This window comes from Taudactylus pleione, unplaced genomic scaffold (genome assembly GCF_031769625.1).
Source record: "Taudactylus pleione unplaced genomic scaffold, aTauple2 ptg000149l, whole genome shotgun sequence".
NCBI lineage: Eukaryota > Metazoa > Chordata > Amphibia > Anura > Myobatrachidae > Taudactylus > Taudactylus pleione.
This window is the reverse complement of record NW_028284551.1, coordinates 1,291,797-1,435,975: the sequence shown is the minus strand read 5'-3', so window position 1 is coordinate 1,435,975 and position 144,179 is coordinate 1,291,797. Positions and strand designations below refer to the sequence as shown.

Here is a 144,179-nt window from a genome sequence, read left to right as displayed (position 1 = left end):
TAGGGTACCCGGGGGGGACTTAGGGTTAGGCACCCCCCTGGGTATGGATGCCGGCAGGGACCCTGTGTTAGCAGATCCTGCCATAGAGGAAGAGGATATGGACTGTCCTATGCACAGATTCTGTATGTCGGTGATCCAATGACGTCTGGGCCAAGCCGGAGCTACCAGTATTACTGTTCCACCTTCCTGCTTGAATTTCCTGAGAACTCTTGGGAGGAGGGAAATCGGAGGAAAGAGATACGCCAGCTTGAAGTTCCATCTTACTGCCAGTGCGTCCACAAAGGCTGCTGATGGGTCTCTTGACCTGGACCCGTACCTGGGGACCTTCTGGTTGTGACGTGATGCCATGAGATCTATTTCTGGCAGATTCCATTTGTTTACCAGAAGCTGAAACACTCCCAGATGGAGAGACCACTCTCCGGCGTGTATGTCCTGGTGACTTAGGAAGTCTGCTTCCCAATTGAGTACTCCTGGTATGAATATTGCCGAGATGGCCAGAAGATGACGTTCTGCCCAAATCAGAAACCTTGTCACCTCCTTCATGGCTTCGTAACTTCTCGTGCCTCCCTGATGATTGAGGTAGGCCACTGTTGTCGCATTGTTGGACTGGATCTGGACTGGCTTGCCCTGAAGCAGGTCCTGCGCCCTGATAAGTGCTTTGTATACTGCTCGCAGTTCTAGAATGCTTATTGGCAGATTACTTTCCTGATTTGTCCATCTTCCCTGAAAGGTGTGATGACCTGTCACTGCTCCCCATCCGTGAAGACTAACATATGTGGTGAGCAGTACCCAATTTGGAATCCAGAATGGGCACCCTTTGTTCAGATGATCCCTTCTCAGCCACCACAGGAGGGAGTGACCCACCTCTGGAGTAAGAAGGATCCTCTGGAACTTTATTCGATTATACTGTCCAGTCCACTTGGAGAGAATCAATCTTTGCAGAGGCCTGGAATGGAACTGAGCATACCCCACCATGTCAAAGGTGGATACCAATGATCCCAAGACCTGCATTACTAGCAGAATGGATACCCTTCGCTTCCGAAGCAGCTTGCGTATTTGCAACGATCGGGCGACAACCTTGTCCTCTGGCAAAAACACAGTCTGTATCTGAAAATCCAGAAGAGCTCCCAGATGTACCATCTGCTGTGTTGGAGAAAGTGATGATTTCTTCCAACTGATGACCCAACTGTGCTTTTGTAAGCAGGCTATGGTCAGATGAAGATGGTTTTGTAAAACAACTGGAGTCTGTGCCATTATCATAAGGTCATCCAGATATGGCAAAATTCTGACTCCCTGATGCCTGAGATAGGCTGTCAGGGTAGAGCCTGAATTTGGTAATGCTGCTGAAGGACAGCAAACCGTAAAAATTGCTGGTGGGATGGAATAATAGGAACATGCAGATATGCATCCTGAATGTCCAGAGAAACCATGTAATCCCCCGGCTCCATTGCCAAAATAATTGATCGGAGAGTTTCCATACTAAAGTTGGGTACATGGATAAACCTGTTGAGGGTTTTCAGATTTAGTATAGGGTGATAAGCCCCATTCGGTTTCTGAACCAGAAATTGATTGGAATAATAACCCCTTCTCTGTTGTGACACAGAAACCGGGACTATTACCACCGCCTGCAGCAGGGAGTAAATGGCTTCCTGAAAAGCCAAGGCCTTGACTGCATCTGATGGGAGATCTATGCTAAAAAATCTTCTGGGGAGGATGTCTCTTGAAATTGAGAGCATAGCCCTGAGAGACTACTTCTTGGACCCAGGCATCTGTTGTAGTTTAATGCCAACAATCTGTAAACTGAAGAAGTCAGCCTCCCACCCTGGGATCCCCTAGAAGGAGGCCCGCCCCATGAGGCAGGGGGTTTGTTTTCTGGCTTAGAAGCTGAACATCTTGCCGGCCCAGACCTCTTTGTTTGTCACCTTGATATTTTTGTGAAAACCAGACGCCTTAGCGGAAGGCTGCTCCATTACTCGTCCCTGAGAACCGAAGGACCGAAAAGAAACCTGTCTATACTTTATAGTTGCCATAGATGGCAGACCTGCTGATTTTGAAGCCGCCAGAGTAGCTATTATTTTATTCAACTCTGCTCCAATGAGTACTTTTCATTAGAAAGGTAAAACCTCTAATGCTCTCTTTGATCCTGTATCAGCTTTCCAGGATCTTAACCAAAGGGCCCTACGTGCCACTATTGAAGCCACTGATGCTATAGAAGCTAAAATTACAGAATCTACAGCAGCTCCTCCCAGATAGGAAACCACTTCCCATATATGGGAGATATACATCATCTGTTCTCTGGCAGCATTTGGTAAAGAATTTTCCAATGCTCCCATCCATTCTTCAACCGCTTTGGCTACCCAGGCTCCAGCCATAGCTAGACAAGTAACAGCTCCAGATGATGAAAAAATCATTTTAAGACACGCCTCAATCTTTTTATCCGTGGAATCCTTCAGGGAAGATGCTGACGGGATAGGCAATGTATTATTTTTTATTAAATGCGTTACATGAGCATCCACAGTAGGAGGTACCTCCTGCTTAGAACATACAGAAGCCAGGAAAGGATACAACAATGATATTCTCTTATTCACATAAAAATCTTGTACATCATCTGAATCCTCTGATGATGCTCTGATGATGCGTCTGAATCCATATGTTGAACACACTGATTAAAAGATAATTTGCGCTTAGGCGCCTAAATAACTACCAGTCTGTTATCAACATTATACGGTGCCAGACTCTGACTAGAATGGCCATAAACATCCTTCCAGGAAGGATACATAGGAGGTGCAAACATGGTATGCTGTGGAGGCAGTGTGAGAGCAGCCATACGATCCACAAACTGCTTCATTACCTGGGACAAAGAGGACACCTAAGATGGCTCTTGTCCAGGGACAGGTAAACTGGACTGGTGAGGTGGCTCTTTATAACAGACAACACACAAACCATCTTGAATGTCCTGAGGGGACAAGTAGGCCATACATGATTTACATGAAACCAGCACCGAGGGCTCCCACTCCTGTATCCCTTTATCTTTTGACATGTTCAATAAAGACAATAGTTGCAATGTTATGTGACGACCTCCACCCCAAAAGGATGGAGAGAAAAAAACAGTGATAGTTATAATTGACAGACAGAAATAAAAGACAGTGTCAATACAGCAGCTAGCAAACAGCCACATACAATGCATATGTAATAAAATTGCAATCAACTCTAAATCAACTACACAGACACAAAGGAATGGTAGGCTATAGAGCACTATACTGTATGCCTTAACCAAGGGAGAGGTATACAGGGAGACTGACCCACACCCTCCTGAGACCAACAGTTACAGGGTGCACTGAGCATGGTCCGTGAGCGTCACATACACAAATACACGTGGAGGGTAGGCGAAGCAACCCAGACACGCAAAACCCTTCAAAGGGACTGCGTCTGGGTCGTGGGAGGAGCGTCTGCCTCCCCTAGGCCGCGTTAACCAGCCGGGTATGCTGGCCTCATGGCAGCATACGTGTCTGCTGCCAATCCCCAGCGTCAGACAATAGGGCCCGGGATTGTCCGTGTCCTAACTACACCACTGGGGCCTTAACAGCAGCAGATTCTGATGCATATCTGACACTAGAAGTAAGGACTGCCACATGCGATTCCCCATAAGTGGGGAATCGCCTTACCTGACCTCTCTTTACATCGGGTTGCAGTCCAGTTCGCAGCATAGCGGCCAGGGCCGGCCCTAGACAATTTGGTGCCCTAGGCAAGATTTTGGCTGGTGGCCCCTAGCAGCTAATCCCTGCACCAATCTCAAAGTGGGTACACACCTGACAGATATATATATCTGCAGATTATGGTTGCTAATACACATTGAACAACCATCATCTGCGGTCCCACTGGGCAGGGGTAACATAGTGACCCCCTCCCCGTCAGTCTCTGCAGCAAGTGTGGCTGATCGCCCGTACACACAGCACAATGAGTAGAAATATCTGCCAACTGTTATGCTGCACAGCCGACACGATATGATACCGAAGGTAAATAGCGGGATTGGGGGGGGGTTAGGTTGATGGTGTAGGAGGATAGGTTCGGGCACTAGGGGGGAGGTTAGGGTCAGGCACCAAAGAGGGAAAGAGGGAGGATTAGCTTACTGACCAACAAGTATCGGTATGCTAACACTGTCGGGATGCCGGCTTCAGGATTCTGACAGCGGGAATCCTGACTGTCGGCATCCCATACCCATCCCGTGTGTACACACTGACCGAAGGGCACACAATAAATCAGCTGATTAATTGAACAGCTGATATGTTGGCCAGTATGTACCCAGCATTAATGTTTATACGCGGACGCCAAAATAAATATTTATTGATTGATTTATATATATATATATATATATATACAGACACACACATTATATCTATTTGATACTGACACATTATGTTTATATATTTGTTTGTGTTTAATACCAGCAATTGTGTGTGTGTGTGTGTATATATATATATATATATATACACACACATGGTGCCGGTATTCTGACCCCGGTATTGTAAGCGTCTGGATCCCCTCTGCCGGAATGGCGAATGCAAACCATATAGACACACAGCAGGGGTGTATCTATAGTATCTATATACCTCTCCGGAGTCCCACGTCGGCGCGGAGGTCCGGCGCTGTAAAAACATCTGGAAATTGGCCGTGGTGGCCATTTTCCCATCGTTTGTGCATGCACAGTACATTTTCCTGGTGACCTGTGCATACGCTATAGACTCTGGGCACACTCTAGTGCCCAGAGTCTATAACTCTGGCGCTGGCCGCGCACAGCTCACTGCGCTGCCGGCTGCCGAACGGAGAGGAGGGAGCCCATGACGGAGACTGCACACAGGCCCCCTCCTCACTAGAAACGCCCCTGACCAACAGGGCTATTTTTTTGGACAAATAGCAGAGGCCCTGATTCAGAGCCGGACGCTCTGACAGAGCGCTCGCTCTGAATCAGGGCGTCTTTTTTTTTTTATGGAGCGGCCTCCTGGCCGCTCGCATTGCTGTGGGTTGCCACCCACAGCTAATGCGAGCGGCCAGAATGATGGTCGCAATGGTCAAGACCATCGCGACCATCGGGCTTGCAACAAAACCCTTGTGGTAGGGTCTCGTGGCCGCAAGCCCCAGAGAGCTTTCAGCTCAAACAGAGCCGAAAGCTCTCCAACTGACATCCCTTGTGGAACACCTCCGTCTGGGCAGCCACCCCCCTGACCCGCTCATCAAAGGGGGCGTGCTGTCACTCAACATCGACAGCCAGTGGCGTAACTAGGGTATTTGGAGCCCAGGGCAAATTTGAAAAGGGAGCCCCCCCCGATGAGCGCGCGCTGAGGCGAAAAAATGGGCGTGGTCACTTAAAAATGGGGCGTGTCAACATGACACACCCCTTTATTTTCACACTGAACATTCCTATCCATATGCACCTTAACCCCAGTAGTACCCCTTATACAGTACCCCCAGTATGGAGTTGTGGTCCCTCTTACGCAGGCCCATAGTAGTGCCCCTTATACAGTATCCCCAGTAAGTGGTCCCCCAAATGCAGTGCCCCATGTAGTGTTCCCCCTTATGCAGTGCCCCCAGTAGCAGTCCCCACAATGCAGTGTGCCCAGTAGCGGTATCCCCTTATGCAGTGCCTGTTATATGGTGCCCCCAGTAGTAGTCCCCCCCTATGCAGTGCCCTTTATATAGTGCCCCCAGCAGTAGTCCCCCCCCATGCAGTTTTCCCAGTAGTGGTCCCCTTATGCAGGCACCCAGTAGTGATCCCCCCTATCCAGTGCCCCCTGTAGTGGCCCTTCCTATTATTGCCCCCAGTAGTGGTCCCCCGAGTGCAGTGCCTCTACTAGTAGGCCCCTTTTATAATGCCCCCAGTGGTAGTTCCCCCCCAAGTAGTAGTCACCAGTAGAGGTTCCCCCTCCCGATTAAGTGCCCCCAGTAGTAGCCCCCCCCCAGTAGAGGTCCTCCCAATAATGGTGCCCCCACCCCCAGTAGAGGTCCTCTCAGTAGTAGCCACCCCCCTCCCCCGTTCTGCAGATAGGTTAAAAAAAATATATATATGTATATATATTAGGGGTGTGCACCGGCCACTTTTCGTGTTTTGGTTTTGGATCTGGATCTTTCTTCGTGTTTTGGATCTGGATTGGTTTTGCCAAAACCACACTTCCATGTTTTGAGTTCTGGGTTTTGTGTTTTGGATATGTATTTTTTTGAAAAAAAGCATAAAAACAGCTAAAATCACAGAATGTGTGGGTTTTTATGCTCCTATTCAATTATTAACCTCAATAACCTTCATTTCCACTCATTTCCAGTCTATTCTGAACACCTCACAATATTGTTTTTATGTCCAAAAGGTTGCACCGAGGTAGCTGGATGACTATGCTAAGCGACACGAGTGGGCGGCACAAACACGTGGCCCATCTAGGAGTGACACTGCAGTGGCAGACAGGATGGCAGTTTGAAAAACTGGGCCCCAAACAGTACATACTGCAATGAAAAAAAAGAGGTGCAAGATGGAATTGTCCTTGGGCCCTCCCACCCACTCTTATGTTGTATAAATAGGACATGCACACTTTAACAAAGCAATCATTTCAGCGCCAGGGTCTGCCACACTACTGTGGCTGAAATGATTGGTTCATTTGGGTGCCCACAAAACAAGCTGGCAATTAATGTGTCCCTGCACAAACTGGCTCTACGGAGACAAGATGTCGTCCTCATCCACCTCATCCACCGATTCCTTGGATAAAACAGGAAAAGGGGATTTAGGTGTCCTTGGACTGCTTACGGTCTTAGCCAAAGTTTCTGAACTTGACAGTAACTTTTTAGGAACGCGCTGCAGGTGCCGTATAAGGGAGGATGTTCCTAGGTGGTTAACGTCCCTACCGCTACTTATTTCACCTTTACATATGGTACATATGGCAAGACAGTTGTTGTCCGGATTTGGATAGAAATATTGCCAGACCAAAGAGGTGGAATGTTTGGTCATCTGCCCAGGCATGACCGTGATGGGCTTTTTCATCCCACGGACAACAACTGTCTCCCCCGGAGCCTGATTTAAACAAACCACATCACCCTCAGAATCCTCCTCGCCAACTTCCTCCTCAGCGCCAGCTACACCAGTATCCTCATCCTGTTGTACTTCAACAGTGACATCTTCAATTTGCATATCAGCAAGTACACTGTGGGTGCTCCTTTCAGCACTTGCAGGGGGCATGCAAATGGTGGAAAGAGCCACCTCTTCCCGTCCAGTGCTGGGAAGGTCGGGCATCGCAACCGCCACCACACTTGGACTCTCCTTGGGGATTTGTGATATCTTCTTAGAACGCACAGTTCTTCGCTGTGATTTGCCAGCTTAACTCGTTTGATTTTTTTAGCGGGAGGAGGGCTTCCATCGTCATGTGAAGCTGAACCACTAGTCATGAACATAGGGAAAGACCTTAGCCGTTCCTTGCCACTCCGTGTCATAAATGGCATATTGGCAAGTTTACGTTTCTCTTCAGATGATTTAAATGTTTTTTTCAAGGTCATTTTCCTGAACTTTGTCATTTGAGATTGTATGTGCCCTCTACTATGACATTGGGCATCGGCCTTGGCAGACGACGTTGATGGCATGTTATCGTCTATGTCATGACTAGTGGCAGCAGCTTCAGCACTAGGAGGAAGTGGTTCTTGATCTTTCCCTATTTTATTTTTATCGGAGAAAGTTTGGTCCTCCATTTATGTTATATTGATATATACGTGCGGCTAAGGCGCACACAAACACAGAAAATAATTTTTGATTTTTGTTGGAGACTAGTGCACTTTGTGGGTTACAGCACCCTTTAAGAAATGAGCCAGCCGGCCCTTTACTTATGGGACACAGGCGCACGCTTGGCGCTGCTCCTTTGTTGATGCACGTGCAGCTACAGCCCACACAATTCACAAACACAGAAAATATTTTTTTATTTTGTTTGGAGTGCCCTTTGGGGGTTACAGCACCCTTTAACGGACAAGCCAGCCGGCCTTTTACTTATGGGACACAGGCGCACGCTTGGCGCTGCTCCTTTGTTGATGCACGTGCAGCCACAGTGCACACAATTCACAAAAACAGGAAAAAAATGTTTATTTTGTTTGGAGTGCCCTTTGGGGGTTACAGCACCCTTTAGCGGTCAATCCAGCCGGCCCTTTATTTATGGGACACAGGCACATGCTTGGCACTCCTTTGTTGATGCACGTGCGGCTACTGCGCACACAATTCACAAACACAAAAAAATATATATTTTTATTTTGTTTGGAGTGCCCTTTGGGGGTTACAGCACCCTTTAATGGACAAGCCAGCTGGGCTTTTACTTATGGGACACAGGCGCACGCTTGGCGCTGCTCCTTTGTTGATGCACGTGCAGCCACAGTGCAGACAATTCACAAACACAGAAAAAAATTTTTATTTTGTTTGGAGTGCCCTTTGGGGGTTACAGCACCCTTTAGCGGTCAATCCAGCCGGCCCTTTATTTATGGGACACAGGCGCATGCTTGGCGCTGCTCCTTTGTTGATGCACGTGCGGCTACTGCGCACACAATTCACAAACACAAAAAAATATATATTTTTTAATTTTGTTTGGAGTGCCCTTTGGGGGTTACAGCACCCTTTAATGGACAAACCAGCCGGCCTTTTACTTATGGGACACAGGCACACACTTGGCGCTGCTCCTTTGTTGATGCACGTGCAGCCACAGTGCACACAATTCACAAACACAGAAAAAATATTTTTTTTTTTTGCACTTGGGGGGAGCACCCCTGATGGACAGAGCACCCCCTGGACAACACTACAGCACCCCTTTAGGACTGGGACACTGCACAAGACTTTGGAGTGGACACAGCCCCTATGGACAACTGACTGCACAACACAGTCCAGCCAGCCCCTATGGACTTTGAAGGAGTGGACACAGCCCCTATGGACAACAGCAGCACAGCACAACACTACACTGCACTACACTACACTACACAGCCCAGCCAGCCCTAACTCCCACCCTCCCTCTTCACTGTCCACAGCTGAGTGAAAAAATGGCGCAGACGCGGGTACCTTATATAGGATCCAAAATCCGCGAGACCCGGAAGGCGGGATGATGACGTTTTGCCTCGATTACAGATCCGAGTCAGGCAGGAAAAGTCGAGCCTGACTCGGATCGGCCTCGGATCGGGGGGGCTCGGGGGGGTTCGGATTTCAGAAATCCGAACCCGCTCTCCCCTAATATATATATATAAAAACATACTTACCTGAATCCACGCTGCTGCTGCTGCTCCGGTCCGCGACGCCACTCCCACCGCCGCCCGCCAGTCCGCTCGGGCTGGCGCGCTCAGCATTATGGGACAGACGTCATGACGTCAGTCCCATTACCCACTGCAGGAGCCGGACGGAAGTCCGGCTCTTGCAGTGGGTGCTGCTGCAGTCAATGAGAGTCTATCTGACTCTCATTGGCGGCTGTTTAACACACGCATCGCCGCCAGCGCTGGTGGCGATGCGTGTGTTATGCACAGCCTGAGCCCGCCTCCTGGCGCTATTGGGCAAGCGCTCAGGGGGAGGGAACGGGCTCAGGTGTGCAGCACAGGACCGGCGCTGGAAGCCTAGCGCCGGTCCTGTGTAAATGTGTAGCGCCGACCGCAATCAATGCGGTCGGCGCTACACTTGTGTCTAACTAGGGAGGGCCGGATCGTGGCCAGTGGCGCCCCCCCAGCACCGCCGGTCCCACGGCGCCCAGGGCACGCACCCTGCCTGCCCCCCCCCCTAGTTACGCCACTGTCGACAGCACGCCCCCTTTGGTGCGAGACCCGGAGCGACGGACTCCCATGCGCATGCTCTCTGGGCCACCATCGACCCGGTTGCGAGCGCTCAGCACTTGCGACGGGGTCTGAATCAGGCCCACTGTCCCCACCTATTTGCTCTATATCCCCCTTCCTTGTCTGTATGTTATTGTGCTACTCATCTTCCCCTATGTTTTTTTTGTGTTAGTCACCGCCCCACTTTTGCATGTTCATTAGTAATGACAATTAATATGCCACAAACACCCCCAAACACTTTATTTTCTTCCCTACACCCCCTTGCCCATCTGTATGTTTATTACACTAGTCAGCCCCCCTTTTGTATGTTCTTTATTGTACTTATCTAGACACTTCCCACACCATAATATGCTTTACGCCCCCCATCATTAATATACTCCAGACATCCCTCTCCTATCATAATATGCTCCAGACACCCCATCATAATTATATGCTCCAGGCACCCCCATCCTAGTATGCTTTAGACATCCCCTTTGTCATAATATGTTCCATACACCTCCCGTGTCACAAAAAGCTCCTGAGTTGGGGGTGTCAATACCCCCAACTGTTATAACATACTCCACAAACAACCTTACACTCCCCAGACATAACATGCTCCATACCTACCTGGCATAACATGTCCCACACCCCTGCCACAGTATGCTCTACACGCACACACCCCTGGCATAAGATGCTCCACACACCGATGGCATAGCATGCTCCATACCCCCCTGACACAGCATGCTGTACACACACCTTGACTGTAATAACATGCTGCACCCCCCAAACTGACATTACAAACATGCTGCACCCCCATCCCCCTAACTGACATTACACACATGCTGCACCCCACCTAAATTACATTACACACATGCTGAACCCCCCTGACATTACACACATGGTGCACCCCCATCCCTCTAACTGACATTACATACATGCTGCACCCCACCAAAGTGACATTACACACATACTGCACCCCCCTGACATTACAGACATGGTACACCCCCATCCCCCTAACTGACATTACACACATACTACACCCCCTGACATTACACACATTGTGCACCCCCATCCCCGACATTGCACACATGCTGCACCCCCTAACTGACATTACACACATGCTGCACCCCCATCCCCTAACTGACATTACACACATGCTGCACCCCCTGACATTGCACACATGCTGCACCCCCTTAACTGACATTACACACATGCTGCAGCCCCATCCCCCTGACATTACACACATGCTACACCCCCATCCCCCTAACTTACATTACACACATGCTGCACCCCCCTAACTGACATTACACACATGCTGCACCCCATCCCCCTAACTGACATTACACACATGCTGCACCCCCATCCCCCTAACTGACATTACACACATGCTGCACCCCCCTAACTGACATTACACACATGCTGCACCCCCATCCCCCTAACTGACATTATATACATGCTGCACCCCCTAACTGACATTACACACATGCTGCACCCCCATCCCCTAACTGACATTACACACATGCTGCACCCCCATCCCCCTAACTAACATTACACACATGCTGCACCCCCCTAACTGACATTACACACATGCTGCACCCCCATCCCCCTGACATTACACACATGCTGCACCCCCTAACTGACATTACACACATGCTACACACCCATCCCCCTGACATTACACACATGCTGCACCCCCCTAACTGACATTACATACATACTGCACCCCACCTAAGTGACATTACACACATGCTGCACCCCCATCCCCCTAACTGACATTACACACATGGTGCACCCCCATCCCCCTAACTGACATTACATACAAGCTGAACCCCCATCCCCCTAACTGACATTACACACATGCTGCACCCACCTGACATTACACACATGCTGCCCCCCCATCCCCCTGACATTACACACAAGCTGCACCCCCCTAACTGACATTAAACACATGCAGCACCCCCATCCCCCTAACATTACACACATGCTGCACCCCCCTGACATTACATACATGCTGCACCCCTCCTAAGAGACATTACACACATGCTGCACCCCCATCCCCCTAACTGACATTACACACATGCAGCACCCCCTAACTGACATTACACACATGTTGCACCCCCATCCCCGACATTACACACATGCTGCACCCCCCTGACATTACACACATGGTGCACCCCCATCCCCCTGACATTACACACATGCTGCAGCCCCATCACCCTGACATTACACACATGCTGCACCCCCATCCCCTAACTGACATTACACACATGCTGCACCCCTATCCCCCTAACTTACATTACACACATGCTGCACCCCCCTAACTGACATTACACACATGCTGCACCCCAATCCCCCTAACTGACATTACACACATGCTGCACCCCCATCCCCCTAACTTACATTACACACATGCTGCACCCCCCTAACTGACATTACACACATGCTGCACCCCCATCCCCCTAACTGACATTATATACATGCTGCACCCCCATCCCCCTAACTAACATTACACACATGCTGCCCCCCTAACTGACATTACACACATGCTGCACCCCCATCCCCCTGACATTACACACATGCTGCACCCCCCTAACTGACATTACACACATGCTGCACCCCCATCCCCGACATTACACACATGCTGCACCCCCATCCCCTAACTGACATTACACACATGCTGCACCCCCATCCCCCTGACATTACACACATTCTGCACCCCTATCCCCTAACTGTCATTACACACATGCTGCACCCCCATCCACCTAACTGACATTACACACATGCTGCACCCCCATCCCCCTAACTGACATTACATGTAAATCAATTTTATGACACTCCTCTCAGATGTAGCAGTACACGCCCACTTTACCACCGCTCTCATAGGTGCTGCTTTCACAATCTCCCTGAAATGCTTTTTCAAAAGTAGGCAAGTATGCATTACACACATGCTGCACCCCCCTAACTGACATTACACACATGCTGCACCCCCATCCCCCTGACATTACACACATGCTGCACCCCCTTAACTGACATTACACACATGCTGCACACCCATCCCCCTAACTGACATTACACACATGCTGCACCCCCATCCCCCTAACTGACATTACACACATGCTGCTCCCCATCCCCCTGACATTACACACATGCTGCACCCCCATCCCCCTGACATTACACACATGCTGCACCCCCATCCCCCTAACTGACATTACACACATGCTGCACCCCCCTAACTGACATTACACACATGCTGCACCCCCATCCCCCTGACATTACACACATGCTGCACCCCCATTCCCCTAACTGACATTACACACATGCTGCACCCCCCTAACTGACATTACACACATGCTGCACCCCCATCCCCCTGACATTACACACATGCTGCACCCCCCTGACATTACACACATGCTGCACCCCCATCCCCTAACTGACATTACACACATGCTGCACCCCCATCCCCCTGACATTACACACATGCTGCACCCATATCCCCCTAACTGACATTACACACATGCTGCACCCCCATCCCCCTAAATGACATTACACACATGCTGCACCCCCACCCCCCTAAATGACATTACACACATGTGCACCCCATCCCCCTAACTGACATTACACACATGCTGCACCCCCATTCCCCTAACTGACATTACACACATGCTGCACCCCCATCCCCCTAACTGACATTATACACATGCTGCACCCCCATCCCCCTAACTTACATTACACACATGCTGCAGCCCCCTAACTGACATTACACACATGCTGCACCCCCATCCCCCTAACTGACATTACACACATGCTGCACCCCCATCCCACTAACTGACATTACACACATGCTGCACCCCCATCCCCCTGACATTACACACATGCTGCATCCCCGACATTACACACATGCTGCACCCCCATCCCCCTGACATTACACACATGCTGCACCCCCCTAACTGTCATCACACACATGCTGCACCCCCATCCCCCTGACATTACACACATGCTGCACCCCCCTAACTGACATTGCACACATGCTGCCCCACCCTGCCATTACACACATGCTGCAGCCCCATCCCCCTAACTGACATTACACACATGCTGCAGCCCCATCCCCCTAACTGACATTACACACATGCTGCACCCCTATCCCCCTGACATTACACACATGCTGCACCCCCATCCCCCTAACTGACATTACACACATGCTGCAGCCCCATCCCCCTAACTGACATTACACACATGCTGCAGCCCCATCCCCCTAACTGACATTACACACATGCTGCACCCCTAACCCCCTGACATTACACACATGCTGCAGCCCCATCCCCCTAACTGACATTACACACATGCTGCACCCCTATCCCCCTGACATTACACACATGCTGCACCCCTATCCCCCTGACATTACACACATGCTGCACCCCCATCCCCCTAACTAACATTGCATACTGTACACGCACCTTGTCAGAAAACACTATGCAGAAACTGCAGCTGATTTCCCGGCCCCCTCTTCTCTGGTGCCTACCTTCTGATGCTCTGGTCCGATGGGCGGAGGGCAGCAAATACGGAGGCAGAGCCGTGAGTTGTCCGCATAGGAACATGGGAGGAGTGGCCGCGGTTGGGGATGCGCATTATGGTCTCCTGCAGCTGCAGCCATCTTCCTTGTCCCCTGTAGCCAGCCCAGAATGAGCTTCTGTGCAGAAGCTCATTCTGATCTCTGGCTGTCACCTGACCGGGTGACTACTGAGCTGCCCGATCGGAGCTGAGCTGCAATCGTGGCAGCAGCAGGGAGAGGTGCAGAGCCGTGGAATGCCCCTAGGCATTCCAGATGCCCTAGGCACTTGCTTAGAATGCCTAGGGCCGGCTCTGATAGCGGATAGCAAGCTTAGCTGCGACCCGCCGAAATCACCAGCACAATTACTTTGTTGCGGCCCAGTGTTGCGGCCCTGCGGAGGTAGATGGAGTCGCAGTATATGCGTCTTAATTCAGACGCTTAGTACTGCCAACCCAAAAAACAAAACATAAAACAAAACATAAAATAAAAGCTTAGGACTGCCTGTGCAGTCCGCTGTTACAAAGGTGCATCTTGATCCTGCCGCACCAAACGAACAACTGAAGTCCTATGGCTAGGAGCGGGGTATATATGGAGGAGGACAAAAGGCATCCTGGAATCTGAAGCTTTAACTGGTTGGTGCCTGGTCTCCAACCATAATATCCCCATGGTATCCCTGTGGATCCCTATGGACCCTGAAGAAGAAAAATTTGATAAATTATATAGTAAAAAAAAATAATGTGCATACCACAAACATGTGAAAAAGGTGCTCCTCAAAGGGTCTTTCATATTTTCTCCTCTATAAAGTTCAATCTAATGGATAGTGATAACTGGGAAAGAAACAGACCATAGTGTATCCAATTTTGGACAAGTGGGATAATGTTGGAATTATTTAGCTTAAAAAGCCATAAGAACAGCAATAGCGGCAGTGGTAGCATCTGGTAGATCATCTCATGAAAAAAATCTTCTAAGCATAGACATTAATAGAGCCTTTGACACGGTTTTGTGAATGCATCTATTCCATATTATGGAATGGAGGGCCTTTGAGGAGGGTTTTATTAATTTAGGGCCTGATTCAGACCCACTCACGAGCGGCTGTCCGCTCGCAAGTGGGTCGATGTTATGGACTGAGCATGCGCACGACGGAGGGAGCTCCGTCGTGCGCATGTGCCAGACGCGACGAGCGAAGGAAAGTCCTTCGCTCGTTGTGTCCGATCAAAGGGGGCGTGCTGTCAATGTTGATTGACAGCACGCCCCCTTTGGTGGGCGTGCCAGGGACGTGCCTCCCTGACGGGGGCGTTCCCACGGGAACGCCTCCCGTCAAAAGCCGGCCCACTGACATCACTAGTGATGTCAGTGGGAGTGATTTTGGCTCTGATAGAGCCAAAATCACTCCGGAGCTTGCGGTTGAAAACCTCAACCGCAGGCTCCGGCTCGCAAATTTGATGGTCGCGATGGTCTCGACCATCGCGACCATCACAATGCACGCTCGTATAGCCTGTGGGTGGTGACCCACAGCTATACGAGCGTCCAGGAGGACGCTCCATGAAAATGGAGCCTCTGCTCAGAGCGTACGGCTCTGAATGAGGGCCTTAGTTCGTTATTTTTACCAGACTCCATCCACCTCTCTGCTAATAAATGGTATGGTGAGTCCTCGTTTTCCCTTAGAGAGAGGTACCCGCCAGGGATGCCCTTTATCCCCACTACTGTTCAATATAGCATTTGCTCCATTAATTAGATATCTCCAAAATGAACAATCTTTCCAATGTATTAAAATAGGTCGTCAAGAAATAAAAATAATGGCATTTGCGGACGACATTCTTCTTTATATCAGGAATCCATCCCAAACTCTCCCTTTAATTTTAAACATATTTGAATAATTTGGATCAATATCTGGTCTTAAAATTAATATAGTAAAATCAATAGCGATGCCCCTCACAGGTGCAACCAGCTGTCCTGAATGGGCCTCTCAATTTTTCCTCCAATGGGCAAAACAACAAATCTCTTATTTAGGAATAAGTCTACCACGCAATATTTCTAACCTTTACAAGTTCAATATTAAAAAAGCTATTACAATTTTGACAGCAGATATTAAAGGATGGGAACGTCTTCCCCTGTCCTTTTTGGGGAGAGCAAATCTTATAAAAATGGTGGCAATACCCAGACTATTACACCCTATACAATCACTTCCGGTATTATTGACCAAGACAGATCAGCTTCAAATTAATACATTACTACGTCAATTTATTTGGGGGGGGAAGGCCGGCCCAGAATAGCTTTGCAAAAGTTACAACAATTGCAAACCAATGGAGGTATAAACTTCTACAACCAGGCCGCGATCCTGAGACATTTTCGGGACTGGCTCCAACGATCCTCCACCTACACCAATGTTTCTATGGAACAGGGCTTTCTGGAAAATTGTGACTTGATCTGTCTCTTACATCAACATGATCAGAAAATAGATGAATCCATCAAAGAAAATCCATTACTATGGACAACCAAAAGGCGTTTTGCGTCATAAAACTGGCCTTAACCAGCATTACTCCCTTCACCTGCCACTAATCAATAAACCCAAACTTTCTTGATGGTATGGCTGCTCACATTATGGAGGCTAGCAGGTATCTTAAATATCAAATCTTTGGCTTCAGTGGAGGAAAAGCGTCTTCTCACATTCACTGAACTTGTACAAAAATTTCCACACGGAACTTGTACAAAAATTTCCAACAATTCAAACCTCTCCGTTAGCATTTATACAAGTACGCTTTTACTTAACGCATATATTACAACACTTTTCAAATCATCATTGAGAAAATATATTAGACACTTTCCTATCATATATGGTGCCTCAGAAAAAGGCAATATCAATACATTATACATACTTAAGGGATACCATAGATCACTCAACAATAACTAGTGGTATGTCTAAATGGTTGATTCATTTTCAGTCTCTAACAATACCTCTGATGGTAAGGCGTTAGAATACTCCAGGAAAACCTTTCCAGCTTGTATGTATGTAGAATTGTTCATAAACATATACTACAACACCTACCTATCCCCACTCAGACTGTTTAGGATGGGAGCAATTACAAATCATATGTGTCCAAGATGTCATCAGGGGAATGCAGATAAGTATCATTGCCTTTGGGCCTGTCCTATAGTCAAATACTTTTGGCACTTAATTCGAAACTATGCACAAGAAAAATTAGTTAACTATGGCCCTCATTCAGAGCCGCTCGCTATTTGCGGTCGTTCGTTCTAAAACAAGGGGTGGCTATTCAAATGAACCGTTCGCTAATTGCGGTCTGTTCACGCCTCTAAGTCTGAACGAGCGAGCAAAACTTGCGGTTGTAATTTTTAAAAATACGCCCCCTTGCCGCTCGCACCATACGTCATGTCCGCTATTTATTAGATTGATCGAGTACATCGAACAGCGTATGAACTGCTCGCTATTCTTGTGGCTGTTTTTTTCAACCGCTATTTTGCGAGCAGTTCTGAGTAAAAAAAAAACAAGTGACGTGGTCAATGACGCTGCTATATTAATTATGCACTCCCTTAAAACGTCTGTTTTGACCTTTAAGCACGCCTGCGTTCGAATTCCACACCCCCGTTTTCAAGCACCTTCCCCTGTTACCACCCACATACGCCTCCTTCTGTCACTCAAAATAGCAGGCATTCGCTATATAGCAAACACGATTTTCGGCCACACTGACTGGTTCGCGCATTCGTATTAAAATCCGTACGCATGCGAAGATGTGAGAACATCGGTCAGAACGAACGAGCGGCCGCTTACGAGTGGCTCTGAATCAGGGCCTATGTCCCTTTTAATCCTGAATGGGCAATCTTGGGACTTTATGACTCAGAAATGAGAATGACTGCAGGGAGTAAAAAAATTCTGCTGGCTGGGAGCGCAGCAGGTAGAAAAACAATATTACAAAGTTGGCTGGACAGCTTACCTCCTCAATTTCAGTTATTTCAAACAACATTTTATTTTATTTTTAAGATGGATTGGGTGATCACACTTTTAAATAAGGAAAAAAAAGTGGAGCGCTTTTTTAGTTTATAGGAAATATATATTGATACGCTTCCGCTTTCAACCAGAAAACAGATACATAGCAGTTTTAAAAATAGTAACTGATAAATAACCAGGTTAGCATCACAAGATCCACCAATAAACCTGATGTGAAGAGAGATATAGTTAGGGTTCATCTCCTGAGCTCCCCAGACGACAGACAATTTAATTGGCACAATGTTTAAATGCTTATTTGCGAAAACAAATATGCTACGATAAATATAAGATATTGCTACAAACTACAATCATTTTATTTTGTTCTCGAAGATTGATATGTCAGTTTGAAAATTGTTTACTATAATTGATTATGGACCTGCCTGATACTAGTGTGATATTGTATAACAATTAATTTTAATAACTAAGAAGGACTAAGGTTTGGGATTATCAGAGATCCTCAGAAATAAACATTCAAATGAGCAGTCCTTGGCCATACATATACAGTACAAGGGGATGCAGTCAATATCCCGACCGCCAGAGTCCTGAAGGTAAGTACTGGGGTTAGGGGGAGGGTTAGGCACTAAGGGAGGAGGGTTAGGTTTAGGGTATGGGGAGGTTAGGGTTATGCACTAGGGGAGATGGTTAGGTTCAGGCATTGGGGAGGGAGGGTTAGGGTAGGAAGAGGTCTAAGATACCGACTAACAAAGTGTCAGTATTCGAACCCTGTTGGGATGCCAGTGTCGGGATTCTGAACGTCGGGATCCCGAACGCCGGAATCGCATAATATATTCCTATACAACTCCAACAATCCCATTGTTATAATTACTGGAGCTATATAACTTCTTGTATCCCTTGGAATTCACTATTGTATTGACAACCTGAATGAAGGTCCACCCAGCTAATCTGTAACTGTTTGCAGAGGGGAGGTAATAAACCACTTTATCTATTTGTTGTTAAAATAACTTCTCCAATTTAAGGCTTCAAATGTATCCAGAAATAATAAGGGGTCTATTCAAGGGGGGAACTTGTGAGTGGTGGGCCCAGGGGCAAAATTTTGCTTTGGGCCCCCTTCCTCCGCCCTACTCCAAGTTCAAAGTGCAGTGGGTGACAGGGAGAGGTAGAGGGTGACAGGGAGAGGCAAGAGGTAGACAAAGAGACGCAAGAAGTTGACAAGGAGAGGGTGACAGGGAGAATCAGTGGGTGACAGGGAGAGATAACAGGCAGTGGGTGACAGGGAGAGGGAAGAGGCAATGGGTGACAGGGAGAAGCAGTGGGTGACAGGCAGTGAGTGACAGGGAAGAGGGTGAGGGGTGACGGGGACAAGCAGTGGGAGAGGGTGACAGGGATAGTTGACAGGCAATGGGTGAAAGGGAGAGGGGATAGGCAGTGGGTGACAGGGAGAGAGTGATAGGGAAAAGCAGTGGGTGAGAGGGAGGGGCAGTGAGTGACAGGGAGAGTTGACAGGCAGTGGGGGAGAGGGAGGGGCAGTGGGTAACAGGAAGAGGTGACAGGCAGTGGGTGACTGGAGAGGGGAGAGGCAGTGGGCGACAGACAGTGGGTGACATGGAGATGCAGTGGGTGCCGACACATTATACCACACTGTAGTGCCCCGCACATTATGTCACACTGTAGTGCCCCACAGAGTATGCCATACTATAGTGCCCCACACATTATGCCACCTGTATTCCCCACAAATTATGCCACACTGTAGTGCCCACACATTATGCCACACTGTAGTGCCCACACATCATTCCACACTGTAGTCCCCACACATTATGCCACCTCTAGTGCCCACACATTGTGCTACACTGTAGTCCCCACACATTTTGCCACCTGTAGTGCCCACATTTTGCTACACTGTAGTGCCCACACATTATGCCACCTGTAGTGCCCACCAGTGGTGGATTTTGTCTAGGGGCTGCGAGGCTGCAGCCCCCAGTAAAATCCACCACCTCTGTGTAATCAGTGCAGTCCGTACTGCACTGGCTACACTGTGTAACTGGCAGTGGCTTCCTATTGGAAGCTCTACCTGCCAGTCAAATACACAACAGGCAGCCCCAGGGGGAGGTGTCTCCTCCCTCTGGGACTGCCAGTCCGGGCTGCTATTAGCAGAGAGCGGATTCCAGAAGGAAGCCGCCACTCTGCCTTTTCTCCAGCCCTAACTGGCTTCTAGGGGCTGCAGATGCACCGGGACCCATCCAGGAGGAGCGATGGCGGGTGAGAGATTGCACCCTTCCTCTCATTTTCAGCGGCGGCAGCTCCCCTCATCTAAAAGGGTAGGAGCCGCTCCTGGTGCCCACCCATTGTGCCACCTCTGGTGCCCACACATTATGCCATCTCTAATGCCCACACATTATGCTACACTGTAGTCCCCACACATGCCACTTCTAGTCCCCACACATTATGCCACCTGTAGTCCCCACACAATATGCCACCTGTAGTGCCCACACATTATGCCGCCTGTAGTGCCCACACAGTGTACTCACCAGCCGCATTCTCAGGCAACCAGCAGAGCAGCAGTCACAGCCTCACAATGAGTCACACTCATGAGGCTGTGCTGCTACTAAACTTCAGGTAAGAGGAGCATGTGATGGGCTCCTCCAATCAGAGCTCAGCACATGCTCCTCTAACCCCACTGCAGAGACCACTGGGATTTATTACCTAGAAGTGTACTGCAATGCTGAGCCTGACTGCACACAGAGGAGTAGCGTGGAACCATGGCGCCCGGAGAAAGTGCATGTCATAGCGCCCCCCCCAACCTTACCTGTACCAAACTGTGAAAGTGGGGTATGGCCAGCCTGCGGGGGAATACTGAAGTGAAGAGAAAAACAGCAAACAGTGGCAGTATCACCCTCAAACTCATACCTTAAAATTTAAGTTTAGGATTGTACCTCAGATGTGTCACTTTTAAGTCCATTGAAGTACAATGAATGAATGAGGAGAGAAGAAGGGAAGGGATCAGAGAGGAACGTGCCGATCAGAGGGGGTGGTGGCAGAAGCCAATAAGAAAGTAGAGGGGAAGGGCAAAACCAATCAGAGAGGGCCAGTGACAGAAGCCAATAAGAAAAAGAGCAGAGGAGTGTTGACAGAAGCCAATTCTAAAAGGAGAGAGGAGGGGCAAAGAGTCGATTAGAGAGGGGTGGTGACAGAAGCCAATAAGAAAAGTAGTGGGGCGGGGCTAAGAGTCGATTAGAGAGGGGTGGTGACAGAAGCCAATAAGAAAAGTAGAGGGGCGGGGCTAAGAGTCGATCAGAGAGGGGTGGTGACAGAAGCCAATAAGAAAGGAGTGGACAGGGGCAAAGAGCCGATCCCATGTTAGAGAGGGGATGGAATTAAAGAGGTGAGAAGTGAATGTAATCAATCCGACAGGAAAGGGGAGGTGACAGAAGATGATCACAGAGAAGGGAGGGTCAGAGTGGAGACAATCTGGGCAGTTTGAGGGGGCATGAAATGTTGAAACGGATCTCCGATCCGTAACTTATTTAGGATATAGAGCAAACAAACCAAAATAAAACTAACAGGCGGCCGTCATACTGTGCAGTGCCCCATGAATTCCGGAAGCCTGAATGGCGCCCTCTGTCCATTTAGGCGCCCGGAGCTCAAGCTCCACTGGAACCACCCTCGCTACTCCCCTGACTGCATGGTGCCCTGGTCTTCTCTGCGTGTAGCTGCCAGCTGGCTCAGTCACAGCACTGATGACTGCCCGGTGCTGTTTGTAAATGGTAGGCTGCAGTGCAGCTGCTTACCAGGCAGTCATCAGGGCTGTGTGGACTCCTATATTGCAGTGGGCCCCGGTGCACTGCCGGTAGTTCTGCCCCTGGGTCTATTCATAAAGAGGTGCAGTACTGAATTGTTACTTATCAGCATAGATTGCATCAGTTCAATGCAATCTGTAGCTTAGATAAGTAGCGATTCATGTACTCTCACCTCTAGTGATGCGGTATTTCCTTCTTCTGCTTCTGGTCTTTCCTTTTTCAGTGATATATCGTTTTTCTCTCCCTATTACTGTTTTTTTTTTAATCCATTTTTTGCGCATGCGCCAGTGGCTTCTTACTGCTTGAGGGGAGCAGTGACTGATGGTTTAAAAAAGGGCGGAGCAACCATGGAGGATAGGACCAGGCTTAAGGACAAGCAAGTTCCCTGTCCTTTGCATGCAGGAGGACGTCATCCTGAGATGGCGAATTTGAAGCTTACAAAAAAATTGAAAGCTTATATTTCCATCCTTTCATGAATTGCAATCAGCATACAAAAGTATAGTGATGCGATGCAGGCATGAAACGGGTGCACCCCTGGAGAAGTAATAAGCTTCTCCACGGTAAATTGCTCCATGAATTGCACGAAGCAGAGAAGAGCCCTGATTGCAGCTAAACAGGGCTCTTCTCTGCTTCATGAATAGATCTTAATCACAAATAAGAAGACAAGAACTAGTCTCATTAAAATCTGTGGGCACATTAAACAACTCAACTCAGAACTGGCAGTAATATGCTAACTGGGGGCCTGATTCAGAGCCAAACGCTATTTGCGCTCGCTCGTCCAGAAAAAGGGGCTGGCTATTTAAATTGACCATTCGCTTTTTGCGGTCTGTTGACGCCTCTATGTCTGAACGAGCAAACAAAACATGCAGACTTTTTTTGTAAAAAACGCCCCCTGGCCGCTCGCATAATATGTCATCTCCGCTATTTATTAGATTAATCGAGTACATCGAAAGGCGTCTGAACTGCTCGCAGTGCTTGGGGTTGGATTTTCCTACCGCAATCATGCGATCAGTTCAGGCTAAGAAACAACCAAGTGACGTGGTCGATGACGCTGCTTTGTTAATTATGCACACCCTTAAAACGCCCGTTTTGACCTTTTGGCACGCCTGCGTTCGGATCTCCACTCCCCGTTTTCAAGCAACTTCCCCTGTTACCACCCACAACGCCTCATCCTGTCACTCAAATTAGCAGGCATTCGCTATTTTGCGAGCACACGATTTCCGACCGCAATGACTGGTTCGCGTATGCGTACTAAAACCCATACGCATGCGCAGATGTGCGAACATCGCTCGGAGCGAACGAGCAGCCGCTTACGAGCGGCTCTGAATCAGGCCCTGAGGCCTCTATCTCCCACCTGAGTATACAATATCACCTACAACCTTTATAGAAATCCATGGGACCTAACAAGTCCAAGAAAGATACCTTAGATATCTGTTCCAACATTCAGAGATATAGATGTTAAAAAAAAAAAAATTCAGTAGTTGTAAAAAAAAAATCCTAAATATTATTACAATATATGGAAAGCGAGTTCTCTCCAGAAGTTCTGGTTTCCTCTCACTCTCCAAAAATCATACTGGTTGGTCAATTTGCTCCTGACAATTTTTTTTTTACCATATTGTGTCTGTTAGAGCTTTTGTGTTAGCTCCAGGAACTGATGTGAATGACAAATATTCTCTGGACACCACTACAGAATTTGTGATTCTATATTACAAAAATATATATTAAATAGGTGACACTAACATGAAAACACATACAAGGCTATGAAAATTTTCTTTAAAAAAAATTGTGGGTATTCACTTGTATAACTTATTTCCCACTTCCTAAGGGACACTATAAAACATAATACCTAAACAACGGCACAGATTATAGAGCAGAACAAAATTACCTCATTGTTAAAGATCTTTGCAATACACTATCACTGTTTTACGTATCTGGGCTGTCACTCACAATATATAACTACCACCTATTATCTACAATAGATATATTAACAGTGACTTAACATAATCAGATAGCCATCCTGTCATCACTCACTTCTTCCAACAACATACTGAAAGATTTCAGTCGGACAATCCTTACACATGGGCTACCATTGTAAAGATTCATAATAAACAATATGCAGAACGAATCTGTTTGAATTAGATTAGTTTCAGATGAGTGTAAATTCATGCTGGTTTAGGGGCTTTGATCACATATGTGTGGAATTCATGGATTGACACATTAGCAGTGGTGGCTCAATACCTCCTGTCTTCAGCCCGCATCCGCCTAGGCAGCAGCACTGTATGGGGAGTACAGCATGCGATTAGCAGAAAGTGCTTCCAATGGGCAGCCTTTGCAATCACTCGGCGCTTGCTTTATGTGGCAGATTCTTACTGGAGGCAGTTGCAGAGCTGCAGTGCCAAGGCACACTAGTAAGTAATGTGATTCATTTCAACTGCAATAAGGTTTAATAAGTGCAAGTTTGCCCTCAACATGTGGAGACAAATTGTTCACAGATACGGAATCGGTATGAAATACCGCCAGCCACATGGCCGGTGGTTCGATTCCCGGCTGCCCAACACTGGAACAGATCCCGGCAGCGGCAGCCCAACAGCGCTGGATATCCCGATCATCGTAGTAATGACTAACCTAACCCCCCTAACCCTAACCCTCCTTAGGGGTGCCTAACCCTAATCCCCACTGTAAGTGCCTAACTCTACCCCCCCCCCCCCTTCCCCACTGCCTAAACCTGAGTCCTCTGGGGGGGTGCCTAACCCTAAATCCCCCCCGGGGGTGCCTAACCCTCCCTCAATCTAGCCTAACCCTCCCGGGGGGGTGCCTGACCCTAAGTCCCCCCCGGGTGCGCTAAACCTAACCCTCCACCCCCGCGGCTGTCCGCTCGTGGTGCCCGGCATCGATCTCCCGGCGTCGGTGAAATGAGCAACGTCTACATCTAGACGCCGGGCATTTCACCCTCTCCAGGATATGATAGTCGGGAAGCCGGCTGTCGGTATAATGTCAGCCGGCTTCCCGATTGCATCCCACAGATACAATCAGAAAGTCCCTTTGCAATGACTGTGTGCCAAGTGTGTGACATACAATCCAGCACAGTCCAAAATTCATATAGGGGAGCCACACCAACTGCCACCCCAAACACTGCCAAACATCGCCGCCCAGGACTCACTGGCAGTTGGTGTGACTCCCCTATTTCAATGTTGGACTGTCACACACTTAGCACACAGTCACTGCAGAGGGACTTTCTGAACTCCCTGGACCCTGTATAATCAATTTTGATTATTTTGTAATTTATATAACTAGAGGAAAGAAAAAAGGGACTGGGCTGTACATCCTAATATTAAACATAATAAAATATGCTACCACGCTGAGACCTGTAGTTCTACAGCAGAAAAAAGGGGGGAGATGCAGGCGCACACTATAAGCATTCAGAATTCTAATGATCAAAATATTTATGATAAACTCCGACAATTAACATGTTTTTTTAAGTAAGGTTTCTTAGTACATGTTTGGCCGAAGATGTCACCGTGAACCTCATAAGGTGGGTCCCTAACATCCCTAATACTGACACATTAAATAATTTATCTATAACTATGTAGATAAAAATATATAATAATTTGATGTAACAGCAAATATCTGACATATGCACAAACAGGGTAATCCTTAAACCCTGGAACAGGGATTGTGTTTTAGTCTTTAAAGTGGGAGATCAGGACCACCAATGTAAGCTCAAGCATACTGGTATAATACGTATCTAAGAAACAATTTTCAAGCTGTGTGTGCAGTGTAGGATTTGGATAGTTAAAGCAGACTTGAAAAGTTGTTTGCTTTGTTTTGTTCATGCAAAACATAAAATCAAGTAATGCTAACATTCCCTTAATAACTATCAAAAATGTATTTACATTGAAAACCTCTGTGCATTGTAGATACAGTTTTGTTATGGTAAATTACCTTGTTTCTAGTAGAAATCCAAGGAGTTCTCAGGAATACCTGGTACCTATGTATCATGGGGAGAGGGTTAATGACAGTTTGCAGACAGATAAAACATATCATGTGCATTTTAGACCTGTATCTGATCAGCCCTGTAGGAGTGTCCTGGAAGCTGATGGGCTCCACTCACACCTGCCTGTGGGAAGCAGAAATTCAAAACCATTTCCTAATGTATTGGTATACACAAATGTGTGTAGTCTAAAAATATCTGTATGTATCTTGCTTTGTACAGTGCTACACAACACGCCAAAGCTACATAAGCCAAAATCTATAGGGGTTTTCAGTACCTCCTTTATTAGAAAGCATTATGTCACATTCACTAAAAACAGGTGATTAGGAAGGAGTGTATAGCAGGTAGGGGGTTACAGTTATTGACAGTCAGTATGAAAAACAATTAGACAATTAAAATCTGACATGTCTGACACTAGTAGTCTATGCACAGAAGTACTATATCATATATCAGTCATTTTGTAGTTTCATTTGTTGCTATTAACTCATGAAAATTTGTGACCTGCACTCATGTTATTCAGATGCTGCCACTGTAATCAGTAAGGTTTTATAAAGTAGCAACAAAAATGTAAACAATATTACAAGTGGCAGATAGTCTTAACGAGGGGACATTGCAGAACTCATAACCTAGGAATGTGAATTGAATGTGATATAAGAAGACTGTAATGTAACCATGGATAGTCAGATGTGCTTATGCAGACTGTGGCTATTGAGGCACACAGAGATGTACTGTCTTATGGCCGTGTTATGGGTGTGTCACAGGCGTATTGCTGAACTAGTTGTGGACTCAAATACAAAGGCCTGCATTCAATTTGAGACGAAAAGTCCGGATCCGCAATACTTTTTGGCCGATGATGTAATTTTCGCATGTTTTGCTTTTACCCTGTATTCAGTTTGAAAGACTTTCCGCCTAGGCGGAAAGTCATTGCAATGTAATAGGCAAAAAAGTTTCGCCTATGAATAGCAGGCGGAAAAAAGTGCAGAATTGGGGTTTTGGGGTGCAACGTTGCAGGAACCCCCGTGCAGCTTTCAGACAGTCCCCTAAAGGTAAACTGTGTAAAAAAAAAATATTAAAAAAATTACTTTTAATAACATAGGCTGCTTGGTCAATAAAGACACAAAACAACTATTATCGTTTTCAGAAGCAGTAGACAAATATCCAACTATAGCAGGTCATCCCATAGCATTTCTTCAAACAAAACACTATATTAACTCGGTGATTAGTAATTTTACAGATAATGATTGGGAAAATCCGGTAGATACACTTTTTTTATGCGATCCTATTACTAGGAAAGCTATTTCATATTACTACATAGCCTTAACAGATAATATGGAACATTCTACCTCAACTACAGGTATGGTAAAGTGGTTGTCTCATTTCCCTTCATTGACCATTAATGACTTGTTGAAGGCACTTGAGACTTCCCGTAAACTATTTCCGTCAACCATGTATGTGGAAATGTTTTTAAATGTTTTTCATCAAGCGTATTTGTCCCCAAAGAGAAGCTTTAAAATGGGCCGTTCAACTTCACATACCTGTTATAGATGTGGGGAAGAGAACGCAAATTAATTTCACTGCTTCTGGCTTTGCCCATTGGTCAGAACTCTCTGGCTTCAAATAAAGCAATACGCAGAAACCAAATTAATAAATTATTTACCTTTGACGGCGGAATGGGCTGTGTTGGGCATTCTACCACAAAACATTAAGATAAATAGGGGAGGAAAGAGGCTATTAATGGCTATAAGTGCAGCAAGCCGCAAAACTATTCTACAAGAATGGATATCACCACATACTCCATCCTTATCCTTATTCAAATCTAAACTCTTTAATTTATTTCGTATGGATGGGTAGAGGTTATCTTGGAAAAGGAATATAAAACAGAGACATTTTTTAATGTATGGGAAAGCTACATATCTACGTTATCCATTGAGATGCGACATCAAATACACCACAGTTTACATACCATCTCATGGTATTTAATGCGAATGGTTGAAAATGATCCCTCTATCACTCTAGATACGTACCATGACTAGATGGGTGGACGGGGGAGAGAGATCTTTTTCCTTCTTTTCTTTTCTTTTAACTTCATTTAATTTGTTATGTATTATTTATGCCAAAGTAAATGTACATGTTGTAAATGAATACAGAGGATGTTATATTATAGCAATGAAACCTATGATGTTATTTCAGTTTATGGAATTGTACATTTGTATTTTTCTGCAGTTCGATCCATTGTGACCGTATTATATTTTCTGTATGTGTAAAATCTTTTATGCATGACGCTTCAACTCACTTTCATTTTGGGGACGAAAAAAAAAATGTTGGTGGACAAAGTTAAAAACTAGCGAACTTGACTCTGGGGGGGTCCCCAAGTATGCCCCAAGTGTTTTTTTTATTGCAGGTGCTTGCGGCAGATGGATTTTTCACGATTTTTTCAACTTCACTTTAGCAACTTTTAAATATGCTGGCCCCCATTTTCAAGTACCCCAAATTTGCTGGGATAAGTTATTTTCTGGAAAAAAACCTTCTGAATAATATTCTGCACCACGTATAGAAAAACGCAATTTAGCAGCTATTCAGCCCGTTTAAAAACACCAAATACCTTCAGCAAGCCAAATCGGGGGGAACAATAGGGAACCCCCATGTCAGTGCATCTTTTGAGGGGTGTCAGGCTGATTTCCCCAAATCTGACAGTACTTTCCGCCTGTTCAATTTTCGCCGGGTCCCGTTTCCACGTACTTTCAAATTGAATACGGGGTAAAGCCGGCATGGCCGCGATACTTTTCCGCCTACAAAACAGGCAAAGTAGGCGAAAATTCCAAGCCGCGAAAAAGTTTTGCAGCTCGGCTCAAATTGAATACAGCTCAGAAGGGGAAATGTACTTGGAGAGTGATTAAGTGGATGGAGATAAAATATCAACCAATCAGCTCCTGTCATCTTAAGGGGCCTCATTTATCAACGAGCTTTATCACCCACAATGAGTATGATTATGTTACTCCAGCCAATCAGCTACCAACTGTCATCTGTTTGAAAAATGACAGTTGGAAGCTGACTGGCTGAAGCACCATTTATCATATAACTCGTTGTGAGTGATAAATATCATTGATAAATGAGGCCCTGTGTTTGAAAAATGACAGTTAGGAGCCTATTGTTTCAGTCTCTCTCACTCCACTTTATCACTCTCCAAGGCTTATTACATCTGCCCCCTAAGTACTTACATTTGAGGCCATACTCTGATGGAGATTCTGCACCAAGCATGGGGCTGGCGCACGTTTCAATGGTGCAACTGTTTGTTGCGCCTAAAGATGCACCAAGCAGGGTTTCAGCGCTTGTTCGCTAAGGTTGAAATAGCCCATGAGGATATGTCCCAACTTATACTCAATTTGTACAGGCTTCTAGAAAATTTGCTTTACTCTACACTGCACATCTGTTTGTTTACATCCCAAGGTGCCAAAGATTTCACCATGCCTGATGATGCCAGAGCATATCTCTGCAGCAGCAGCTGCTTGTTCCTCCATCTGGATTTTTTCCCCTCTGTTGTCCTTTCCTGTTGTTTTTGATCCATCTCTGAATCTTTGATCGTAGTAGTACCTAGCTCCTGTTTGCAAGGATTGACATGCTGCGGTTCCCTGTGACTGTGCAATACTGTCCACATCTGAATCAAGCCCATAATACACATATAGTTGCGCCCTCAGATCGCAACATCAACTCAACCATGAAGGTCAAGTTACAGGTATCAAAGATGTGCTGCAAGAGGTTTATCAAAACTTACACCGATCTGACATAACCTCGTGCCACCAAACCAGCTATGACCCATCAAGGCATGGACGCCACAATATCTCTGAAGGTGTCCTGTGGTACCTGGCACCAAGACATAAGCAGCAGATCTTTTAAGACCTGTAAGTTGTCAGGTGTGGCCTCCATGGCTCAAACTTGTTTTTCCAGCAGATCCTACAGATTCTCGATTGGATTGAGATCTTGGGAATTTGGAGGCCAAGTGAACACCATGATTTTTTTTGTCATGTTCCTAAAACCATTCCTAAATAAGTTTTGCACTGTGGCAGGGTGCATTATCCTGCTAAAGAGGTCACTGCCATCAGGGAATACCGTTGCCATGAATGGGTGTTTTTGGTCTGCAACAATGTTTAGGGAGGTTGTATGGGTCAAAGTAACACATGAATGTCAATACCCAAGGTTTCCTAACAGAACATTGCCCAGAACATCACTTAGCCTCTGCTGGCTTGCCTTCTCCACATAGTGCAATCTGGTGTCATCTTTTCCTCAAATAAACACACACCACAACCTGGTCGTCCACATAATATAATTAAAAACATAAATCATCAGACCAGGCCACCTTCTTCCGTTGTTCCATGGTCCAGTTCAGATACTCACGTGTCCATTGTAGGCACTTTTAGCAGTGGACAGGGATTAGCATGGGCACTCTAAATGGTCTATGGTGACACAGCATTATACGCAGCAAGCTGCAATGAACTGTGGACCTCATTCAGACCTGCTCGCAAGCAGATCGATGGTGGGGCACTGCGCACGTGCTGCGCGCGTAAGCCCCGTAGCAAGTGAAAAATTAACTCGCTCTGGGGCTCGCTACAAACGGGATGGCTGTCGATGTTGATCGACAGCTCGCCCCGTTTTGTAGGCAGGGAGGGTGGCTGGATAAACAGAGGTGTTCCTGAAGGAAGGCCTGCCATTTGTGGGCGGTCCTACTGACTTCACTCGTGATGTCAGTGGTGAGCTTCCTGCTTTGTTTGAGCAGGAAGCTCACTGGGGCTTGTGGCAGACCAGACTCTACAACAAGGGTTTCGTCGCAAGCCTGATGGTTGCGATAATCGCGACCATCACCTGGCCGCTCGCAAAAGCTGTGGGTGGTCACCCACAGCTTAGCGAGCACCGCTTTTTGCGAGCATCTCTGAATGAGGTCCCGTGTCTTCTGACACCTACAGTATCAAAGTCAGTATTAACTTGTTCAACAGTTTGTGCTACAGTAGCTCTGCTGTGGTATCGGACCAGATGAGCTAGCCTCGCCTCCCCATGCAGTCAATGAGTCTTGGGCGCCCATGATCCTGTCGCCATTTCACTGTTTCTCCTTCCTCATACCACTTTTGGTAGGTATAACCACTGCTTACCAGGAAACCCCACTTGCATTTTTGGAGATGCTCTGACCCGGTCATCTAGCCATCACAACTTGGCCCTTATCAAAGTCACTCAGATCCTTATGCTTGCCCAACCTCAAGAACTGACTGTTCACTTGCTGCCTAATATCACACACCTTGACAGATGCCATTATAACAAGATAGTCAATGTTATTCACTTCACCTGTCAGTGGTTATAATGTTATGGCTGACTGATGTATATTCTCAACATCAGGGGTGTATCTATAATGGGTGCAGGGCACATAGGCCCCTGGATCCAGCGGGTCCACACTGCACACCCTGCACCCAAACTTTCAAATACTTACCTCTCCGAAGTCCCACGTTGGCTGGAGAAGTGCTACACCGAACGCCTGGAAAATGGCCGCAGTGGGCACTTTCTCTGCGTTCTGGGCATGAGCAGTAGGGAAATCGCTGGGAAAATGGCTACCGCGCCATTTTCCTGGTGTCCTGTGCATGTGCAGTGGACTCCGGGCACAGCCTAGTGCCCAGCGTCTACTGAACCTGTCAGTACGCTGCGGCCTGCCTGAGAGAGGAGGGGACCCCGGATGGTGAGTGAACACGGGCCCCTTCCTCTCTAAATATGTCCCTGCTTAATATGTCATTGATATGTCTAACAAGCATTTGTTTTGAGTAAGGTCTATTTCCTTCGGCTTTCTTCTAGGCAAGCAGAAAACCTTCCATTGTCCTATTTCCTGTGAAAAGCTCCAAAAGGCAAGTGCTCCAGCAGTTGAAGTCTCCTTGTGCTGATGGTTAGATGGGCTGAATTTTTTAAAATGGTTCTCCCTCACATAGGGGGTTCTTTACAGCCATTTATAATGTTCTTTTTAGTGGAACTAGTATGTGCTTACATTTTAATTCACCTTTCATCGGGGTACTTTTAAAACTGGGTAGGGAATCTCTTCTTTTATCACCCCAATTCCCTCCTAAATATGATTATAAATTGTTTACTAAAATCTTAGTGTGTAGCTTATCTTGCCCTCTATTATCCATCATGACCAGTCAGGTTATATGTGGGGCTGCAATTGGTTAACTAACATCATAAAAGTATTATCAGTTTTGCAAACTTTAATTGAATTTCTCCAGGTAGATCACAAGTCGCTACTCTCTTTGGACACTAAAAAAAATAGATATTGATCACCTGTTTGAGAACCTTACATGGTTTTGATACCCAGAGTCCTTTATACAAATCCTTCATACATTATACACTAATGACTGGACACAAATCCTCATGTATTATCTTCTCCCATAGAAAGCAGTACTCAACAGGGCTGCCTTTTATCCCAAATGTTATTTGCTGCAGCCCTGGAGCCTTTAGTCCAGGGGTGGCCAACCTGCAGCTCTCGAGCCACATGCAGCTCTTTTGAGTTTCCGATGCGGCTCGCAGCTCGGCAGACCCCCACTAGTACTGAGATTGCTGGTCTCTGAAGCAATCAGAAACTAAAGAAGCCTCTGATTGCTTCAGAGGCCAGCGTTCCCAGGATGCAGTGCATGACGTCACCCGCGATGTGAGGAGCCCGCGCGCCTGCTGGATCCAGTTAGATCCAGCAGGCAGCGGAAGTGGCAGCAGCAGTGATGGCGGTACTCAGGAGCCCTGACGGCGTGGAGCGTTGCCAGAATGAAGACAGGTAAGTTTCTACATAGTGGAGGGGCAGCTAGTACTGGGGACTCTACCTTATGGGGGCATGACTACAGGGAGCATTGCAGAAGGGGCACAACTACTGGGAGCATTGCTTAATGGACACAGCTACAGGGGGCATTGCAGAAGTGGCATAACTACTGGGGGACATTGCTTAATGGGCACAACTACTACAGGGGGCATTGCATAATGGCAACAGCTACAGGGGGTATTGCATTAAAGCCACAACTACTGGAGGCATTGCTTAATAGGCACAACTAGGGGGCATTGCAGAAAGGGGAAAACTACTGGGGGCATTGCATAAGGGCCACAACTACTGGAGGCATTGCTTGATGGGCACAACTACAGGGGGCATTGCAAAAGGGGCACAACTACTGAGGGCATTGCATAATGGGCACAGTTACAGGGGGCATTGCAGAAGTGGCACAACTACTGGAGGAAATTGCATAATGGGCACAGCTACAGGCAGTATTGCATAAGGGCTACAACTACTTGGGGCATTGCTTAATGGGCACAACTACAGGTGGCATTGCAGAAGGGGCACAACTACTGAGGGCATTGCATAATGGGCACAGCTACAGGGGACATTGCATAAGGGCCACAACTACAGGGGGGCACTGCATATGGGGCACACTACAGGGGCCATAGCATAATGGGCACTGGCTTTCTCAATGTATTTTATGTGGTTCTGGATTTCAATATGTATTTTATTTGGATGTGTATTTTAAATGTATTTTAGGTGGATCTGGCTTGTGAACATGGCTATTTTAATGTTTTCTATATTGCTCTGGCTTATTCTTTCACTTAAACAGTGAAAAAATTATATTGGGAAGTTTATGTAAATTGTGTATTTTCAATGTGCTGGGCTCACCGCCAACGTGACTAAATACGGGGTTGTGACACAAGGTCCTGTTCCTGCGAATGTCATACCAAAGGCATGCGCACTAAAAATGGGGTGTGGCCTTGTGACAGCTAGACAACGCCCCATTTTTGCACGTGTGCCTTCAACTTGACCACAGATATTTTTGCCTCTGACTGGTTGGCCACCCCTGCTTTAGCCATTGCTTTGTGGCAGAAAGAATCTATACTGGTTGTGCAATATGAGTGTAAGATACCCCCCTTTGTGGATGATATGATCCTCCTGGTCTTGGAACTCCTCGTTTCCATACTATACCTGCTAAATTTAATATGATTTCTTTGTTTTAGTCATTCTTAGGAAATAAAACTAATATCAATAAGTCCGATTTAAGTCCGAACTCTTGCCACTTACATTGACTGGTTTTTTTTTTGGCTCATCACCCCAGTGTAGCCTCCATCTTCACAGTTGGGTGTAGTAGGTATTACAAATCCTGACAGCGGAAGCCTGGCAGAGGTAAAGGTCCAGAACGCTAAATAAGGGAAGGTAAGTACAGCTAACCCTACTCCCTACCTAACCCTCCCTTAGGGGTGCCTAACCCTAACCCCCCTCTAAGTGCCTAAATCTAAGTCTCCTGGGGGGGACCCTAACCCCTCCCTTTCCCTAGCCTAAACCTAACCCTCCCGGGGTGGTGCCTAACCCTAATTCCCCCCGGGAGCCCTAAAACCTAACCCTTCCCCCCCCCGCGCGGCTGTCCGCATCCGGCTTTCCTTCGTTCGGTATGCCGGCGTCTGTCTAATTACAGGCGTCGAAAAAGTTTTCGACGCCTGTCTTTAGTACCTTGCCGGGATTTGACATTCGGGAAGCCGGTGGTCGGCATTTAGACCATCGGCTTCCTGACTACAACCCTCAGAGTTAGCCCTGTGAAATTTAAGGACTTGAGATTGCACATCCGAGATGACTTGTCCTGTATCTATAAATTTAACTATGCCAATAATATAGATAAGATTATAGTTCAAGTGGCGAACTGGAAAGATCTGTCCCTATCCTTGTTGCACAGAGTTATGGGTTGTTAAAACTGTCATCGTACTTTCCTAAACTCTTATCTTTTATAGATGCTGCTGTTAGTTATCTCCAAGGATGGTGCTCTGCGATGCACACAAGCTTTTTTCAGTTTATTTTCTACAAGGGGAGACCATGGAAGATCATACCTATCTAAGAAAAAGGGTGGTCATGGTGTGCCTGATGTTCTGGCTCTTACCTGGGCTTATTCATTTGTGTGCATGTAGACAGTCGGCATGTTGACATAGGTTTTTCAGCCGATTATACAGTTAGTTGGCTGTGGATAGGGCCCACAGCCAACTAACACTAAAATGGACTGTCGACATTATGACCATGTCAGCATTGTAAATTTTGACAACATTTTGTCCATGCCTACATTCTAAATGCCTAGATAATGACTGGTGTAAAACCACACAGTTTACTAATAAGGATTTGGAGGAGTAGCTTTTTCCACCCTTATGCCCTATAGCTCTATTCCCACCACGGCCCTATCTGTGCAGAGTTTGTATATTCTCCTTGTGCTTGCGTGGGTTTTCTCCGGGTACTCCGGTTTCCTCCCACACTCCAAAAATATACTTGTAGGTTAATTGGCTCCCAACACAAATTAACCCTAGTGTATATGTATGCGTGTGATAAGGAACATAGAGTGTAAGCTCCGCTGGGGCAGGGACTGATGTGAATGGCCAAATATTCTCTGTAAAGCGCTGCGGAATATATGTGTGCGCTATATAAATAACTGGTAATAATAATAATAATAATAATAATATTACAATCTCTCGTTATTTTAATCCCTCCAACTATTCAGCAGAATATCCTGTTCTGTGACACTTATATGGCTTGCTGTAATATTAATATATGTTTTGCCAGAGATCCACATTATTACCATTTCATTCTGCTCTAGGGTAATCCCCAGTCACTGGCTAGTACTATATTCAAGGTTTGGTCCTGTAAGGACATCCAGACAATTAAGGATGTATTTGATCTTGGTGGCCATCTTAGGAGTTTTACTCTGCTGATAAATAAATGTGATCTTCCTCACTCCCACATCTTTATGTTTCTTTAGGTACTCCATTATGTTACCTCAATTGAACCAGTACCCCCGCCTCTAGACTGGATTTGGTTGATTCCGATTATGGGCCGTATTCAATTTGGAGCGAAAAGCCGTTTTTCACCGATTTCATTTATCCCAGTTTTCAATTTCAGCGTCTTTTTGGCGGCGCGATAACGCAATGCAATGTAATAGGTGAAAAAGTTTTGCCTATGAATACCCAACGGAAAAAAGTGCAGAATTGGGGTTTTGGGGAGCAAACTTGCGGGGACCACCCTAAACCCTTTTTACACCCCCCCTTGATGCTAACTGCGTTAAAAAACAAAAAATTACACAAAGAACACCACAAAAAAGCACTTTGAAAAAACGGGAAAAAAAAAAAAGTTGGGAGTTGGGGTACAAATTTAAAAACTAGCGAAATAGCCTCTTGAGGGTCTGGAAGTATGGGGGAGGTGCTTTTTTGATTGCAGGTGCTTGCTGAAGGTGCGTTTTTTTTGTGCACTTTAAAGCTGTATTTTAGTGACTTTGAACTATGCTTGCATCCATTTTCATGTACCCCAAATTTGATGGGAATACTTAATTTCCCCAAAAAATGTAACAAAAAACTATTCTTCATCACTTGCTCAATGACGCAAAATAGTGCCTATTGAGACCATTTAAAAACCCCAAATACCTTTAGCAGGGCTATTCGGGGGTACCCATAGTGAGCCCCCATCTCACAGCATCTTTAGGGGGGTGCCAGGCTGATTTCCCCAAAAATTACAGGACTTTTTGCCTGTTTGAGTTTCGCCGCGTCCCATTTTTGCTGATTTGGAATTGAATACGGGGATACGCGAGGACGCGTGATACTTTTTCGCGCAGAAAAGCGGCGAAGACGGCGAAAATTCCGGCCTCTGACTTTTCGCTTCAAATTGAATACGGGCCTATACCTCTCTTTGGTTGGTACAGTCCTAGGGATAGATTTACTAAAGTGAGAGTTTTTAGAAATGGGGATGTTGCCCATAGCGACCAATCAGATTCTACTTAACATTTAACTAGTACCTTCAAGAAGATAATAGATAGCAACCAATCAAATTCTATGGGCAACATCTCCACTTCTAAAAACTCTCACTTTAGTAAATATACCACGTAGAGTAAGGATTTATCTACCTGGTTGGACTTTCCTGTGCTCTTCTTACAAATGGATCTGGTTCTATATGCTCTTCCTTCTGCAGCTTTGCAGAAAATCCACCTTCAGACTGTGAATAGAATTTTTCTCAATGGGAATCACAATAACTGATTATATCATTACTCTCTTTTTTGGTAGTCTGTTACCATAGTAACACAAGCAATTATTAAATTCTGTCTGTCCACAGCCCCTCATGTTTACATCTGTCTAAAGAAATGCTACTAGATATTTTATGTCATGAATGAAGAGTGACTGCATTGAAGTAGTGGGTGTAAAATATTAAACTCCCTATAGTTGATATGTGCACTATACCTTACCGACTTAACACAATTAAAACTTATCTAAAAATAAACACACAGACAACAGGAGTTGGATTTAAAATTAAAGGTCAAATTTATTTCACATCAGATTATTAATAATTAATCATATTAAATTTTGTTTTTCTAATTAGTTAATTAGATGTTGCCAATTGAAATTGTGAGCTTAAAGTTAGTATCGTGGCAGACAACAAAGAACAGACACTCCCACAGACACCTGCAGACCAAACACATCACTCGGTGTTCAACTCTCCCCAAACAGCACGCCCAGACAAGCTGTGTCATTCCCGTGAGGGACGGATTTGGTCTATCATTGAACCAGTAGAGCACACCCATCTAATTGGAATCGGTATGTAATACTGCCGGCCGGTTCGAATCCCGGCAGCGTCAGGCCGACAGATGAAGAGATCCCGGCAGCAGCAGCCCAACAGCGCTGGAAATCCTGATTGTCCCCAGGTAAGTACTAACTAACCTAACCTACCCCCTAACCCTCCCTTAGGGGTGCCTAACCCTAACCCCCCTCTAAGTGCCTAAACCTAACCCCCACCTTCCCCGCTGCATAAACCTAAGTCCCCCCGGGGGGGTGCCTAACCCTAATCTCCCCCTGGGGGTGCCTAACCCTAACCACCCCTTCCCCTAGCCTAACCCTAACCCTCCCGGGGGGGTGCCTAACCTTAAGTCCCCCCGGGAGCCCTAAACCTAACCTTCCTGCGGCTGTCTGCTCGCGGCGCCCGGCATTCCTTCGATTGGGATGCCGGGCGCCGGTCTCCCGGCATAGGGGTAATGACAGGTGTCTAGATTTTAGATGCCTGTCATGTAACCCTAGCCCGGGATTGAGGAGTCGGGAAGCCGGTGGTCGGTATTGCGGCCACTGGCTTCCTAAACGTATACCATCTAATTTGTATAACCAAAAGCACACTACCGTTCTTTCCGCCAAAGCGAGGCAACTCAAAGCCGCAGCCCGCCACCAAACAAACTAAACCCAACTCCACCATCACCTTAAACAACGCCTCCACAAAACAGAAGCAAAACTGCCCCTGACAAAAAGGTCCCCATCAGACCCAACAAATGCATGTATTAGATCATGAGTGCATGATAAACCAAGGTCCCCATCAGACCTAACAAATGCACATATTAGATCATGAGTGCATGATAAACCAAGGTCCCCATCAGACCTAAGAAATGCACGTATTAGATCATGAGTGCATGATAAACCAACAACTCCGCCATCATGTCCATCCAAGTGCACTATCAACACCTTTAGGCCAACCAAACATTAGCACAGTATACATCAGACGCCCCTTCAATTCACGCCACAGCATTCCTCTATCCATCCATATACGAGACAACATAAAACAACAATAACGATGTTAATGACAAACACAAGCATGCTAACCAGGCTGGAGGTAAAAACAAAACCTACTAGGATCTTTTCTACTTATCTGGGGAACTATTTGTTGCCTTCGCAGGAAAAATAAAAATCCCTCCAAACCCCTGGAAGTGAGTAGTCTAAACCCCTGGTTAGCATGCTGAAGAAGCGCTAGCAAGCACCCTGCCCACGACGCATCCTGCGCAACATAGAATACTCGCCGCACAATACATCCCAGCAGCTGCCGAAACACGAAATGCGCCATGAAACGCCATTGCAAATGCCAATTGAGCAAATGAAATTCAATTTGGTTCACCCAGCTAACGTTACCCATTTTAGCAACGCAACCAATCTATTCAGCCAACCACCGCACCATCAATCTGGTCAGCAGAGGTCACCTGTAGTGGATGGAGAAGGGAGAACATGCACAAACTCCATAGCCACATTCGCAGACGTAGACTGAGAAACCAAAAGGCGCAGCACCAGAACTTAACACCCCTAGCAAATGGTAAACGCGCAAAAATGGACCTGTGAGTGGGGGAGCGCAAAGTTTTCTGCAAGTGTGCAGACGACTGCGTCGACTCTGGGGAGGCCGCCGTGGACTGCGCCACCAAGAAAGGTGCCAAATAACAAAAGATAATAAGAGGAGCTGAATCAGTGTCCCGTTCCAGACATGACCTGATTATAGTAGTATGAAATAATATAAAAACCCAATGGGAGTGAACTAAATGGTTAGCATGAATACCATGACACAAATAAATTTTAAAGTACCTCCAATAGGTTTAACTAAAGTGAATCACATGTACAATATGAGGCTGACATATCACCTGATCATAGGGATGTAAAAGGGGAGATCAATGTATGCAACATAATGTCATCACGAACGGAACGCTGTTTATAACGTTGCGGGTGACAGTGGTCCTAATAACTCTAGCCATACATCCTTTGAATACGAGGTCAGAACGTGTGATATAGGGAGAGACAGTATAGACAAATCAATACTCCACATACAAGGAGGCATGATGAATCAGTATGAGCTCTTATGATATTTAACAAGAGTATGAATAAATAGCCTCATATTTAAATACCTACTAGGTAATTCTGACCAAACAGAAGGATAATATGAAGAGTGGCTAAACCAGAGCTGTGTTACGCTACTATTACATTTATCGATAGAAGTGCACAAATAAGGATATACTGCACTATAAATATATAGATTTCAGACACAATAAAACACTATAAAGTGTATAAATAAAAGACATCGTGACTGAGCACTACTGCATTTTCAATCATACTGTGTATTTGTGTATGTCCTTATTGTTTCTTATTTTTGTCTCTATTTTGCCGTGTTATAAGGAACCACATATGTGGATATGAATAAGAAATTAAAAGTTATGTTGTAACTGAAATTTATTGCGAGACTTTGCACTCATATGGGAATCTTTGTCTCTTTAGTCTGCAAAGGTGCGAAAGCCACTAAAGCATTAGCTGCCGCCAAAGGATCCGAGTTTGGCGCAGGTAAGGAAGGCCGAGAACTGGGAGGAGCAAGCATAGGCGCGGAACCCGTGAGTACGGAGTGGGAGGAAGATAATGAAACCTGCTGTACTACAGGTGCAGCATCACCTAGCGAAAAGCGATGGGAAAAAACACGTGTATTACAATAGCGCGCCCGCCGCACACGTTGTGCTAATGGCGGGGTGTAGGTGTGACCCAGCGCCAAGTGACCCCCGCCAGTGGCAAATACAGGATTTCTAGAGGTGGGTTTCCCATTGCGCAGTTTTAGAGTGAGTGTGTCCAGTTTTTCTTTTTAATATATTGAGTGTCCATGAATTCCAGCATATACGGACCATATACAGGACCCACAATCACAATAGCTAAACCTGCTCAGCAGCCATTAGATTCGGCAGTAGGGCCATCCGCCTGAGCTGAATGTTTTTATTACAGATGTGGGCACAATTCCAGAGTATTGGAGCAAGTCTGGGGGAGCAGCAGAAGAACCCAGCACTGCCCTGCACATATATATACATACAGCACATCCATAACGGTGCATGTTTTCCAGATCTCCTAGCTGGTACACTGGTTATTTATTACTGGCTGACACATGTGAAAAGGTGGTGCAAATTATTTAATTACTTAAAATGGGAATTACGCAAGCGCACCCTCCGCACACACTGCACTGGCCGGGGGGGGGGGGAGTATGACCCAGCATCAAGTGACCCACACCAAAAAGCGTCTCCCCCCGCAGACACCGCCTCACATAATGCGGAGCATTATAAGCCATCTGGCTAGAGGAGGGCATTATGTCTCCCTGGACAGCAGCAGTATGCTGCACCGAAATCACTGCCAGCAGGGTGCCCAGATAGGACCTGATCCAAAGCAGTGTAAAAGTGCTCTATCCCCCCTGCCTGGCCTAGAGCCCCTGAGTACTGGGTTAGGACTAGACTATACAGCGCAGATGGACCTGTGACATCACACCCACGTGACCCGGCCTGAAAGGGGGAGGGGTGGGGATGCTAACGGGGGACCAAAAGTGTCCCCTCGCGGGCTCACTGTGCTCGCCACGCTTCAGGCACGGTGGCTCGCTGCGCTTGCCACAAATATTTATTCCCACTCTATGCCCTAGTGGATGGTAACGCAGGAGCGGTCCAGCCTCCTGCAGCGGTCACGTGGTGGATACGTCACAGGAAATAGCAGCAACCCTGAGTACTGGGGCAGCAATGTCCGTTAGCCCCACCCCCAGCCCAGAACGCCGCTGACCCCGGCCGGGGACAGCAACAATCAGGGACCCAGCCCCAAGGCCTACACCAGCGGCGGGGACAAGTGAAAGGACCGCTGACCCCGTCGCCGTCATGTGTGAGGCCGCTCAGGACGCGCCCACAGCAGCCGCGCGGGCCGCGTCCTTTACAAGTATGCGGTGCAACGGGGACTGCCACCGCCGCACAACACCACCGGGAGCCTCCGGCCCCGGCAGTGTCACTGCCGCATGGGACACAGCAGGGCCCGCTCTGGCTAAAGAAGCCGAGTGGGCTGAAGCTGGGCGGTGAGGCATAGCAAGGGGGGAGGGAGAAGATAAATAGAAAACAAGGTAAAATGAAAGTGAGAAATAAAGTAAAAGGGGGATATAAAAGTGCAGAAATACTGGGATACAAGAGGAGGAAGGGAAGAATAGACTAAGTATAGAAAAGAAATAAAGAGTAAGAAAAGACAGTATATGCACAATTTATACAATCGCATTGTACAGATCATTTCCCTGACTCCTGCTAGAAATTTCCAGGAACAAAGAGGCTGAGCCTTTGGCTAACAGACCTAATATACCAGCAAGGCCAAGCCCCCAAGGATCCCTATATGCTAACACTAATGACTGACACTTAACAACAAAAGTCTTTACAGGTATACAGCTCCCACAACAATGGACTTTAAACTGGCTCAGTCAGATTGCACCTGCCTTACGCTGTCCTTCTATAAAAAATGGGGTCCTTATATAGAGACTCTTCCCACGTTGATTCAAGCTAACATCTTTCAGGTGTTTGGACATACTGGGGCTGATTTAGAGGTGGCCACAGTTGTGGTAATATACAAATGTTAGTTTCAGCCTACCCATTGTGTACTAGGGTGCGCCAGACAGTGCAGCCCTGAGACGACCATTTTCATGATGCCAGTCCCTCTGTACACAGCAGCGTACAGCAGATTCTGCATACACTCAGGGGAACGCATGCGCCATAAGGATTTCAGGACCTTTCGTGCACGCGCAGTAGCAAATAATCGCTTAACTGTGCAAACATCAACACTGCGTCCACCTCTGACACAGGCAGTGGCGGAACTCCCGGAGACAATGGAGTCATTTGCTGCCGGGCACCAGCCCTGAAGGGGGCACCTGGCTCCATTGTCATCCGAGCCGACCACTGCTGAGGAGCTACATGGAGAAGGCTCAACCTCCAGTGGCGTAACTACGGGGGTGCAGGGGGGTTCTCCCCCGGCGCCAGCCGGAGCTCACTCCTGAGCTCTGGGTCCCGCAGTGCACTATGGGAATTACGTCATGACGTCACTCCCTTAGTTCCGAGGAGAGGGCGCCAGGGACGGAAGGCAGCAGCACCGGAACGGGGATTAAGGTAAGTTATTTATTTAATTTTTTTTCTGTGTATGCGCGCGCATTACAAGGGCATTACAACTGGGGGCACTGCATAGGGGGACAACTACTGGAGATACCGCATAGAGGGACCATTACTGGGGGGTACTACATAAGCGGGCACTGCATAGAGGAACCTCTACAGAGGGCACTGCACAGGGGGACCACTACTGGGGGAACTGCATAGGGTGGCGGCGGCAGCTGGGGCTGGCATAGGTGCTGGCGGGTTGGTTAACTTTAATTGGGGGAGGGCACCAACATTTATCTTGCCTCCAGGCACCTGGGATGAAGTTACGCCACTGGACACAGGACTACTGAGTTATTGGTGTAGGGAGAATTGTTTACCCTCTCCCCCTTTAAGGCTTAAGAGACTTCTATTGTATAGAACAAATTGGCCATTGATACTTCTCATCTTAAGCTGGCCACACATCTAAAGATTATCTGTCCAACCAGCCAACTAGTTGATTGGTTGGAATGAAAATCTGGTAACGTATGGGAGTAAATGATGATCAGCAATTTGCTACTAAATGCCAGAAAACAGATGAAAATGATCGTTCATACAAGTTTGTTAAATGTTTGATCCAATTTGTTCAAACAACAGTTTTTGTCCAGTTTCCGGCGTTTGGGAGCAAATTGCTGATTGTCATTTGCTTTCATACCTTACCAGATTTTCATTCCAACCAATCAACTAGTCGGATGGTTGGACAGAAAATCTTTAGGTGTGTACGCACCATTAGACTTTCTCTGATTTAGGCCCTCATTCAGACCCGGACGCAAGTGAGCGTTCGTACGTTCGGTGTACGTAAAAAAATATTTAAATTCAAGCACACGCTCGTATTTTCGCTCGCAGCCAAACATCCTCCCCAAACTCAAGCGACCCCTCCTCTAACTAACGAGCGTGCCAAATAGCGAGCGTACATCCCCGAAGTGGCTTGAAGGGAACGCACGCACTAGTACTACCCGGAAGTTGGACTGTCAGATTTCGATTAACTGCTCGTTTATTCTGCCTACCTCCCTCAATCGTAACATGCCAATCAATATATCAATTAGCTTAATTGTTTTTTTTTTATTTTTTTTAACACAATGCAATAAACTTTATTCATGTCCGTGTTTGTGTTTACCCGCAGAATACGTACGGCTTAAACATTCGCTTTTCATTGTCAAAATACATGTTAGCCTCAATTAAATAATTGTTCTATGTGTTTTTCAGGCCGCATATTTCCCGGAGTTCATTTCTTTATGTAAATTTGCTTACGCATGTCACTGCATCAAGCCTATCATAAGTCTCAACAGATTTCTGGCCCTGTCGAACACATGACTCATACACTAACCAATAGAATTGCTCCTGTTAATTACCCAAATACATTAGCCAATCATAAAATTTTGGTGCACTTTATCAAGAATGATTTTTATGAAAAACACCATTGCCATCATGAGAGCCTCCGCATTCACCAGGCGCGAGCTGCTGGTGCTTACGGAGGTGATGGATAGGCGGATCACCAGCCAGCCTCCACCCATCACCAACCGCGAGAAGCGTTCCGCATATGCGGAGGTACGGGCCCGCCTGCGCTCCTTCGGCTCACGCCGCCATATCGGGCAGCTGGAGCGCAGGTGGTCGGACCTGCAACGGCGGACGCCCCGCTTGCTGGCATGCTTTTGCATGCAGATCGCAGAAAGTAAGTTTTATGGATTGTGGCTTTCATGTTTGTCTTTGTGGCCCTAACTGCATGTGCATGTTTTCCCTGTATTTCATATTTATTCGTTCTCCTCATATCTGCATGGCCATGTTTTTCCTGTATTTCATATTTATTCATTCTCCTCATATCTGCATGGCCATGTTTTCCCTGTATTTCATATTTATTCATTCTCCTCATATCTGCATGGCCATGTTTTCCCTGTATTTCATATTTATTCATTCTCCTCATATCTGCATGGCCATGTTTTCCCTGTATTTCATATTTATTCATTCTCCTCATATCTGCATGGCCATGTTTTCCCTGTATTTCATATTTATTCATTCTCCTCATATCTGCATGGCCATGTTTTCCCTGTATTTCATATTTATTCATTCTCCTCATATCTGCATGGCCATGTTTTCCCTGTATTTCATATTTATTCATTCTCCTCATATCTGCATTTTTGTTTTTTTTTGGGGTGGATTTGAAATTGTTTTGTGGCGCGGATTTGTGTTGAAAATAACCACAATTTGTTTCACATCTTTTAGGGGCCCAACGAAGACTACGCCGTCAGCGTCCGGCCAGACGTCGCTCACGGCCACTCTCCCCAACCCCCAGCCAACACTCCAACTCCAGTCATTCCCCTATTCCCCACTCCTCCCCAGCCTTCCTAGACCCTCAGCCTGAAATTTCGGGCCTCCTTCCCCTCCGTCCCAATTCCCCCTCTCCTCCAACCACCCCTCTTAGAATGACCCCCTCCCCGGAGTCGGTCATTACCCCGCCCCGATCTTTGGGGAATGGAGCCACCTCCGAGGAGGACGATGGAGGGCCTTCCGTAGCTGGCGTTGGATCTTCCGGTATGTTTTTCTTTGCGGTTTTTTATCGACACAAACTGTTTGTATGTAATCATGTGTGGTTCCTTTTTTTGGGGTTTTTGGCTACACTTTTGGGGATTTTGGCGATTGCCTATACCTGTTACTGCTGTTTTCCACATACACATATCACACCTGTCGGATTTTGTACATAGGCCTTGTATTTTTGGCCTACACCATTTTAGTTTGCTGTTTTTTAATGCTGTTTTTGTTATTTTGGCTTTTTTTTTAATGTGGTTTCACTATTGTTGTATTAATCCCCACACTTTTCTCACCCACAGAGGAACAGAGGCGTCGGGCCGAATTATCCGCCTGTGTGGCCCAGATGCACAACAATCTAATCGGGGTGCTGGTGGTCCTTGACCGTATGTCGGTCCTCCTTAGGGATTAGTTGTTTTTTTTTATTCCCATTATGTAAATAAATTGTTATTTTTGAAGTAACGTTCTGGCTCCTTCGTTTTTTCTAAAGCACAGATTGTTTACCCTGACATAAGTAGACTGTTCCTGCAAGGATTTCCATTTTTTAACACTAAGAGTGTGTGTTGTATTATTATGTCAAACAGCCACAAGAAACACCTAACAGTAACAATCTGATTTCCCTTTTTTGGTGTAATCACAATTAGATATTTCTACATTTTACAGGTTCCTAGTTGGTGTGCAAGCTGCTTAGGCCAATCTTATGAAGCAAAATGATTGTACAGGCTTCCTTTTGGTGTTGGTTTGGACCCTGAAAAAAAAATAAATTTTTGCTCAACTGGCGTCAGTACTGGATTACCCCTTAGTCAAATGTAACGTGTGTGAACCTGGTTACACTTGCTGGTAACGTTCCAAAAAAGGTACAACATATCACTCTCAAAACATTTATTAGCAACATAACTGAAAAATCAAAGTGGTCACTCACAAACAAAACACACAGTGATAATCTCAAATACAACACAGACCAAAAAAACACCATCACAAAACAAAAAATCAAGAACTGGTTGACGAAGGACCATGCCAACATGATTCCACAAATATGGCGTTGCAATAAGGGTTCCAGAATATATCCCCAAAATGTCCACATACGGGTTTTGTAAGGGTAGCAGGAAGTAGTCATCGTTGGAGTGCCAAAGATTATGTTAAAAAACAGAAGATGGAGAAAAAAAAAAAAAAAAAATTAGATTTTCACAAACAAACCCAACCACATTAGGTATCAACACTGTTTTTTTTCTAATAATTACCTAAAAAATCTGGCCACCACATCATTGCGTATGGCCCCCCCACATACTGACCTCCGACCAACCTCGGGGGGGCCATCCTCAGGTAAGGCATCCTCTGGCTGCATTGGGACACCACTCCTTATGGCGATGTTGTGAAATATCCCACACAGGACCACAATTTTCGAAACCATATCCGGCAAATACATGAGCTCGCCACCAGAGCGGTGGAGGCATCTGAATCTGCCTTTTAAAAGGCCGATACAGTGCTCCACCACTTGCCTGGTGGCTGTAAGTGCGGAATTATACTCACTTTGTGGCCCTGGTGTGGGAGCCAAATAAGGAGTGAGCAGCCAGGGCGTGCAAGGGTAGCCACTGTCTACTGTGAAAAAGAATAGTCAACATCAGGCTCACTCTGTATGAAGCTTAACATTGTTATGTACTAAAGGTCTCCACTTACCCAGAAGCCACGCATCACCAGCTTGTAGGTTGGTTAATTTGTGCCATATCCCTGATTGCCAGATGACAAAGGAGTCATGTGCACTTCCTGGTAATTTTGCATTCAGGGACAGGATCTAGAGGGAGGCATCACATACCACCATTACATTGAGGGAGTGATAGTGTTTCCGGTTTCTAAATATTGCCTCCAGCCATGCTGGAGGCTGAAGTGGTATGTGAGTACCATCCACAACCCCTATGATGTGTGGGAAGCCAGCTATTTGGTAAAAATTGGCCTTGGCCACACTAAGGGCACCCATATCCAAAGGCATTTGAATAAAATGATGGAGGTGCTTGAAAAGTGCCTCCATCACTGCCCTCAGGATCCGGGAAAAGGAGGATTGTGAGATGCCCGCCACTATTCCCACCGTTGTTTGGAATGATCCTGAGGCACAGAAATGTAACACTGCCATAAATTGCGTAAGTGGTGGTATTGCTGAAGGACTGTCAATTTGCCGCTCAAGATCACTCTCTATTAATGAGAGAGTGTCTATGATGATTTTTGGAGGAAGACGGTAGCATCTTAAAACCTCATCATCGGGCATTCCAAAAAGGGTGACACGTGTTCGAAATATCTGGGGCCTTGCACGCCTACGATGCCTACGCCTGGGACGAGATTGAGGTTGGTCGGCTTCCGGGAGCAGGGCCAGAACAATCCGGCCCATATCAACCTGAAATGGCAACATTGGAATGTCAGGCTTTTTACCCCACACAAAAATAAAAAAATTAACTTAGCTTGAAAATACCATCCATTGATGCTTACATGCCGGGGTATTGTCATGATATGTTGAAACTGGAAATAATCACAACATAAATATACATCATTTTATGCTGGCCATGTCATTTTAAAAAATTTCAGCAAGAAAAAACAGAAAAGGGGACACACACACATTTGGTCAAAGAGCAAAACGACGTGGCGCACACTACGTCAAATTGAGGCCAAATGTAAGCAACCAATGCTCCCGAAAAAACACAAACAATTTTAAGGGATGAATAAACATTTCACAAAGCGCTAATTAGTTCGCAAATACAAGTCACAATAGTAAGTAGTAAACATGCGCGAATTAGTTCGCAAATACAAGTCACAATAGTAAGTAGTAAACATGCGCTAATTAGTTCGCAAATACAAGTCACAATAGTAAGTAGTAAACATGCGCTAATTAGTTCACAAATACAAGTCACAATAGTAAGTAGTAAACATGCACTAATTAGTTCGCAAATACAAGTCACAATAGTAAGTAGTAAACATGCGCTAATTAGTTCGCAAATACAAGTCACAATAGTAAGTAGTAAAAATGCGCTAATTAGTTCGCAAATACAAGTCACAACAACGCCGCGTAAATAAAAAAAAAAAAAACACAGATTTCGATTTTGCAGAAACAAACGTTACATGTGTAAGGCCAACCAAAGTTGCCTAAAGACAAACAAGAACATTTCCAAAACAGTTTAACAAATGAACTTACCAAGAGATAATATATAAAAATCCGGAACAAAATGTCTTTGGGGCAGAGCCAAAATAAAACCTAAGAGAGATGAAATGACGGGAAAAACTTATTAGAAAAAACATCACCAGAATTAGAGCCAAATTGACCCAAAGTTAGACTTCCCCAAACTTACCAAAACTGGAAACGACCAAAAAAAATAAAAGGGAAAAAAACGAACGGAAATCAAAAAAAGAATAAATCCAACCAAAAAAATTCGAAAAACGCTAACTCAAACACCAGCCAACAATCAACTCCAACCAACGTAACCTCCAACATTCAATAAACGCCACCTCGAATCGAGACGCCCCAAGGCATAAATAGTGTTTCGTTTCCCGCACAAATTAAGGAGGGATCATAGGAACACACAATCAATGATGTGGGCGCAAAATAAGGACGCATGTATAAATACGTCACGAGACCAAAACACAATTCTGGTGTATTTCTTGTTTGAAGCTCACACATGGCTACAGACCAGGGAAACAATGCACAACAGTCAGGCGGTAAGTATTTCATGCATTTTGACTCAATGATTAATTAAAACCATAATATTGTGCAAGTTGTGAAGTTGAGAATTCTGCAAATTTACACACATAGGTGAGGAGGATGACATGGAAGAGGCTGCTGGGCCCAGTATTCTGGGCAAAGCTGCCAAAAAGAAAAGGCAGCCACAATTCACAAGAAAGGAGATGGAGGTTTTGATTCAGAAATGTGTGGCCATCCTGCCACAGGCAGACAGGAATATGAGTGCTAGCCAGAAGTGGAGAATGTGGGAAGAGGTAGCCGTGGATGTCAATAGGGTGGGTGATTATGTCCGTCTAGCCCGGGATGTCAAACGGCGGTAAGTAAACACTTGACCACCCTAAAACCAAAAACAAAATCAAATAAAAAGTAATGGTTCCTTTTTCACCCACAGATGGGGTGACTTCAAATATCGCCTGAAACAAAAAATGGCGGACAGGGCTAGGAATGCAAGGGGGACAGGTGGAGGTCCCACCCCTGTGTCATTGGAGTTGACTGATTTAGAAGAGCTGGCACAGGGGTGTGTGCAGGCTGTGGAGGTGTTTGGCGTGTCCAACATGGATACGGACATGCCAGACTTTGCGGCTCCTCATGTTGTCCCAGGTAAATGTTGTGATGTCACCAACTGTGAAATGTTATTGTGCCAATATGTAGATTCTAATGTGAGTCTTTTCTCATTTTTCCAACAGAGACACAGGCGGATGAGTCTGCTCCAGAGGGGAGCCTTGGCCACAGAATTTCTGCTGGCTCTGCAGGGGAGGAACCAGTACATCCGGCTGAGGACCCTGCAGAAGCCAGTCCAGGGCAATCCCCCTCGCAGGCAGTGTCCCTCCTCACAGAACTCAATTTTAAATCGGATTTCCATACGGAGATTCTGCAGAGGATGGACGCCAGTCTGGTACGGGTGGCTGAAGCCCTGGAGCAAAATGCTGCGGCCATCGTGACCATTGGTCAGGCCCTGGCGGAAAATACCAGGGCCAACATCCGCATCGCCACTGCCCTGGAGCAGCTCGTTCGCCAGCACATGGTGGAGCCGACCTCCCTTCCTGCCGGAACATCAGGATCCTCCACCTCTGGCACAACATCAGCCAATCCTCCAAATGTGCCTAGCCCTGTGCCTAGTCCAGAGGCCACAACATCTGCCTCTGGACAGGCCAGCCCGATGACATCCCGGACCCGGTCTGGCGCCCTCCCTCCCCCAGCCAAACGGCCGAAAAAATGGTGACACCATTGGCTACTTTTCCCACACTCCTTCTGTGCTTGCCTCATATTCCTTTCTGGCCAAAACTGCCCTCTCCTTTCTTGTGAATTGTTTTTAATTTTTGAATTTTCGTTTACCCAAAAATTATTGTTTGCACAATTAATAAATATTGTGGAATGAACACTGGCAAAAATGTTTGAGTTAAATATGTGTATTTTTTTTTTGTGGGATACCAATAAATTTACCACAAATGTACGACTTTGTATTCTGACATTATTGTAAAAATGGGTTACATTTAATCCGGGCACACAAGCCAACAACGTTCAAACTAAAAAATTACACATTGAAAAAAAAGGGCTCGTTAAGGAACGTTTAAAACATTACCTAAGGAGGAAAAATCACCTTGCAAACACAAAATGAGGGACCAAACCTAAACATGATGACATTATTGTTACAATAGTCCAAAAAGAACACATTGCGGCCAAAATACACCCCCACAAATGTACGCTTAGCAGCTATGATTTCCACCTGCGTTCGGTTTTGTGCTATCCCAAAAAAATGCTTTCCAAACACATACCAAGCCAGTTTTCAATCCAACACTAATTGAGTTTCGTGATTAATCGATGCAACATCGTGGAGTGCCGGGACGGAGGAGAAGGCCATCGCCACTGTGGTCGAGTTATCCAGCCCCTAAGCTGTGCGAGCATTTTGAAGGGAAAGAGAATCATCCAGTGACGTATGAGTTGGTACGAACACATTTGACGTTCGCATTTGGTAATGTATGTACGCCCAAAAAACGCCTCGCCACGCCTGCGTTTTTCAATCTCCTCCCCCGGCAACACCCCAAAACGCCCTGTTCTGTCAATCACATTTGACATGTCACTTCCTGTACACTATTTGACGAACGAGACAAAAAAAATCGCAATCTGCCGTACGCACATGCGCAGTGTAACACCGACGCATGCGCGGTTACTCAACATCGGAACACAACGAGCGTACCGCTGTTAACGAACGGCTCTGAATCAGGGCCTTAGTCCTTAAATATGTTCTGTGTTGTTTCAATGTTATTCATGTCTCATAATAACTAGTATTTTATTGCTATTTTTTCCTGCTGTGCAATAAAAGAGATTTAATAATAATAAATAACAACAATGGGGTTAGTTACAATTCTCCAAAACCCACTATAAACAGTTTGTAAAAATAATAAAAATGAATTATATAAAGCGGTGGACACTAATGATGAGCTGTAACTCTGTTGCCGTGAGAATCAAAACCAGTGTATTTAGCACTCTGCATTCAATGCGAGTAATATAAAGATGTAGCACTATACCATAATTCATTATAACTTAAGTAGTTGTCTATTGTACCCCCATCAGCGCCTAGTAAAAGTAAACATATTGGATAGCAGCGTAAAGAACAGCTGTCCTTTTGTAGTTATCCATTGGTTTAATTTAAAGTGAATCATCTATAGGACAGCTGGGTAAATAACAGTGTTACAGACTTGCCCACATAGATGTATAATGAGTACAAAAATAAGTCATGGTATCATACTTTCCATAAGGTTGCTGCAAATTCTCTAAATGAGATCCTCAGCTCCCTGCATCTTTGAAAACAAAACAGCAAATAGAGAACTTTTATTATGACACATTGGTCATTAAGATGAAACTACCAGAAGCTGACACTGGTTCGATCCCAGCAACAGGCTATGACTCCAGAATCACTAAAGTGAAACTTGTGTCATCTAAAAGTGCTTACTGCACCAGAGGGGACCAAAAACATTTAGGGTCTGATTTCTCTGGAGCTGGATAGACTAGGGTTGTCCATCCATGGTAACCATTGAAGGTTTGCACTCAATGGCCACAGCTGCGGGGAACTGTCATTATGGGCTGCAGGTCAATCAAAAACAGGGGTAGGGCTAAGCTCTGTTCTATCAAATAAAAACTATCGGCTCCCACTCGTCCATCGATGGCGGTGAACCACTGGCTCTCTGCCATCGATGGCAAGACCATCAGCCATCAACAGTTAACAATCGACGATTGCTAACTATTGATGGTCAATGATCATCCATAGGATAGAGGCCATGGTCATCCCTAGGATAGAGACCGGCATCTTAGGAGAGCTGCTCTGTCTGGTACAGCATAGGATTACACAAAAGTTTGATGAGCGACCGATGCTTTCAAGTTTGTACGTAAGTGGCAGATGTGAGATGGAAGAGGTGGACACCTCAGTCAAGGTTGCCAACTCTGAAATGAAAAACAAGCCCAAACAATCCTAAAGAGCCGAATTTAGGGGGGTGTCTCTTAAGATACCTACACACTGTGCGAGTTTTTTAAAACAATATTTCCGCTTTCGATCAACTAGAACGACAAATCATTTAAAAAGGCCCATGTGTAGGCACGATAATGATGCAGTTGCGCGGTCCCGGTGGTCATGGTCTGTGACCTATTCAACATGCAGAAAGATCACGACCTGTCTTCAACGAATTTCCACACATCGTTCCTTGTGTACGCACAATGAACGATTTAATGGCTGATTAACGATTTGTTGTCACTTTTCCTGGTCACCCCCCTACACCAGAATGGGTATGATATACCAGCCGGTTCAAATCCCGACGCCGGAAGCCCGAACTGTGTAGATTCCGACAGGGGAGGTAAGTACCCTAACCTCCCTCTGGTGGTGCCTATCCCTAACCTCCCCCTGGTGGTGCCTATTCCTAACCTCCCTCTGGTGGTGCCTATCCCTAACCTCCCTCTTGTGGTGCCTATTCCTAACCTCCCTCTGGTGGTGCCTATCCCTAACCTCCCCCTGGTGGTGCCTAAACCTAATCCCCCCTGCCTGCACCCTAAACCCAAGTCTCCCGGGGGAAGTGCCTAACCCTGACCCCCCATCCCCGGGTAACTACCATACCTTCCGGCGTTCGGATATTTGGGTATCATGATCCCATTCAGGATAACGGCATCTGCATTTTGCCGGAGGTCAGAATTCCGGCGTCGGTTTATCAGCGCCCAGAATCCTGTCCACCGGTATTTTAACTACATCCCCCCTCCATTATTTGTACCAGCCGACGGGGAGACAGAAGATGCATCATGAGGTTGTTTGCTGCCAAATGTTATATTGTTAACGATTTGCAGTCATTAAAGATCCATCTATATCATTTGATCGTTTCTACAATCGTTCCATGTGTATGCACAATATCGTTTGTCCAGGAGTGTTCAGGAGTTCAAGGGAAATCGCTACCGAGATCGGATCGTTACCTACATCGTTCCGTGTGTAGGGGCCTTTACGCCTTCGTTCTCTATCTGCCTAACTTCCTAAACTCCCCCTTTTTCACTTTTAACTCCCCATCCTTGTTATCCACCTCATTTCCTTCACTACTTTTAGGGGTAAATTTACTTAAGTGAGAGTTTTTAGAAGTGAGTTTTATAAGAGATGTTGCCCATAGCAACCAATCAGATTCTAGCTATTATCTTCTAGAAGGTGCTAGTTAAATGTTAAGTAGAATCTGATTGGTTGCCATGGGCAACATCTCTTCTAAAACTAACTTCTAAAAACTCTCACTTTAGTAAATTTACCCCTTAGAGTGGGTACACACTGGAACAGTGTCATTCTGATTTGGCCAAATTGTAACGACAAATCGTGCACTGCGTATGCACGATATGCGCAGTCCCGCGGCCGCATGCAACGTAGTCAGGTTGTGCTGCACACCAACCTGACGATATCACAATCATCACCATGCATGTTAAGGAAGGATGGTACGAGTGATCATTCTGTCCTTTAGTAATTGCTGCAATGTGCAAAGGCAATCATGCGATGTCCAGGGTGAAGGCAAATCACCATGAACATTGTCATGATTGCGGGTCACCTCAGTATGTACCCGGCATGGCTGGGTACACATTAGGACAATATCTGCACAATATGTTGTTTCCAGGCAAATTGGAATGGCATATTGCGCAGAGCGTACATTGTGTAAGCCAGATTGCACGCACCCGCGGGTCTTATACGATATCATCCGGATGGCCGTGCTGCACGGCCAATCAGAAGATAACGTGTACAATGTGGTGCCGTTCAACAAAGGACAGGACAAGATGTCGTTCCATCGGTCATAGGATTGCACAGTGTGTTTGGGCAATCTCGCTTGGTCCGGGATGAAAGGAACTGTCCCAGACATCGTGCCAATTGCCCATCATCCTAGTGTGTACACAGCCTTATCTGCCTATATTGCTTTTCTCCACCAGCCTTTTACACCAGCCTCCATAGCTTTACATCCTCCCTCTTTTCATACCTCATTCTCTTGCCAGTCTTCCTTTACCTGACTCTACTCCCCCCCTCCATTCCTCTCACTTCTCTTCTTTACCTCCCTCATTCATTTCACCTGTCTAATTGTATTAGCCCCTCTCTTTAACAGCCTCAGTATAGTAACTCCCCCTCATGTACCTGCCTCATTTCCGTCATCTATTTTACCTCTCCCTCTTGCCTCTCCTCTCCAACTTTACCCTGTCCTCTGCCTGCTGCCCTCTATTCCCTTGACACAGCCGTTACTCCCTCCTTAAGTCACTACTAGTGTAAAAACACACACACATTCACTTACCTCGAGGAAGGCCCCAGCAATACACACACCAAACAAAAAAACAAGCCCAAAAACAAAACGGAATTGGCAACTGTGGCCGTAGTGCACAATGCATCAGTTAAGTCATTAGTATAATTTTGCAAATAAACTGTGGGCTTGATTCAGAGCCGCTCGTAAGCGGTCGCTCGTTCACTCCGAGCGATGTTTGCACAACTGCGCATGCGTATGGGTCGTAATGCGCATGCGCCAACCAGTCAGTGCGATCGGAAATCGAGCGCTCGCAAAATAGCGAGTGCCTGCTAATTTGAGTGACAGGATGAGGCGTTTGTGGGTGGTAACAGTGGGAGGTGCTTCTAAACGGGGAGTGGTGATCCGAACGCAGGCGTGCCAAACGGTCAAAACGGGCGTTTTATGGGTGTGCATAATTAACAAAGCAGTGTCATCGACCACGTCACTTGGTTGTTTCTTAGCCTGAACTGTTCGCATGATTGCGGTAGGATAAACCTACCATAAGCACTGCGAGCAGTTCAGATGCCTTTCGATGTACTCGATTAATCAAATAAATAGCGGAGATGATGTAGGATGCGAGCGGCCAGGGGGCGTCTTTACAAAATAGCGAGCACATGTTTCGTTCGCTCGCTCAGACATAGAGGTGTCAACAGACCGCAAAGAGCGAGCGCTCAATTTAAATAGCCGGCCCCTTTTTCTGACCGAGCGAGCGCAAATAGCGTGCGGCTCTGAATCAGGCCCAGTGTTCGGAATAGCAGTTGTGGCAGAGTTTGCATTCATCTCTGAATCAGGTCTTTGGCAAGGCACAGAATGCACTGCTCTATCATCACTAAAGTAAAACTGCTGTCACCTAAAAGTGCTTACCGCACCAGGTATAACCAAAATCACTTATCGAGGTTCAGAATGCTCTGCTCTACCATCACTAAAGTAAAACTTGTGTCACCTAAAAGTGCTTACCGCACCAGGTATAACCAAAATCACTTATCAAGGTTCAGAATGCCCTGCTCTACCATCACTTAAGTCAATCCGGTGTCACCTAAAAATGCTTACCGCACCAGAGGGGACCAAAGAAATTTAACATGGCATCGGCCACAAAGCATTATAGTTATAATTTGCATATATGCAAATTATTGTGCCCACAATGTAACTTTGTAATTGATGCAATGTTTGCACTCTTTCCCTGTGTAGTTGAATTATAGAAATCAATAAATAGTGATTTGCATATAGTAAGGAAGAATATATGAGAGAGAAAAATTAGTCTACCTATTTCTACTGGTTTGTAATTTAAACTACCCACAGTGTAATTTTGGAATTTATAAGTTCTCTCATTATTAGGGAATGGTTAAGATTCTGATGGGCTCCCAATATATTTCCTTAATATAGAGGTACAAAATGTTCTGCTCTACATTAGCTAAAGTGAACCTAGGGCCTGATTCAGACCCACTCGCGAGCGGCTGTCCGCTTGCAAGTGGGTCGATGGTCTGCACTGAGCATGCGCACGACGGAGGGAGCTCCTTCGTGCGCATGCACCAGACGCGACGAGCGAAGGACTTTCCTTCGCTCGTTGTGTCTGATCAAAGGGGGCGTGCTGTCGATGTTGATCGACAGCACGCCCCCTTTGGTGGGCGTGCCGGGGGCGTGCCTCCCTGACGGGGGCGTTCCCAAAGGAACGCCTACCGTCAGAAGCCGGCCCACTGACATCACTAGTGATGTCAGTGGGAGTGATTTTGGCTCTGATAGAGCCAAAATCACTCCAGGCCTTGCGGTTGAAAACCTCAACCGCAGGCTCTGGCTCGCAGTTTCGATGGTCGCGATGGTCACGACCATCGCGGCCATCAAACTGCACGCTCGTATAGGCTGTGGGTGGTGACCCACAGCTATACGAGCGTCCAGGAGGACGCTCCATAATTTTGGAGGGCGGCCCTCATTCAGAGCGTGCGCTCTGCTCAGAGCGTACGGCTCTGAATGAGGGCCCTAGTGTCATCTAAAAGTGTTTACTGCACCATAGGGATAGTCATCAGTGGGGTGTCCATCAATGGTTACCATCGATGGATTGCACCCCCTCCATGTCCACCGCTGCTGGGGGATGCCAGGCCGTGTGCCAATAAAAAATGGGGGCGGGGATTAGCGCCGTCCTGTAAAAAAAAAAAAAAATCGACTCAGTCATCCATCGAAGGTTCTCTGCCATTAATGGCGAAACTAGTTAACATTGGCCAGGAACCATCAATGTTTTGAAAACATTGATGGTCGATGGCCATCCCTACCGCACCAGAGGGGACCAAGGACATTTAGGGCCAGATTTCTTTGAAGCTGGATAAACTAGGGTTGTCCATGAATGGTAACCATTGAAGGTTTGCACTCCTTGATGGTCACAGGGGTAGCATGGCAGGCCAATCAAAAACAGGGGCGGGGCTAAGCGGTGTTCCAGATCCCACTGGTCCATCGATGGAAAAACCATTGATGATTGCTATCTATTGATGGTTGATGGCCTTCCCTAGGATAGACACTGTCATATTAGGAGAGCTGCTCTGTTTGATACAGCATAGGTTTACTCTCTGAAGTTTGATGAGTGACCAATGTTTTTGCGTTTGTACGTAAGTGACAGATGAAAGATGGAGAAGGTGGACGCCTCAGTGCACAAGACATCAGCTAAGTCATTAGTATATTTTCGCATGTACACTGTGTACGGAATCGCAGTTACAACGGGTTTTGCATCCATCTCTGAATCAGGCTCTTAGCGAGGCACAGAGTGTTCCGCTCTACAATCTCTAATTTGAGACTAGTGTCACCTAAATGTAATTGCCACACCAGAGAGAACTAAAGATATTTAGCCAGGAACAGGCTGTTCCGCCCTACAACCACTATATATAAACTAGTGTCACCTCAAAATGCTTGCTGTACCAGTAGGAACTAAATACATTTAGTAAAGTACAGACTGTTGTGCAATCACTACAATTAAACTAATGTTTCTTCAAAGTGCTTGCCGCACCATAGAGAAACAAAGACATTTAGTGAAGCACACATTGATCTGCTCTGCAATAGCTCGGGTGTGTCATGTTTAGGGTCTTTAGATCGGAGCCAGGACCTGTGGACTGGGCTGACAGATAGTAGCAGAATAGAGGTGGTAGGATCAGAGGTCTACTCATGGGAGAGACCCATGTGGTAAATGCCTGGTGCCTTCAGAGAGGTCAGTGATACCTCCAAGGCTCCCAGTCTACCCCTGGAAGCATTTGAATGGAATGCAAACTCTTACCCTGAATGTAGGGATAAGGGGCCGGAACCAGTGTTTGAGAACTCAGGGGACAGAGCAGCGAGTAATTCAGGTAATCGGTAACCCACCTGGAATCTGTTAACAGATGCTGCAGACCGATTATCAGAACTGTGTCACTGGATCCTAAATCTTCAAAGAGAAGCCTAGGTCCTGCACCCAGTCCCCAACAACGGTAATAAATGCTGTAGTGGAAACTCAGCACGAACCCCAACACTCTAGGAGAAGAGCCACAGAGCAACAACCACTATAAATAGAGGTAATAATGTAGATCAGAAGCTCCAATGCCGTCTGCCCCTGCTCTGTGACTCCGGCGGGGCTCACAGAATAAGCGCTGTCGCGGCGCCAGCTATACACCTCCCCCCACTCGCAGTCACCTCTCTCATCTCAGGCTGCTGAGACCATTGCCTGCAGTTATCCCCCTTATACTCCTGCATAACCCTTCCTGACTGGAGGGATCTTTACAAACCTGCTATCACACTTGTCTATGTGACCAGTTGGAGTACTGTGAGAAAAAGCAGAAGAGGGTACTCATATTTGTACAGGTCACTCTAATACTAATGACCCTGCTTCCATTTTTCTCTTGCTGAAACATTTATTGTCTCATATACAGCTTTATAACATAGCTTCATTCAATTTGATATATACCTACCTACAAGGATAAATAAAGTACTATGGTTACCATCTTTTAAGAACTTCCAAGACTTTGCAATATTATCTATTTAGCCTCAGGCTCCCTCTGGTGGCCATTTGTGAATCAGCATCTATGATAAAAATATAACATAAGAGGGGAAACATCTGACATTACGATTGAGGTGGTTCTGTATACTTGTTACAAAAAACAAGTTATAGCTACTTTCGGCAAGCGGACCCACGTAAAGGCCGCTATTAACTGAGCTCCTTGGTCGCTAAGTTTGATATACGAGACAAAGTTGACCCAACAAGTGGAAAATCACAAGAGAAGTCTGGGAAAGAGACCGAAACAGGTTCGGCTCTCCAGAGGCAGATAAAGCCGGAAGTTAGAAAACACTATATACCTCGGCACGCGTGGTGTTGTTCACCAACTGATATCACCACGCAACGCAGGTGAATAGAGATACAGAATTATTTACACCATCCTCACCAACGTAATATCTAGCAAAGTCCCCATATTATAGTTACCCACCAAGTGAACAAACAAAACCAATAATGAGAACTATTGTTAGTGCTCTTCATCCAATACTCGATTTGATAATCAACACTGCTTCTACTTATATATTTTAGGAATATACTCGAGATATACTAGGCCAATTGTATGGAAAAGTACATGGCTAAGTAACAGCGGGGCCCAAGAGGGGGCACTATCCCCAAAAACAAAGAGAAAAATATTGTTGCTGATCAACCTCGTCTGTCGGGATCCCCAGTAAAGGATAACACGCCTGACATGTCTGAAGAAAACTCTCAGTATAGTACACAATCACTTCAGAGGGATCAGGAAATAGCAGAAATCATATCTCCCTTTGCAGGATCAAAAATTGGCAGGTATATCCGAGCTAAAACAATCTGTAGAATCAGCTCTGAGCCAGCTATTACAACATTCACAACGCCTCAATGAGGCAGAACAACGAATCTCAGCTTTGGAAGACGAGCTCACAGAGTCTAAAGCTCTAGTCCAAAAACTTGAAACTGTTGTAATTCTTACACCGTTCACCCGATTTGGATGTAATTACCCTCAAATTAAATCTGAAAGTCTGCAGTTAATGCACATCTTGTTTGTTTCATTTCAAAACCATTGTGGTGGTGAATAGAGGCCAAAATCTGAAAATTCTGTCAATGTCCCAATATTTATGGACCTGACTGTATCACTGTCTGGGGTCATGCACATATGTTCAACAATTTTGGGAACAGGTTTATTGGTATATTAAAAATACATTACATATAGATTTCATGATGACCCCGGAATGGGCCTTTTGGAATAGATACGAATTATCCTCAACACATACACTAACTAAATCAGAGAAATGTCTTTTGACTAAAATAGCAGCTACAGCCAAAAAAACTATTTTATCCTGCTGGGTTGAACCTAATGTACCATCTATTAATCTAATGTTGCCAAGATTAGTTTATCTGTTTAACATGGATTGGTCCTCTACATCTATTGACAAAGAAAAATTGTCATGGAAATTTTTTTCAATATGGCTCCCTCTCATTCACACATTATCGCCTGAACTGAAGGCATCTCTTAAGCGCAGCTTTCAATGGACAACCTGGTATAGTTTAGCAGTTATGGAAGGTCAAACACCTTTTTAATGTGTAGGAGAAGACAAGTGTATATGTTAATGTTTTAACAATTTGTATGGTTTTTGTTTTTATTATTTTTCTCTTTGGTAGATTTACGAGGAAATTATTTACAAATAAATCCGTTAATTAACATAAAGGTTAAATAAGACACTATAACTCCAGATGTCAGTTGGAGTAATTTATTCATAATTTAACAGTCAACGAATATGTTCAAAGATTGTACAATGGTTTATTAAAACATCAGAACGGGAAGGAGAGAAGAGTGAAAGGAAAAAAATAGTTTTTTGTTTTTTTGTCATGTAATAATTTCATTTTGTTCAAAAGAAATTCTGTAAAAATATAATACTGTGAATTTGTGTCAAACATTAATAATAAAAAAGAAATAAAAAAAAAGAAGCTCTAATGCCGAGTATAAGCAATATAATGGAGAGAAGTAAACTGAAGTACAGTGAGGATAAAGTCCACTTGAACCTACAATGAGCAGGAGAGATGTAGTCAGGGGACTTGCTAGTAGACGAGGTCACTGTGGAAGAAGACTTGGCATTGGAAGCACTAGGAAAGTCTTTATAATGCCCACGAGACTTTAGAATACAAGCAGGCTGGAGTCACAGAAAAACTCACAGACAAGGACGGTAGACGAAAGATGAAACGGATAAGAACCAGAGGTTGCAGACGTGGAACTGGAATGAAAGTGGGGACTTGAACCAAAGTGGGACAGAAGGTAACAACAAAGTAGCTGAAGTGGAATCAGAGGCTTGGACTGGAGTGGATCAGGTGACAGTAGCAGACAGCCGGAGTGGAACTGGAATGGGACCAGCGGTAACAGCATAGTAGTCTGAGTGGAATCGGTGGCTTGGGCTGGAATGGGACCAGTGAGAGTAGCAGCCAGCCGGAGTGGGACTGCAGGTTTGGACAAGAATGTGACTAGTGAGAGTAGCAGCCAGCTGTAGTGGAGCCGTAGGCTTGAACCAGAGTGGGACTGAAGATAGCCAGCCAGAGTGGAAACGCAGGCTTGAACTGGAGTGGGAAAAGAGATTACAGTAGCTGAGCTGGACTGGGATTGGTGCAGGCTTGGATTGGTGTTGGGCAGGTGAGAGCAGTCAGCCGTAATGGAGCCGCAGGCTTGAACCAGAGTGGGACTGGAGATAGCAGCAGCCAGCCAGAGTGGGACCGGAGGTAACAGCAGAGTAGCGGGAGTGGAACCAGTGAGAGTAGCAGACAGCTGGAGTGGACTGGAGACTTGAACCAGACTGGGACCGGAGGTAACAGCAGAGTAGCCGGAGTGGAACCAGTGAGAGTAGCAGACAGCTGGAGTGGAACTGGAGACTTGAACCAGACTGGGACCTGAGGTAACAGCAGAGTAGCCAGAGTGGAAATGGAGGCTTGGGCCAGAATGGGACTGGTGAGACTACCAGCCAGCCGGAATGGGACCACAGGCTTGGACTGGAGTGTAACCGATGAGAGTGACAGAGTGGAACCGGAGACTTGAACCAGAATGGGACCAGCCGGAGTGGGACTGCAGGGTGTCTTGAGGACCGAGGGCCTGATTCAGAGATGAACGCAACTGCAAATCACACGCAGATCGAGCGATTGTCATTGCGCATGCATCGCAGTGCGCAAAGGCATCAGTGCGATCATCGTGCGTTCATGCAGAACACAGAGGCCCACTGCAGATTGACAGGAAGTGACCATTTGGGGGTATTGACAGAGGGTGGTTAGCGAAACTCAGGCGTGCCTGGCCATTTGAACGCCATTACGTGGGCATGCATGATTTAGCCACTACAATTGCATACGCAGCTCTGCGTGGCTGAAGAGCTCCCTGGCCTGCCGCAGGTCAGACCTGCCGCAAAGGTAAAATGGCCGCTGATGAACTTCAATGTTACCGATGTTTATGTAGGTATGCGTAGCCGCACGCAGATGAGAAGGCAGTAGTGGGCATCTTTATGCTCGGGTGATCTTTGCTAACATTAGCATATTTTTGCAACTGCGTTGCATACGGAAAAGCAGTTGCGATCGCATTAGCGTCCATCTCTGAATCAGGTCCCGAGTTTGGGAACCCCTGCACTAGTGAGTGAGATCACTGTAAGGTAAAGAACCACATTGTTCTGACAAGGTGCAGGCTTAAATAGCGTGCTATAGTCAGGGATAGGCTGAGGTTGTCATGTGAGTGCAGGAGACAGGTAGCGACTGGATACTGTTGTTCACCTGATCAAAAACAACATGGCTGCACCCATGAACCTCAGGAAATGTATTGACAGTGCACTGGGACAGAATGATCCACCTTGGTAAAGCGTGACTAAGTCTCGGTTTTGTGATAGGGTGGAACTAATGCACTGTATTAGTACTTTGTGACACTGCCATCCACCTTCTTGTAATTACCAGATGATCAGGTGGTACACGTTTGGAGCCACCCTCGGGCACAATGAAAAAACTGGGTCTTTTGGGGAATAGAGGGGGAGAAGTCACTCACACTTATAGATTTAAAGTGCCAGCTCCACTCATCCACCCGTCTATACCCCAGTGTCTTGATCTCCAGATGATATTAAGGGGTATATTTACTAAAGTGCAGGTTTTTAGAAGTGGACATGTTGCAACCAAACAGATTCTACTTAACATTTATCTGGCACCTTCTAGAAGATAATAACTAGAATCTGTTTGGTTGCTATGGGCAACATCTCCATTTCTAAAAACCCGTACTTTAGTAAATATACTAGCGATCGCCACTTGTACATAGACGCCTTGCTAGAATGAGCGACAGGACCAGCCGTTTGTGGGTGCTGGTCAATGGAAATGGAGGTGTGGTGGTACGAACACAGGCGTGTCTGTGCGTCTGAATGCCGTTTCAGGGGCGTGCATAATTAAGATGCATCGTCAGCGTACACGTCACATGGCTGAATTACACACTGCAGCACTCGCGGTAGGGTATGGTCAACCACAAGCGCTGCATATGGGTCCGATGTTACCGATTGTTTAATACACTTCCTGGAGATGACGTGTGCTACTAAGGGAAAGTGGGCATCTTGTAAAAGGCTGGTGGGCGTCTATATACATACCGCGATCGCACGCCAAGAGACATAGTGGGCGTGCTAATGTCTTGCCGTGCGATCGCAGGATTTACATACGTTGGCATCTGATGGCTGCATGTGAACGCATCTAGCGAGCGGGTCTGAATCGGGCCCTCTGCACCTTATGCTGCTACACACCTGCTGCTATAGATAATGCACATTTGCTCTTTATTATTGAGAACAGCTACCTCAGCATAAACTCTGACAATATAGCTTTATAAGTGGATGATAAAGACTGTCATTGTGTGATTATACAAAAAATCTGCACTCGTATGTAACTGCTGATACTGGTACCATTTGATTTATACTTAAGCATAAAACCTGATAAGTGGACTCACTTATACCCCTTTTACAGCGGAGCTAAAACCCGGGTTATTGCAGGGTTAACCCGGGCAGCTCCTTGGTGTAAAAGGGGTGAGTGTTGGATCGCCGGGTCGAGTGACCCGGCAATCCAACCCAGGTAAATAGCAGGGTTTTCACACGGGAGTAAATCGTGAAACCCTGCTGTGTGTACAGCGCACTCCGAGTCTTGATGACCTGCAGTGCACCGCAAGCCGGCCGATTGGTCCGGCTTCAGAGGCGCTTGGAAATTACGTCTTTCACACTGAAAAAGCTGGGTCTATGCAGACCCGACTGCGGTGTGAGCGGCGCCGACTAAATTCCGGGTCTGATCCAGATAGGAACCCTGTTCCAACTCCGAGTCAGACCCGGAATTTTGGTGGAATAGGGGTATTACCTATCATACGCCTTTCATTTCCCATCTATAGCCTAGTAGTTTTCTTCACTGTCCTATGCAACTAAGGGCCTCATTTATCAACAAGTGTATCACTCAAAATCACTGTGGATTATAAATGGGTCTCCAGCCAATCAGCTCCTAACTGTCAACTGTCAGAAAAATGACAGTTGGGAGCTGATTGGCTGGAGCACCATTTATCATAAAAAGTGAAATTTATCACTAGTTTTGAGTGATAGACTCGTTGATAAATGAGGCTGTAAGTGCAAGACACTGAACAGTACAGACGAACGTCGGTAATAGGGGAACGTTACTGGCAGTTGTTTTCAAGGGTTACTGTGTTATACAAGTCTCTCACTCCCCACCCTATACCTTAGGGAACATGGGAAGCAGCAGAACTGTGCAATACAGGTCTTTTACAACCTGACTTTCACTCCTACCTATTGAATGGGAATAACTAAGTGCATGCTGATGCGATTAATTGTATTGAATGATATTATCATAGAGGGAATACATTTGTTTCTTTCATGAAAGCAGTGACAAAATTACTGATATATTTTGTTCCTGGGTGTTATTTTATAATGGTCGTTGTGTTATAAAAATTACATATATAAATACATATATATATGTAAAGAATATCCTTCACACCCCTATTTGTATACCTAACACACCTTACCCCATCGATTTCAATTGTTTGTCTTGTAAGTCCATTTTACTGAAGTTTTTTTTATATATATTAAAAGTTATATTTTAATGTAATACTCATACAGACTATAAGAGTGCTCCATGATAGTCTTGTAGGTCATTTAGAGCTTCATTTTGAGACTACAAATAAAGAAAATGACAACAATGGGGACATTTTCCAGACATGTTTTTAGAGAAGTATTATTTTTGTGGAAGAGAAATGTAAGCTGTAGGAGAAAAAAAAGAGTCATTTGAAGCCTAAGTAGTAGAAAATAAGATATGTCTAAAACATTACACGACTAAAATAAAGGTCGAGATGACTACCTGCAGACTTGGAAGATGCGATTAACATCACTGAAAAGTGTTGGAAACTGAAGAAATCATTGGGGTACATGTATTATAGCGGCACTTAACGTGCCGCTATAACGCTTCCCGCTTCGCCTCTTTACCGAGGCGAAGCAGGAAGCACTGCCGATGAGATGTATAAACATCTCATCGGCCGGAGAGGGGGAGCGTTAACTCCCCCCTCCGGCGCTACCCGCTAGAGACAGCAGCGCATCAGCCTAGTGCTGATGCGCTGTCTCTCTCTCCAGGCCGGCTCCACTGAGCATGCGCGGGATCTTGCAAGTATCGCGAGATCCCGCGTGGAGCCCTGGAGCCGGCAGCCGCCGCAGCAGGGACAGCGCTGCCCTGCTGTGGGGATAGGCTAACGCCAGGCTGTAGCTGTCGATAATGACAGCTACAGCCGGCCGAACGGTTATGCGTTATGACCGTTCGTACATGGCCCTGCCGTCGGCGCTGCTATCTTATAGATAGCAGCGCCGATAATGACACGGGCGCACAGCGCCCCTGTCATTTACCGCCCAGACCCCCGATCATACATCGGGGAGATACATATATCGGGGATCATACATCGGGGATACTTCGTACATCTCCCCCAATGAGTCATAGAGACCATATGCATCCCCAATTGCTGTAGCAAGAAAGAATACCCGTATGTGGATAGATTACCTCACTTTGAAGCAGCATACCATTCTGAGTCATTGTACAGTGACAAAGATTGATGAAGCATTGGTCTGTTTGCAAGGGATTCAATGGTTTCCAGTATTAGACTTGAAAAATTCCCATGAGCACAGAAGATGCTGAAAAAACTGCAATTATATGTCTAATGTGGTTTTTTTAGTTGTTGAAAACTCTTATGGAGCGTACACACGGTCAGATTTGTCAGACTTGTCAGATGAACGACTGAACGATTAAACGATTTGAACGATTTGGACGATTTGACCAAAGTTTTGAACGATTTGAACGATTTTTGACTGCATTAAAATGAATGGAATCGTCCAAGTCTGACTGCAAACCCATCAGATGTCAGATATCGTTATCTGACAAACGGGAACGCGCATCGTTGATCGTCCATCGTTCAGGCATGTCAGATATGAACGATTTTCCTTCAGATATGAACGACTGAACGATTTTTAAATCGTTATCGTCCATATCTGAAGAAAAAATCTGATCGTGTGTATGCACCATTACCTGACTTATGGAGCGTACACACGGTCAGATTTGTCAGACTTGTCAGATTTGTCAGATGAACGACTGAACGACTAAACGATTTGAACGATTTGAACGATTTGACCAAAGTTTTGAACGATTTGAACGATTGAACAATTTTTGACTGCATTAAAATGAATGGAATCGTCCAAGTCTGACTGCAAACCCATCAGATGTCAGATATCGTTATCTGACAAACGGGAACGCGCATCGTTGATCGTCCATCGTTCAGGCATGTCAGATATGAACGATTTTCCTTCAGATATGAACGACTGAACGATTTTTAAATCGTTATCGTTCATATCTGAAGGAAAAATCTGATCGTGTGTATGCACCATTACCTGCATTTGGGTAATTCTGAAAACCTCTACCTACCCTTGTGATTCCAATTGCAAACAGTCCTGAAAACATGCACCTGCCCTTGTCTTCCCATTATCGGGTAAGCTAAAAAATCTGCCTTGGCCTTTCAGCACTTTAGTCAATACTCCTGTCATCTGCAATCAGCTGGGGGTATCTTCTCTTCACATCTCCTAATGGTCTGCATGAGAAACTGTATCAGTAATACCCCTTTCACACCGCAAACCTGGCTCTGACCCGGAATTTTGAACACGGGTCCAACCTAGCTGCGACCCAGGTCAGCCCCCTTTCACACTGCACCTATGACAAGAGTTATTCCCGGGTCAGCCCTGAAAAACCCTATGAATGTCATTACAAATTGAATTTTTCAGGCACACAAAGATCACAAAAGGGAACACAAGGGAGGGGTGGGGACTGCTCACAACATTGCAGGAATCAGAGCTGATGGATTAGTACTGTGTAGCCCTGAGTTCATGTGTTTGTGCTTTACTGTTATTTGATTTAGCCAGAGAGAGCATGACGCAGCTTCTGGCAGCTTAGTGTACAGTACACTTCATTACTCCAATTAGCCATCACTGTAATGACAGTAGTATTAACCCCCTTCAAATTACCAGAAAGCTGCCTCTGCTGTTGTCTGCAGTGTGCTGCCTGTGGGTCTGGCTGTTGACGGCGTCACTGGCAGCTCCATGTTATGTGTTTGTTTTGTTTAGCTAAAACTATGATTATCTGAATTCTGATATCAGATGCTATGAAACGGTGTGGACAGTGTCAATGACTGTTGAAATATGTCTCTGGGCCAAACGGGATTCAACCAATGTCAGAGATTGATTCTGATGAGTTACATAGTATTATCAAACAGTATTTAATTAACTGTATCTATTAGAATTATTAAGTCAATACTATTACAGGGAAATCGGTTGTGTGCCCTGGACACTGAATTGAATTCTACACAGCCCAACATCTATGACACATGCAGCAAGAGCTATGTGACATTCTAATAAGTTGATATATGCTGAATAAGTTAGAATGTTGCAAGACAGATTGTCACTGTCTCCCCAGTTATGAGACTCTACCAATCGATACTGTGGTACTGACAATACACTGAACTAATGTATGACAAATAGAGCTGAGAGTGCTTTCCATTTAATTATAGCACAACCAACAACAGTGACATATGTACACCTCTGAAGTTTGATACACAGTAGCGTTGAGAATGCTTCCTATCCACTTATAAACTCAAACAGCAGCAGTGAATTACTTGCACCATCGTGGATTGATTAATAATCAGTAATATATAACCACTAATCTAATATTTTGATCTAAGGATAATTTATTAATCTAAGATATCCTTGATATATAAGATATAACTATTTGCATAACTATGGATGTGACTAGTTCCTAACCAATGATATTATTTATACTCATTTAACATTAACCAAATGTAAAGACACATTGGTAATTTGGCGTAGGATCTAAGCCAATCACATTTGTATAGTGGTGTGATATTTCCAGTTGAGAGGTGGAAGCAGCAACATATCAATAGATTTGGAGAACTCATATATTGAGGAGGATTAACATCATTAAAGCTATAATCTTTTTATATCGTAATAATAAGAACATTATCTGTGAGATATTATAATCAACATATGTCAATCTGATTATTGATACCCCACCAACAGGGAGAGGGTATCTGATTGCTCAGACATCATAGTATCCAAAAGGAGTAGGAATTAAATATTACCATCAATATTCCTATCTTGATAACAATTTAAATACAATAATATTTTACACAACAACACGTTAGTGGATCTGCCATTTTATTACATATGTATGTTTTGTTTGATATCAATCTTTTAACCTTATATTTCACTGTATATTCCTCTTAAATTGGGGACAATTATTTTAGGTAGTAACCAATAAAAGTTAAATTTTAATTTCTTAACTACTTTACTTGTGCGCCCATTACTATCAACTCTTTTTCTCTTTCCCAAGTATTAGCTTAAACTTAGTTGATTAGGGCTGCACCCCCACAAACATATGTAACACTGAATCAATATTATATAGGGGTTTCAAATCAATTTATTGATAGAGTGCAGATATATTTCTTTCCCTTTCCCTTGATTATGGACAACAAGTTAGACCCAGGAACATCCAATCAGTGGTATTTGCCAAGTGCTGGGTTGAAATGGTGAGTTTTTCTGTTGGCGCGTTCATACTTCACCTCGACCTGGCAATATACCAGATTACTTTTGCGATGTAAAAGCGGTATTATTTTCACATATTCTCCCCAACACACAGCCCTCTCATCACACATTCTCTCCAGCACACAACCCTCTCACATCACACATTCGCCCCAGCACACAGTCCTCTCTCATTATTCTCCCCAACACACAGCCCTCTCTCATCACACATTCTCCCCAACACACAGCCCTCTCTCATCACACATTCTCCCCAACACACAGCCCTCTCTCATCACACATTCTCTCCCCAACACACAGTCCTCTCTCATCACACATTCTCCCCAACACACAGCCCTCTCTCATCACACATTCTCCCCAACACACAGCCCTCTCTCATCACACATTCTCCCCAACACACAGCCCTCTCTCATCACACATTCTCTCCCCAACACACAGCCCTCTCTCATCACACATTCTCCCCAACACACAGCCCTCTCTCATCATATTCTCCCCAACACACAGCCCTCTCATCACACATTCTCTCCAGCACACAACCCTCTCACATCACACATTCGCCCCAGCACACAACCCTCTCACATCACCCATTCCCCCAACACACAGCCCTCTCACATCACACATTCTCCCCAGCACACAACCCTCTCACATCACACATTCTCCCCAACACACAGCCCTCTCACATCACACATTCTCCCCAGCACACAACCCTCTCACATCACACATTCTCCCCAGCACACAACCCTCTCACATCACCCATTCTCCCCAACACACAGCCCTCACACATCACACATTCTCCCCAGCGCACAGCCCTCTCACATCACACATTCTCCCCAGCACACAACCCTCTCTCATCACATTCTCCCCAACACACAACCCTCTCACATCACATTCTCCCCAACACACAGCCCTCTCTCATCACACATTCTCCCCAACACACAGCCCTCTCTCATCACATTTTCCCCAACACACAGCCCTCTCTCATCATATTCTCCCCAACACACAGCCCTCTCTCATCACACATTCTCCCCAACACACAGCCCTCTCTCATCACACATTCTCCCCAACACACAGCCCTCTCATCACACATTCTCCCCAACACACAGCCCTCTCTCATCACACATTCTCCCCAACACACAGCCCTCTCTCATCACACATTCTCCCCAACACACAGCCCTCTCTCATCACATTCTCCCCAACACACAGCCCTTTCTCATCACATTCTCCCCAACACACAGCCCTTTCTCATCACACATTCTCCCCAGCACACAGCCCTTTCTCATCACACATTCTCCCCAGCACACAGTCCTCTCTCATCACACATTCTCCCCAGCACACAGTCCTCTCTCATCACACATTCTCCCCAACACACAGTCCTCTCTCATCACACATTCTCCCCAACACACAGCCCTCTCTCATCACACATTCTCCCCAGCACACAGCCCTCTCTCATCACACATTCTCCCCAACACACAGCCCTCTCTCATCACACATTCTCCCCAACACACAGCCCTCTCATCACACATTCTCCCCAACACACAGCCCTCTCTCATCACACATTCTCCCCAACACACAGCCCTCTCTCATCACACATTCTCCCCAACACACAGCCCTCTCTCATCACACATTCTCCCCAACACACAGCCCTCTCATCACACATTCTCCCCAACACACAGCCCTCTCTCATCACGCATTCTCCCCAACACACAGCCCTCTCATCACACATTCTCCCCAACACACAGCCCTCTCTCATCACATTCTCCCCAACACACAGCCCTCTCTCATCACATTCTCCCCAACACACAGCCCTCTCTCATCATATTCTCCCCAACACACAGCCCTCTCTCATCACACATTCTCCCCAACACACAGTCCTCTCTCATCACACATTCTCCCCAACACACAGACCTCTCATCACACATTCTCCCCAGCACACAACCCTCTCTCATCACATTCTCCCCAACACACAACCCTCTCTCATCACATTCTCCCCAACACACAGCCCTCTCTCATCACATTCTCCCCAACACACAGCCCTCTCTCATCATATTCTCCCCAACACACAGTCCTCTCTCATCACACATTCTCCCCAACACACAGCCCTCTCTCATCACACATTCTCCCCAACACACAGCCCTCTCTCATCACACATTCTCCCCAACACACAGCCCTCTCTCATCACACATTCTCCCCAACACACAGCCCTCTCTCATCACACATTCTCTCCAGCACACAACCCTCTCACATCACACATTCGCCCCAGCACACAACCCTCTCACATCACCCATTCTCCCCAACACACAGCCCTCTCACATCACACATTCTCCCCAGCACACAGCCCTCTCTCATCACACATTCTCCCCAGCACACAACCCTCTCTCATCACACATTCTCCCCAGCACACAACCCTCTCATCACACATTCTCCCCAAGACACAGCCCTCTCTCATCACATTCTCCCCAACACACAGCCCTCTCATCATATTCTCCCCAACACACAGCCCTCTCTCATCACACATTCTCCCCAACACACAGCCCTCTCTCATCACACATTCTCCCCAACACACAACCCTCTCACATCACACATTCTCCCCAACACACAGCCCTCTCTTCGCATATTCTCCCCAACACAGCCCTCTCTTCGCACATTCTCCCCAGCACACAACCCTCTCACATCACCCATTCTCCCCAGCACACAGCCCTCTCTTCACACATTCTCCCCAACACAGCCCTCTCTCATCACACATTCTCCCCAACACAGCCCTCTCTCATCACACATTCTCCCCAACACAAGGTCCTCTCTTCACTCACCTGCGGTCACTGAGCACCTTGGCATGGGAGATGGGCACCCACAGTTTGAGCAAAATGTGACATACGAATTGCATGTTTATAGTGAAAGTGAGTTTATAAAATCTATATTAGTGCAGAGTTCAACAGAAATGTAAATATTGTCTTAATGTCTAAAGAGTGGAATTTGGATTGTGTATACTAATTTCAGTCATAGCAGTGTAGCACTTTTTAATGTATGGAAACTAGGATTTGTGGGTCAACCCCCTTGGGGGGGGGGTGTATGGATATATATATATATATATATTTATATATATATACACACACACATACATACACACACACACACAGGAAGGAATACAGTTGGCCCTTTTGTCAAGGAATACAGTCATCCTTGTCAAAAGGGCCAACAGGCTCTGAAACGTTGGATCTTAATACACGTTTTGATGATTGATATTTTCTGAGTGCCGCTGTATTCCTTCCTGTATATTTCAACTATTACACAGAAGGCACCAGGACTGTTGGTTTTATATTTTGAGTGCAGGATTATTTCCACATATATATATATATATATATAATCTACAGGTTGTTTTGTTTCAGTCAGACCGGAGCAATGGCAGAATGTCAGACTCGGGGCAGCCTCTTAGGACACAGAGAAGGGACCACATCACGGTGTGGCTGAAATAAGTGTAGCCCCCCAACAGCGACCCATCGAACTTGCGGATGCCAGGTCATTAAGCGAAGATATAAATCTAAGGATATATCCATGCATCAATTGTTGTTGGATCAAGCTTAATCAACATCCTGCTCTTTTCCCTGGATATCTTAAGTTCTTTTTTATATTGTTTGTGCACATTTACTAATATTGAAATAAAGATGTTAGGATTCAAGTTAGTGAATTGTATCAGACTAATGAAGTACCAGACCTATTCGGGGTCACTTAAGTCTCCCCCATTCTCTGCCCTGCCCCCTCTCTCCAGCCACTGCTCTGCCCTCTGTTCTGACTGCTGCTTTGTGATCATCATCCCCGCTCCATCTGTTTGTCTCATCCTGCCCCACGCTCCATCCCACCCCCATAGATAGCCCATTTCCAGAGGGTCCTCTTCTTCAGCTAGGTGTGTCCCATTTGCTGTGTACCCCCTATGACACGTACCCCGGCTCCAGCTGCACATGCATGTTGGAGACGGGGCAGGCCACAGCGGATTAATACTGTATACAGATGCCATGTTTGCAACATAAAAAAAAAGGAATCTTATTACTAGATGATCTCAATGTAATGCATTCAGGGGAAAAAATGGTGGTTTTCAAGTTTTGAGAACTGTAGTCTCTAACCATAAAAATAACACGTTAAACAATATATACTGTTTTATTACAGATCATTTTCAAAAGTTCATCCACACTAGAATTTAAATATAACTTGGAAAGAAAAACAATCAGCAATCAAAGTAACAACAGTTATTCGTGCATTACAACAAGCAAATGATTCCATAACTTCAGCAGCCCAACCCCCTTCCCTCCAACATGTATTCCTGTGGTTGGGGAATCCTCCATTTCTTACTATTGGATAAGATCACATCGCTGTTAGCATGGAAAGGAAAGCTTTGCCAGTGGTGATTTGTACAGGTTATAGTAATCCATTATTTGGAGGGGGGTGACTAAATAGCAGGGATTGTCTAAAAGTGGACAATTGCTTTAACACAGCATTATTTTCAAGTAAAATAAATGTAACCCTTAATTGCTAACATTGTGATACTGCAATTATAGAAAGAGGTGATAAGTACTATGTCTTTTTATTACAGCAGTATTACAAGTGTAGCAGTCTCTTACACTCCTCCTGGAAAAATCAGCCTTTGTGTCCTGCGACTGCTTCATGAAGTTTCAGGAGCTCACATGCAGAGGTATGGTATGCAGAGTGGCAATGACAGTTTGGCTTCCAGTGTGGTCTCTGTTGTCTGTCCTATGGAATACACATACAGATGGAGCCAGAAGCTGTCCCGTACAGCTCGAGCACACTGAGGCATCATTCAGATGAGGGAGTGGTTGTACATCATCTGAAATGTCCCTTTAGTTAAACAGATAAAATGGACTTACATAGCAAATATTCACAATAGAAAAGTTTACTTTACCAACCAACTTCATGCAATCTATCTCATTCTTTTGTTGCAGCATATTATTATTCTAAGGAGTGGGGACACTGTTGGCCTCCACACAAAATGCTTCTTCGTCAGATAACTGGATGTTACAGGATAACAATCACTGAAACAGTTGATACTGCAACAAATCACGATATGGGGTGAAAATTCACATATCTAAGTATTAGATAGCGGATATTCAGTAATATACAAATACCATCCACCCCACAGTATTTTATCAGTAGAAAAAATAATCATGTCCTTCCATGGTTTTCAACCTGTACACAGAGTAAACTGAGCAAGGGCTTGCCTTATTTCATACCAATCCATTAACATTAATTATTCAGCTCCAATACTTATGCATTCGCAATTAAGCTGTCAGTGATATTGACAACACCGAATATATTCTTAACTGTCCCTTAATGATAACAGGACAATTTAGAGCTGGACAACACCTGATATTAAAGAAAAGGGACTTCCTTCGACTACAGCTGGCCACGATTACCCGGTGTCAGTTTCTCCTCTGGCTATCACACAGCTTGTGTCAAATCTTGACACAATCAGGTAGTGATGGACTTCATGAGGCAGCTGTTTGAGTATTGTGATTCTGCTCATGTGCTTGACATACTCAGAAGGGTCGTTGCAGGAACTTGATAGGAGGGGAGCCCACACTGCTCGCTGGGCTTTTCAGGTACGACTCATAGGAACCTGGTGTTATTCCAACCACAATGTCGCTCTGCGGTGTGTCTCCTTTAAGAAAATCATCCTCGTCATCGGCAGTTGTCTTCTGCGTGTATAGAAGATGGCTATAGTCAATATGTGCACATTGTAGCCAGTTTACACCAAACCACATTGTAGCCAGTTTACACCAAACTATACAGAGTTTGCATTATAAACAAGTGTATTTAGCAGTTAACATACTTTAATCGGTGACCGCACTAAAGAACTTCAAAGCAGTTATGTAAATATAGTGGACTATAAAACCCAGCTTACATCTGTAGCATCCAAATGCTGAAACAAATTCACCACTGCAGATTCTTGATTTTATTGTGGGCTTAATCGAACAACAAATTTAGTGGCATTATCGTTAATTAAATATGCTTTCACATACAGCAAATAGGGACTGTCCCCCTTTTGTTATATGCACTCTCTAGTAGAGTTTTTAACTACTTTTTGCCTGCAGTTCTAATAGGGGGCATATTATGTTCTTTAGCTATGCCTCTGTCCCTATTGATGCCCCACAAGCCCAATATCATCAGGTATGAATGTAATAACAGCCCACTCAGTTCAAATCATTAACACTAACGAGATGACACTGTAATGGGGGCAGACTTAGGTAGAAGACAGGTTAGATTTGCAAAAAACAGGATTTTGGTACTTATCGATAAATCCCTTTCTCCGATTCCACAGGGGACACTGGAGTTCAAGACAGTGGGGTATAGACTGTGGTAGAGTAGAGCCTGGCACTTTAAATAATTTAGAAGTGTGACTGGCTCCTCCCCCTCTATGCCCCATAAGCCCCAGTTTAAGAACTGAGCCCGAGAGGAGACGGAGGACAACAGGGATATGAGGAGAAGGAGAAGACCACAGAACGGAACAAGACCGACTGAAGGAGAACAGAGGAACCCACTGCAGGGAACACATGCAGTCACACAACCATATAAGGACCAAACAAAACGGCAAGCACGCAGCGCTGGACGGGTGTCCAGTGTCCCCTGTGGAATCGGAGAAAGGGATTTATCGGTAAGTACCAAAATCCTGTTTTCTCCTTCATCCACTAGGGGACACTGGAGTTCAAGACAGTGGGGATGTCCCAAAGCCAACCTCCCGGGTGGGAAGCGCGGAGAACTTGTTGACCCTTCTGCCAAACCGAAGCCGGGACCGCCCAGAAACGGAGGCCCAATGGAAAGGCAAGAGCTGAGGATCAAGTGCCGTAGAGCCAGGAGACATTGAGAACTCCTTGCTGAACAGTCACAGAAATTCCAAAACCTACTGCGTAAATCGAGTGGAAAAAAAAAACGACTAGCCAGAGAACACCCGCAGATGAGAGGCATAAGAACACTGCAAGCTCAGCTGAAACAGACCAAGCCAGACCGCAGGGAGCAGAGAACCCCAACCAGAATCCATAGGAGAACAAAACTCGAGTACCCGATTCGAAAACAGGAAGCTGTTACAGTCGCAGATAGCAGAATCCCAGCACTGCTGGACTTAAATCACATAGATGGAAGTATAACGATACCAATCTACAGATACAGAGCTGATCCTGTCCACAAACTCCAACAAAGAGTATGCAGGGAGGCAAAAGGCAAGACCGAACAGTCACCCTGAACCATCCTAGATGTCCAACTACTACAAGGTTGTTAACCAGCGGAAGGGTTAGACCATAGAAGTCTCCAACGAGTAGAGATCCCACTAGACATGAGGCGGATTCGAGAGGATTGAGACTACAATTCCTTTCAGAGGGTCAGACAGCAGAACAACCCATTCTGAGAACAGAGGGAGAAAACAGTCAGTGAACCTGCAGCTGAAAAGAAAACCACAGCCACAAACTCCAAACAACTTCCAACATGATGGAAGTGCATGGTCAGTAGCAACTGCTGGCCCGAACATAGTAAAAAAACAACCAGGATACCCTAGCGGTAAAAGAGCATGGATGCAATAGCCACCCAGGGAGCGCTACCAATATAGGGAAGCATCCCATACAGCTAGGCTAGAGCACTAGGACAACTATGAAGGTACCCGTCAGGTATCTGTCAGTGTGCTGAAAATATCAACAGATACTGAACAGGAAAACCAACCAACCAGGCCCCCTGCATAGAACATAGTGACTGTCACACTGTAATGTAAAGATGTGCACTAGCCCAGAGATGCGCTTCAGTCCATAACCCCAACAGATTTCAGTAGAATAGTGTCACTAATCTCAATTTTGGAACTATGCACCCACACACCAGGAAAGCTCTAAAGTGTAGAGTCACCTGATTAAAATAGTGGATGGCTGCTAGGACAGCAGCTAGGGTGCGGAAGGGAGAATAACGCTATGTATGTCATGTTGCATGAAATAGGAGCATCTTCAGAGGCATTAGTAAGCTCTTACCTGTGAGCGACCAGAAGCTTTCAGGACGCTATGTAGAATGTCACTGACCTTTTCCATCACACAGTAACCTGCCACGTTAGGTATAGAGTAGCTTCAATGGGCTGAGACCAATGCTCTACAGCACGGACTTCAGTCTGGAGATGTGCAGTAGAAAATACTGTAGAAACTAGCAAAACGTTAGTGGAGACAAGAAGGTCGTACAACAGGACTCTATACCTGAGCATGTTCCATTAGGGATGTGTATCCATATAGAGATTATACATATACCCCAAAAACAGTCTGCTAGTGTAAGTATCCTTACATTAACACTTATAACGGTGAAGTGCATATTATGCCCACCAATCTAATACAACCCAGGCCTGACTCCTTTTATTGAGATATGCGACAAGACAATAATATGGAGTACCAGAATTAATACTGAGAAGGGTACCTGTACATAGAATGTGTTAGATATCCCAAGTAAAGAAGGGACATATTTTAGGAAATATTCCTACAAGGAATGGTTATAGTATATATATACCCACGTACACACCGACATAAACATAATTGCATGAGAAGGCAATCTCTTTGAAAGGGAGAGTTAGTGCCAACATAGTAAGTTTACTTGTCAGACTCCTGCACCAGGAGATCAGAATGCCATATATATGTCCTGCATTCTTGGTGTATGTTTGCTACCAAGTGCGCTACTGGAGTGTAGTTGTAAATAATAATAATAAGGTCCCCCGAAAAGGGGCGCCGTAGATAAAGACTGACGGGAACAGAACTAACACCCCAGGAGGGTGTAAGCACATATCTTTATATACATGTGTGGACACACAAGAAGGCCCCAGTCAAGTATAGGGTCCATACTAGAAGCAATGCCTTAGGGAATTGTAACTATCACTATGTAAGCTGCAGAACATGACTCTAGTTTATAGAGCCACTATTTAATATGTATTGATAAAGCCTACAGCTTTTGTAATTCCCAGGCGGCTTCCCATCCGTGGAGTTATAGGCAACCTAATGATTGTGGAAGTATAGGCAACCTACACACACACATATATATATATATATATATATATATATATATATATATATATATAAAAATAAAACACAACCAAATCCCTAGGGAGAGATAGTGTAAAGTGGAGTTTTGCACCAACTTCAGGAGAGTCAAGCCTCCAGTTGCAGCATGCTAGGTATCAGACATAAAACTGATCAGATCCTACCCTTGTTCTTATGGTAAGGATAAAAAGTGTTATCCACATATGCGTACCTACATACAAGATTAGTAGGAGACAATTTTTAATTTTTTTTTAAACTAAAACTGAGCCATAGTAGAGCCATGGAAGGAACTGAGCCCCAGGAAAAAATTCACTCCAGACATGTATATGTTCTAAGGCAGGGCTTAGTATAAAATAGAAATATATATACATACATGTGCCTTACGGCTCATGTGCCGTGTGTGGCCATCATTCTGCTACAGTGTTGGGGCAGGATATTTTTGTAGCGCGCTGTCCCAGACTGGTATCTGTTACCGGTGACCACCTCCCCGGCAGTGCGTCACTAACTTATCCTTGTGTGTGCTGCCAAGGGAGCACATAAGATATAAATCTATATAGATGCACATATGCATACCTTTTAAGGGAAGCACAGAAGGCTGGTGAGAACTGGAAGTTTTCAAAACCAGCCTATAATTTAGTATATGTGCTGCCACGTATATGCATGTTCATTTAGGCAGGGTAACTAGTGCACCATGAGGTAGCCTTCACAGGCTATGATAAATATTTCATAGCTGGGACTAGAACCCACTGTGTATTGCTCACCAGTCCACTGCATTAGCTGGTTGAGCTATTCAAGCTCATTCCGGGCGCGGAGTGCGCGCTAACCGGACAGCAAGTCCGGAAGTCAGGCAATTAGATTAAGCTAGGCGCCCTTTGCTATAGAACCAAGTGGAAGCCTGACAGGGGTTAATACCCAGCGCTGCAAAACGGCGGGACTATGTCCAGTCCCCACAAAGCTTTTATGTGCATTTGGATCCAAGTACTAACCAGGCCTGACCCTGCTTAGCTTCCAAGATCAGACGAGATCGGGCGTGTTCATGTAGAATACAATTACCCAGAGCCGTTCCACTAGCTACAATGCAGAACTCGCCTCCATGTGAGAGGAGACCGGAAAACTATGGCGTCGCTGGAATGCAGGCCACACCAAACACAGGTCCCTTTCCTTATATAAAGCCCTACTGGGACTTGCCAGCTGTACACTATGGTTGCACAGGCTGTTCTTGTGAGCAAAAGGGGGTGGGGGCCACGGTGTCTCCTCTTATAATAGGAGAGCTGTGAGTGAGTGCGGCAGCACCGCCTGTCACAACCCCGTTAAGTAACACCTCCTCTACTAAACAAGAGAGGTAAGCAATATGCAGCTAAGGTGTTGGGCAGGAGACCTGGACCCAGTGGGGTTCAGCTGCTGCTGGCCCCACTGACTCTGGGAGGGTCGGGTGACCCGGACACAGCCAGGTTCAGCTGCGGCAGGCTCTGCTGAATTGGAGGCTGTATAAAGCTTTCCCTTTGAAGCAGGAAGTCTGATAGTGGCCGAACTGTGTAGCATAAATCTATATTCCACCTGACTAGCACCGCCCCCCAACAGAACTGCACAAGCGGAGTTATAGTTTACCCTCTGAATTACTTAGCATGCGCAACTGCGTGTGGGTGGGTGCAGCAAATAGCTGGACAGCAGTGCAGCAGGTGTAAAGTAACTAAACTGTGTGTACACAGGTGTTTCCCACTGCCCTTAAGAGGGAAGCGGGGGTGCTCTGGCAGGCACTGGTCCGCGCTGCATTCATCACTGAGCCTCCGCGGAGCAGCCACTTCAGGGGCCCAGATCTCTCCCTGCATCTCATGCGCTGAAGCGTGCGGCTACTACAACAGATATGTGGAGAAGGGCGCGCCTGTTGCTCTCTAGGGCGCAGCAATGGCCGTCGGACCTAAGCCCCGCCCCATCACTGCCGGGAACGGAGCCCCGGCACTAGTGCCTACCTTTGGCTGCTCTGTAAGGAGCTGCAATAGAGGCTGTATACTGCGGGACTTAATTTAGGCAGCCCGCCTTACAGCGCCGGTGCTAGAGAACTGCGCTGCTTAAAAACTCTTTACTAGGGGAGCGCTATTATGGCAGCCGCTGACAGACGCGTGCATGCGGCAGTTGAGGGAGAGCCCGACCACAGATGGCGCCGCTAGTATGCATGACGCGCCAATAAACCTAAGCCCCCCGCTTGCTCCGGTGTTCTCACCGGGATTGTCTAACTTCGGAGGTCAGGGAGAAGTGGTGCAGGGGGGAGGGTTGGGTCTCTCCTAACAGTGACAGCGCAATATGTCACTGAGCCCAGCTTTTTACAACCACTGCTAATCAGGAGCAGTGGTTATACTTAGAGGCTGCTGCGGCCGGGATGCTGGGCTGAGGGGGCGGCGAGGAACCCGGACACATGCCGGTGTCAGCAGTGGCGTTTCCACGCAGGGTCCGATGACTCCATGACTGTGCCCTCTCCTCAGGGTCACCGGACACAGGCTGCAGTAGCCGTGTGGTGCCCTCCCGGCGGCTCCCACGTAGCAAGCAGACTGCCACAGCAAGCAGCCTGCCTGTCCTCAATGCTTGTTTAAATTATATGGAAAGGCTGGAGACAGCCTGATGTGCGACCGGCTCTCTCGGGCACATTCTAAAAACTGGGGCTGATGGGGCATAGAGGGGGAGGAGCCAGTCACACTTCTAAATTATTTAAAATGCCAGGCTCTACTCTACCACCGTCTATACCCCACTGTCTTGAACTCCAGTGTCCCCTAGTGGATGAAGGAGAAATTAGACAACAATGCACATTTAACTCCACAAATGTAGACAGATCTCTTCAGGGCATCACCACTTAATTTACATAGATATTTTTCATCACCTTTCCATTTGTTTTTTTATTATTTATGTAATTTTAATTCTGTCTTATTGTATTAACACTTAGTGAAGTGTACAGTATAGATGTGTCAAGATAATCACTATCACCTTTCTTCCATTTTTCGTGTGATACCCTGGGGAGTGGTCCTTGGCTGGGTTCTTTTGGGCTGCTCTCCTCCTCCTTAATGTTAGGGATGCCGATACAGAGGAGCCTTGATGCTGGCCCGGCGCTTAATCATATATTTGCAAATGTATGCAACCAATATTTCTGAATTTCTATTATCATGTAGGATTCAAGTATTTTTGCTAATATTGCTGCAGTATGCTGGAGGGAATCTTTTTTTCTCTCTTCTAAAAAGAGTAAAACACTTCACCCTTCTTCCTCCTAATAAGGGGGGAATTGAATTAAACCTGTTAATTTAACAGGTGTGATAAAGTGTGATAGCCTCAGGCTTTCACACCCACAGCTAATCAATTAGAGCCCCTTTTTCTCCCGAGACCATTTTTAACAACCGTTAAATTAGCGTGTTAACAGACGTAAATGGGCGTTAACACATAGAATCTGTGAAAAGTTCACCTATGTGTTAACAGGGTCTCTTCCCCTGCTAACAGCCTATTTATTGGGGATTTGTTTTTGTGTCTGAACAGACGTGAAAAAAATCCAAGTTAAGTGCAGCCTGCGGGCTGCCTACAAGGCTAATTGTATAGCCCCGGGGTATCTATTAGCAGGCAGCAAATGACCACGGCTAATTGAACTGCCCCGTAATTCTGATACTCTATTGAACATCTTAAATTTATATCTAGCCCAAAATAGTCCAAGGGGACGATACAATTAAATACAATGTGCCGGAATTTACTGTATATGGTGAATGTGTGTGCAGCCGTATTTCAAGCAGTTTAAGCAATTAAATGTACAGAAGGAATAAAAAGAAATACTAGGATAAATCTTGCCAACTAACATACCGTAACTGGCTTCTGGGGCCGTTTCAATTGCTCAGCATTGGACTCCTCCCAAGGCTGATAAGCGGGATCTATACGCTTCTTACACCTGCACAAACGTATAGTCACTGGTAAATGTCAAGATAAAAGACAAATGAACACAGTACATCTTGGAAAAAACAGGATTTTGGTACTTACCGTTAAATCCATTTCTCCGATTCCACAGGGGACACTGGAGCTTCATGACAGTGGGGTATAGAGGGTGGGTTGAGTTGAGCCTGGCACTTTAAAAATCTACAAGTGTGACTGGCTCCTCCCCCTCTATGCCCCATCAACCCCAGTTTTAAAGAACTGAGCCCGAGAGGAGACGGAGAACAGACTGAAGAACAGAGAAGGAGAACAGGAAAAGAAACATCCAACATACTGACACACTGCAAGAACACAGCAGGCTGCAGTGATAAACAGTCACACAATGAAAACAGACCAAACTGCAACAGAACTGAAGCAGAACAAGCAACTGAGAACAGGCAAGAAGCACTGGGTGGGCGTCCAGTGTCCCCTGTGGAATCGGAGAAATGGATTTAACGGTAAGTACCAAAATCCTGTTTTCTCCTTCATCCACTAGGGGACACTGGAGCTTCATGACAGTGGGGACGTCCCAAAGCTACCCTCCTGGGGGGGAGAGTGCTGAACGCCCTGCAAGACACTACGACCAAAATTTGAAGCAGAAGCCGCAAAAGTGTCAAATCTGTAGAAACGTACAAAAGTATGAACCGAAGACCACGTCGCTGCCCTACAAAGCTGTGAAGCCGAGACACCTCTACGTGCCGCCCAAGAAGTACCCACAGAGCGCGTAGAATGCGCAGAAATGGATACCGGCGGTGGTCGAGCAGAAGCAACATATGCCTGACGAATAGTCAGACGAATCCACCTGGCCAAAGTTTGTTTAGACGCAGGCCAGCCACGCCGATTAGCATCATAAAGGACGAACAGAGCCTCTGATTTACGTAGCCCCTCAGTACGGGACACATAAATGCGAAGTGCCCAAACCACATCCAAGGAGTGAGAATCCCCAGAAGAGTCCGACAATGCTGGCACTACAATCGGCTGATTCAGATGAAAACCCGAGACCACCTTGGGCAAAAAGGAAGGCCGGGTACGAAGTTCCGCCCGATCTTCGTGAAAAATCAAGTAAGGGGAACGGCAGGACAAGGCTCCAAGTTCAGACACACGTCTGGCCGAAGCCAGGGCCAATAAAAGGATCATCTTCCAAGTCAAATACTTCAATTCCACCTCCTGCAAAGACTCAAAGGTGGATGACTGAAGAAAAGATAAAACAAGATTCAGGTCCCAAGGAGCCGTGGGTGGCACAAAGGGGGGCTGAATTCTAAGTACCCCTTGAAAAAAGGTCTGAACCTCCGGAATCAGAGCTAGGCGACGCTGGAAAAAAATAGAAATAGCAGAAATCTGCACTTTAAGCGATCCCAAGCGTAACCCCGCATCGAGGCCTTTTTGAAGAAAAAGAAGAAGACGTGGTAAATGAAAAGAGGAAGTGGAGGATCCACGACCTTCACACCAGGAGATATAAGCCCTCCAAATGCGATGATAATGCGCTGATGTTACCGGTTTTCTAGCCCTAAGCATGGTAGGAATGACCGACCTAGGAACTCCATGGCTTCTTAGGATGGCGGTCTCAATAGCCACGCCGTTAAACGAAGCCGCCGTAAATCCGGGTACACACATGGACCCTGTTGTAGAAGGTCCGATCGTAGCGGAAGAGGCCAAGGTTCGTCTGCCAGAAGGAATAAAAGATCGGAGTACCAAACCCGACGAGGCCAATCCGGAGCCACTAGGATGACGGTGGACGACTCTCGTTTGATCCGCTTGAGAATCCGAGGGAGGAGCGGAAACGGTGGGAACAGGTACACAAGGCTGTACGGCCAAGGGATCAGTAAAGCATCCGCTCCCACCGCTGCCGGATCCATGGTCCTGGAGCAGTAAAGGGGTAGTTGATGATTTATCCGAGATGCCATCAGGTCTATCTGTGGTTTCCCCCATCTGCAAACCAGTTGATGAAAGACCTCGGGATGAAGGGACCACTCCCCGGGATGAAGATCCTGACGACTGAGGTAGTCCGCTTCCCAGCTGTCGACCCCCGGAATAAACACTGCGGAAATGACCTCTACGTGTCTTTCTGCCCACAGAAGGATGCGACTGGCTTCTCTCATTGCCATCCAACTGCGGGTTCCCCCTTGGCGATTTATGTATGCCACTGCCGTGGCGTTGTCGGATTGTATCCGAACCGGAAGTCCTCGTAACAGAGGAGCAGCCTGTATCAAAGCTCTGTAGACTGCCCGCAGTTCGAGAACAATGATTGGTAAGAGGGACTCCTGCTGCGACCAAAGCCCCTGGAAGTGATTGTCCAGAACCACCGCTCCCCATCCGCGGAGGCTGGCGTCCGTGGTGACCAAGGTCCAATTCCAAATTCCGAAGCGCCGACCCGCTAACAGATGCTCCGTCCGAAGCCACCAGAGCAAGGATATGCGGGTCCAGGGAGACAGACGCACCAGCTGATGCATCTGTAGGTGGGACCCGGACCACTGAGACAGAAGATCCAGTTGAAATATTCTGGAGTGAAATCTGCCGAATTGGATGGCCTCGAAGGAAGCCACCATTTTCCCCAGGAGATGGATGCAAAGATGCACAGATACTTTCCGGGGTCTGAGCACCAGACGAACCAGCTCCTGTATGGCTATGGCCTTGTCCCTTGGCAAGAATATACGAAGCAGAACAGTGTCTAGAATCATTCCTAGGAACTGAAGTCTCTGGGACGGCATCAACTGAGACTTCTGGAAGTTCACAATCCATCCATGTTGAATGAGAATCTGATGTGTAAGGGACACTTGGTGTAAAAGGACTTCTGCCGTCGGAGCCTTGATGAGTAAATCGTCTAGGTACGGAACTATCGTCACCCCCCGAGAGCGCAAGTGAGACACCATGACGGCCATCACTTTGGTGAATACCCTGGGAGCTGACGAGAGACCGAATGGCAGGGCCTGAAACTGGAAATGAGCTTCCCTGATGGCAAATCTGAGGAAAGCCTGGTGGGGAACCCAAATTGGGACATGCAGATAGGCGTCCTTGATATCTATCGACACCAGAAACTCTTCTGCCTCTAGTCCCGCAATGACAGAATGGAGAGACTCCATCTTGAACCTGTGAAATGAAAGATACTGGTTCAAGGATTTCAGATTCAGAATGGGCCTGACTGACCCATCTGGTTTCGGAACCACAAAAAGGTTTGAGTAAAACCCTTGTTGTCTTTGTGCAGTGGGAACCGCCACAAGGACCTCGGCCAGCAAAAGTTTCTCGATCGCTTGACGCAAAATTAGTTGCTTCAAGGGATCGACGGGCAAACCTGTTGTAAAATAACGCCCAGGAGGTGTGAAAGCGAACTCGATCTTGTACCCTTGAGATACCAGATTTCGAACCCAAGTGTCTGGAGAAGTCCGTCTCCAAACCTCCGAGAAATGCTGGAGGCGAGCCCCCACCTTCGGATTTCCGAGATGGGATGGGAGCCCGTCATGCCACAGGCTTGTCTGCTGGCTTGGGATCTGGACGGCGGGCAATATTTGCTTGACGTCCTCTAGCACGGCCTCCTCGCCCCGCTGAAGACGAACCTCGCGATCGTCCCTGAAATCTTGCAGATGCTCGAAAGGAACGAAAGGAAGGTCCCCTAAACGAGCGACGCGGAGGAGGTGCTGATGAAGGTAGAAAAGTACTCTTACCTTCAGTGGCCAGCGAGATCCATTTGTCCAGCTCTGGACCAAATAAAATATCGCCTGTGAAAGGAAGAGCTTCCACTGCTCTTTTTGACTCCGCATCCGCTTGCCAGGCACGAAGCCAAAGTACCCGGCGAGCAGAGACCGCCGAAGCAGAAATCCTAGCGCCTACCTGGCCGATATCTCTGGAGGCATCTCCTAAGTATACAGCAGACTCCTGAATATGTTCTGCCAAGGTAATCAGATCTGCCCGCGGAGTGCTGGATCTAAGACCCTCAGTCAATTGTTCCGCCCACTTTTCCACAGCCTTGTTGACCCAAGATCCTACCAAGGCCGGCCGGAGAAGTGCACCTGCGGCCGTATAAATGGATTTCAAAGTGGTTTCTAATCTCCGCTCTGAGGTTTCCTTCAATGTAGTAGCTCCTGGAACAGGTAACGTGGTCTTCTTTGACAACCGAGAAACCGAAGAATCCACAGGTGGCGGGGTCTCCCACCTCTTCCTATTTTCCGCAGGAAATGGGTAGAGAGAGAAAAAACGCTTAGGAATCTGGAATTTACGGTCCGGATTCTGCCAGGCTGCCGTCATCTGTTCGTCCAACTGGAGAGAAACAGGGAATGTGACGGCCATCTTCTGTGACCTGGCAAATAAGGAGTCTTCTAACGATTCTGGAGCTTCCTGGCCAGAAATCTTAAGAACTTCCCTTACCGCTAGAATGAGTGCGTCAATACCATGCAATGCCTCAGGTTCTTGTGAGTAAGTCTCTACGTCTGATTCGTCCAGCATCTCCCCTTCCTCCTGAGACGAGTGATCCGCTGCCGAATCCTCATCCGACTGGAGAACCGCCGGAAGAGCCCTCTTCTTAGATGAGCGACTTACCGTAGCTTCAGGAGCTTTAGACGCAGAACCCATCGCTTGAGCAAGGCTATTCACCGAGCGGACTAAATTCTGAGCCCACGCTGGTTCTGCTAGAAAAGAAGGGTGAGATGTGCCAGGTAGATCTCTGGCAGACTCCCGTTGTTCCCTACGGGAAGCGGCTAATTCAGAAGAAAGGTCCGCCATGACCCCTGCCAAACTATTTATGAAGGAGGGAGTGACAGACTGCGTGTTAGCACGGTCTGCTTCACACGTCTCGCACAGGGAAGACCCTTCGGAGCGAGCATGGGTAAATTTCTTCCTGCACTTAGTGCAGGCAAACAGCTTTTGTGATGCAGTTTTTTCTGTCCTGGATGTCATCATGTACTCACAGACAAGCACCACATACAATTCAGGAATGCAGAAGAAGTATAGGGAGAAGCAGAATTACAATAATAATGCTACTCAAGTATGGGAGCAGACAGAGCAATAAGGGAGGAGCAGAATTTCAATAATAATGCTACTCAGTAACAGGGGCAGACAGGCATATAAGGGAGGAGCAGTCAATAGGACCAGAAGGTAGTTAAAACCACCTTCTGTAATTACAGACCCCCTGTAGAAGCTGTCAGATTTCTCCTCTCCCCCTCCGCTCAGTGCCTTCAGGGAATGTAGAAGCTCCTCTCTCTGAGGCGCCACCCCCGTTCAGAGCGCGCCAAACTAGCCCAGGCAGTGAAGGAGGAAGAGGAGGAGGGACCTATAAGCTCCTCCTCCTAATGGCCGCCGCTTTGTATGCGCGCAGCATACACTTATTAAGTGGGGACGTTCTCATGTGTCCCCGCACTGACAGTGGGGGCCAGCGACACGACCGCCGCCAGTGATAAACGTGCCGGTGCCTTATACACAAGCACCGGCACGCAGAGGCAGGACTGCTGTGAGCGCGCCTACCTAACAGCCAGCGCCGGTGTTCTATCGCAACACCAGCGTGGCACTGACAGCCGCGCGCTGTTTTCAGACCCAGCAGTTATTTTCACCTCTCCTGCTAGTCAGGAGAGGTGTGCTACTCACGGGCTGCTGCGGCCAGAGCGCTGGGCAGTGAGGGGAGAGCGGGGACCCGGACACAAGCCAGTGTTAGCTGTGGCGGGCCCCGCTGAGTCTGATGACTCCTAACTGCCTAAAGCAGCCTCCCCTCCATAGGGTGACCGGACACAGGGTGCAGTAGCCGTGTGGTCCCCTCTCTGGCGGCTCCCACGATGCAGGCAGACTGTCACAGCTAACAGTCTGCCTGTCCTCTTGCTTGATTCTTTTACAAATCATATAAAAAATAATATAAGGGCTGGAGACAGCCCCTGTGCACCGGCTCTACTCGGGCACATTCTAAAAACTGGGGTTGATGGGGCATAGAGGGGGAGGAGCCAGTCACACTTGTAGATTTTTAAAGTGCCAGGCTCAACTCAACCCACCGTCTATACCCCACTGTCATGAAGCTCCAGTGTCCCCTAGTGGATGAAGGAGAAATTATAATGATCATAGTATATAGTACAAGACAATAAATCTGGACACAAATGAAAACTACAGTAATTGTACAGTCACTACCAAAACCTCTTTACCCATGGTAACATTTTATTTCATATACAGATTTATATTTTTACATAAAAATGTATTTGTCACTTTGGTACAGGTCGTCATAACTAAATATACAAAATTACCTTTTCAAAACACAGGGATCAAAAGGAAAGAAACTGTCCAGTGGATTAGTGCATGCCTGAACGGAGTCACCGCCACTGCTGCTTCTTATGACCGGGATCATCTGCCGATTGTTGCGCTCTATGATGGTGTAGCAGAACACCAGCTGATATTTCCTGGTGAGGACAAGTGATCAGAAATCAGCACAAAGGCTTATTAACAAAAAACAGTTATGCTTGGACATCACAAAGTATGGGTGCTGGGGGCATTACATATATATGTAGCGCTATGCTAAATGCACCAGAAATGGTGATCATTGCTCTTTAGGGTGAAGAGAATATACCCATGTCATTGGTTTATTTATAGAACATTGGTGTTTACCAAAGCGATCAATACAACCTATTTAAAGCACAGTCTCAAATGTGTTTACAGTACAGCTTACTCTCAGCAGTCCCGATGCAAACTCAGAAGAGAAAGTATATTGAAATAATAAATCAATTTCAGTGTCTGTCCTGGTTACTTTTTAAAAGACTTGAGTGAATCAGTGGCAGAAATCACTCAAACCTCAGTCAGTTGGGCCCCACAAGGGGCACCTCCCAACACTAACCTTAGTAAATAAGAAAAAAAAGAGAGTAGGCAAAGTGTGGAAAATGTGAGTGCACTTTTAAGAGGTGATGTTCTTTTTATAAAATTAATTTAAAATAAATGAAAATGAGAAATGATTTAAAGAGCCACCATGGAACCAATATTTATAACAGTGCATCCTAACAATTCACTAAGGTTAATCCCCTGAATATGAATAGGCTGCATTCGTATGAATAGTACCTCAGCCTTCAAAATAGTTGTCTCCACTGCGTGTAGGTTATAGCTACTCATAAATTGGATAAATTAAATCATTTTCATATTTCCTCATTGTTTAATTAAAAGGCTTGTTTATGTTCCTGATCATTTCCAAATCTGTTCTAAACTACCTTATGTGAAGTGTGTTTACAGCTTCCAACAAGCAAAGACCATACAATGAGGTCACAGGGGACTGGAGAGGTCAGTGACTGAAGTGTTTTGTCACTGATTAATGCGCTTTTGTGTGCTACAATAAACTATTGCATAAAAAGAATATGTATTCTGAAAGACGACAGTTTTACCTGTTTGATGACTTGTGAAAAATAATTAGCAGGAAGGTTTTTTTTTATTTTGCATATTCAGGAAAAGCACTACATTTTATATTTACCGAGTTATTGCAGCAAAGTAATTAACCACTGGAGGCAGACAAATCTTCAGAGGGTTGAGCTGACACATTACAATCCGTTCAAAATTCAGGGCCTGCAGGTAGGTTAAGCCTTTACAAAAAAAAAAAAAAAAAACAGAAAAAGTGATTAGCGCCTAAAGTCTAATACATATCGATCATTACTAATAGCAAACAAAACTATTTGCAACCGGGCTATAGCCTATGTAAAAGTTGTGTTCTAAAGACGTTAAACACCAGGGGGCAGTGTTTGATAATGTGAATTTTTGTCATGGCAATAGAAAAATCACAAACTAGAAGGCCAAATAACGCCCACTATTTTATTTCCGAGGCAAAAAAGCATCTCTGCATGTGTAAAATTATGCATTATTAAGCAATTTAATAAGTAGCTATTTTATACCGTAAATTACTGGCTTGCTACAATATTTTTTCTGTACCATAGGTTTGGGTAGCATGATACATGTATCTTTATCTCATTATTTCACCATTCTTTCCATGCTTTCACAAGAAAACCAGGATTTAGATGTTTGCTAGGCAGTAAAGTAAGTTTAGGCACTGCCAGAAGTAGGGAGGGCACTTCTCACCGATGCGTTCTTACGGGCAGAGAACAGCTTCATTGTGCGGTGAGTCACCAAGCAGGCATACAAGCCAGTCTCAGGTGGGAGCCCCTGTATCATTTACAGGACATCCATTCTCTTTACTAGGCTGTATATACAGCATATTTCCATCTACCTCAGCATTCATTGGAAACAATTAAACAGCTGTACATTTAAGGGGGATCTGGACTGCTGCTGCCAAATCAGATCCACTAAGCAGGAGGTAGAGCACAACTTTGAGCTCGTCAGGGTACCAGGACAGCCACTGAGGAGTCAGGACCACTGCAGGGATTACCGTACAGTTCCCTCGCCTAGCCCCCCTTCCCCCAACAAAGGAGAAAACTCCCAAACCAAGGAAGACAACCTAGGTATGTTGGCCTAGACCTGGGGAAAAGATCTAAGCACCCGTTGTAGACTAGAACAATGCTCCCCTAAAAACGATAAGAGTGAATATCCTGGACTACATTCCAAAGGATATAGACATGGCTCTAACCAGTCTGTAGTAGTGAATGGATGCGCCCGACCATCCATTCCCAGTGACCACAGCGCTTTGGGGCTGCCCGGCATGTCCGAAAGAGGAGAGCCTATGAACAGAACCCTGCAAGATGAAGTCCGTCCTTCTGGACTGCATAACCGCCATCACCCTCTAGAAGAGCGACAGCACCAACAAGTCCGCAGGGACAGACTGACTTCCAATAAAGACCCGACCAGAGTGTACCAGAGGAGTGAACCCTGGGGGTGCACAAAGGTCAACTGCTTACATACTATGATAAGGTTCAGTCCGCCCACCAGCCCTTGAAGATTAGTGCAGATCTGTATGTTGGGCATGAGAGTCAGATCTGTGGCCACTACATACCCAAACTTCTAACAAGGACATGCATACAATATGTAACATATTATACACATGACAAACACACAGAGCTTTTGCATGTACCTTTACGCAAGTCCCCTTCTAAAAGCTGTTTGTGTCGGAATATCAGTGTGTAGAACACAGCCTGGCAGGTAGCATAGAATGGCCCGTGGAAACTAATGTCACAGTAAGCCCTGCTCCCAGCATCCTGGTTATCAATGTAGCTGTGAAGCCAGTTCATGAGGAGATCAAGGCAAGCTTTCACTGTCCTGTACACAAGCAACACATAAAAGGAGACATAGCGTTATTATATGTTAATTATAGTACAGAAATGGGGATAATTCTGTACAACTGTAACCACAATATATATGCTAACATCTCAGAGGAAGAGCATATTATTTACCATCATTCTAAATGTGCAGGGCTGTAAGCCGCAGCATTAGCCTACATTGTACTAGATTGACCAATGCCAACTACTGACTAGTTGTTATGAGCTATTGTGTAGGGTAATGCAACTATAGTAGGAAATAAAGGTGCAATGTTATTTAACGAGCAAAGCCCAGAACTGAATTTAACATACACAATATGGGTTCTAGTCTTCCAAGCTGTATTTTCCCACGGACTGGGTTTTCCAAGTGGCAACTTCCCCACGGGCTGAGAACTGAATATACTGAGAAGGAGCCACAGAGAGATACTTACACCACAGGAATAAACTTGGCTCGAGCCAAAAAGCTCCCAATGTAAGTGGCGGCAGTCTGCCTGATAATTGGAGGGTTGTTCGGATTTTGTAGTTTCTTCCACAGATGTTCCAAAAATGCTTCAGCAAGTCCCTGCAGTTATTGTTACCACAAAAAAATAAACAAAGTGCAGACATCGTTATACACACTATCTATTCTCTGAGGCAACAAACTATCAAATATATGAATCTAAAGTGCCTACAACACCGTATTTTACAATAACTGGAAAAGATTAGCAGGCAATTCGCCCAATTGGCAGCATCACCGTGTGAGCATTTATTACCCCCTCCACATTTTCTCCCCTTTGCGCTTTAAGGGGGGGAATTCAATAACCTAATTACCTGCGCCGAACAATTTAATTAGTGGCGTTTACCCGTGACTTAAACCACAGAGGTGGCCTTTTCCTCACAGCTGCAGCTTTTAAATGTTTTTGCATGACAACACTAAACAAGATTAAATAAATCCTGAGTGTCTCATGAATTTAAAAATGATGCCGTTTGATAATGAACTATAAGCTAACCTAGAATTCAGGGAAACACATGGCACTAAGCTGCTGTATAAAGCAAACACTATTTAGCAAAACATTTTCATATAGCCCAAATTCTCACAGCCGTGGATAAATACTAATCAGAGCATGGCTGCTTAGCATTCACTGCATATTCCAGACACATAGCACCTACCTCAGGTATAAATACATGACAGAGCAGGAGGCATGGTTTTGTAATCGAGGTCTTTCAATAGGGGTGAGAGTGATAACAACTGTATATTGAAATTCATATAATACAGTGTATACTATTACTGTACTATTACTAGTTTGCAAGAAAAAACACACAACTCCCCCAGCACACTGCAATGGCCAAGCACAAGAGACGCAACCTACGTAATAATAAAATGCAGAGGACTCCATTAAACACATTTACAAATGCATGATAGGTCACCCGCCGAGAAAAGCCGCCTCTGCTCAGGTGGCCCAACACTACACAACAATAGTCCCACTTTGGGTCACATTCATGTGTTTCTAAACTGAAAGCACCCCAGGGTCCTCCAATATGGCACAAAAAGAATTCTCTCCAGCTACTGAATCCCATACATGGTAGAAAATGCATTAAGGCAGAGTTGGACTTCAGTACTACAGATAAGCATTTGAGGGATATCTATAAAACTGCTGCACTGAGAACATTGTACAATCCATGAGAATTTCTAGTCCAAATTTAAAATGTGAAATAGACTTCAGTGTTTCCCATCAAACAGTTTTCAGAAAGTCAAATTCAGACTAAGTACGTAATATTTACAAGAATCCTTCCTACCATTAGCAGGAAGATATTATACTTACCAGTTTGAAGCTGCAGATATAAAACATGACAAACTGCACATGACAGGATGCATGGGTTGGTAAAACCAGCTTGTCAAACACAGCCAGCAGATCTTTGTATACATCTTTTGCTTTGTTTAAATCCAGGCTGCCTGCAAGATACGTCATGATCAATACATACATTAATCTGTTCTCTGCCCACACAGCTGAAATCACTCAGAAAAAACAGATACCACTAAACATCCTCCCATTGCCTCTCCTTGTTAACAGCAACATTTATTACACTAGTCTATTCATCTGTAAGAGACCAAGTTTTACATACTGTATGACTAGAAAACTAGTCACATACTGACTATAGTGGTCATAGATGGTGACTGGATAAATACATACAATCTGGTAGCAGATAAAGACCACACAGTCCATTCAATCAGCGCAATCCTAAAACCCCAGGACCTATTTGATTCTTATCTTTTTTTCATGTGTCTATCTTATATGTTTGTTTAAATGGCTCTACTTTAACTTAGCTTCCACCATCCCTATTGAAAGGCTAACCTAGCTATTTACTAATCTTTCAATAAGATATTTTTTCCTTAAATTCCCCCTAAACCTGCTGGTCTCCATTTTAGTTAATTTTCCTATGCAGAATGCTTTACTCCTGTATGTCATATTAGCAAGTTTTTATCACATCCCCCTTCTCTGTTCCAGGCTTACTGAGGCCTTTAAGCATTTCCTTGTATGTAATGTGACGTAGACCATGCACGGCTTTGTTGCCCTTCTTTGCACAATTTCCAATTTTATTTATATTTTTCTGGAAAAATGGTCCAAGAACTGTACACAATAGTCTAGACATAATATAGTGGCTACTAATTCCTCTTGCCATACAGACTAGCATCATACTAACCTTCCATACTGCATAGGTACATTGTATGCCTACCTTAATGTCACCTGTAGAAGTAACGCCTAGAACTCGATTCTGTAGAAGATGCCATTTTTTTGCAGTTAATACCCATGTGCATGATTTTGCTATTTATTTTTTCTTTTTGGCACAACTGTAGCTGCCACACTCTTTACCAGTCTTCAAATCTACTCAATCATATTGATGACCCTTTCTGATGTGTCAATCCTATCGTATATCTTTGTGTCAACTGTAAAAGGACATACTGTTCCATCAATTCTATATATGAAAGGACTGGTCCCAGTACAGATACTAGTGATAATCCACTGGCAACCTCTCCCCTTGAGTGTATTCCATTTACTACAATTTTCTGACATTTATTCAATTAACATTGTAACAAATGGCTTTTAAACTTAATCTTTCAGTCTTGCGAATTCGGTCAGGATCTTTTCTTAAGTAAATAGAGTGAATACCCTCCCCCCCCCCTTCCTCCTAGTGTAAATACTGATCAGAGGAATATAGATGATAGGCTATAATCTTGTTAATCTGCACAAAACATTCACTCTACAGCTTTAATCATATTGTTCCTTTTATTTTTTTTATTTTTTTATAGAACTAGAAAATAAAGAAGATGCTTTGTTCATTTTACTACACAAACTGAGCCTGAACATATTATCTAAAATGAATATTTTTTGCTTACAGTGCTTCCTACCTCACTTGAGAACCAGATTCCTGCCTGACGCAAAGGTTTGTTGCTCTTAGAATTGAACTACAATTTTCCACTGTCCCTATGCTCCATTCCAATGCTCTGTCATAGAATCACTTCTTTTCCCATGATTACAAAGTCAACCCTTGAGAAATATACCACACAAAAATAGTGGTGTTAGGTGTCCTCCTCTCTCTCTAATTTGGCCACACAAGTGAAAACACACAAAGTTATCTTCTTATTGGATTTACAAACGTGCACAATAATTACCTGAATTATTTCAATCTTCACCGGCCATGGTACTAATTTTCAGAGTGGCGCACACACAGTCTGATATCAGGCCACCTTGCCCAATATTTGGTTGGTTATTTTACGCACAGCCTGACTTGTTCACTGCAATAGCTCCTATCACCATCCCAATAGCTTCTCAACAGTACCAATAACGTCTCCATAGTACGTGTGTATATGCTTCGGTGTTCAAAAATGGGATTTTGTACTTCTAGTTACATCCTTTTCAGACTCTCTGGGGGACAATGGACCATGGGGTTGCTCGCCAGAATTGTAGGAGCTGGGACTTATTAGACTAATATACCTTAAAATGAGTAGCTCCTCCCCTCTGCGGTACCCAGTCACATGGCCGACATTTACCATGTCGACAGGCACTAGGTCGACATCTTCAGAGTGTTGATATGTTCACAACGTCGACATCTAAAATAATGCCATGTGAATGTTGGCACTCACAATGCTGATGGTTAGGGGCAGCTTGAAGGAGATGGGGTACAGGTTAGGGTTGGGCTGCAGGGGGAGATCAGGGTGGGTTAGGATTAGGGAAGTTATACTTAACAGAACTCAGACACATCCAATCACTCCGCTGGAACAGAATGTCCCATGACCGCCAGGACCCGGAAGGCGACACGAACTGCTGCAGCCTTTGTGACCAGGCAAGTTACCGCTGGGCCATCATACATGTTAGGTCGACCTTCTATCATGTCGACATGCCAGTCACTACTAAGCATGCCGACAGGAGACCTGTCAACCTAATATACCACACACCCCTCTGCAACCCATGGTCATAAAGTACAACTTCAAAATTAGCCCTAAATCAACAATTTAAGGGGTTATTTAATTTGCTCAGATACGTTTTCAGGGGTGAAAAATTGGTCTTTTCCCGATTTTGAAGCTTGGGGCAATTCGATTTTCCCTTGAAAAATTATTAGTTTTCCGGCAAAAACGCATAGAATCCATGATAAGTTCACAGACCTATGTGTTTTTGCTGGCGGCTTCCTGAAAACAGGTAAATTACCAGGGATTTTTTCCTGAACCTTCTGAGGACCTGAAAAGAAATCCCTGATGCGGCCACGCTTCAGGGCTAATTAAACAGCCCCAGGGTGATCAATTAGCGCATGGTAATTTACAGCGGCCAATCAAATCTCCCCCCATAGCGTAACTTGCAAACCAGCAAGAACCAACCAACGAACGAAAAAAAGAGTAAGGGTGGGAACGTACATACAAAATCCTGTTTCCTTTTTCTTCCAATCTAGGGGACACTGAACCATGGGACTTTCAAAAAAGATACCCCTAGGGTAAACCTTCCATTCGAAACTAGATTCCTTGGATGTAAAAACTGAAAAATGCCAAACTTTGGTGAAGGTGTGGACAGACGACAGCCCAGGAAGCACTCACCGCCCTGGTAGTGTGTACTGACACATGCTCTGGAGCTGGCCGCCGCACACTGGAGTAAGCCTGGAGGATAACAGAGCGGATACACCGTGCAGTAGTCTGCTTGCCAGCCACACTTAAGCTGGGCATCCACTATACAATTTTCTGTCAGATATCTGTCTAGCTGGAATTAAAACCTGGTAATGTATGGGAGCAAATGACAATCGTCCATTTGCTCACAAACACTGGAAGATAGCCAAAAATGGTTGTTCAGACAAATTGGTTAAAACACACAAATTTTACCAATTTGAATTTTTTTTTTATTAACCTTTAATCAGTGTTTAAAACCATATAATCGACTGTCATTTGCTCCCATACATTACCAGGTTTTCATTCCAACCAGCCAGATTGGACAGATATCTGACAGAAAATTGTGTAGTGGATGCCCAGCTTTAGTTACAGCATAACGTACCAGGATAGAATCCGTATGCCGTAGCAAGGAGGACTTGTCTAAATACAGGCGAAGGGCCTGGACCACATCCAAAAGAGCCAAATCTTCTAGATTCAGGGAGAACAATCTCCTGGTTAATGTGAAAGAAAAAAACACTTGGCTGGAACGACAGAACCATACACAAGACTGCCTGATCCTCATGCTCGACGAGTAAAGGCGACTTGCAAGACATGGCCCCAAAAGATCTGAAACGCGCCAGCCAGACGCTATGACCATTAGAAAAATAAGCTTCCAGGTTAACAACTTGAGATCAACCGATTCCAAAGGCTCAAACAAAGCCCTTTAAAGATTCAGATCCCATGAAGCCACTGGAGGAACAAAAACGTGGCTGAACCAGCTAAACGCCCTGCAAAAAAGTACTAACCTCTGGAAAGAGGGCCAACTGGCATTAAAAATTAAGAGCAAAGAAACCTACACTTTCAGTGAAGCCAGGTGGAGGACCCATGTCCAACCCATCCTGAAAAGCAAGGAATCAGGAAACTCGAAAAAAAAAAGTAGTATAGAAGCCTTTTCACACGACAGAATGTAATCCTCCACACTCTGTGGTAGTTTCTAGCAGAAACAGGTTAGCTCACAACATGTATAATACAGGTAAGAAGAGGTATTTCAGCGCTGAACCTTCAGTCCGCAAACAATATGTGATCACTTTACAAAGTCAGTCCAATCCAATGTTGTCCTATGCTCCCAAACAACTGGATCTAACCTTACATTCAAGTTCTCACCCAAGTGTATATAAAGGTATCTTTTATTCTGTTCTATAATCACACGTGTCAGGACCTCAAGGAAAGAGGAAACTTACATAATCATACTTGCTCGCATTCACATCATAGTTTCTTTTAACTCCAAGGATGCGGGCAATATCCTCATGGACTATTTATGTATGAATAAATAATTTTCTAATAAAAATTAAGCAATAAAAGATAGATAGAAAAAATGCTGACAGTTTAAGTATGTCCTCCTGGGGGACAGAATACCGTGCACCCGTCGGGGGAAAAGATGGCAGCTGTAATTTTAAGACCTATTGTTTCAATGTATGAGTTCAGTGTTATATGATTGGATTAGGGAAACCATGTGACCGGGTGCTTGTGAATTTAAGCCCGGCTAGGATAAGTGTGGCTATTCTTGAAAAAGGATAAAAGGATTGTCCGAAACGCGTTGAAGCCACATTACCGGACACTACCAGATAACCTGGAGGACAGTGCCGACCCAAGTAGGTTAATCTGCAAAGCCAGTCACACCATCGCCGCAGTCTGCAGCACGGAGGATCGGTCACGGCTACCATGTTTTCCCCCGACTGGTGCACGGTATTCTGTTCCCCAGGAGGACATACTTAAACTGTCAGCATTTTTTAGATCTATCTTATATTGTTTAATTTTTATTGGACTATTTTTCTATGAATAAATAATTTTCTATGAGGATATTCCCCGCATCCTTGGAGTTAAAAGAAACTGTGATGTGAATGCGAGCAAGTATGATTATGTAAGTTTCCTCTTTCCATGAAGTCCAGACACGTGTGATTATAGAACAGAATAAAAAATACCTTAAAGATACCTTTATATACACTCGGGTGAGAACTTGAATGTAAGTTTAGATCCAGTTGTTCGGGAGTATAGGACAACATAGGATTGGACTGACTTTGTAAAGTGATCACATATTGCTTGCGGACTGAAGGTTCAGCGCTGAAATATTTCTTCTTGCCTGTATTACACAAACGTACTTTCTTCGGACTAGGGTGTGCCCATTTAGAGGTTAATAGCTGCTACCAAGAGGCGCAAGGTTAAAGAATTGTTTTCGTTTCCTAGCTCACAACATGGTATGTAAGACACTTGAGGAAAACGCTTTAGCCTTCAAGATACTAGGCTTCAATAGTCACACCATTAAAGCCAGCCAAGGATGTTCCTGGTGTAGAAATGGATCGTTGCAACAGATCTGGCAGCAAGGGAAGACACCAACCTGAACCCAAGAGTAGTTTGAGAATGTCGATGTTCCAGAAAGTCCGAGGTCAATCTGGGGCCAATAGAATCACCAATATCCCCAGAGATAGGATTTGTTTGACAATAAGAGGCAACGTTGGCAACCGGGCTTGGTAAGAACGCAGCTGATATTGCTAGCACAAACGCCTCTGCCCAAGACAATATTCAAGCAGCTTACTCCATAGCCCTGGTGTTCTGCGTGCGCCCCTTATTGTTGCCATATGCCACCGCAGTTGCATTGCTTGTTTGAATCCGAACCGTGTGACCCGCGAGAATCACTGAGATCCGGTAAGTGTAAAGTAGATGGCTCAGAGCTCCAAAACGTTGATGGGATGGGCAGACTCCTGTGCAGACCAGAGGCCATGCAGAAGAAGGTTCAGGGGTTACCGCCGCCCAACCCAGAAGGCTGGCATCTGTGGTCACAAGTACCCAGGATGGAGTGGCCAGAGACCTGCCCCTGCTGAGAATATCTGGAATCAACCACCAATGCAGGGACTGATGCGTGTACAGCAAAGGCTTAGCAGCTGAGACTACAGGTGATCGTTGGACCGTGACGAACCCCATAGAATATACCACAAACTACCGGAAGTGGAACCTGGTATACTAGATAGATTCAAAAGTCGAGACCATCTTCCCCAGCAATTGCATGCATAACAGGACAGACAGACCAATGCCAGAAGGGAACAGATCTTGTTCGGCAAAAAGAACACCCGCTGAAGGCTGGTGTCGAAGATCAAGCCCAGAAACAGCAAGCGTTGACAGTGTAACAGATGGGACTTCTAGCAGTTCAGGAGCCAACCATGCTCCTTCAATAGATGGAACTGTGCTGTTGAAGTGACTTCTCAGCAAAAGAGCAGAGTCAACCTTAATAAGGAGATTGTCAAGTAGGACACGATCATTATACCCTATTTGCGCAAGACTGATGCCATCACCATGATCTTCGTAAAAACTTTTGAATTAGTGGCCAGACAGAGCGGCAGAGCCTGAAACAGATAGTGATCTTCTCCCACAACAAATCTAAGGAGAATATGATGTCCTTCCCAGATAGTGACTTGGAGGTATGCATTCTTGATTGGCAATAAAGCCAACTATTGTTGGCCTTCATACTCAGAGATCACGGGCCTCAAGGTTGCCATCTGAAACTGATCTACCCACAGACTGGTTTTGAGGGCCATGAAGTTGAGGATGGATTGAAACAACCCTTTCAGCTTCTGGACTAGAAATACGATTGAGAAAAACCCCTTGGTTCGCTGATCCACCAGAATTTGAACAATCATGTCAACTAGCAGAAGAGAACCAAAGGCTGTTCCAAAGCTGCATGTCTCATATGGTCCCTTATACGTTCGGTAGAGAAAAGCAGGTCGATGACATAGCTCCATTGAATGACCCTCAACACCAAACGGTCTGTGGAGGACCTCTCCCACCAGTCTCTAAAAACAAGCAGACCCTCTCCCACTTTTGACCTAGACAAGTGGAAAGTCACCCTGTCCGACACTAGGCTTCTCATGCTCCTTGGATCCTGAGCACTTACTAGACAAGGTTGTTCCTACTCACTACACCAAGTGGCGGCCAGGAAATTGAGAAGTCCATAGGGTCCACAGGCATCACCATGAGGTATAGTTGGTTGGAGTCAGCCGTGCACCAAACAGTTAAAGCTTTAACTCTTAGGATACACCGGCCTTCCTCCAAATATACCCCGCCCCAAGCCACAGGCAGCTAGTTTTGTAAGCAAGCCCAAGGCAGGAGTAGGAGATAAGAGAAGGAAGATCAATCCACTCTAGAAACACTGCCCCCCCCCCTCCCCCAAGGAAGAGGGAATCAGTGACCGACAGAAAAAATACCCAATGAAGCAAGGTGCGTCAGTGTGGGCGCCCTATGAACATGGAAGAAATAGAGTTAACAAGGGTAAGCTATACCATAACTCTTAATTTCTTCTTCCATAGGGGGTCCACAGGGATCACCATGGGGATGTCTAAAAGCAGTTTCCCCTAAAGGTGGGGACGCTCCTGAGCAGAAAGGAGCATCCTGCGCCCAAAGGAAGCATTATGAAAGGCAAAAAGAATCAAATGCAAAAACACACCTAAAGGAAGGTGTGGACGAAAGCCCATGTGGCCACCCTGCATAATTGTCTAGCAGAAGAGCCACGGCAAACCGTACACGAAGATCCGACAAACAGGAACCACACACTCTTCATTCTAATGAAAAACACGGGATACCACTTTTGGAACGTAACCAACCAACTGTCCTAGATAAAAAATAAAAAGCACCCTGAAACCACTTAAACCATAGGGTCATAACATCTGGATGAGCACCCTTAAAAATAAGAGTGCTAAGCTCTGCGACAGATGCAGGCTGAGGAAGGCTTCCTCACCCCAAGCATTGTCCTGACCATAGAGCTAGAGAAACCTTTGTCTCTTATAAGGAATAACGCAAGAGCCAAGCCGACAAAGACAGACTAGGGAGGTCCGAGTGCAGACAAGGATCCTGTGCCAACATGTCTGGCCGTAGAGGAATTGGAACAGGAGTGGCTATGGAGAGACTCCGTAGATCAGTGAACCAGTGGTGCCTGGGCCAGGCTGGAGCCATCAGTTCACTGTGCCACCTTCCTGCTTGAATTCACAGAGAACCCTTGGGAGGAAGGAAATCGGAGGAAAAAAGGTGTGCAAGATTGAAATTCCATTGCACTGCCAGAGCATCCATGAAACCTGCTGAGAGGTCTCTGGTCCTGGACCCGTACCTGGGGGACCTTGTGGTTGTGACGTGAGGCCATGAGGTCCACCAAAGTTGAAAGACATCCGGGTGAAGAGCCCATTCTCCGGCGTGTATGTCCTGACGGCTTAGGAAGTCCGCTTCCCAGTTGAGGACTCCGGGGATGAATACTGCAGAGATTGCCGGGAGATAACGTTCAGCCAACATTAGGATGTGTGCTACTTCCCGCATAGCTGCTCGACTTCACGTGCCTCCCTGATGGTTGAGGTAGGCAACTGTGGTCGCATTGTCGGCTTTCTTTACCCACTGACAACGAACAGGTCATCACACCCCTCTGAAGAATTCCTTAGTGGAAGAAACGCATTAGGATTAACCATATACTGCTAACGCGTTCCATTTGATTATTCTCAGGATTGCTACTTAACAAGAGAAACAATGTTTCATTCTTCATGTTTGATTTAATGTGTTTTTTCTTATATATTTCCATTGCTGTAAGCTTTAAGAATTAGCAACCAATTATTAAAATACTATAAATTTTTATTGCACTTTCAGGTTTATTGTATTTATTAAAATATTTATATCCGATTGTACATCAGTCGTTTACCACACATTCTAGAAAATGTTATAAAGTCTTTCAAACTTATTTCAGTTTCCATTCATAGCGAATATCTTATTTTACGGTTCTTGAAGTTCTTATTACTGGATTATATATACTAACTATATGTTTTTTCTAATACCATATAGGCCTTATCATACATTTATTATTTTTAGAACACACCCAGAGGGTTCTATCTAAATTCAATTTTGTTTAGATTCATTTATATTTAGCCAGTGAATATTTTGTATACTAAAAAATTATTTTGTCTGCTTTCTTTTTTATATTTATTATTTTCATATTTCCTAGAGGTTATAGAAATCAAGTTTCTTAAACCTCTCTGGACTCTTAAGTCCTAATCTAGGTGTGTGATATCCTCCGCTGGACTCGGGGATTTCATAACCGATCATCTTCCTTACCCCCCCTTTTTTTTTTTTCCTCTTCTTCTTTCCTCTCCTCCCCCTACCCCGTAGGCGAGTCGGGACCCAACATTTATTTACTTTCCCCCTAAACCTAATCTTGTATTCTAAAATCCTTTAAAATGCCTCTGACCTTCGCTTCCATGAACGTCAAAGGTCTCAATACGCCTCAGAAGCGATCACTATTGTTTCGCTCCATTCGTGGCCTTAAAGCTGGCATTGTACTCCTACAGGAAACCCACTTTCGTGCTTCCTCTCACCCGTCTCTCCAATCTAAACATTTCTCAAACGTGTTTTACTCCTCCTGTCCGACTAAACACAACGGTGCAACAATAAACTACCCTTTGTTCAAGACTCTGTCCTTACCGACACAGATGGCAGGTTCATTATTATAACAGGAAAATTGGGACATATAGACCTGACGATAGCTAATATATACGCTCCTAACACAAACCAAATTTCCTTCTTCAATTCATTTTTTTCAACTCTAAATAAACGAAGGAAGGGTTGTCTCATTGTAGGTGGGGACTTTAATGCTGTCCTTAATCCAGACCTCGATAAATCGCACTCTCCAAATCGTCCCCAAGCACATCAACTAAGTAAATCTCTTAACAAACATCTGCGAGAATCTGGACTTTTTGACGCTTGGCGAGCATTTAATCCCTCCTCTCGCGACTACACTCCCCCCCCCCCATCAAACCTATTCTGTTTCTTTGTTGCACACTTTTCAGAACACAGTCAATTCCTCTATTCTGCCCAATACGTGGTCGGACCATTCTATTCTTACAATCGCTCTCAATCTCCTAGAGACAGCTATGTCTAAACATCCTTGGCGCTTAAATGAAACGCTTCTGAAGATACCCCAATTTCAAGAAAAAATTAGATCTGCATTGACCGATTATTTTTCTATTAATAAAGCAAATTCCCCCTGTTCACCCTTAGTTTGGGAAGCCCACAAATCGGTTATACGCGGATGTATAATTAGCTATGCCTCCTATAGAAATAAGACTAATAAATTTCAATTAGCTCATTTGACTGAAGAAGTTCAAAGATTAGAAACCTCTCACAAAAACAATCCTTCCCATATTTATAAAAAACTCACATCAGCTAAAAATTATCTTAACGCCCTTCTGGCGGAAAAAAACGAGAAATCTCTCCGCTGGCTTAACCTGCGTTTCTATGAAAAAAGTAATAAGGCAGACACTCTACTAGCCAATAGATTAAAATCCCGGAAAGCTAAATCTGCCATTCAAGCCCTTAGACACGACAATGGGGAATCTCAATACAACCCAGTAGCCATAAATACTATTTTTAAGACCTATTATAGCCATCTATATAACCTTTCAGAATCAGTCAGTTCAGATCCCAATGCTGAATCTCAAACTGTAGATTATTTATCCTCATGTGATCTCCCTTGTATTGACCAACAATTGTCGGGAACACTTGGTCTTCCCATAACAGAAGAGGAAACTTGTAACGCTCTGAAATCACAAAAACCATCTAAAGCACCTGGCCCTGATGGATTCCCAATATCCTACTACAAAACGTTCCAAGCTTCTTTAATTCCACATCTTACTGAGGTGAAACTTTTCATCCCTCTACCACTAGAGCTACCATCACGGTCATTCCCAAACCAGGTAAGGATCCACTCCTCACCTCTAATTACCGACCCATTTCATTACTTAATGTGGATTTAAAAATCTTCGCTAAGATCCTGGCAAACAGGCTTAATCCCCTTCTATCCAACCTTATCCATCCGGACCAGGTGGGCTTTGTACCGTCCAGGCAGGCACTTGATAATACTAGGCGAACAGTGGACATTATTCACTATATAAATAATCATCAACTTCCTTCTCTTGTGCTTGCTCTGCACGCGGAGAAAGCCTTTGATAGGGTTTCCTGGTCATTTATGATGCACACGCTTACTACTTTTGGCCTCGGGGGTAAATTTCTACAAGCTATTAAATCCCTTTACTTTAATCCAACTGCATCTGTTCTGGCTGGGTGGATACTATCAGATCCTTTTTCTATAACTAATGGCAAACGACAGGGCTGCCCGTTATCGCCCCTTATATTTGCATTGATTATCGAACCGCTGGCTAGGAGAATACGGGCTAACCCTGACATATCTGGTGTAACTATTGGAAACTCTCAATACACTCTCTCTTTATTTGCTGATGATATTCTTCTTACTTTGACTAAACCACTCGCCTCTCTACCAAATTTATTCCGTGAATTGTCCATATATGGAGACCTGTAAGGCTACAAAGTCAATCAAACTAAATCTGAAGCTCTTCCCATTCACCTCCCCCGGGTGATCTGAGACGGCTTTTGCAATTGAATTTTAATTTCCATTGGAGAATAGACTCTGCGATATCTTGGGGTTAATATTACTAAAACATATGATCACCTATATAAAGCGAATTATCCTCCTTTGTTTAAAACAATTGAACAGGATATTCTACAATGGAAAACTTATTTTATCTCATGGATTGGGCGTATCAATGTAATAAAGATGAATGTTCTACCAAAATTGCTTTATTTGTTTCAGACTCTACCTGTGGCAATACCAACCCAAGTCCTCAACCAACTCCAATCTTTATATTGTAAATTTATATGGAACTATAAAAGACCTCGTATACATCGAGATATCTTAGCTAGAAGATCATCAAACGGAGGCCTAGGTTTGCCTCTTCTATTACGCTACTATAAAGCTTCTCATTTGAGTCAGATGGTGGCCTGGCATGCTCCTAGTTTTACTAAACGCTGGGTTGACATCGAGAATGATTTAGTGGGTTATGATTCAATCTCACATTTGCCTTGGTTACCTTCCAAATACAGACCGCGCACTGCCCTCTCCGTACCAACGGTAGCTCTGACAATCTTCATATGGGATAATCTTAATAAAAAACTCTCTCTCTCCACCTATCCGTCTCCTCAAACCCCCATATGGAACAACCCTTCCTTCCCACCAGGCCTCTCACCTACCATGGCATCTACCTGGTCCAGGACCGGTATTACCCGCCTTCGTTATATTATAGGACAATTCGCCCCTCAAACGTTTAATGATATTCAGGAAAAACACGGCATTCCCAACTCGTTACACTATCAATACTTGAAAATTCGCCACTTTATCACCTCTTTATTTTCCACTACCTCACCCCGAAATCCCTCTCCTATAGAAAGATACTGCATTCACCGATCTACTGACAAGGGTACTATATCTTTTCTTTACCATTCTATATTGGCACCGGAATCCCCCTTATCCTCGACACACGAGCTAGCATGGGAGACAGATTTGGGACACCCATTGGGCGATGACACCTGGGAAACAATACATCTTACTATTTCTAAATGTTCCATCAGTGTGGCAATCAAAGAAAATTCATATAAAGTTCTCACCAGATGGTATTTAGTCCCAGAACGCCTCCATCATATGTATCCCAACACCTCTAACCTGTGCTGGAGACAGTGTGGTCATGTCGGCACATTTTTTCACATTTGGTGGTCGTGCCCAAGGATAGTCCCATTCTGGAATATGGTTTGCTCCCTCATATCATCTGCTATCACCCTACCTTTCTCTCTCTCCCCCGCTAACATTTTACTCTGTGTCCCGATGGATCAGGTTTCCAAAGACGCTAATAAATTAATTCTCCACATCTCCTGTGCAGCTAAGTATCAACTAGCACGCAACTGGAACAAAAAATAACACCCCAACTAAACAAGAACTTTTAAATAGAATCTGGTTTGTTTCTAAAATGGAGTATACTACCAGCCTCTTGAATAACTCAGTGCATAAATTCCATTCAACTTGGTCACCCTGGTACTCCTCTCAAGCAATTCCTCTTCCAGGTCTTTCATGAATCACATCCCCTATATCTATTCCCAATGTTTTCATTTATTATTTGTCTATCACGTTATCCCGACTCACTTACACACTCCCCCCCCCTCCTCCTTTTTTAATTTTTATACTTTCCCTTCGTCCCAAATATCCTCTAACTGAACTTTTACTTTTTATCACATTCTACCAATGTTGTTATGACTACTTAAGATAATATTTTCTTCAATTTCAAAATTAGCTGAACTTTTTCAATTATGACATTACCGGTGTAATCTTTCTATATGACTATATATATTGTTTTCGAATAATATATCTACTGTGACACCAAATTGTACTGTTTGCTTACCTCTAATTCTAATAAACGATTAAAAAAAATATAGATATATCCTTTATTTATATGGCACCACAAAAGGTTCCGCAGCGCCTTACACAGTACATAAATGACACACAAGAAACACAGTTAATAGTAATACAAAACAATGCAGGACAAGGATATGGTTTATAAACATAGCTGCATAGCACAAGCAGCAGGGCTTTTTATATTTCTATTCTTGCCAGAAAGCAAGGAGAAGACAAAAAATTGCTTTTGGGGGCACACCTAAACATAATAATTCAAATATGATGAGAATATTTATTAAAACACAAATTTTATTGGATACTACCCCTTTAAAATATTCCAAACGTGTTCAAAATGGGGGTATATCAAAGAAAATATTATTAAAACAAGTATTGAATATCAAGGGTTTTGCGAAATATCAAATAAATTCCCTTCTGATACCCAAAAGAGTCTAGGTTATATGTATTCAATCAGGCTTAATTAGGGTGTTATGCCATGCTCCAGTGAGTGGGTCCTTCTCACATGCTAGACCTATCCATATATTTTTTTTTTATTATTTGTTTTCTCTATATAGCACACAGAATATAAATATAATTATACTGGGTATAGGCTTAAGTGCGGTTATTTATCTGTCTCTTCTAGATATACATTGGCCAGCAACCAAATTAACTGCAGCTAAAGGGCATTCAATCTCCATAGTTCTGTAATACACATTTTTTGCTCCGTTTCAAGCGCCAGGGGCTATATATATTTTTATTTGTGTTCCCCCGAGGCATCCACCTTAGGAGACTGTTCAGCATATGAGCCACAGCAAAGGACAGAGAAATGCAAACTTTCAGAGTATGGCAATTTTTTTTTTATCCGGAGCTTTGCAAGTCTCCTCAATTAAATCAGAGATATCAGAAGAGGATGGAAAAGTAACTGTTCTCTTTTTTTTTTTTTTTTTTAATAGTTTAAATGGGCCCGCCGTCTCAGCAGGAGAGTCCATGTCCAAGTAGTACAAAGACAGATGGACCGTCGAAATAAGGTCCTCAATCCTATTTCTAGAGGAGGGTTCCAAACTATACTTAAGAGGCGGCAAATCATCCGAAAGCTCACTCTCCTATTTCTCCGAATCCAGCGGGGAGTGATAACGTTTCTGCATGTCCCTGTAACGCAGTTCCTCAAAGAACCTCTTCAAGCATGGAGATCTTTGCGAACCCAAAAGTCAAGCACTTTGTGGAATTAACCCAAGCAAGCTCCCCAAGAGGAGCAGGAAGAGACACTGGCACCCCCTGGAAGTGCTGCACATCTCCCGGGAGGGCACATACAGTAGGGCACCCTAGCTTGTTTCTCAAGCTGGTGAGACACCAACTTAATCAGCTCAGGCACAGAATTGCCCAAAGTATGAGCCCAAACTGTCTCTGCCTTGACAGGTATTGCGCTGCCTGAAACTGAGCAGTCACCGGACCCCACAAGGCAATCTGACTTTACATTTGGCGCAAGTAAAAAACATGGCCACCACATCCTCCTTAAGCCGCATATCCACTTAGCGATTTAACCAAGCGATTGCACGATAATGATGTCGCTATCGCGCAATCGCTTGTTAATCACCCACAAATCGGGCATGTAAATATCAAAAACGACCAGCGATGCGTGTGCCCGCTGGTTGTTTTTGCCATCTATCATCGCCCGTACATGCTCGTCAATTTGACGATCCCGTCAGGTTCAGCATGTGCGGGGATGATGGATGTGCCTAGACTGAACGGGTGAAGGTTCAGTCTAGGCACATTACTAGACATGGAAACGACAGCACGATTACAATGTCGTAATCGTGCTGTCGTTTCCATGTCTACTAGTGGATACGCGGCTTTAGACTTTGTGGACTTAAACTTACCAGACTTATCCGCCATAAACACTACCATAAATAACCAGGAAGGTAGCTGGATTGCAGATTACACAGTTTACACACAGGAAATCCAGCAAACAACAATGTAACAAACAGCTGGAAACTGTCCCTACGGGTCCCCTCGAGCAACAACATGGTCCAGTGTGCCCAGATTAGAATAGAGAGAAATTCTAGCGAATAGTAAACACATGATCTGGAGACAAATCAGCTCTCTATAGGAGATCTGGCCTTCACACATTTAATAAACTAAAGAGAAGAAAACAAACACTCATATCAACCTATACTAAAAGAACAAAAAAAAGGCAAGTATTTCTAATAGATTATTGAGTTAGGGGGGAAAAAAAAGCACTCATGAACAAAACTGCTGCCTTTACTGCTTGTATGTAACGGCTCCATAACTTACCACTTGGGAAGCAGAATTCTTTGATGTAGGCAAAAAGGACAGACAGGGATAAGTCCAAGCGTTCAGCAGCAGCATGAGCCATTGTGTCATAGACAGCAATTGCAGCCCTCTCCTGCGGCTCTTCATCTTCATCCTATGAGAATTACATACCTTTAGAAGCTAGATGACAAGAGTGAGGTAACTATTCAGCTAAATGTGGAATGTGTTATTATAATCATTTACAGTCATTATTTATTACATAACCCTCTGTGCCTTGATGTACAATTGTAGAACACTAAAACGTAATCAGAGACCCACAAACACTCGTAACGCCACCGGTTCTCTCACCATGTTAAACAAGGCTTCTTCTGTAGCACAGTTCTCTCCATTAGCACTGCTGGAGTTTTCTTCTGCATCCTCTATATCATGGCGGGGTGCACTCACCTGATAACCAACCAACAGGAAAACAAATGATGAAAACAGCTTATTGTAATTAGCAAGCAAATCTAAACCAATGTTATAAGATATAAACCAAGTAATCTGTACCAGATGTCTTCTCTAACACTAAAGTATATATTTGACAACAGCTTTGCAAGGAGGGGGTGTCTACCTCATGATTACATCATGTATTGGTTTGTATAGAACCACTTACAGTCCTGACTATATATATATTGCTTTTCTAGCCTCCTTTTGTACTTTCCAGCAAACCAACAACCAGTACTGTTTATTTCCATAGCACAGACACATGGTACAGCTCTGCAGTTTGCTCTGCCTTTAATACAGTCTTAGCAGGAGAACACTTCACAGGACAGCAAATATAAACTCCCGTGCCTACTACAAAGCCATGCATGAAATAAGCCAGGTAGATTGAAAGAGAACGCAAAATATCTAGAAATATAAGTAGAAACTCATGCGTGTACAAAGCACATATTTCAAAGTTATACTTTATGTATATGAACATAATAACCAATCATCCAGTCCTCTCCAATACCTAAAATATGATAAATATAATCTCATGTGACAAATAGCGCATGGCAATTTATTTTTGTAATTTGATAAACAAAAACAAGCCAACAAGAAGGCAGCAGCAGTAGCTTGTGAACAGCCTTGATCACCAATGTAATCACTTTCATATTTGGGGAATTTTGTTAACGCCTTCTTACATTTGCTTCGGTTTGTTAAAGCTTGAGAGAATTTACGTATGCAGTGTTTGCTGAATTGTTCCAGAATTTGTGTTTTGATCAGATACAATTAGCAAGTCATACCACATTTTTTATTTTGGATTTTATATACCTTTTTCCTACAGTTACCCTTCCATTAAAGGTAAAGTACCTGTACAGTATTTTCTGATGATTTAGACGTGATACCTTGTATGTAGCTTTTTGGTACTTTCTGGTTTCTCAGAGCATCATATAGTCTAATCTTTAGGTGAATTTGCCAGGACACTCTGACTGGGAAGAAGAAACAATCTTCAATGTTCCCCATTTATAAGTACTTTTCTATGGGGCTAAGAACAAAAATCCACAATGCTGCGGCACCATAAGTGTGGAATATAGCGGCAATCACTTGCACCCGGCGAGTAAATCTCAGGTAATTGGACTGAACATGTAGCATTACTTGTAGAGATCACTAGGAAATACTAAAACAATGGCAGTGATAAGCTATGGAATACATACATCAATTTTCAGCAGCTTTTCTATTACAAGTTCCAAAATGTCAAGCCTGAGTACTGGGAAGTAGATGGTTATCCGTAAAAGGTTATGTGTGTAACACTCCTAACATAAAACAAAGAGATATGTGAGCTGTGAGAAAATGACAAAACCCGCATATACTGACATAACATGTCGGTGACCATTTATCATACATTTAAGTTTATCCCATTCATGATAATAAGGGGATGTAGTTGTCATCCCGGTGGTTGGGATGCCGGCGCAGGCATCCAGGCATCAGTCGAAATCCCGATGCAAACATCCCAATTGTAAGTATTGGGGTTAGAGGGGGGAGGGTTAGGTGTAGAGGACTGACCGGCAGGTGTCGGTATTTTAACCCAGTCGGAATGCCGGCGTCGGGATTCTCACTGCCGGGATCCTGAGTGCCAGCATCTCATACCCAACCCATCAAAGGGGAATCGGTATGTAATGCCACCGGACTAAATACCGACTCTGGAAGCCCGAAACGTCAGGATCCTGACTGGGGCTGGCAAGTACCCTAACCCTCCCATTCTCCTAACCCTCCATTAGTGGTGCCTAACCTCCCCGGTGGTGCCCCCCCTTCCCGCACCCTAAACCCTAACACTCCCACCGTAAACCTAATCGCACCCTAACCTCCCCACAGTGGTGCCTAACTAAACCTCCCCGGTGAGTGCCTAATGCTAAATCCCCCTAGGGGTGCCTAAAACTAACCCTCCTCCCCACGGCTAACAGCCCGTTTACCTTAGTTCCGGATGCCGGGCGTCAGGATTTCGGCATTCCGGATGCCAGTAAATGAACTGCATCCCTTCAGAAGTATTGTACCCGTATATGACTGGACTCATATTTAGGTTTTAACAGTTTATTGGGAAGCACAGAGGAAATGGGCAAATATATTAACTTCCTTAATCCTTCCTATAAATCACTCATTTACAATAAAAGCACAAAATTGTTGGGCGCACACATAATAAATATGTAATTAAACTGACAATAAATTACATTCGCATGCATGCATATAACAATGATCCGTGAAAAGGACTACTAAATCCCAAATACAACATACCAAACTCACAGACAATTGGGAGCGCTAGGAAATGGGAGCTTTGTATTTAAATTACAGCCTTTTCTTGCAGTCTTTTGGAAGACACTGGAATACCAAGCAGTATAGGGCCAGGTAATAGGGATCTAGGGCTCTTTAATTTTACTGGACCATAGCTCTTCCCCCTTTATAACCCATAGACAAGACCTTCCCAGGCAGTCCAGCAAAAGCCCCAGGGTGAACAACAAGACTAAAAAGAAAAATCAAGAAATAACCAATGAACAAGTGACCCCAATGAGAAAAAGAGATTTAACGTAAGAACACGAATCCACTATGCGACACTGGAGTACCACAAGGACATGCCAAAAGCTGTTGCAGTGTGCAGCTGTTTACGACAAACACGGTCAGTTTTTATTCAAAAGCATTAAATCTATTTTGTAAAGGGCTGCATCGAAGATCAGGGGGTAAATTTACTAAAGTGAGAGTATTTAGAATTGGAGAGGTTGCCCATAGCAACCAGATTCTAGTGATTATAATCTAGAAGATGCTAGTTAAATGTTAAGTAGAATCTGATTGGTTGCTATGGGCAACATCTCCACTTCTAAAAACTCTCACTTTAGTAAATATACCCCCAGATGTCTGCCCGACACTACTGCCAGCAGATGCTCTGTCCAAGAGGTGCCTACTGATCTGGTAGAATGTGCCATTAACAGTCTCTGGAACAGGCAATCCAGCTACCACAGTAAGGCTAGTAAATTACCAAAATAATCCACATGGCAAGGGTTTGTTTGCAAGCTGGTTCACTTTTCATATGGACTTCATAAACAACCAACAGGTCATCCATCTCGGTTAAATCCTAGGTTTTCGAAACATAGATTCTCAAAGCTCTTACAATGTTCAGTAGCTGAAGACAACCCTAATTTGTATGGTGACTTAACTCAATTGGGCTAGAATCACTTTGTCCTGGATTCAGATAGAACCTAGAAACCACTCTGGGCTAAAAAGTATTGGTTTAAAAACAGACAAGTCTTCATGAATGATGAGAAAAGGAGACCTAAGATCTGAAACAGGAAGATAGTTTTCCTTTGCAAGGAACTTCTACTCCACCAAATCCAATGGTTCGAAAGAAGGATGTGGTTAACCTGTCAGCACCAGGTTAAGATCCCAAGGAGCAATTGGGGATATATGGAGGCTGCACAAGCATTATTTCCTGTAAGTCGTCTTCAGGTAAAATAAATTTTTTCTTTAAAAGAAAACTAAAAGGCTCAGACCTGAACCTTCAAAGAGCTTTAAGCTTCCAAACAGTCCTAGTTACAGCAAAGTAAAAAGAGTGGGAAAGACCTTTGCTCCACACAACATAAATCTTACTAATGCAATTCTTATTTGAAACTGGTTTTGTAGCCTTGAGCAGAGGTTTCCAAACACGGTCCTCAAGGCTTCCCAACAGGTCAGGTTTTAGAAATGTCCATGGTTGAGCACAGGTGGTTAAATCAAATTGACTGAGGTAGTAATTAAGTCACCTTTGCTCAACCATGGATATCTCTAAAACCTGAACTGTTGGGGAGTCTTGAGGACCGCGTTTGGGAACCTCTGGCCCTGAGAATAATCTGAACCACATTGTCAGAAAAACAAATCGCTCTAAGGATCATGGTTGCAACAGCAACACTGTTAAAGCCAACAGCAGTAAACTCCGGTGGTAAAAGGGACTCTGACTTAAGGGTTCAGGTCTCAAGAGGCATGTGCCATGACAAACTCTCCGCCATGTTTAAAAGGTCTATAAACCAAGACCTTCTGGGTCCAGTCATTGCAACAAAAATCACCAGAATGCACTTTTTTTTACCTTTGTGGTACTTGCGGAAGGATCACTACAAAAGGAAACAGGTGGATCAGATGGAAGCTCAAAGTATCTTACATGTTGTCTGGGAGTAGAAGCACTCCACATAGTGGTTCATCAGAGACTCTATCCTGCCGATATCTGATTGCATCCAACAGTCCACCAGCAACTGAAGAAGTCAGCGCCCAAGTTCTCCACACTAGGGTTGAAAACCACTTAGATGGCTGGAATGCTTAGCTGGTCGCTTTGATAGGTAGTGTACCCTTGGTTTACCATTAGTGATTTAAATCACAGCAGTTTCATTTTCGAAAAGTATCTCAATGGCCCTGTTGACCATGACCTCTGGAGTCCGAATATCTTGTAATCTGGACTGAAGTCTGACGCCCCTCAGCCACTTAGGCTTGTGCCCATCATTACTCTTGTCCAGTCCCAGATGGAGAATAAGCAACTCCTGTTTAAAGATACACACCTGGGTCCAGAGAAGGAGTCAGGTTGGATTTCTTAAAAAGTAAAATCATAACAGGAGCCTCCATGGTCCAGGATGTTTCCAGAACATGAGTCTGCAGAAATGCTGGAGAGATCGCCCTGATCAGCATATCGACCAGATAAGGAAAAGCCATCACCCAATGGATCTGATAAAGGCAGACATAACTGCCATTACCTTTGTAAACACATTTGGTGCCTGTCAGGATGTCAATAAAGCTATATATCTATCAATTCCAATGTTCTACTATGTTGCTGGGGCTTGACTGGTATATGTTTAAAAACTGCGAATACAAATGTCAGAACGTCTTATGTATTAACATACGGTCTTTGGATGTATAGCTTTATTGACAACCATCCACTCCGGCTGACATCAGAAGAAAGTTGACGTAATAGACGGTTTGGATATGCAGTTTACCTGCGTTCCATTTCCCGTAAGTGGCCAACCGAGATACGGTTACAGGAAGTGGATATAGGGTACTTCCAGTACAGAAGACAGTCCCCACAAGTATTAAAACTATCCTATTTTTCAAATGTGGTCAAATTATTTATATTATGAGAATATTTATTCAATTATATAGTATGTGTCGTATAAATAGAATGAGAATATATACATTGTTTTTTGGTCACCCCTTCACCCGGAAATAATGAGTCTACAAGGTATTTAAGGAACTTCTTGTAGACTCCTGATTATACTGCCTTGACAAAGCGCATAGACTCAAACCAGTTGGCGGCTAATGATAAGAGGATCCGTGGTATACTCGTGGAGCCTGATCCAGATTTTTGTTGCAGGTGGAAGATGAGGTAGAGGTACCGGAGCATCCATCTTTAATTTGTCTACATGCTTCAGTGAAACATTATGGAACATGAAATGAAAACTATGGTCTGAAGTTAAAAGGAAGTGTTTTTATTAATTTTTATTATCACCCACTTCACTTTTGATTCATTCCCACACACATTTTTTATCATCTGGTTATAGGCTAGTGCCCATGTCTTGTCCAACAAATTGTTTTATTGAGATATATTCTAGGTTATAAGGTGTAACCAGGATAAGATAAAAGCAGCTGTGAATTCAGATGAAGCATCATTTGGTAATCTCCACCACCTTTTCTGCCAAGTCCGTCGTCAGAGGACTTGGGAGCTGGCCATCTAGCTGTACAAGCCTGTTTAACTATCTGCAACTCAACAAGAGGCGTAGAGGACCGATCGCTAGAGTCCTAACTCTTCATATTCTCCACATATAGGTGTAAAACCTAGGACAGGGACACTGACATGTATGTAAATTAATCAAAAGTCCTCTTGGAATAAGTATCCAATTCTCAAGTCTGAAGCCAGAAGGCATGGTCTGCCAAGACAGTTCAAGCTGAAATTCTAGTCTTATATACTCAGAGAACTCAGCATGAGCAAATACAATTTTGGTCTGTCACAACTCAGACCCACTGCTAATTGCTCCAATCACCTTTCCACTGACTTTTTGACCCAAGTCAAAACTAAACTGGATTTAAGGGAGAAGCTTGTTGTGGTGTAAACTGCCTTAAGGCATGATAACAATTTCCCCTCTGATAAGGTAGTAGGGCTCAGAATGGGAATGTTATGGTCTTAGAAAGGCGAGCTATGGGGGAGCATCCAGCTCAGGTGGGAATTCCCATTTTGTCAAAACCTTGATCAGGATAGAAGCACTGCAATCTAAGGCATATCTGAAACCATTGAACAGGCTTTAGTGCATGCTTCAGAATGCAAAGTCCAGCAACGGAATGGGAAAGAAACTGTTTATTTCTCTTCATTTTTAAACAATGAAGTGTCTGGAATATCCAATTCATCGACATCCTAAATTCCAATGCCTGACTCACGGCACACACAATCATTCACTCCCAGTTTCCTGTTGTAATCCTCGACAGTATACTCCATATCGGGGGCTTCTGCCACCTGTCCTTCCTCTGGGTGGAAAAGCTGCAAACTGATTCCTCCTGAGATTGGGGAAGCCCTGGAAGACACAACTTCTGAGGTCTAGAAGAGGTGGCGGCTCTCAAAGCTCACCCTGAGTAGACAGTTCCTGCACACTCTACACTGACAATGCTAGGCCCGAGAACAACCAGGCTTGTACAGGTGGAGGCCAAAAGAGGTCAGATGAAGACCCCAGAGGGTGCACCGTCTCTTTTTCTGAGTTGGGAGCACCCCTGCTTGGCTCCATAGGACATGCGGTGAGCTGTGTGAGCAACTTCAACAGCCTGTAAAAGTAGCTGGCTCCATCATCTCAGTGGGTGTAGACGAGTGCAGTCACTGGTCCTTTGCCCAACATGTCTCTCACTCTGGACTGGGCAACAATCTGAAGTGACTGAAAAGTTTTGCCACAGTCTCTCCTCCAGGATCAGCCTCTTTCTCATATATAACAAAAATGAAATAAATGGACAGGACAGCTGCAGTTGCACAACCCAGAAGGTGCAAAACATACAGCACATTATCTAAAACATTAATCACTCGTTTTACAGATTAATAAAATGGCAATTGCATGTAAAGTCCTAAACACCAGAAACAAAAAATGTGTGCAATATACTGTATTAACAAATATGGAAGTGCTGTGTTTAGTTAGACACAAATTAATTTACTGTAACGCATGTAAGTCCTTAATGCAGTCTATAGATGAGTAATCTACTAAATGACTCCTCTTCTACATATACTTATACATTTAAAATGGAAATCTCACCAGAATTCTTGGAGATTTGTTGACATAAGGAAATTTTTCCACAAGAATTGGCATTAGAAATCGTGGTGCTCTGCATAAAATAATAACATAAATTAGGACAAGATCCCCAGATGCACTTAGATGTACATTTTTTACTTGATTTTTTTTTTCTTTTCTGTCTGAACTCTGATCCCTGGAAATACAACAGTGTGGGAAGAATTCCACTAAAATTATTGCATTTAACTAGCCCTGATCTCAATAAATAATCAAAATAAAATACAGCAAAGAAATAAATTACCAACAATAAATGAACACTCCCCATATTGCAAGAACTTCTAAAGGAGGAGCAAAAATGGTAATACATATACTAAATATCATTCCCCAACTGTAAAAATGCAAGACTACATGAAAAATAGTTTTTTGTGATGTCACATACCTATTTTAATGCACCCAGTTTAAAGAGATTTTGCAGGCTCATCTCATCCTAACTCCTATTTTGTTAAAATACTACAATACATCTGTAGCAATTATACTTCTGGTTGCATTATTATTATTTAGAAAATATTGGTGATTAATGAACTGCAAAGTTGGGAAGACCTAAGGGTAAATTTACTAAGGTGAGAGCTTTTAAAAGTGGAGATGTTGCCCATAGCAACCAATCAGATTCTAGATAATATCTTCTAGAACAGGGATGAGGAACCTCAGGCCTGGAGGCCGTATAAGGCCCGCAGAATCATTTGGTCTGGCCCTCTGAGATTTTTTTCTGCTAGCCTCATCTGGCTAGCAGGGTGCCTAGAATGGCACCCTCCAGTCAGAATCAATGCAGCAGTGCCGCCTGAAGCGTCCTTAGGACGCTTCAGACAGTCATGCCGATGCCCTTACAGCTCCCTCAGGATGCTCCAGGCATTGCTGTAATCACCGGTGATTGTGGCCCGCCCCGTGTGGCGTCACATGGAGGGGTCGTGGGCTGCACCAGGCTCATGAATAATGTATTATACAGTCAGGTGCATAAATATTGGGACATTGACAGAATTTTCATATTTTGGCCTCTATTCACCACCACAATGGCTTTGAAATGAAACAAACAAGATGTGCTTTAACTGCAGACTTTCAGATTTAATTTGAGGGTAATTAGATCCAAATCAGGTGAACGTTGTAGGAATTACAACGGTTTCTATATGTGCTTCCCACTTTTTAAGGGGCCAAAAGTAATGGGACTATCAACTCAAAAGCTATTTCATGGACAGGTGTGGGCTATTCCCTCGTTATTTCATTATCAATTAAGCAGGTAAAAGGTCTGGAGTTGATTCTAGGTGTGACATTTGCATTTGGAATCAGTTGCTGTCGACTCAATATGAGATCCAAAGAGCTGTCACTATCAGTGAAGCAAGCCATCATTAGGCTGAAAAATCAAAACAAACCCACCAGAGAGATAGCAAAACATTAGGTGTGGCCAAATCAACTGTTTGGAACATTCTAAAATAGAAAGAATGAACCGGAGAGCTCAGCAATACCAAAAGACCCGGAAGACCACGGAAAACAGCTGTGGTGGATGACAGAAGAATTATTTCCCTGGTGAAGAAAAACCCCTTCACAACAGTTGGCCAAATCAAGAACACTCTCCAGGAGGTAGGTGTATATGTGTCAAAGTCAACAATCAAGAGAAGACTTCACAAGACTGAATATAGAGGGTTCACCACAAGATGAAAACCATTGGTGAGCCTCAAAAACAGGAAGACCAGATTAGAGTTTGCCAAACAACATCTAAAAAAGCCATTACAGTTCTGGAACCACATCCTATGGACAGATGAGACAAAGATCAACTTGTACCAGAGTTATGGGAAGAGAAGAGTATGGAGAAGGAAAGGAACTGCTCATAATCCAAAACATACCACCTCATCAGTGAAGCATGGTGATGGTAGTGTCATGGCGTGGGCATGCATGGCTGCCAATGGAACTGGTTCCCTTGTATTTATTGATGATGTGACTGCTGACAAAAGCAGCAGAATGAATTCTGAAGTGTTTTGGGCAATATTATATGCTTATATTCAGTCAAATGCTTCAGAACTCATTGGACGGCGGTTCACAGTGCAGATGGACAATGACCCGAAGCATACTGCAAAAGCAACCAAAGAGTTTTTTAAGGCTAAAAAGTGGAATGTTATGCAATGGCTAAGTCAATCACCTGACCTGAATCCGATTGAGCATGCATTTCACTTGATGAAGACAATACTGAAGGGAAAATGCCCCAAGAACAAGCAGGAACTGAAGACATTTGCAGTAGAGGCCTGGCAGAGCATCACCAGGGATGAAACCCAGCATCTGGTGATGTCTATGTGTTTCAGACTGGAAGGATTGGCAAAAGTGAAAGTTAGATTTAGGATTGTTTAGTTTGTCCCATTATTTTTGGCCCCTTAAAAGTGGGAGGCACATATAGAAACCGGTGTAATTCCTACACCGTTCACCTGATTTGGATGTAATTACCCTCAAATTAAATCTGAAAGTCTGCAGTTAAAGCACATCTTGTTTGTTTCATTTCAAAGCCATTGTGGTGGTGAATAGAGGCCAAAATATGAAAATTCTGTCAATATCCCAATATTTATGCACCTGACTGTATATATCAAAATGGCCCTCAGCAGAAAAAAAGGTTTCCCACCCCTGTTCTAGAAGGTGCTAGCTAAATGTTTTGTAGAATCTGATTGGTTGCTATGGGCAACATCTCCACTTCTAAACTCTCACATTAGTAAATATACCCCCTAGGGATTATTTAAGAATGAATAATCAGACACCACCATCTTTTTTTTTTTTTTTTTTTTATCAAATAGGACTGCTACAGAGCCCTGCAGATATACACTAGTACATTTCCCTGTGGGAAGCAGAGAAAATGGGTTCCATACAAAAAGCTAGACAATTAAAAGGTCGACAATTATTTGGTCAACACCAGAAGGTTGACATAACAAAAGGTCGACACATGATAAACGTTGATTGTTTTTTAGGGTTAGGTTTAGGCACTTGCCCATACTGTTAGGGTTAGGCACTAGGAGGGATGGTTAAGATTAGGCACTGTAAAAGACGGTTAGGGTTAGAAAAAAAAAATTGTGTCAACCATTTCCATTTTGACCTTTTGAACCTTTAACCTTCTGTACGGTCTAATTTTTGTCATGTCAACCTTTTGGTGTAGACCAAATTGTCGTGGACCTTTTGTATCACACCTGAGAAAATACAGTAAAGATTACACCGAAAGGAAAAATAACAGTCTACAGAAGTAAAAAGCAATTATACATTAGTAAAATAAAATATGTACTTACGATGGAACGTATTGTGCTATAATCTGTAATGCTCTATGACAGGAATTAAACTTTGCAAAAATATCTAAATAAAGGAAATAAACATTTTCATGAGAAATATCTGTACAAGACAATTAAAAGTGTATCACACAAAATACATCACTAATGAGCAGTTCTAGATGCATAGACATGTCCTAAATGGACTCAATAAAGGTACAAGATTCTGAAGTGCCCGGTTTATATAATTTTCACAAAACAGCCAACTGCCACAATTAGATAGCATAGCTCTAATGTAGCATACACACGGGTCAGATGAACGATTTGACCAACGATTTTGCACACGATTTGAACTACGAACAATTTTTGACTGCATTAAAATGACTGAAATCGTCCAAAACTGACTGCAAACACATCAGATGTCAGATATCGTTATCTGACCATCGGGAACGCGCATCGTTCAGACATGTCAGATTTTCCTTCAGATATGAAAGGAATATATGAAATCGTTATCGTTCAGATCTAAAGAAAAATCTGACCGTGTGTATGCAAAATAACAAGGATAGAAGAACAAGGGTAGTTAGGAACCTAACATTTTCAGTCTGGGCTGTAGGGGTTATTAAGCTGTGGAATCCTTCCTACATAAGGTGGTGATGGCAAATTCACCAACACAGACATTTATCTATAGCTATAATCTGTAAAGGACATTGTGTCGAGCAACTGATCCAGAAAATGTATCCATTGACATTTATGGGGTTAGGAAGAATTTTTTTTTCCTCATCTGTTTCAGATGGGGATTTGTTTGGTATTCCTCTATATCAACACAATTAGAATTAATGAGCTTGATTTATATACAAGCATGTAATAATATCTCACTTTCTATCCCGTAACATATGCATAGAGACCATTAAATATAAAACAAACTATGCTCACCTTCGTCTTCACCTTCAGAATCCGAGACATGTACATTACCATCACTTATGAGAGTACGAGCTGTTGGAAAAAAACAATGGCATTTAAACACGTGTAGAATGGGGGGTCATTATTGTTAGTGTTCCTAATAGGCAGAATTATCAGGGCACTGCAACCTGCTCATTTTGTGAATAGGAAAATGCTTTAGGGAGAACCATGCTGACTGGATAATTAGCGCCGTTCTGGATACTCCCCCCAAGTGCAGCCATTACCATACTCCAGGGAGGCCCACTGCACCACACTAGTAACCAGATTAATTCAACATTGAGACTTGCAGAGAACCCAGAGGCCTGCTGTGAGTAGGTTTTTCCCACTCCGGACACATCTTTGACAGCAGCAGAGACACAGCGGTTCACACCTCTACTGCCCTATGCCATACTTGTCAACTCTCCCTCATTGTCAGGGAGACTCCCTGAAATGGCAGCAATCTCCCTGATTGCACCCTACCACCATTATGTAGCGGTTCGATACTTTGAAAAAAAAAATAATAATAATAAAAAAAAAATTATATATATATCTCACACAATATTGTATAGTTTAGCCACCTAGAAAGAAACTGAGGTATGTATTATCTCAATGTGACATCAGGGAGAGGAGCAATAAAGGAAAAACCAGATGCTTGATACTCAGCGCGTGCAGTGTGCAGGCTCCTCAAGCCGAAAATGACTAGATGTATATAAATCTAATTATTTTTAGTTTTAAGGACTGTTTATTAACTATGGAGACAATTTTTTTTTTAATCGGAATTTTCACAGGCTCAAGTCTAAAATGACTATGTATATAAATAATATGAGATATGGTAAGAACTTACCTTTGTTATCTCTATTTCTACGAAGTCCATAGGGTTCCACAGGATTCCTTGGGGTATAGGTGATGACGTCAGGCATCGGGCACCATAGAGTTAAGTTTTCAGCCTCCCAGGATGCACTAGGGTCCCACTCCTATACCCCGCCCCCGAGCCAAGGCATCTCAGTTACATACCAAGCAATAGGCCGGAGGAGGAGAAGGAAGAGAGAGAAAAAAGATCTGGACACACACAAGAATCACATTCTCACCAGAGGGAGACGGAAAAACCGGTGACCAGAGTAAAGTCGATCTGCAGCACAGGTGCGACAGGGCGGGAGTCCTGTGGAACCCTATGGACTTCGTAGAAATAGAGATAACAAAGGTAAGTTCTTACCATATCTCATATTTTCTACATCAGGGTCCATAGGGTATCCACAGGATACCTTGGGGATGTCCCAAAGCACTATCCTTCAAGGGTGGGGACGCTCCTGTGCTGAAAGGAGAATCAGTCGCCCGAAGAAAGCATCCTGAAAGGTAAAGGTGTCAAACGCGTAATACCTAACAAAGGTATGGACAGAGGACCACGTGGCAGCCTTGCAGATCTGGACTGCAGAGGCACCACGTCGAGCTGCCCACGAAGGACCCACAGACCTAGTGGAATGAGCCCTCACAGAGGATGGAACCGGAAGGCCTTCATGAAGATAAGCTTCTGAAATTGCCATACGAATCCAACCTGCCAAAGTTTGCTTTGAAGCAGGCCAACCCTTTTTACGGAAGCCATAGAGGACAAACAAGGCGTCCGACTTCCTAAAAGAAGAAGTGCGTTCAACATAAATCCTTAAGGCCCGCACAACGTCCAAAACGGCCTCACCCACTGAAAGATCAGGCGAGTTAAAAGCCGGCACGACTTCCTTGTTGATATGGAAACGTGAAACAACTTTGGGAAGAAATTCAGGACGAGTGCGCAGCAATGCCCTGTTCCCATGAAAAATCAGGAAAGGGGGTCTACAGGAGAGAGCCCCTAAGTCAGAAACACATCTGGCCAAAGTGATGGCCAGAAGGAAAATTGTTTTAGCTGTCAGCCATTTAAGGTCCACTGAGCCCAATGGTTCAAACGGCAGTCCCTGGAGAGCCCTCAGGACCACAGCTAAATCCCAAGCCGCCACCGGTGGAACAAAGGGCGGATGAATTCGAAGAACACCTTGCATAAAGGTGCACACATCAGGGATTGTAGCAATCCTACGATGGAACCAGACGGACAGGGCAGACACCTGCACCTTCAGAGAAGCAAGGCGAAGCCCATGGTCTAGTCCCGCCTGTAGGAAAGCTAACACTCTAGACAGACGGAACTCCTGAGGGGCATAACCTCTCGGTCGACACCACTGGAAGAACATATGCCACACACGATGGTATATCCTTGCAGAAGATGGTTTCCGAGCTCTTAGCATAGTTCGTACTACAGAGCTGGAAAACCCCCTGTCGAATACTGACACCATGGAGCCCAGTAACCTCATCACCGAGTGCAGGGACATACGGCGACTCTGCAGACAACTGCGCACCCTCAACTGTAAGGCAGAGATCTTTTCCCCGTCACAAAGATCCTCTGCTGACTGGAGTCCAATAAGGCTCCGAGGTGCAGAATCCTCTGAGACGGGATCAGGGTGGACTTTTGCCAGTTTATTAACCAGCCGTGCCGTTGCAGTACCGCAATCGTCAGATCCAAGTGGTGTAGAAGGAGCTCTGGAGATCATGCTACCAACAGAAGGTCGTCTAGGTACGGCAACATGCAGACTCCCTGCAGCCGCAGGAAAGCCGCCATGACTGCCATAACCTTGGTGAACACACGTGGTGCTGTCGCCAGGCCAAAAGGTAACGCCCGGAACTGAAAGTGATCGTTGCGGATTGCAAACCTGAGGATGGCGCAAAATAATAGGGACATGCAGGTAAGCGTCCTGTATGTCCAACGACACCATGTAATCCCCAGGTTCCAGCGCCAGAATGATGGACCGTAGGGTCTCCATCCGAAACCGCAGCACCCATAAGGACTTGATGAGGGCTTTGAGGTTGAGAATCGGACGGTACGACCCATTGGGCTTCTGCACCAAAAATAGATTGGAATAGAAACCCTGGCCCCTCTGGGAGAATGGAACAGGCACTATAACTCCAGCCTGGAGCATAGTGTGCAAAACCTTCCGCAGTTCCATGGCTTTGTTCCGGTCTAAGGGAAGACCCGTGGTGAAGAATTGGGATGGGGGCCTGTGCCGAAAGGAGAGGGCATACCCGTGAACTCAAGTGTCTGTCGTAGTTACCAACCAATACTGGGATAACTGCAGCAGGCGGCCTCCCACTTTGGGATCCCCCAAAGGGAGGCCCGGACCGTCAGGCCGCAGGTTTGTCATCAGACTTAAGGGCTGGACGTCTGGTACTCCAGGCCTGTTTCCTGGGCTTGGCCGATTTCTTGGGGCCAGCTTGTCGGGGAAAGGACTGTGCTTTAGGCCTACCCTGGGCCCTGTAAGGCCGAAAGGACGACGTACCCGAACTGGAAGGGACCGCAGCAGACAGGAGACATGCAGACTTGGCTGCCGCCAGCATGGCCACAATTTTGTCCAGATCCGGACCAAATAGGACTTCTCCATTAAAAGGGCAAAGCTTCCAAGCCCTTTTTGGAATCATCGTCCGCCTTCCAGGATCGCAACCATAAGGTGCGACGAGCAGCTGCCGAAGAAATCCGAGATGCGAGGGTACTGATATCCAAGGCCGCTTCATAAATGTAAGTGGCCGAATCCCGGAGATTGCCAACCAACTCGGCCTGTTAAGCCGAACAGTCGGAATCCAAAGACGCCTCCAAACTATCAGCCCAGCGCTCCATAGCTCTGGCTACCCAACATACGGCCATAGCCGGTCTGGATGCCCCCCCCCCCCGCCCCGCGAGGGAATAACAAGAGATATGGTAAGAACTTACCTTTGTTATCTCTGTTTCTACGAAGTCCATAGGGTCCACAGGGTTGACCTTGGGGTATAGCTGGATCTGGATCCACGGGCACCACGCAGTTAAAGCTTTCACTGCTCCCAGGATGCACTTGGGTCCGATCTCCTCTATACCCCGCCCACGAGCCACAGGCACCTCAGTTGGTAAGCAGCCAAGGCCGGAGGAGGAGACTAAACAGAGAGAAGGAAGACTGGAACACACAAGAAACCAAACTCACAGAAATGGGAGACGGAAAACCGGTGACCAGCCACACAGCCCATTTGAAGCCAGGTGCGTCAGGGCGGGCGCCCTGTGGACCCTATGGACTTCATAGAAACAGAGATAACAAAGGTAAGTTCTTACCATATCTCTTGTTTTCTACTTCAGGGTCCATAGGGGGTCCGCAGGCTTGACCTTGGGGATGTCCCAAAGCAGTTCAACTAAGGGCGGGGGACGCTCCTGAGCAGAAAGGAGAATCCTGCGCCCGAAGGAGGCATCCTGAGAGGCAAAGGTGTCAAACGCATAAAACCTCAAAAATGTCTGAATGGAAGACCAAGTGGCTGCCTTGCACAGCTGAACAGCGGAGGCACCACGTCTAGCAGCCCAAGAAGGACCCACAGACCGAGTGGAATGAGCCTTAACAGAGGCCGGAACAGGTAAACGTTCCTGTATATAAGCCTCCCTAATAACAGAACAAAGCCAACGGGCTAACGTTTGTTTGTTGGCAGGCCAACCCCTCTTATGAAAACCAAAGAGGACAAACAAAGAATCGGACTTTCTAACCGAAGCAGTCCGATCAACATAAATTCGTAGAGCACGGACCCCGTCCAATGAAGCCTCACCAGCTGAAAGATCAGGTGACTGAAAAGCTGGCACCACCAGTTCCTGATTAATGTGGAACTTAGAGACAACTTTAGGCAAAAACTCAGGACGAGTGCGAAGCACTGCTCTGTCCTGGTGAAAAATTAAGAAGGGGGGACTACAGGAAAGCGCCCCCAACTCAGATACCCTCCTGGCCGAAGCAATTGCCAGGAGAAACACCGTTTTTAGTGTTAACCACTTGAAGTCAATAGACTCAAGAGGTTCAAAAGGAGGTCCCTGCAGGACCCGAAGAACCACCGCCAAGTCCCATGGAGCCACAGGAGGCACAAAGGGAGGTTGAATCCGGAGCACACCTTGGAAAAAGGTGTGAACATCAGGCAAGGTAGCGATCCGTCGTTGGAACCAAACAGACAGAGCCGACACATGAACCTGAATGCTTTAGGGAAGCAAGACGTAAGCCCAGATCAAGACTGGACTGTAGAAATGCCAAAATCCTAGAAACCCTGAACACCTGAGGATCAAAGTTTCTGGACTCACACCACTGAAAGTAAGTGTGCCACACCCTGTGGTAAATCCGTGCCGAAGCAGGCCTACGCGCCCTCAGCATGGTACCGATGACAGAGGTAGAAAAACCCAGGGACCTTAAGATGGCTGTCTCAAGAGCCACGCTGTCAAAGACAGCCGACCCAGATCCGGGGGAAAAGGCAGGGCCCCTGAGACAGCAGGTCCCGACGCTGAGGCAGAAGGAACGGGGCGTCTACGGACAAGCTCCTGAGATCGGAGTACCAAGGACGTCTGGGCCACGCTGGAGCCACCAGAAGAAACGTGCCCCCGTCCTGTTTGATTTTTCTGAGCACCCGAGGCAGCAGGGAGATCGGAGGGAACAGGTACGCTAGGTGAAACGTCCATTTCACAGACAGCGCGTCCACTAGGCTTGCGCCTGCATCTCTTGTCCTTGAGCCGTACACGGGCAACTTGCAGTTGTGACGGGAGGCCATCAGGTCCAACTCCAGCAGTCCCCATTTGTCCACGAGAAGTTGAAACACCTCTGGGTGAAGCGACCATTCCCCGGGATGCACGTCGTGACGGCTGAGGAAGTCCGCCTCCCAATTGAGGACTCCCGGGATGAAGACTGCCGAGATCGCCGGAATGTGGCACTCCGCCCAAGCCAAGATCTGAGACACCTCCGACATCGCAGCTCGACTGCGAGTCCCTCCCTGGTGATTTATGTACGCCACTGTGGTGGCGTTGTCCGATTGCACCTGAACAGCTCTTCCGTGAAGAACGGTGCCTGATGACAGTAGAGCACGGTACACTGCCCGCAGCTCTAGAACATTTATGGGAAGGATGGCTTCCTCCGCCGACCAACGGCCCTGAAGAGACAACGAGCCTGTCACTGCCCCCCAGCCCCGGAGACTGGCATCTGTCGTGAGCAGAACCCAGTCCGGGATCCAAAAGGGGCGGCCCTGGATGAGATGAGCTGACTGAAGCCACCACGCCAGAGACCGGCGCACTTCCGGGGACAACACCAGCATCTGGGATCGGATCCGGTGAGGTAACCCGTTCCATTCCGACAGAATCTGCCCCTGCAGGGGCCTGGAATGGAACTGGGCAAATTCCACCATGTCGAATGCCGACACCATGGACCCCAGGACTCTCACTGCCGAATGGACCGACACCCTGCCACTGCTCAGGCAACTGTGTATCCTCAGTTGTAGGGAGGACACCTTTTCCGGAGTCAAGAAAATCCTTTGTTGACAAGAATCCAGAAGTGCTCCCAGATGGACCATCCGTTGAGATGGGACCAGAGAGGACTTCCTCCAATTTATCAACCACCCGTGCGCCTGAAGACAAACAATGGTCAGGTGGAGATGTCGAAGAAGCACCTCCGGGGAGCTTGCCAGCAGCAGAAGATCGTCCAGGTACGGCAACAGTCGAATACCCTGACCCAGAAGGTGGGCAGCCATAACTGCCATCACCTTGAACACCCTCGGAGCCGTGGAAAGGCCGAAAGGCAACGCCCGAAATTGGTAGTGATGGTTCAGGATAGCAAACCTCAGATACCGCTGATGTGCCGGTGCTATGGGCACATGGAGATAGGCGTCCTGGATATCGAGGGAGACCATATAATCCCCGGGTTCCATCGCCAGAATGATGGAACGTAATGTTTCCATCCTCAACCTGGGAACTCTGAGGTATCTGTTCAGAGACTTCAAATTCAGGATAGGGCGATGAGAACCATTGGGTTTCGGCACCAGAAACAGAGTAGAATAGTACCCCGTCTCGCGCTGAGACTGCGGAACGGGAACAATGACCCCTGCTTGTAGCAAGGATTCTATAGCTACCTGAATCTGGCCACCTTTGGTCTTGTCCAGAGAAGGACTTGTGCAGAAAAACTGGTGGGGCGGCCTGAACCGAAAAGACAGGGCGTACCCCTGAGAGACTACTTCTCGAACCCAGGCATCCGTGGTGGTATTGTGCCAACACTGGGCGAATTGGAGAAGTCGGCCTCCCACTCTGGGGTCCCCCAGAGAAAGGCCCGTCCCATCAGGCAGCAGGCTTATCCTCCTGCTTGGAAGAAGGGCGCCGAGCACTCCATGCCTGCTTCTTGGGCTTGGGTGCGGCCTTGGTCGCCGAATGTCTCGGGAAGGACTGGCCCTTGGCCTTACCCTGAACCCGAAAGGACCGAAAGGCAGAGCTCCTCACTTTAGCCGGTGCAGAGGCCGAAGGGAGGAAAGCAGACTTGGACTTAGCCAAAGTATCCACTATCTTGTCCAAATCCGGACCAAATAGTAAATCACCATTAAAAGGCAAGGCCTCCAGACCCTTTATTGAATCTGCATCAGCCCTCCAGGACCTCAGCCACAGGGAGCGCCGAGCAGACACCGCTGCAGCCGACACCCTAGAAGTGAGCAGGCTGGCATCCAAAGACGCTTCCCCGATATAGGAAGCTGCATCCCGCATCTGTCCCACTAACGCTCTCTGGATATCCGGAGCCTCATCAGGAAAGGTATCCTCCAAGTCATTGGCCCATGCCTCAATGGCTTTAGCCACCCAGGAGATAGCCATGGACAGGCGAGCCACCGCCCCGGAAAGAGAATAAATGGACTTTAAACAAGTCTCCACCTTCCTGTCCGTGGGATCCTTCAAAGAGGAGATAGACGGCAATGGCAGCGTCGCGCTTTTGATCAAGCTGGTAACGTGGGAATCCACCGCCGGCGGAGTCTCCCATTTCCTGCAATGAGCTTCAGGAAAAGGATAGTTCGCCGCCAACCTCTTCTGTGGATGGAACCTCTTACTGGGTAATTGCCAGGCCGCCGCCATATGATCCGTTAACTGATCAGACAGGGGAAACACAGTTGAAGTCACCTTGGCCTTTTTAAAATTAGGAAACTTCGACCTAGGAGCCGGCACATCATCCTCAACATGTAGGATAGCCCGCACCGCCCTAACTAAGGCTGGAACATTAATGGAGGACTTAGCTTCCACCTCCTGCCCCATGGCATCAGAGTCAGAGTCCTCATGGATTTCTCCATCATCTGAGGACACTTCCGAGTCCGACAACTGCGCAGCTAGTGAACTCACAACCGGACGTTTAGATGCCCTTGGTGGCACATCACTTTGGGTTGGAGGGGCCCGGTACCAGCTGGCACCGCCCGCACAGACCATCTTGAGATAAGTCCTCCCCATCAACTCCAGCAGCACAGCGTCTGCAGGAAAATAGCACAGTAGCCACAGAGCGCTCAGTCTCCTCATCAGACATGATACCGTAAATACACAAGAAATACGTATCACCAGAGGAATTACGGTTTTAACACCCGCGCACTCACCAGTATGCGACACAACAGCCCAGATATGGTATTGTGTAGCACACAACAGTATGTGACTGACCCCACAAATACGTGATTTATATAAGTGAGGGTATCAGAAAAACGCCCTTCCCCCACACACCTGCCGGGCCGTAGGAGAAGGAAAGGGATAGTTATAAGCTGACAGTAAGGAGAATAAGTCACAGACAGGCAGCACTAGCAATAGTCACATACAATGCAGAAAAGTTAGTACTCACTGCACCTTTCACTACAATCAACCACCCAGATTCAGTGTCTTGGAGAGCTATAGTGCTGTTTACACTGTCCTTTAGCAGGGGAGAGGTACACAGGGGGACCGGTCCACTTGATACCGCCTGGGAGTCTGCGATGCCTGCCAGTGAAGATGGCCGCCGGAGACCTCAGTGGAGGAGTGGCCGAGAGATAAGAGCAGCTCAGCGACGCCAGACTGCTAGTTGAAAGGCGCGCTGAGCTGAGAAGCCGCTAGACAGGGAAGGCTGCCTCCCCTGGCTAGCAATTAACCCCCGGGTTGCCGGTCCCGCTACCAGCCTGTTACCCTGGTGGTCTAGCGGACACGCGGGGTATTCCTCTATAGAGGGGGAGCCCGCCGCCGCCGCTAGCGCCTCTGGTCTGTCCCCAGAGACCGGAGGCTTGTGACTGCATATAAAGTATCCGCGGCCCGCCGCCGCGGCGACCCGCTGCATACCAGGTCCCCGTCGCGTCCGGCAGCAGTCAAGGGAGTCCCCAGAGGCCGGCTAGTACAGGCTCTGGGGTCCCGCCGCGATCCCCAGAGCTGTACTGGCGTCGCGGCGCCAGTGGGGAGAAGGAGCGGCAGCGTGGACGTCCTAAAGGACAGTCTGATACTGCCGCTCTAATAGTGTAAAAAAGTAGAAAAAAAAATTAAAAAATTTCTCTTTTAAAATAAAGCTTAGGGGCTGCTCCTGCAGCCCCACTGCGACAGGGTGACCCGACTCCGGCCAGGCACCAACTAAAACTGAGGTGCCTGTGGCTCGGGGGCGGGGTATAGAGGAGGACGGACCCAAGTGCATCCTGGGAGCAGTGAAAGCTTTAACTGCGTGGTGCCCGTGGATCCAGATCCAGCTATACCCCAAGGTCAACCCTGTGGACCCTGAAGTAGAAAAATGGACTTTAGGCAGATCTCCACCTTACGGTCCGTAGCATCCTTCAAGGAGGACATGGAGGGCATGGGCAATGTGGCACTCCGGACTATGCGTGCCACATGAGAATCCACCTGTGAAGGGGATTTCCACTTAGAAAAGTAATTGTCCGCAAACGGGTAAGTCACCGCTAAGCGTCTTTGAGGCTGATACCGTTTACCAGGGTGTTTCCACGCCTCCTCTAACTGACCCGAGTGTGTACAGGGAAGGCGCTCCCCTGGCATGCAATTAACCCCTGGGACGCCGCAGCGCTATCGCTCAGCTGTGGTCCGCTGTCCCAGGGGGGTAGTGGAAGCGCAGGTTAGTTACCTGGCTCCACGCTGCAGCCAGTCCCCAGGGAGCCCTCTGCCTGGGGACTCTGGACCATGTATCAGCAGGGACCAAATGCGGGACCCCGCTGCTTACCTGCTGCCCCCTTGAATCTGGCCATGGTCCAAAACATATGGGGTCACCGCTAGCTGTGACCCCAGATGCTTACCAGCATCCCCGGATCAGTACCGGCGTTCTGGTACCGGCGGGGTGTAGGGAAGACAGCATGGACGTCAGTAGTGACTGTCCATGTTGTACTTCCAGATGTGCAACCACAGCTGCCGCGAAAAAAACTTCAGGGGCTATCCTTAGCCCCCCTCTAAACAGGTGCTCTGACTCCGAGCCAGGCACCAACGAAACTGAGATGCCTTGGCTCGGGGGCGGGGTATAGGAGGGGGACCCTAGTGCATCCTGGGAGGCTGAAAACTTACCTCTATGGTGCCCGATGCCTGACGTCATCACCTATACCCCAAGGTATCCTGTGGATACCCTATGGACCCTGATGTAGAAATACAATATATACATATACTGCACACCCCGAATGCAAACAATAATATATGTATGCATTAAGCACTAATCAGGAAGCTTATCTTGACTCATGAAATTGTGGTATAGGTTGAGTCTCCCATATCCAAATATTCCAAAATACGGAATAATTTTACCATGACTGAGAAAGTGAAAACTTTGCTTTCTGATGGTTCAATGTACACAAACTTTGTTTAAAGCACAAAATATTTAAAAAATAGTATAAAAACTTTCAGGCTGTGTGTATAAGGTGTCTATGAAACAAATTAATGTCATGTATGTACACAAACTTTTTTGATATACGATATTTTTAATAATTTTGTGTAAAATGACCTGCAGGCTGTGTGTATAAGGTGTATATAGAACATAAATGCATTCAGTGTTTAGATTTGGGTCCCATTCCCAAGATATTTTTTTATGGTATGCTAATATTCCAAACAACGGAATATTCCGATATCCAAAATACCCCTGGTCCCAAGCATTTTGAATATGGGAGACTCAACCTGTATAGATGTCAATCCAGTAGATGGAGCAGCAAGACAAATACTACATATCCTAGAGTCGCTGCTCATGTTACTTGCAAACTTACAGAGTTGCTTGCTCACAAGTTAAGAGCCCAAAGCATATTTTTGTGTTAATCCCTAAAGGAAAAACTGCAAATATTCTTTACTAAGACATTTTGTGATCAATGTCTACAATATAATATATACATCACATTATTAGATGCCACTACTGTCAATCTAAATTTGTTCCGCTGTGCAATAACAGACATCCACGTGAGCGAAGGCGCGTGCAAACGCTAGCTTACTTAGAAGGCGCCAAAAGGGTTCTGTACCGCCGTATGTAATGGAATGAGATGGAGGCTAAAAGACCAGATTGTAGTGAAGGAGCTTTGTATAGAAGTTATTGGTTGTCGAAATACACCTTTCCCTTACCATAGATCTGGAACATGGCTGATGGTAGCTCAGCACGTCACTTAGGTCATGGGCTTTCTAAACCACAGAAACTTGAAAAGGACCACCGCACACAGAACAGTAAAGTTACAGCCCACCATGCCCAGCAGAAGCCACCAGTTACATTCCACCTCTAACCTCGCCCTCCTCCCGAAAAAGTGCCTTAAGCTAGGTACACAATTGTCGATATGTTAGTGCATTGTCGGATGTCTGCACCAGATATGCACAGACCGGCCCTGCAACACAGCCCATGCCAAAAGATATTAAAGATATATCGGTGCATCTGCATGTGTGTACAGGCGACCAACTGACAGACCGTACACTGGCTGCAGGGACCGCCAACACGGACATCACAAATGTGGGCAAATGCCTTCCCAGTTGTGATGTTAAGCCAGACATATCGAGTGGCCGATTGGTAAGTGTGTATAGATTACAAATCGTCTGCTTGGACGGAAATCGTGCTTCTGACCAATCCGTAGTTATAGTGTGTACCCAGCATAAGCCAACAATGTAAAAAATAGTAACATGGTTATACTGAATGCCAGACCATGCTGACAAATCCTTTCACCTCCAAAATTGAGGAGAGAAAGACAGATATCAGTATATTAAGGTTCACCTAGTGGACATGGGGAGAAATTCAATTAATGCAATGTTGAATAGCATCGGGAATGAGTTCTCCGAGTTACTCAATTGTCCTCATCGTGCCCTGCACTTGTCGGGAGTTGCAGTTTATAGCGCCTAATGCCAGGTGTTCAGTCGCGGTAAACATCATTCTCTGTCTTAAGTGTCCACCGTGATGCGGTTAACGCACTCTGTAAGCCCGCTATTAGCATTGCGGCACTAGTTTAGTTGGATTTGAGATCACAAAGAAGGAACCAACTTTCTATTGCCCAGCTGAAATAAAGATGTCTTGCACTGTAGCATTCGGAAATTCTACTGTGGCATATGTGATGGCGGGGGAAGGAATCCAGAGACAAAATGAATAGGCAATTGGGATTTTAATTCTTTAAAACATATATTCCACTGCTTTATTGATTTCTAAAGATGGTGGACGAGAACTTCAGTCACAAATTCCCAATAAGTCCCTTTAGGCAGACTAACAATGTAGATATTTGTATAGCTGAAAATGCTAAGGCTACTCTTCTTGCAGAGTGTCCTCCATCTACTTTCCATTATGATCCTCTAAATAAAGAACATTACATATGTACCTCGAAGAAACGTGCATCACTTTTCTATATTAATCTTTCCACAGCCGATTTTCATAATGTTGCTGTCCTTCAACTCTCTTATATTGGATCAGTCTGTTTGGTCTGTGGCAGCACCCCCTACTTCCCAGTATAGAAAATTAATAGAGCTTTTGTAAATATTTCTATATATACATACACTGTATTTATAGTCCAGTGCAATACATTTTCCTCTCATTGACCTGGATTGTTTTTTTTTAGCCAGTTATGTGATTAAGGATCTGGAAGGGTTGTTAGTTATGAAATCCTTGCATTTATGAATAACCTGGCCACAGTGTATGCTCCTACAAGGGATAATTTTGTGGCTGTATTACATAAAAAAAATATATTGGCAATTCTTTGTATACCATCGGTATAATTTTGCTTTAGGTAGAAGGAATTCAGATTATACACATAGAATATAACTTGGTGAAAGCATTACCTGGTACAAAGTGTGAGGCGATCATATTCAGACAGGAGCGCAAGTACACAGTCTGTGCTGATACAAGGTTGCCCAAAAATGCCAGATATTCTTCCACAACTTCTTTGCTTCTGTTCAGCCATGGCAGTTTCTAAAAGATGGCGCACAAGCTAGAACCACTTAAGCTGTACTCACTTATTTACAGTATCCAATCACATCAGACTTCTAAATCAGGATGTATAATATGTACACTGCTGGATGGTATTTTCAACAGCAGCAAAGTCAGATGGGGATGGAAATTGCATGTACTAATCCTGACTCCATACCAATATAATCTAGTAATCTTCTCTGTCTCGTCTTCCTGTCAAATACATTTAAAAAATAAAGTGTAGTGTAGAGATGTGTCCTCATTCACTATTGCTGCAGTCACACCAAACAGCCCTTCTCGGTGCTCCAAGTCCCGTCTTTTTCGCCTGAAAATACGTCTAAATCGCAAACGGATGCGACAACCCGCTTCACGAGACTGCACTGATTAATTTGATATGCAGCATGTGTATCTGTAAGGCAGCAGCTTTTTTCCATGCCAAGGTCCATTGTGCTTGGCTTACAGATTCAGTCACACGCAGATAGTTTCACATATCAGATTAATCCGTGCAGTCACGTGAAGTGGTTTGTCACAACTGTTTGCTGCTAAAGCTGGGTACTCACTTAACGATGTGTACCCGGGTGATATGTCGACCCGACATATTGTGCCACGGGTACACATTGAACGATCTAATGAACGACGGAACAATTTATTGTTCCATCCTTCATTACCTGCAAAGGTGCCTCATGCGATATCGTCCGGTTGGCATTGCAACACATAGGACGATCCGCATGATATGTCATTCCGATTCACCTGACACAGCATCGTCCTAGTGCGTGCCCAACTTTAGACGTATTCAGGCAAAAACGATACTCGGCGCGAGCCGAAATGCATGTGTGCTGGTGGCTCACTTCACATGGCATATTGAGGCTAGCTATATGAGGACACATCTGTAACATGCAAACAAAACACACTAAAGTCCCAAGTTATAATGAAATGATCATTTACAGAAGAGGCTGAAAGATGTCCGCTGGCACACAAAAAAACTGCGTTCAAGTTGGCAAATGTATTACTTACAGAGTTACAATATATATATATATATATATATATATATATATATATATACACACAATTTACACAGCATGCAATGTAATAGTTCATAGAAGAGCAATTTCTTGCAAAAGAAATTATTCCCCCAGTTTTTAGATGCTGCAACTGTTAATTTCCTCATGTACACCAACCACAACACACAGATAGACAGACAGATAGATGTGTGTTGTGGTTGCTGTACATGTGGAAACAGCAGCAGCATTTCAATAAACTAGACCACTGTTTCTCAAACTCATTCCTCAGGGAGGACGTAAGGGCCCCATACATCAGCGACAGATTGCTGCGATCCAGCAACCCGGCCGATATGACGATCAAAAAATTATTGTAATCGTCAAATCGGGATTATTTAACATGTAAAATTTCAGCGGTCGGCATTTCCACCCGGCAGAATGGAATTTCCGATTGCAGAGCTACATCGTGACGATCCGTCGCAGATGTATGGGTACCTTAACAGTGCATGGTTCCCATTATTCCTAGTTGGTGCACATGTGTATTAATTACTCACTGACACATTTTAAAAGATCCACAGGTGGAGCTAATTATTTCATTTGTGAATCTGTGAGGAGACCTGGAAACCATGCACTGTCAGAGCTCCCTAAAGGTGCATGCACACACAATTTTTTGAACGATTATCGTTAAAGATATCATTTATCGTTCAATCGTTGAAAAAATCATTCACTTTCTAAGTTAAACGATGGACGATTATCGTTCATGCACGTTCACATTTGTAGTTTGGTCAGACTGACCAACTCAACGATTTTCATTAAGGGAATATGCAAAAATCGTTCGAAGTTCAAAAAAATTGTTCATTACATTTAGTAAATGAACGATTTTAGTAAAGGATTTTCGTTCATTTTTTCCTAGAAAAAATTTACGAAAATCGTTTACTAAAATCGTTCATTTACTAAATCGTTGTGTGTATGCACCTTAAGGAATCAGTTTGGTAACCACTGAACTAGACTATTCCTGACAACCTCTTGGAAATTGCTGGGTCTTGGTTATCCCCCTCTAACTAAATGGTAAACAAACAAAACATTGATTGCCTACAAGAGTCACCATTTATTTTTTCTATTCACACAATGCGTAGGTCAGAAATCCATAATAAAAATAATGTTCAATGAAAGTAAAACACACAAGGTAAAACAGACACCAAAGCACCAGCTCACCAGTACAATGCTGACAAGCTGCTCGTAGTCAACGGTAAGGTATGTAACCGATATCCGGAGTTCGTGCAGCCAGCTTACAATTTGCACATCCTGTACAATGACCAAACAGAAAAAATGTGTAAAACTCTTCACATGCCAGAATGCTATCTGACTTATACCTCTCCTAGAAATATGAGCAGTTATCTTTTTAATGTACAAAAATGGGCAGGAAATAGTAGTTTTATATACAGTGGATCTCATTCACGAAGTTTGGGTGTCATATCCAGAACACCTACTACCCATTGGTGTACAGAGAGAAACAAACACCTCCAAGAACGCTTTGGGCAAGTGTTAGATCATAGCCCACCCAAATACAAATTTATACAATCACTTTCAGTAAATAAAACAGTTCAGTTTTTCTCTTGGGAACATTGCAGGACTTAGTCTCCTTTATGCCTTTTCATTTTTCATTAGTGCAAGCGGACATCAGTACTTTCTTTTGTATATTTATGTGTCACTTTTTTTGTGTGAAGCTTTTTATTACATTCAGTAGCCTCTGCAAGAATATTTTATTAATTTAAGTGAAAGACCAGGTTTATGGGTGAAGTAAAGTAAAAGGTGCGTGTCCACTAGGCGATTAAATGAGCGATTGAACGACATCGTTATTCTTCAATCACTCATTAATCGTTCACAAATGAGGCATTAAAATGAAGAAACTGACCAGCGATGTGCGCTACCTCTGGTAGTTTTCGACATCTATCATCGCATGAACATGACAGTCAATCTGCCAATAACGACAGATTGTGCATGTTCGGGGATGAGGGAGGATGCTTGCACTGAACGACATAGTCAGGTGCATAAATATTGGGACATTGACAGAATTTTCATATTTTGGCCTCTATTCACCACCACAATGGCTTTGAAATTAAAAAAACAAGATGTGCTTTAACTGCAGACTTTCAGATTTAATTTGAGGGTAATTACATCCAAATCAGGTGAACGGTGTAGGAATTACAACGGTTTCTATATGTGCCTCCCACTTTTTAAGGGGCCAAAAGTAATGGGACTATCAACTCATTTCATGGACAGGCGTGGGCTATTCCCTTGTTATTTCATTATCAATTAACATGTAAAAGGTCTGGAGTTGATTCTAGGTGTGACATTTGCATTTGGAATCAGTTGCTGTCGACTCTCAATATGAGATCCAAAGAGCTGTCACTATCAGTGAAGCAAGCCATCATTAGTCTGAAAAATCAAAACAAACCCATCAGAGAGATAGCAAAAACATTAGGTGTGGCCAAATCAACTGTTTGGAACAGTCTTAAAAAGAAAGAGCGCACTGGAGAGCTCAGCAACACCACAAAAGACCTGGAAGACCACGGAAAACAACTGTGGTGGATGACAGAAGAATTATTTCCCTGGTGAAGAAAAACCCCTTCACAACAGTTGGCCAAATCAAGAACACTTTCCAGGAGGTAGGTGTATATGTGTCAAAGTCAACAATCAAGAGAAGACTTCACAAGAGTGAATATAGAGGGTTCACCACAAGATGTAAACCATTGGTGAGCCACAAAAACAGGAAGACCAGATTAGAGTTTGCCAAACAACATCTAAAAAAGCCATTACAGTTCTGGAACAACATCCTATGGACAGATGAGACAAAGATCAACTTGTACCAGAGTGATGGGAAGAGAAGAGTATGCGGAAGGAAAGGAACTGCTCATGATCCAAAACATACCACCTCATCAGTGAAGCATGGTGGTGGTAGTGTCATGGCGTGGGCATGTATGGCTGCCAATGGAACTGGTTCCCTTGTATTTATTGATGATGTGACTGCTGACAAAAGCAGCAGAATGAATTCTGAACTGTTTTGGGCAATATTATATGCTTATATTCAGTCAAATGCTTCAGAACTCATTGGACGGCGCTTCACAGTGCAGATGGACAATGACCCGTAGCATACTGCAAAAGCAACCAAAGAGTTTTTTAAGGCTAAAAAGTGTAAATGTTATGCAATGGCCAAGTCAATCCCCTGACCTGAATCTGATTGAGCATGCATTTCACTTGATGAAGACAAAACTGAAGGGAAAATGCCCCAAGAACAAGCAGGAACTGAAGACATTTGCAGTAGAGGCCTGGCAGAGCATCACCAGGGATGAAACCCAGCGTCTGGTGATGTCTATGCGTTCCAGACTTCAGGCTGTAATTGCCTGCAAAGGATTTGCAACAAAGTATTAAAAAGTGAAAGTTAGATTTAGGATTGTTTAGTTTGTCCCATTACTTTTGGCCCCTTAATAAGTGGGAGGCACATATAGAGACCATTGTAATTCCCACACCGTTCACCTGATTTGGATGTAATTACCCTCAAATTAAATCTGAAAGTCTGCAGTTAAAGCACATCTTGTTTGTTTCATTTCAAAGCCATTGTGGTGGTGAATAGAGACCAAAATATGAAAATTCTGTCAATGTCCCAATATTTATTCACCTGACTGTATTATTCAGTGTAGGCACTACAGGGGATGAGGAACGACTGTATGATTACAAAGTTGTAATCGTACTGTCGTTCCTCCATCGCCTAGTGGATACGCGGCATTAGAATGTGACTCCTGTAGTTTGTTGAGAAAGAGAAAACACAGCTGATAAATTTTGCACAAATTCCTTTGGGAGTGGGACAGGATACTGGCGCTCCAGATCCCGGCAGTCAGAATACCGATGCGGTTAGGATACCGGCATCTGTCTAAGTGTCAACCCTACCCCTCCCTCCCCACACTCAACCCCCTCCTAGTGCCTAATCCTAACCCTCCCCCTTCCTAGTGCCAAACCCTTACCCTCCCTCTAGTGCCTAACCTTAAACCATAACCCCCCCCTGGCCTCACTACTTAACAACAAGATGCCGGTGCCAGGATTCTGACTGGTGTCAAGATTCCAGCGCGGCATTCTCAGCACCAGGAACAAGACAGCTGACATTCAGGCATCCAGCATATCAACTACATCCCATTCCTTTCACAACTGCTATTACTGTTTATGAAGAAAATCACTAGGTTGACACATGTATGAATAGTTACACTTCTTAGTATAGATTCAATCACCCTCAATGGGCACAGTTCAATTCAACGCGAATTGAATAACGCCAGGAAGGAGCTCCCAGATATATTCAATACAGCACACTTGTGTTGGAGAATGCTTGTTCTCACGCCTTAAACATTCTCAAACTTAACTGCTCGGCGCGATGCTGTTTTCGCCACGCTAAGGGCAGAAAATGGCATTGCGACAGTAGTTTTGTCGTATTCCTGCTTTGCACCTCAGGAGGGGTGCAAGAAGCATTCCTTAGTCGGGCTTAACAGCGCGCTGAATTGAATAGCTCCGGGAGCTCCTTCCCAGTGCTATTCAATTCACATTGAATTGAATTAAGCCCAATGACAGTGGAATACCCTCAGGTTAACATACATAGATAGCAGCTCGCCTTTACATGAATACACATTACCTTTATCTCTGGATCTGATAACTGGTGCTTTAAAAGTTCAAAGTCTTGTGTATTTCCCTGGAGAAGAGAAATAAAACAATTACACATGTATACAAGTAAGGGCTATTATTTATCACAACTCACTGTAGTTTAGTATACTGTAGGCTGACAGAGCAATGCAGCTTGTTGTATTTTTTGATCTGTCCAACGTTTACTTAAACTACTGTATTTTAACTAGTTTAATTATAGAGCTCTATATATCAGGAATTCCCAACTGCAGCACTCAAGTACCACCAGCAGGTCAAGTTTTGTGGATTTCTTTAGTCATGCACAGGCGGGTTCATCTATTTTGCTGGTCAGTAATTAGCCCACCTGCTTCCACAGACAGAAATCCTTAAAACATGACCTGTCAGGAAAACTTAAGGGGCTGAGGTTGAGAACCCCTGCTATAGATCATTATTTTAAGCCTCCCAGTGAAGACCTCCTTCTGGTTTATGCAGCACAGGACACTGCATCACACACACTATGGGGACAAGTCATAACAGTCACATAATGAGGCTTGTGCAGCACAGTCTGTGGCGGTGGATGAATCAATGTCATTATTTGTTCAATTTAAGGAATATGTTTATTCCAAAAAAAGGACAATGATATAAAGTGATAGCCATTAAAACTAATAGAATCAGCACATATTTTACCTAATGACAATCACAAATTACCTGTGAATACTTTGACAGAACTTCTGTCACTTTGCCACCAAACCTGACAGTTTTCTTCGGTGGTGAGCATAGAAACTCATTACTTTCGGTCATCATGACGTCTCCTAGAAGTAAGGACTGGAATTTTGCGGGGGAAAGAAAATTAAAATGTAATTAAAAAACCAAAACACAGTATATAAAGTATTTAACATACAGAACTTGAAATATTTGTAACAATCCCTTGAAGATCCTGCTTATAAATGACAGACTGACCGTTTCTTAAATCAACTCCTTTGAGGGATATTGTAAAACAATGGGCGGAATTCAATTGATTCCAGCCCCTATCGCGCCAGACGGAGCTATTCAATTCTTGCTCCCGTCGGGTGCGATCAGCTGTCAGCGCTACATTTCAGCTCGCAGCCCCAGGGAGATGAGAGCTGAAATGTGCGAAAACTGACTTGTTTAGGTGCCCAAACATCACTTTTCGCGGTCGCGCCCAGCACTTTGGTCGGGTTTAGCTGCTTTACGCGGCTAAACCTGACCTCTATGGGCGCGATCAGGGCGAAAAACGGCATCAATTAAATAGCGGCCCGCGATCTCCTGTCACTTTAGACGGGAGATACGGACCGCGTAATCAATTGAATTCCGCCCATTGAGTCACATAAGCTTTAGACGAGCCCTGGCCAACCTGTGCCTCTCCAGCTGTTGTGAAACTACAAGTTCTAGCATGCTCTACCAGCTGATCGGTGGGAGAGTAAGCTGGGACTTATAGTTTCACAGCAGCTGGAGAGGCACAGGTTGGCCAGGCCTGCTTTAGACAGTGCATACCTCCCACCATGACCCATTCAAGAAGGAACAAACTGTTCCTGAACATCCCTCTTAATTTATGATTGCCATTATCTGTGTTATGGTGCGTACACACGTTACGATTAAAATGGACGATATGAACGACAACGATATTGTGCAATTTTTCGGTGCCCAACGACCTGCGATGCGCGGGCACGTATGGTTGATATCGACCATCTCCCATGCATGCAGGCCAACCTAGTCGATATCGACCAGGTTACTATAGGGACCCGCGATCATTGATCGCTATAGTCGTTGGTGAGTTTGTTGTGTGCTGGATGATCGATATCGATCGTCCAGCACACCCGGGAGATCGAACAATATTGTTATCATTGTCGATCGTCCCTTCTGTACGCACCATTAAACTAGTTCAGTGGTTTGTTTTCAAACTGGGTCCACAGGACCTCAAACAGTTCACGATTTCCAGGTCATCCAGCAGGTGCACAGGTGTATTCTATACTCACTGACACAGACCGCCCTTAGCTGCAGCATGATTGACATGCTGCGGTGTTGGGAGGGTAAAGCAGGGGCAGCTACTGGAACCGTTCTCTGAAGAGGAGGCGTGCTAAGCACAGGATCTGCTGACCCAGCTGTGCAGTTTTGTCTGCCAGGCTGAGTAAGTCACAGCCTGGCCAAAGCAGCAACAGATGGTAACTATGGTGATCCAAAGCAGCATCTATGGACGTTGCACGCGGATCGCAGATGCATGCAGGAGGAGTCTATTTCCTACAGACACCTCCTGCTGCATTTGCATTTAGTTGGACGGTATCACACAACCGTTTCCATGCAGCTGTGCAATACCATCCATTTCTGAATCAGGTCCAATGTGTACTCAGCTTCACACCTCCCCCTTTCACATCGCAAACCCAGCTCTGACTCAGGATTTTAAACACCGGTCCAACCCGGCTGCGACACAGGTCAGACCCCTTTCACACTGCACATTCGACCCGGGTTGGCCCCATTCACACTGAACCTGGGTCAGCCCTGTAAAACCCAAAGGATGTCATTCAAAATTGACTTTTTCAGGCTCATAAAAATAAGGTCACATAAGTGAGGGGTGAGGACTGCTCACAGCACTGCAGGAATCATGGCTGATAAATTACCACTGTGTAGCCCTGAGCTCATGTTTGTGCTTTACTGCTGTTTGATTCAGCCAGTGAAAGCATGATGCAGCTTCTGACAGCATAGTGTACAGTTCACTTCTTCATCACTCCAATTAGCCATCACTGTAATGACAGCATTAGTGAAATGAACCTCTTTCAGGTGTGTCTGGCTGCTGACATCATCATGTGAGACCCAGGAACATTCAATCATACCTCTTTTATACCAAAGTTCCGGGACTGACCCAGGGGTTGAAACAAGGTTCCAATCCGGATCAGACCCAGTACTAACCCCTTTCAGACTGCGGCGCCGACCCAAGATGTTCCCAAGTCGGCGCCGTTTACACCGGAGCCGGGTCTGCAGTGACCAGGCTCTTCCGGCGTTGCAGTGGACGCATGGAGATGTCATCTCCAAGCGCCACTGAAGCCGGCCAATCGGGTGGCATGCGGCACGATCCGTGTCTTTGGGCCCCTGATTACGCATTTACACAGCAGGGTGGAAGTGGAACGACCCGAGTTGGATCCATTTACACCGACAAATATCCCGGGTTGATGTGCATCAACCTGGGATTTTTAGGCCGATGTAAAAGGGGTATCAGTGGTGTTTGCTGAGTCCCGGGTTGGATAACCCGGGTAGGGCCCGTTCACATTGCACTTCAACCCGGCTTGTTCTCGTATTCAACCCTGCTCAATTGCAGGGTTGAAATGCTGGGTCACTTCACCCGGGAATTTTTTTGGTGGCGCGTTGACACTGCACCTCGACACAAGTTTTTTTTGCAATGTAAAAGGGGTTGTATTCACATGCAGTTACAGCAGCAAAATGAAAGTATCTACTAATAACAAACCAAAACAACCATGTCATGAATATATTCAGAAATATTATGTGTAATCTATTAGAAAATTGGCCCTGCAACTATATGTTTCATTAATGCATGTAATACACAGAATTTAAAAGGGACACTGGGATTTATATCTAATCTATATAAAAAAAACTTGCAGTATCCTATAACTGAGGGAGGTTTCGGGAAAACATTACCAGCATAGATATTACATACATCAATTAAACTTCAATCCTCCCACCAATCATTTTTATTTAAAGTATTTTTACACTGAAGGGTCAAAACCAACTACAACGCATGCTAACATTATACAGATCGCTCAGAGGCATTACTGTGTATATGTTCTGTATGGCTTTCTATGCAGAAATGGCAGTGAGTTATATCATTCTGTAATAAGGAGAACCATACTGTATAAGGCCATTACAATACATATAAAGTTACATACAATGACGAACTCTAAATTTCATATATATCGTTTATTGATATTACAGCACTTTATTAACATGACCACTCATGGAGAAGCAAAGCCCACTAACAGCAATAAGACTCATACCGGGTAATGCAGGAAACAGAAGCTGCAGAGGCCAATACAACACAACGTGCTCTAGAGATCCAACACGCAGCAAGAAGTTCCATACAGGAAGTACGTCATCACAGCAAAGGAAGTGGGGCGCCGTGCACGGCCGAACCAGGTGGCCATGTTGGGTGTACTTCTCGTGCCCTTCACGGACTTAACTCAATTATTTTATTAATATATAGAAATGAAATATAGTCAAACTTGGAATTATAAACTACTGGAAAACGTTTTATCTTGTTATTCTATTTAAAATTTTAGGTACATCTATTTATCTTTAAGCAAGCCTTTCTGTCACCCTGGGCAAAGAGTCGTCACGGCGCCCCCTTCCCTGTCCCCGTTGTTAGAGGTAGGGCTGGACATCGGAAGCCCAGCACTAAATGGTTTCTGGGCCACATCCAGCAATACGATTGCCACTAGCCATTGCATCACCACCGTGCGATAGTATACGCATCGCAATGGTTATACTTTGCTCATGCACAGAAGCAGTCATGC

The 144,179-nt window shown here is 45.2% G+C and overlaps 1 protein-coding gene across 2 annotated transcripts; it reads right to left on the bottom strand.

The window, feature by feature from the left end:
* Positions 1-73,136: 73,136 nt before the first annotated feature.
* On the bottom strand, positions 73,137-143,803 carry RRN3 (RNA polymerase I transcription factor RRN3). 2 transcript variants are annotated; one of them, XM_088474220.1, is made up of 18 exons: positions 143,664-143,802; positions 140,347-140,463; positions 139,652-139,708; positions 136,189-136,278; positions 133,849-133,978; positions 120,777-120,836; positions 119,868-119,931; positions 116,581-116,650; positions 110,509-110,607; positions 109,181-109,276; positions 108,854-108,986; positions 92,939-93,069; positions 91,568-91,698; positions 90,953-91,137; positions 89,408-89,516; positions 88,203-88,355; positions 81,886-81,970; positions 73,137-74,703 (listed from the first exon to the last, which is right to left on the bottom strand). In XM_088474220.1, the coding sequence occupies exons 2-18, from the start codon at positions 140,440-140,442 to the stop codon at positions 74,545-74,547; spliced, it is 1,848 nt and encodes a 615-aa protein (XP_088330346.1). In that variant the 5' UTR covers positions 140,443-140,463; positions 143,664-143,802; the 3' UTR covers positions 73,137-74,544. The 2 variants fall into 2 exon arrangements, with proteins under 2 accessions (XP_088330346.1, XP_088330347.1); XM_088474221.1 differs by lacking the exon at positions 110,509-110,607 and having other exon boundaries at positions 143,664-143,803.
* Positions 143,804-144,179: the final 376 nt, after the last annotated feature.

Excerpts from the sequence above, each read along its gene's own strand:
- RRN3 (XM_088474220.1), bottom strand. The coding sequence starts at position 140,442 with ATGATGACCGAAAGTAATGAGTTTCTATGCTCACCACCGAAGAAAACT. Across the intron at positions 119,932-120,776 it reads TTCTGAAGGTGAAGACGAAG|ATATTTTTGCAAAGTTTAAT; the intron begins GTGAGCATAGTT and ends TCCTTTATTTAG. Across the intron at positions 110,608-116,580 it reads ACAAATCTCCAAGAATTCTG|GAGTGTTACACACATAACCT; the intron begins GTGAGATTTCCA and ends GTTTTATGTTAG.